Source organism: Calidris pugnax, unplaced genomic scaffold, assembly GCF_001431845.1.
Source record: "Calidris pugnax isolate Ruff unplaced genomic scaffold, ASM143184v1 scaffold70, whole genome shotgun sequence".
NCBI lineage: Eukaryota > Metazoa > Chordata > Aves > Charadriiformes > Scolopacidae > Calidris > Calidris pugnax.
The window spans coordinates 13,567,401-13,711,579 of NW_015090862.1; the positions used below are offsets into that span (position 1 = coordinate 13,567,401).

At 44.6% G+C, this 144,179-nt stretch overlaps 3 protein-coding genes across 6 annotated transcripts in view; 1 reads left to right on the forward strand and 2 right to left on the reverse strand.

Moving 5' to 3' along the window:
• The window catches only part of KLHL25 (kelch like family member 25), a 19,016-nt gene extending 14,237 nt beyond the window's left edge, over positions 1–4,779 (forward strand). For all 4 annotated transcript variants that reach the window (XM_014944783.1, XM_014944784.1, XM_014944780.1 and 1 more), the window contains one exon: positions 3,208–4,779. The gene's annotated coding sequence lies outside the window, so the exon portion shown is untranslated. The remainder of the gene's footprint in view (positions 1–3,207) is intronic.
• Positions 4,780–15,507: 10,728 nt separating this feature from the next.
• On the reverse strand, positions 15,508–88,691 carry AKAP13 (A-kinase anchoring protein 13). Its single transcript, XM_014944571.1, has 30 exons — positions 88,152–88,691; positions 78,705–78,786; positions 74,637–74,773; positions 67,766–68,112; positions 56,798–56,981; positions 55,476–55,578; positions 51,013–51,141; positions 47,232–47,274; positions 45,877–45,982; positions 40,489–40,660; positions 37,292–37,359; positions 36,351–36,417; positions 35,026–35,161; positions 34,001–34,113; positions 33,112–33,258; positions 32,260–32,510; positions 31,536–31,661; positions 31,314–31,431; positions 30,526–30,774; positions 28,194–28,270; positions 26,631–26,812; positions 26,466–26,548; positions 25,958–26,137; positions 25,074–25,238; positions 22,897–22,967; positions 22,331–22,375; positions 21,130–21,180; positions 20,308–20,757; positions 18,289–18,598; positions 15,508–17,438 (listed from the first exon to the last, which is right to left on the reverse strand). Exons 1-30 carry the CDS (start codon positions 88,230–88,232, stop codon positions 17,389–17,391), a joined length of 4,323 nt encoding a protein of 1,440 aa, XP_014800057.1. The 5' UTR covers positions 88,233–88,691; the 3' UTR covers positions 15,508–17,388.
• Positions 88,692–131,466: 42,775 nt separating this feature from the next.
• LOC106889493 (A-kinase anchor protein 13-like) overlaps positions 131,467–144,179 on the reverse strand; it is a 113,793-nt gene continuing 101,080 nt past the window's right edge. Inside the window, exons 7-9 of the mRNA XM_014944572.1 lie at positions 132,657–132,840; positions 132,233–132,263; positions 131,467–131,511 (exon numbers count right to left, since the gene is read on the reverse strand). Coding sequence (XP_014800058.1) covers positions 131,500–131,511; positions 132,233–132,263; positions 132,657–132,840 — 227 coding nt within the window. The 3' untranslated portion in view covers positions 131,467–131,499. The remainder of the gene's footprint in view (positions 131,512–132,232; positions 132,264–132,656; positions 132,841–144,179) is intronic.

Consider the following 144,179-nt stretch of genomic DNA (forward strand, 5'->3'; position numbering starts at 1 on the left):
TTTTCAACTCAGGTCAATGGGGCTTCCCTTTAAGAGTCATCCTAGAGCTGAAAATTAATTTTCTCTGGTAGCAGATGTGTCTGAATATTAAAGCTCAACACCAGCCACACTGCTGGGAATAGAAATAGGGAATATTTTGAGGTGGGAGTTGATTTTTCAGCTACCGAATAAAAAGCAGTCTCTGAGCATACAGAGATGTTATTTTCTTCTCCTACTTTTTTCTCCTGTACTGTATTTGGGTTGTTCAGATCTAATAAACAGCTTTGTGGGGGTTATACAGATATTTTTTTCCCCCTGTAATCTAGAGTCTGGCACAAGCACAAGAAAACTAGGAGCTGTAATATGCCAACCTGCAAGTAAAACTGGTGAAAAGTCACTGTGTGAGGGTTTTATGTGCTTTTTTGGCTTCACTTCCACTCTTCAGTTACAAGAAGTATTTAAAATATACATGAGTTCTTGCCAGACAGAATGTCTCTTCACTTCATTTTTCTAGAGATTTTTTTTCTAAAAAAAACCCTCTGAAGTTATTGTTGTGGCTTCAGACACTGTGACAGCTCTTAATAAAGCACCAAGACTGGTGAGTGAAGGCCAATGTGTTGCTTGTGCCCCACCAGTCATGTCCCATTTGCTTGCCTTGGCTGTACCTGACCCAAAACTGGGCTCAGGAACTGGGGTAACTGGCTATAGGGTCCTATGACTACCCTGTCATCCTACAGCAGGTCTGACCAAGGGATCTTCTGGCCTGCAGCTCCCACCATATGTGGTCTCTCCTGCAACATCCATTTTGATCCCTATGGAGTCCTTCTTCAAGAAAGGGCACCCAGAAGGCAGGTTGGCCAGCAGGGGCCTGGGTGCTGGTGTGCTTTGGGAATGGTAATCCTGTGGGAACGCCCTGCAGCTGGAGAAGGCTTAGAAGGGACCATCCAAGGTGTCCTTGGAGCAGAGCAAGCTGGGTTGGTGAGGAAAGGTCTGGGCAATCGCACGGTAGGAGATACTACTTTGTACTCATGAAAAAAACCCAACCTTCTCGTCTATAACCTGTTGAGGTTGCATTCATACCGACCCTGAAACCCAAATAATATGTCCTTGGAAAATGCTGATCATAAAGCACTAAGCCTGCCTTTCATCCAAAGCATAAAACTGATCAGCTGGAAACGTTTCCTCCAGGGCATGGCCTTCAGCCTTCCCAGCTGGAGCCGGGGCACCTTTCAGCAGAGGTCCCAGTGCCCCTGCCAAGGATGTCGTGTGACATTAATTTAGGGCTTACTGCTGGCAGTTAATTCCAGGGATCAAGCGTGATTAGCAATATGAAACATGAAAGCCTGGTCTCCTCCCACCCATGGTGGTGGAGCCATGAGAAGGCGAATCGTTACAAAAAGGAAATAAAATACTGAGCACTTGGCTTATAAGGCCCCTCTGTGTTTATAAACACCAGCAAAGCTCAGCCAGGAGCTTGGCAGGGACAACGCTGGGTGGTCTGTTGTGGTTCTGTGCAGTGACAACTGATGGGGACAACTCCACACCTCCCAGGAGGTGACTTCAGGCGCTAGCAGGAACAGGTTCTCCCAGCTGCTTTTCTCCAAATTAAAAGTGGCTTCTCCAAACTATCTGTGCTGTGCGACGCTCTCATTTTCATGGGGCAGAGCAACACATGGGCTTGGGCCAGAGAGTGGAACCTTCAGCTGGGGGTTGGGATGCTCACTGGAGATGGGGGAGCTGCAGGTTGCGTGGTCCAGCCGTGGAAGATGAGGTGGAGAGGGAGATCTCTGCATCCCTCTGTGCTGGCTCCTGAGCTGCACTGGGGTGGAGATGTCAGTGCTCCTGTCTCAAAACAAATGGGAATGAGACAAATCCCGTAGCAGCTGGGAACCAGGGGTTCCCCCTCAGGGCTTTTCAGCTCCTGCAGGACCCTCCTCATGGTCTGGAGCAGAGACTGGTGGCCAGGCACTGCTCAGGTACTTATTCCTGGGGCTCACCCAAAAGCTCAGAGCCCATTTTGTGGCTCCCAGAAGAGCCCTTTGGTGGGTTTGGCTCCTGTGAAGGCTGCAAGGTGATACCAGCAGCTGGTGCCTGCTGTTGGGTGGGCACTGCGCCATTCAGGCTGCAGGTTTTGAGGCAGCTCTGGCACCTAAAAGCTTAGCTTTGGCCCCAAATCTCCTGCGAGGATTTCAGCAGCGTGCCAGGCTCATATTCTGTGTTCTGACACCACGGCCAGTTCAATGACTTTTCCTGATTATTTAATTACGGCTTGGCTAACAGACCTTTAGCAGAGGTGGCTTTGCTGCTGCCTGGTCTGGCTTCCTTTCCACGTGGAGCAGCACTTGGTCAACTTTTACCTTGCGAGAAGCTGTAGGGTTTTGTTGCCCTGCTCCCAGCCGGGCACCTTCCTACACGAAAGCCCCAGGTGCCTGCAAACAGCAGCCTAAAATCCAAATCTCAGGGTAACCTCCCGGTGCTGCCTGCTGCCAGCTTGGGTGCTTGCAACCTGTTACAGCCTCACTGGTTTTACTGGAACAAAGTGGCAGCTGGTTTCTCTCGGTGGCTCCTGGGGAAACCCATTTGCATGCGTCTAATAGCGAGGCTGGATAAACAGGGAGGGCAGTTTTTGCCTCCGCTGCGCTTTCCAAGCAGCTGGTTGCCTCTGAAGCCAGTTTATCAGGCAGCGTTGGAAGGGAGTGGCTGGCCTGGGGAGGAAAGTCGATGAAAATCAGGCTTTTCCTAACCCTGGGCAGATGGAAACATGTGCAGTCTGAGCTCAGCTTCAGACTGGATTAATCAACCCCTTGGAAACGTCAGCCGTATGGATGGTTTTGGAGGAACCAGTGGAAAAAGAGAAAAAGGGTCTTTTTGTTTCGCCTGTTCCAGTTCTTGGGCCCTCCTCCTCATCTTAAAAAATGTTAAAAGCTCCATTTCCCTCAAATTTTCATTCCCTTGTCACATCCACAGAGGTTTCCTGGCTGGCTGTGCCCAGCTCCCTGGTGCTCTGAGCCCTCCCCAGCTGAACACCCACTCTCTCCCCTCTTCTGTGAAAGCAAAGGGCATCCCAAATCCCAAATAAACCAAGTGCTTTCCGCTTCCCCCCATCCCCAGGGTCCGGGCAGAGGGTTACCCCAATAACTGCCAACCTGCAACCCTTTTTTGGTGCTCCCCTGCCTGGGCTGAGCCGAGTGTCACAGCCATTAATGAGCTTTCTCTTTCCCTCCCCAGGTGCCAGAGTCACATCCACGTCCCCTGTCTTGCTGCTGGAGCCAACACAGCGACCGTGTCCCCTTCCTGTCCTCCGGCGTGGGACTCCAAGGAGCCTTCCCAGCTCCAGGAGCGGGAGGCACGGCCGTCCCTGTCACCAGCACTGCACCGGGGGGACACCAAGGGCCACCCAGCCCCACCACCGGCCACTGCACGGGGATGGCTTGGAGCCCGGAGTGCTGGCTGCCGGGCTGGGGCCAGGGGGGCCAGGGGACAGCTCGTGAGTGCCAGTGGCCCCACCAGGCTGGGGAGATGGAGGACGTGCATCCCTCAGCAAGCACGGCGTGGGGAGCCGTGAGGTGCTTTTTGTTACTCAGTTGGGGAGGGGGTGGGTTAAGAGATATTGATATTATTTTTTTTTTTTTTTGGAAGGCAGTGAACTTCCCATTGGCAGGGGCTGCTGTTTGGGTGGCTTGGAAGGGTTTTTTTTTTTTTAAAGGGCAAAGGGGCAGGCTGGCAGAGAGCAGCACCCAGCTCTCCCCAGCCTCTGGCCGCTCCACGGAGGTGATGGCTGTTGAAATACTCAAGCGTGGGAGCTCAGGGCGGCTGCCAGCAGCGCCGGGTACTGTGGCAAAACAGGGCAGGTGCCTTTTGTTTTGCACTTTGGGCCTTTTTTTTTAATTATTATTATTTTATTATTTTTATTTTATTTCCCCCCTTTCCTCGCTGCAGCGGGTTGCCATTTGGTCTTGCCAGCTGCTGGGGAGAGCTCTGTTAGCGTGCCAAGGCACCGGCCCCGCTGCCGAGATATTCACCAGATAAACCCCTCTGCCTGCTCAGAGCCGGTCTTCTGAGTCTCCCCGCCGAGCAGCGCGTGGGTGAGGGCCTAATTAGCAAACGAGCAGAAGCAGAGAGGTGCAGCGGGGCAAAGCTCGCGCCCTGGGAGGGGGCGTCCTGCCCCTAGTGAGGCCTCGGAGGGACGGCGAGCGGACTTGGGGGGGCTGGGGAGGGATCCCCTCCCTCCTGCTGTGCTGCACATCCTGGCTCCTCCTTGGGGAGATGGGGGCATTTTTGGCTGCACGTTGCCCGCCCGTGGTCGGGCTGTAGCTGCCCCGGGTTATCCACACAAAACCGGCTGAATTTGGGTTTAGCTCGAGTGGCTCCTCATTCCCGCTGCGGAGGAAGACCCCTGGGTTTTGGCTGTCCATACGGGGATGCAGCTCCTGCCTGGCCTCTTCCAGGGCTGGCCACCACCAAAGGCTGGTTCTGCTGGGAAGCCCCAGCATCCCGCTTCCCTCCGCCACAGATCTGGTCCTGCAGATGCTCTGGGTTTGCCTTTTGCCCCTGGATTAGGTTAAGCTGAAGCCTGGCCAGCTGAATGATGCAATGTGATGAAAAGCCTTGACATGGCTTCAAACAACAAAGGTCTTTTTGGAGCAATGAGCGCCTGTTGCTGCCGGGAAGAACACACTTTGTGCACAGCCGGTCTGCGATGCTCTGAATGACGTTTATTTACATTTTCTAAGGTTGGTTGGTTGCTTTTTTTTTTTTTTTTTCCTCCAGCTGCCTGCGAACTTTAATAAAAAATGATGACCTGGGAAACCGTTTGTGTGTTTTTCACAGGAGTCTTCATTCTTAAGCAGGTTAGATTTAGGTCTAATAACAGGGCCGAGGAGTAATAACAGGGTTGGCACTTGGCTCAGCAGCTCACAAACAGCCTCTTTAAGCGACCAGCCCGGCTCTAATTATTATTGCTTCAGCACCTGGGAAACTGAGGCACAATGTCAAGTGTCTTGTCTGAGGTTAGAGGTAGATCTGGGAACAAAGTCCAGGGCTTCTCGCATCCTGAGGACATCACCTGTCTCCTTCCCCACAGCTGCTCTCACTCAACTTGATCATGATGTGATTTTTTTTTTTCAGGAGAACTTGCTAATATCTGCCAAATAGGTCGAGGGGGCCCGAGGCAGACACAGCCGTGCTCCTGCAGGGAAAGCCAGGCATTTCTAAGGAAGACGAGAAGAATTTCTACTTCTGTTTTCCTTATTTGCCTTCGCTTTGGCTGCTGCGGCTCCCAAGAAAGGGGCCCATTGAGAGGTGAGATGGGCTTTCCAGCTGGGGCTCCTGCTTCTCCTCCTGTGCACATCCCAGAGGAGCAGGGATCTGGTCCAGCCCTGCCCTGGCATCTCTCCTGCTACGAGACCAGCAGCTCCTGCTTTGCTGAGGATGGGGAGAGCCAGAGCATCACTCGGAGCAGGTCGTGGTGCTTGCAAGCAGGACACGGCGACCTTGCAAGTTCATATTCACCTCCTCTTACTCGCAGGGGGCTGGTGGGCTTGGGAAGCAAAGCTTCCCACCAGTGTTACCTCAAAGGGATTTGGAGCCTGGATTTCTGAGCTGTAAAGGAGACCGGGAACGTTTCTCCTTGCCCACAGGAGCTGGGCAGGCAGCAGCGTTAGCTGACGTGAGCTGGGCAGATATGAGTGTGAGGCACCATAGAAAAAGCTCATTAAAGAGCCCTTTGGGAAATCATTTCAGGGTAGAAATTACTGTTTGATGAGCGGGAGAGGGAAAAAAGAGAGGGAGTGTGTGAATGAAATCCCTTTCAGTTCTGTTGATTCAGGTTTTATACAGGACTCTGGGACTTCAAATACCAGCACGGGGAGGCTTTGCGACTGGCTGGCTTTGATATGAGCCACGCAAAGACCTGCTCTTTTGTATTTATTCTGGAGCTTGCCTGAAAGACAATTCAAAAGCAATCGGCAGCTGCTGTGACAGCAGTAACCTGTTGCTATGGAATTAAATGCGATGCGAAATACAAAGGTTCCTTGGTTTGCAGCAACAAAGTGAAGGGGGAGCAGGAGATGGAAACGGATGTAACAGTCAGAATAAAGCTACAGGCAGAGCGGGGCTGGGTTGGAACCAGGGGAAGAAATAGAAACGTGATTTGTTTTGCTTTTTTTAAAAGAGCTTTTTCAGCATCTCAGCAGGTCGAGCTGGGCTTTGTCTGGGAGCGAGCGCTTAGGACAGAGTCTCGTCTGGTGGCATTAGAGGGGTTGTATGTTCCCAAGCTCCTGGGAAACATGTCCATCTGCATGCTGGAGCCAACCCTCGCTGTGGGGTGTCCGGAGCTGAGGAATCTTCCCCAGAAGGTTGCCAGGAGCCTGGCGCCAAGTTCCCCCCCAGGAGGTGCAGGGTCTTGCTTGGATCCAGCCCTCACTCAGCCCCAGGCAGGGCAGCAAACTGCTGCTGGCCCAGGCCACCAAAGGGGGGCTTGTCCCACACCTCCTGCCTTGTTTTGCAGGGACCTGGCCCACAGGAGAGCTTGGAGAGGACACAACTCCTTTCACCCCCACCCTCTGGCCCTTCTGGAGCGCTCTCCAGCTCGGTTCCCCAGCTCTGTAACAGGGTGCTCCCCACTTTTCAAGACACATTTGGGAGGAGAGGGCAGGGAGCTGCTCAGAGGTGGCACCACAGCGAGCAGGACCAGACCTCTCCCAGGTTTCGGGACCTCCATCCCCAGGGACTGACTGTGCTGAACCTCCCCAGATGCAAAAGGCTGATACTCCTATGTCTTATTTAAATGAAACTCATTTCAACCTTGTTGGTTTTTAAATATGCATTTTTCCCAGCCTGACCCCAGCTGCCCTTGAAATAATACTATTGTGTGGTGAAGCCCTTTGGGGAATTATCATCTGAGCTCGCTCTCCCTTTGTCGCTAGAGTCAATTAAAAGCAGAGTAGCTGGTGATTTAATACCTCCGGTGTCTGAGGAAGCCCCACATCCACCCAGGGGCTGGCTCTGGTGTTTTAGACCCATAATTGGAGTGGAGGAATGTTTTTGCCGGCCATCCAACACGCTTTCAAATTCACCTGTGTCTGTGAAGAGCACTGAAGCCTCCTGTCCACAGCTTGTCATCTTCTCCTGCGTGTCAGTTAAAGCCCTGGCACTGCACATCCTGCCCATGGCAGGAAGGTACCATGGTGAGTTGTTTTCCCATTCCTCGGGCACCTTCTCCCTTTGGACAAACCCAACACCGTTGGGTCCTGAAGAAGGTCCAGGTTTACAAGCTGCCCCCCAACTCCCCAGGAAAGGCTGCTCATGAAGTTAAGCTTCCAAGAGCAGGAGAAACCACAGCCACCAGCTCTCCACAACAAACTGGAAATGTAAACTGGGCCCAATCCCTCTCGCTCCAGTGCAGAGCGGGAAACTGGTGACCTCGGGCAGCGGTGGCAGCGCTGGGGGGTCCCCAGATGGGAGCCTGAAGTGGGGACTCCTGGTGGGAGTGAACAGCAGAGGCTGAGCTCATGGGTTTTTTTTTTTTCTCCCTCTCTTACAATCTCCCTTTTCTTTCCATTTCACCACCTCCTTATTTAACATCATCGACTGCTGTGCGAAACCATCAGCCCCGGTTGCAGCAGCGTGACCTACTTTACCGCCTCGTCCCCCACTTCCTCACTGGACTCGCCGGCTCAGAGCCCACCCAGGCCATTCAGCGCTTCTCAGCTGAATAACAAATCCAATTAGGTGGAAGAAAGCCTGGCTTTCAGGCTGTCAGCGCCTGGACATCTCACTTCACACTGCACCGCTGATGGCCACGTCTCATAGACATCCTGGACAAGGAAACCCCCCCACACCCAGCCTTGTATTTGTGTGCCCCTCCTCCAAATGAAGACGGGGAAAGGGTTCAAGAGGACTGATCCTGGCATTCCAACGTGTCCTTTCGTTCCTCCTGACATCCCTTGGGGATCACGGAGCTCAGGAATCAAAAAAGGTGTGGTTTTTTTTTCAGTTCTGGCTCTCCTGGGAAGGCCTCCCTTCCCAGCAGAGCCTGGAGAAATGGTCCAGGGCTGTGCCAGGGTGGCCCAACTTGTCCATTTCAGCCAGGCTGTGATTTAATAACCGATAGAAAGTCACACCCAACCCCGGTCCGACAGCTCCGTCCAGAGAAAACAGAGAAAAAAAATCCTTCCCCTTTGCTGCTCCCCTTACTCTCTTTTTCCAGCCCAGCAGGGACCCACAGCCACCAGCAGGCAGCCAGTCCCCAGGACGCTGGCTCCGCTCCATCGTCGGGGGGAAAGCTGTGTGTTAAAAGGGATGAGTAGAAACAAAACAAGGAGGAGAAAAAAAATAAAATAAAAAGGCTTAGGGGCCACCAGGAAAAGCCTTTTTAGTCTCTAAGTTCCCTGGCTGGGTAGGACGGACGGACAGACAGACGGCTCTATGGCAGGTGCGGGGAGGTGGGGAGGCACCAGTACTCCATTTCTGGGTCAGTGTCTGGAGGAATCAACACACACACACACACACACCAACAGGAGCTGATTCCCTCCGACGGCCGCTTCTCCCCATCCCACCACCGCGTCCCGGCCTCTCCTCGGCCCACGCTGCCGCCCCAAGGCCTCACGCCTGCTCCAGGCCTTCCCACAGGGCTCTTGCTAATGACTCACTGCTCCTGCTCAGCTCTAATTAGGCTCTCGTCTAATTAGGCTCCCTGGAAAGAGGCAGCCCGGTGTGAAGCAGCTCTTTGGTGAAAGGAAAAGGGAAAGAAAGGAGCGTCTGGAGCCGCCGGCGGGAGAGACGCCAGGCTGCGGGGAGAGGTCGGGGGGATTGGGAATCGCCCGCTGAGCTGCCTCCCGGCAAGGGGTGGAGGGAAAAGAAAGGGGAGAGCAAAAGGACCGGGATGTCTTCCAGCCTCTTCTTGTCCTTTTTAGCCCCGTTGAACAAGTTATGGCCAGGCAAAAGGAGCCCCGGGATGCAGGGAGCGAGGGATGCTGCAGGCAGTGGGGTGGGGGTACCCAGTCCTGAACCTGCAGCATCCTCCCCTCGGCCGCCTTGGGAGGGAGGGTGGGAGCGGGGTCTGCAGCGAAGCCTGGCTGGGGTATGTCAAAAGGTGAGAAAATAGCTTTATGGGGGGGCATGAGGGGCACCCACCGTGCCTGCCCACCCCTGTGAGGCTGGGGGTGCTCACTCCTACAGCCTCTCGCACCACTGGCCAGTGTCAAATATTATTTTTCCCTGATTTTTAACCACGTTCCAACCCCAAACAAATCAACACATTTGCAGCATTTAATATCCCCTCTAACTAATTAACAAAACCCATGTGCCTTCTTAGGCAGAGGTAGGTCATTCCTTTGCCACTCACCTGGTATCTGATCACAAGGCATCTCACTCACTCGCTGAACTAATTAGGGTTTTGCCTTTCCTTCTGTTAATAAAGCCTCGGTGAATGAGCAGCCTGTCTGCAAGCCCCGGCCCAGCTCCCACCTGTGTCCTCCCAGCCCTCCCAGCTCCCTGGAGCCAGCGCCAGGACTGAACCCAGCAAGGGCAGGAAAACGGGAAACACAGATAATGCCAACACTAAAGGAGACACTAAACTGTCTTCCCAAGGGCCTGTCAACGCTCCTTTTAGAGTCACATCCAAGTGTAAGGATCCTTTGTGATCCCTTTTAGGTGAAGGTACCAGTGAAAATCCAGCCCCATCCAGATGACCCACCATATGGCCCCGCAGAGATCTTCTCCTCTAACCCTGGTTGCTAAGGAAGAGCTCAGGCTGGGCGAGAAACCTGGGGTGCTCAGAAACACATCACTATTCTTGGGGGCCGTCTGAAATAACGTAGTCTGGAGAGAACATCTCTTTCATCGTCTTAACTGGGCCATAATGGCTGAGTGAGGTCTGCAGCTGAAACTCTGGAAAGCTGGTTTAGGATATTCAAATCACCAAATGGAGATGGCCTATCGTTTCCCCCTCGGGATCACATGCCCAGTCTCCTCTCCGGTCTGTGGAACGGGGGTGGTTTGGTTTGCAGTGCGCAGGAACAGAGAAGCCCATGCTGCCTGGTTTGCTCCACACCCCGGCCTCTCCCTGGCAGGAGCTTAATTCAGCAAGAATTTGGTTTTCTGCACGCAGTTTGTCCTCAGTAAATCCGCTCTTTCTCCTCCCGTGACCGATGCCCGTTGTACCATGGCAGCACCTCGCGCTTCCAGCCACCACTGCTTCACCCCAGCAAAGCGAAGGCTCGGGGCAACCCAGGTGGTGTTTTTCAGCTCGTGTCAGGCATCCAGGTTGCAGAGCCAAGAGGGGGCACAGGAAAAATGGAAGAGGTTGCCCAGGGATGTTGTGGCTGCCCCATCCCTGGAGGTGTTCAAGGCCAGGCTGGATGGGTCTTTGAGCAATCTGCTCTAGTGGAGGTGTCCCTGCCCATGGCAGGAGGGGTGTCACTCGATGATCTCTAAGGTCCCTTCCAACTCTGACCATTCTGTGATTCTATGAAAACGTGCTCTTGAAGCGGTGTACACAGGAGCCGCCGCTTCGGCAAAAAAAGCTTTTATTTGCTTCTGTAAATAGGTGAGCTGGGACGAAGGGGAATGCAAATAAAAGGAGGACTGCTGAACCGCGTGGAGATAAACGAGCTCTTTCATCTCCCGTCTCACGCCCAAGGAGCGAGCGCTGCGTGACAGGGCGGAGGGCTGGTTTCGCCGACACCATCCAGGTTTTCAGAACAGCACACACAGCACAGACGTGAGAGGGGACAAAATTCAGGCCATGAGCTTTTTAGATGGGCTGGCATTTCCCAACGCCTGTTAAGAAACAACCCAAGCAGCGTCCACGCCGATGACCCCGAGGGCTGTGATCAGTACCTCTCATTCTCCTCAAGCCGCCTCTCTCCTTCCCTCTCTCGCCTCTGGAGAGGAGTGAAATAATAGATGGGAATTCAGCAATTCCCCTGCCTCAGTGTCACACGCACAGGATGAAGGGTGCGGGTCTCCCTGCTCCCTCTGCCCGGGGAGAGGATGCTGGAGTCCCCTGCAGGACTAGTGGTCCAGGGGCATCTGTGATGGCTTTAACAGGTCAAAGAAAACGATGGTGGAGAAACTCCAGCCGTGGCAGCTCCTCGCTGTGCTGTGAGCAAGCTCTGCTTTTCGGCTCTGTACTTTTGGCACCCTCTTCTGCCTGGCCTGACGCCTGCAGGCACCGGGAACACCACGTACCTTCTCCTCCCCAGGCGAGAGGAAGGACCCAGACGCTGGCTCCGGCGTTTCTCCTGGGCCTCCTCTTGTAGGGGAGGTGGAAAATGGTAAAGCTCACGGCATCGAGGGTGCGACCATCCCTCCTCCTCTCCCCATCCCCACCATGAGACGTGGCATCTCTAGGTCTCAGCCAGATGAGATGAACCCCACAGCACCCAGGGTTTGCTGGAGCCGTGGAGCTGTATCAGCTGGTGATGGAGACTCCCTTCCCCGAGAGGGCAGAGGCAGCCACGGGGCTGCCATTTATCTCGGCTCACGGAGCTGAAGTGGCCAAGAGAAGTGGCTGTGACACTTCCTCTTCTTGTAAAGAGATGAAAAGCCTTGCGTGCGTGGGGAAAACCACCCCAAGGAGCCAGAGATCATTATGGCCATACGCCCTTCAGCTGAATGCAAATCTTCTAAGAGAAGGAAAATAAGTCAGAGAGTGCAATGGGTGCAGACTGGAATCCAGATGATAAAAGCAAATGCAAACATTTGATGACAGGTGAGCGATACGTCTGCTCGTTCAGCCTCGGTGCAACAAAGTCAACAGCAGAAAAATAGCAGAGGGGTGGAAGGAAATCAGGCAGAAATCTCAGACTTAAAATTAAATTTATTCAGAAGAAAAAATGACTTTACAAGAGGTTGATGCCGATAACTAAAAAGGAAGATAAATAAAAGCTTGTTACAAAACCTAATGGTTTCTGGCAAGTTACAGAAAAACTGAAGAATTTTACAGTCAATAACCTGCTCACTTTTTACATAATTACAAATTAACATACAGCAATTAGGTTTTACCCTCTTTTTTAAAAATTCTTTTTTTCAACTTTTTTTTTAAAGTTTTTTTTTTTTAATGGGTTCAACATGAAAATGCAAAGCATTTTTAAGTTTTTTACTTCTTTTTCTTTTTTTAAGAAACAAACCAAAAGCAGAGGTATATCAGCTTATTACAATACACCTCCTCAACGCTCTGGGAATTACTCAAGTGCATTCCATATTAGTACAAAATAAACACCAGGCTAAACTTTAACCATAGGCGAACTGAACTGGACATAGATTCATAGATTTCTTTTCTTTTTTTTTTTTTTTTTGAGTCAGTGTTTAATATCGATAAAGAAAATAGTAAAATACTTTAGAGCATGGAAAGGATGGATACCTATAGACAGCTTAAATACATACGAAGCTTATAGCTGTATGCAAAGCAGTGAATGTTATCCTCTTCCCCCCTCCCTCCCCAAGCAATGGAAGCTGAATATATTTGGGCGAAGCGTCAGTGTCAGTGAAAGGTGTGAGGAAGGGAAGGCAGGTGGGAAGGGAGCAGGTGTCTCACTTCCCATCCCTGGAGAGCAGGAGGTGAAGGAGACTCAGCCAGTTCAGCTCGCCTATCCTTAAAACTTAGCTGCATCGCCCCATCACGAACGCATCGCTGATGGCTGCCCCTTCTGACAAACGAAGCAAGAGTTAACGAGCAGCAGGGGAGGTTTTTTATTTATTTAAAAGGGTGCCTTAAATTATGGTAAACTCCCAAACCTGGCCAGCAGGCAGAGTGATTTCCAGAGTTCTGGTTAACAAGGAATGTTTTATGGGATTTTAGCAGATACTCTCTTGTGCCCCCTGCCCAGTCCTCCCTTGCCTCGTGCCACAGATATCCTAGACAGCTTCCTTGGGATTTGGCACCTGATGAACCTCATCTGACTCAGTGGCATTGGGAAGGAACTGGATTTGGGTGTTTCAGCAACAGCTTTGAGATATCCTAGTGCCTCAAGGAAGGTGCAAAGATGATGAGACTCTAAGGATGCTCTTACCTCCGGAAGGCAGTACAAATCCGCACAAGGTAATGGCATTACTGTGCTTCTCAGCAGTGGTCAAAACTTCAAGAGTGAAATCGTCCATCCTCAGCGGTGGCCAGAGCTCCTGCCACAGGGATGGCACCTGGGAGGTCTCCCAATGGCCTGGACAGAAACTAACTTAGTGCATGGAAAGGGCCTCACTTCACTGATTTGGTTGCATCCCACACACACCTCCTTTGCTCTGGGTTTCCTCAAGAAAAAGGTGGTGGAGGGCAAACTGGTGGTGGGACTGCTTCCCCACCGGCAGCAGTACCAGCATGAGCTCTCCTAGGGGATATACCTGAGCCATCACAAGCCAGTTCCTCTGGTCCTGCCACTCACTGTCTGCAGCAGAACCGTAATCAGATTCACACCCACTTGGGTCTAAAAAGAATACAAAAAGCTTGGCCCTTCCTCCTCTCCTGGGGTAAAACCAAACCAAACCAGGAATACGCCTACTTGCCGCTCGGATTTTGCTGGGGAGGTGCAGAGGGGGGAGCAATGGCAAAGCTGATTGTCTCCATGTAACCAAAATGAAAAGGGACAAGACCAGTTCCATTTAAAGTGCTTTATGGCATCAAACTGACATCAAGTTACACGTTGAGATGATCGCTTCATTTTGAAGAAGGTAAGGCCAACCCCACACAACTCTGTTGAGTCTCACACCGGTCGCTACAGCTACTCTCCAGAGTCGGGGTGTTCTGGCACCCCCACCTAATACTGACCACTTCTGTACTTCATCTGAGCCCGTGCTCCCAGTTCCTCAGGTGCTGAAACCCCTTCTGTTGGGCAGTGATAAAGAACAGGCAAAGAAAAGCCCCAGAAAAGAAAGCCTGATGAAACTGTAGCAAAAAAGAGCTCCAAGAGCCCTTGCTGGGTCCTCTTCTCCCTTCAACAACTTGGGCTTTGCACAGACATCCCTGAACCTGCTCCGTGTCCCAGGAATCCAGTGTGAAACAAGGTGGTTTGGGTGCTCCAAATGGGATCAAGGGACAGGCTCTGGGAACCAGAGACAGCATCAGGCTGGGCTGAAAAAATAACATGCTTTCAACAACTGCAGGATGGAGACCAGGCGTGGAACCAAAGTGAATGCAGTTTTAAGGCCAGGAAGAGGAAAAGCTTCGGTGCTGTGAAGCTGGGACAGACAACAGAGCAGGGTGGGAATCTGACTCTGGGACCCTATGCCAGGCTTTTCCAAAGAAAACCTGAGAAGGGGAAAAATAAAAGGCTAAAGAGATAAAAACAAGCCCTCACCTTCCTAAAGGTGAAAGAAGGAGGAAGCAGTGTGGGAGTAAAGACTTCATTCCAAAAAAGTGAATCACGCAGTAACATACATCCTCCAGGGACAAAGGTCTTCCACCAGAATTTAAGACACAAACAGCTTTGATATTTGTGGTCAGTCTATTTCTGACTCACGCTCATGGTTTCTTTGACAAGGACTCAGGGGGACCTTAGGAGATGACTTAGCAAATACTGTTTTCACTTAGGGCACTGAACGCTCTTTTTGATTTGCAGGAAGAGATGGTCCAGGCCAGGCAGAGACTCAGCCCTGGGTCATGCATCTCCCTTTTGATGCCCTTCTTGGAGCCATGGGACATTTCCATGTCATGAATTCAAGATGTGTTGGGACGGGCAAAAAGAGAGCGGGATGAAAAGCAAAGCTCACGCTGGCAAAGGCTCTTCCAGACTGAGGGGAACTCTCAGAAATACCGGGGACCTGATCTCTGTTTACACAACAGTAAATGAGCCATGAACTGCTTTGGTTTCCAAAAAATTCAGCTTGGCACATTCATTTTTGCAGATGTACAAACAGCAGGGCAGAAGTTATTTTGTGAAATCGGTGTTTTTCTTATGAAAAAGATAACACCCCAACACCAGCACGTGCCTCCTCCAACTCCTTTCAGGTTCAGGAGAAGAGCACAGCCTCGATCTCCCTGGACAAGTGACTGGACCCTCACAAGAGGCTCCATGTTTTGCTTTTTTCCTTTTTCCCCCAAGAGGTAGCAGAAAAAGTAAAGAAAATATTTAAACGAGGAAACTAGCTGATAGGTGGAGTCTTGTCTGAAGTCACTGCTGCTTTTTCCAGACTTTTTTTGGCCCAAAGCTGCTCTGCCGTAAAGAAAGCTCTCAGTTGCAATCGTGTAACTCTGGGCATGGCACGGGCTGCTAAGCAGCACTGCCCAAACCCTGGTTTTGCAGGAACCAGGGAAATAAGAACATTTGTTTTACCAATCCCTTGGTAAAGAGAACAAAAAAAAAAAAAAAAAAGGGAAAGAAAAAAAATAACAAACCACCCCTCAAACCTCCAAACAAAAACAAAATAAAAAGTAAAAAGAAATAAAAAAATAAAACCAAGTAAACTTCTTTTTAAAAAAGAACTCTTTCAAATAAACAGAAAGATAAATAGTTTTTGCAAGCCCTGCTTGCAAATAAGAAGAAGCACCAAATAATATTAAAAAAAAAGCAAAATAAAATAAAAATAATTCTCAAAACTTTTTCCTTTCTTCCTTTTTTTTTTTTTTTTTTTTTTGAGTCTTAATAGCTTAGAGAGCTTCCAAAGCAAGCAGGCAGTTTAAGCATCCACCTCACCATCAACACTGATACCCATCAGCACTGAACTCGGGGAAACTGCTGCGGGTTGTGAGCTTGTGAGAAGCCAGAGAGCAAACTGAAATCAAACAATAGTGCAAGAAGAGAAATATATATCTATTTTTTCTTCTTTTTTTTTTAAAGAAAAACTGGTAGGAAAGGAAATGCACTTGACAGCTTCAAACTCTGAGCAAACCCTTGAGTTGTTTGAGGTTGATAGCGTCTTATAACCATTGACAAATCCACTTGGGCAATTCCCCTGAGAGGGTCTGGAAGAACAATAATTTTGGAAAAATGTTTGGCTTCCTGCATTTCTTTTCCCCCGCGGAACACATCCCTCAGAGTCAGCACAGCGAGAGCTGCTCTCAGACATTTCCCTGCTGCTGATGGCAACACAGGGACACACAGACACTTTCAGCCTAGAGCCCACAGCGATGGAAATGGACCTGCCACGCTGGACCTTTGGACCTGTCCCACAGCAGCTTTGACCATGAGAATGTATTATCTCCCCAGAAACAGTCAGTAAGTGCAAGGTATCATACAGGAATAGGAAGAGAAGCCGTCTCTTTGGAGCTCACTCTGCTCCCAGCACTGTCCCCTGACCTGCAACATCTCACTGAAGTGCTCTGATTCTGTCTCATTCTGCCTCAGGAAGGAACAAGGGAAGCTGACAGGATCCAGAGGAACAGAAGCCCAACTTTAACACGAAAAGAAGGGGAAGAAAAATACAAGTAACAGAGCAAAGGTCCCTAAAAGCATACGTTCAGCCATCAGGGTTGTAAAGAAGGGATGTCAAATGCAACTGGAGAACTATATTCTGGCAAAAAAAAAAAAAAATACTTAGGGGGTGGGAAGGAGGAGCTGGAGCTCAAAGAGATTGTGTAAAAAAACATTGCTAAGAGTTGTTCCCACTTGAACACCGTTTCCTCTGGCTCCCTGGGGTTGCCTTACAAGCCCATCAAACTTCTCTTTTCTGCATCCTTTTAAATACATCCAAAGACATTCTGCTGGATTCCGGAAACAGTCTGACATTTAAATCCTCTACCCCATGGAAATCTTTCAGAATCATTTTAAATTCTACTTTTTTTTTTCCCCTCTGAATTTTTGTTTTGAATGCTGTGACTGCTTCCTGGCGTTAAGGTACCTTTCTGAAACCAAACAGTCCATATACCACGAGCACAAAAGGGGCGCGCGAGTCGACGGTGTTACAATTGGAGCACTAAGGGCAAGATACTTAATACCTACAAGCTCCCTGAAAGTCATCAGGTATCTCCTATCCCCATGGGCCGAGCTTAGCTTGGCTGTACAGACTGCAAGCATATCCCAGTGAATACATAGATACATATATGTATATGTACAGTATATCTCTATATGCCAGTGTGTACGCACCATTTGTAGAGTCCTAATCTTTTGCTAAATGCTTGCTTTTGGTTCTGTTCCCCAGAAAAGGGGGAATTTGAAGGCACAGACCCCTTAAGGCTATGTTCTCTCATCCTTTAGCAGTTAAGAAGAGACAGAAAACATCTATCCCAATCCACGTAACCCAAGGTTTGCACAGAGAGACAGCACTATCTGCCGGGCAGTCAGCCTCTGTGGTGAGAACTCACGCAAAACCACAGGAAAGAGGCCCTTTCCCACCACTTAGCAGACTTCATAATATGTTTTATTTGAAACCTCCAGATGCTTGTCAGACGCAGGCACCAGCAGTGTGCTGTGGAGCGGGCAAGGAGATGTTGACGGTACCAATGCCGAGAGTTGACCAATGGAAGTGTCCGTGTGCTCAGCAGAAGATCTCCTCGCCCTCTGGAGGTGCTTCTGATGAGTGAGAATCTGCAGTAGGAAAAAAAAACAAAACAGGTTGGAATGACTATGGGAATACAGGAATACAGCAGGCAAAGCGGGACTCCGCATGCATGGAAACCCCGCTGTCTGCCAAATCCACTGGGGACCTTAAAAGATGTCCAGGTCCCTGATGAGCTACCATGAAGTTACATCTTGTAATTGGGTGAGCTTTCCTGTGCACAAGTTGGAAAACAGCAGTGAGTTAATATGGATAAAGCCAGTCATCTGAGGGCGTGAGATCAAGTTTCATGTGGGTCAGAGGTTTGAGGTGCACAACTGAGTCCTAAGGGGATGCAAAACTACCAGAGGAAAAAAACCCATACATGTTTTTTGGGTTTTTTTTTTTTTCAGATCAAGAGACAAGATAGACTGGCTGGAGGGGAAGGGAGAGGCCACCAGAAGGGTTGTGAGTATCACTTCCAAACTACCCCAGAGTTAAAGCAGACAGCAATGCCCCAGGGGCTGCAACAGCCAGGAGCAGCCCAGCAACAGCTCCCGACAGCACATACACTGAAGCAGGACATTTTCTTCCTCGAAGCATAGGAAGCTGAAAAATAAAGGGAGAATCCAGCCCGTGGAGGCTGCTCAGGATGGGATGGGAAAGAGGAGGAGCAGAGTGTGTCCCTCTGACAACCCCAGGGGCTACAGAACAGGCAGAAAAGCCCACTGAAGATCACTTCAACCTGGGAACTCCACTCATCACAGCTGATCCTCTCCATCCCTGTGTTACCATCCACATTCAAGGCTAGATTTTGTGGCTTCCACAAGTTTGCTGGCTGGAGAGAAACGCAAGCTCACCGACCCTGAAAACCCACCTCTGACCTCCCCAGACACTCACCAGACTGTTGGGAGCGATGCCCCCTGCCCTTTTTCTTCTTTTCCTTCTTCTCCTTTGGTTTGGCTAAACTGAAGAGACGGGTAGGCATCTGGGGCTGGTCCCCAGCTGCCTTGTTAGTCTGGTTTATTGTGCTAAGCAAATGGAAAGTGCTTTTCTCTTTGTGTGTCCTTGAAAGACTGTTCCTTTTGGGGGAGACAGACAGTTCTGCGTCAAAGTGCCCTTGTTTGGGAATGGAAGGGCTCTTCTGCTTGGAGTCATCGATGCTGGACTGGGAGGGGACTCTTGCAAGTTTTTCATGTAGACTTGAAACCTATAAAGGAAAAGAAAAGTGTTTCATTGGGGCATGACAGAGGTTGTTCTTGTGAACATCCAGCCCGTTCACCAGCTAAAAAGTGGTCCCCATCCAAGCAAAGCAAAGAGAGAAGCAGCCTTCTCTGTTTAAGACAAAGAAACGAGGCATATAAAGAGCAACGCTCCGGTATCTTTTGCTCCTACATGTACTGTGCTATGTATCAACAAGCCAAGGGCAAATATTCTCTAAGATCTCGATACCAAGACTCACCCTGCATCGTTCGCACACACAGAAGGTGGCAGAAGGCCAAGGAGAAGCGTGCCTCTCCGGCAGGGGAACGCCAGCACACACCACCGGAGCGGCGTGTGTCAAAGGAAGCCTTCCCAAGCCAAAGATGAAAGCAAAAACATTTTTCCTGATTTTTTTTTTTTTTTTTTTCCTAACGGCTGTCTCAGGATGTAATTGAGCCTGCACATTCAAAGGGAAGATCAAAACAACAGCTCAACAAAGCCTCACCGAACCCTCTATTAATAGCTCTGAAATGTCAGTAAGATCCCTGCCTCGAAAAGGTGCTTCCTTCTCCCGATCCCCCAGGCCTCGCAGTTATTTTACCTCTCAGCCTCTCCCATAGCACTCATATCCCTCGCATGTCTGCGTGTGCTCGGTGCTGGAACAGCTTCTCTCTGTGCTTGGAAAACTTCTGGCCTGATGAGGAACCAGGGTGGGAGGGAGCAAGCCCTCCCCTGGTGATTTCCTTTTCAGAGCTCACTGCCGAGCTCCGCAGTTAGTCCATTCAGGCACCCAAAATCATTTCCATTCCACAATCCGACATTTATAAACTAATTTTGCTACAGCTCTAAGCAAATTATATTCAGAATTAGCGAGTTACAAACAAACAAATGATCAACAACAGGCTTAAGGTTCAAATTCAGCCCATCTTTTGCCAATGGATGCTTGCTCCCCCACCAGCCAGACTGCTGCATAGTTGTTAAAAAATAAACCCCAGCTTGCTGAAAAATGCACAGAGCAGGATACGCGTGTGGGCTTTCCTTTCTGGTTGTGGGCAGCCAGACACCAGAAACCTCCTGCAGCAGAGGCATTTGCTCACTGAGCCATGACCAGACTGCAGGTGCCAGTCTCTTCAGGACAGGGACAACACCCATCTCTTTGCTAGGTATCAAGAATGCTTTTGGAGTTGGATGTAGGCGTACAAACAGCCCTCCCCTGCAGTTATCAGCCTCACAAGTGGCTTTCGTGAGAGCTGGAGGGTGCAGGTGACCCACAACGCTCAGGCTGTTTCTGAGAAGGCCGTCTCATCTGCCTGACTGCTCCCCAGAGCTCAGCCCCCACGGGGTGAAGGCCACTGTCAAAGGCAATATTGACCTTCTGGGATTCTGCAAGGCAGCCACCTCCGCTCTGCTGTCTGCCAACACACAGCACAGAAAAGCAGGCAGAGCTCAGGCTGTTGTAACCACCTCCTGCTCAGGACTAGCCAGGCATCCTGAATACACCACGTTGCATCAACACCAGCAATGCCTTGGTAGCTCTGGAGGTGCAAGAAATGCAGCCCTGCATATACAGTGCAAGGAAAGAGCGAGAAATATCAGGCCCTGTGTGTCTAGAGCTGGGCTAGTCCATCATTGCTGGCATGCAGGTGGCCCAGGAGCTGTGCAGAAGCTCCCTGTAGAGCATGGCTTGCCCAGCACCCAGCCATTGGCAGCATTTACCTGGTTGTGGTCAGGCTCCTGCTGCATTTGAGCTAATTGCTCCACATCTTGCTTGAACTGTGCCTTCTCCCTCTCCAGCTGCTTCTGTGCCGTGCGAAGCCTCTCCAGGTCGAGCTGGTAGGAGGCCTTCTTCACTTGCAGCTCCTCTCGTTCCCGCTCGAGATCCTGCCACCCTCTCTGGACCTGCTCCTCTCGCTGGGCCAGGTGGGCCTCCTGCTCCGCCAGCTCCTTCTCTCGGACTTCCCACTCCTTCTCTCTCCTCCGCCTCTCCTCCTGGTGCTGTGTCTGTTGCTTCTTCAGGTTGGCCAACTCCTGGCGCTGCTTCTCCAGGTTGCGCTGCTTCTCCTGCTCCAGCAGCGAGGGTGGCCGGAAAAAGCCTCGGGTCAGAGCCCTCTCGCTCAGAGCCAGCTTCTGGTCCTCGATGTAGGTGTCCTGCTGCAGCACGACGCCCTAGGAGAGAGGGGGCACAAATCACTGCAGCACCCTCTCCACACGGAGAGAACCTCCACCCCTGAAAACCTCAGGGTGCTGTATCCAAACCCCACCAAATTCACAGCTCAGCCTTACAGCTGGGCTACCGGAGGTTGCTGGGAGGGCATCTCCTCCAGCAGCTTCCCAAATTCAGGCGAGCACCAGTTCATTTGGGCAGCAGCTCTTTCCTATGACCTTGCTGGCACGCTGCCTGCAAGCCGGCCGTGCAGGGATGGGACAGGCAAAGGGGAAGGGGAGACTGGGGACGAAGCGCGAGTGGCTGTTACTGGCTGGCAGGATGCATATTTTGGGCAAGCAGCATGCAAAAGCGGGATGAACGGCCAAGCCTACCTGCAAAGCACTGAGCAGCTTATGGAGGCTGGTAATGGATTGGAGGACCTGCTGCGAGAAAACAAAAGCGTTGCTATTAGATCTCCCTGGGTGCCAGGGTACAGGTAAAGCACCCTCCTTTTCCACTGTGACCCACCGGTGGGTCTGACAAGCTGTAGGCCACCCCTCTGTGCCTTCTTTATTCTCGCTCTACTTGCAAAGACTGCATCATCCCCCAGTACACAAATACATCCCTTGGACATCTCTCAGGGGTGCCTTCCATCACCTTCCTCACTCTCCTAGCTGTCAGTGCAGCAGGGGAGGAAAAGTCTGCAGAATCACCAAACAGCACAGACCTCATGGGGACTCCAGGGTTGCCTCTGCAAACCATTTCTCAGCTTGCTCAAGAAAAAGCAGAGAAATTGGGATGAAACCTGGCAGTCCAGTTAAAAATTTCAAGGAAAGAACTTCAAGGGGTAAAAAAAAAAAGTAGTAGTATTAAAATAAGTATGGACTATTTGCACCCTTCCACCCCCAGCTGATCCATGGAAGTCCCACTGCCATTAGACAGAAAGACTGCAATACAGCCAGCACACAAGTACAGCAGGTGTGCTCATGGAGGCTCTCCGAAAATACAGGTAAACACATCCTGCATCAATACAGAGCAAGCTACTTTGGAGTGATGCCCTATCCCTAAATATATTTTTAGCCTAGCTAAAGATGTCTCTGAATCTCTAATATCCTACAATTACTTTTAAGAAGAAAAACCACTGCAGTGTTTGCAATAGTGGTGTGATAGCCAGTGTTAAGGGAACTGCTTCACATTCTGCCATTAATGCTAATTGGGAGTTATGAATGTGTATCAAAGGGAGAATAGAAATCTAATTGCCTCAATTCACTGCACCTGCAACATAAAATTAAACTCCCTCTGTCTGCAGATGCACAATAAATACAGCCCAGTGCATCCTCGTGTAATTAACCCTTGCTGCCTATAATCAGCACATATCATCCTGCTGGCAAGCAGATGACAATCAGTGAATCCCCTGTCTGAACATCCAAGGTTAAACAAATAAATGACACAGTGGGTTCAGCTTAATGTATTTAAAAGTCTACATGCGCTTCAGCAAATGAAATGTATTTTCTTCTACATTATCACCTATTGAGACAAATTCACTTGCCGCTTAAATGAAGGAAACAGCTGAGCAACAGAATCAATTCTTACCTCGTTATTCCTTTTCAACATGAACATCAGATTAGCATTTCCACCCTATGAGAAGATCACAGATTTAATATAAGGACAAATGAGAAATCACAGCAAATGTGTTCTGAAGCTGAACTAATGACAGATACATTAAAGCCCCCTCCATCTTCCATTCTGGGAGAATTCATGCATGTTTTTTAGGCAAGTTAAAATCATATAAAATAAAATGTTAATTAGGTATCATTTTGTAGTTATATGATGGATCGATCCACAGCAAGATGAGGTGCAAGGTTATAGTTGACCTTATCATTTCAATAACGATGCATAATTAAACACATGCTTTAGCTGATCTGCAGACAGATGGCAGAAAACCTGTGCCACAAAGGAATACTACTGATTTGCAATGGTTTTCAAGTCAGGGTTTTAGCTACAGCAGAGCATTTCTGGCTGCATACTTCCAATTTTGTATTTTTAACTTATTAGGATACATTTAATTGCCAAGAAATTCAGACAGTTTTCAAGACTTGGAATGGTCACACTCTTAAAATCTGAACTCGTTGGCAGCAGGCAGATAAACCAAGAGATACCTTCTTTAAAATGCTGTCCGACTCTGTTCTCCGAAGGTCCTGAGCATCATCACCTTCATCTTTCGCTCCACCTAAAGGAAGAAGCCAGCATTGACACTGGTTATTCAACATTTTCAAGCCACAGATGAACTTGCTAATGTCTGAGAAATTTAATACAGGAAACTCAGATGTTTCACAAAAGGGGACACGGAGGTCTTGACACTTTAACTAAATACATTTGCTCCCTATGTATTCATGCCAGCACCAGCAGGAAAAAAGGATCTGAATTCAGATTAGGATTGACTTTGGTTGCAAACAACATGCTGATAAATTCGGTACGCTCCTATTAATTGGTGCTCTGTCTTGCCCCCACACTGCTGTCTACTACCAAAGAAAATTTGCTGAGAAGACAGGAGGCAGAATAAGAGCAGCTGGAGAACAATAACAGTATCATCTCAGGGCATATTACTGCAGGTAGAGTTTCAAGGTCTTTCCTGTCCAAATGCAATTTACAGCTGGGTCAGATATTGCTATGCAATAGCCTGTGTAATTTTATGCTAACAATTTCTTCTTAGCCTTAGTTATCAGAAACCTGTATCTTCAAAGGGACGACAGACTTTTCTTTCTGTCCCCTGGCTGGCTCCTCTCAGTGCTCCTGAGCAGCACTGGATTGACTTGTGGGCCCAAGAGGGCTGCAGCCCTCCTCCTGTGCTGCCCTTCTGCTCACGGGTGGCTAAGGGGTCACACAGCTCTTCTGTCCTCTAGCCCTTGCCAAGACTCTTGCATTCTCCTTGCCAGCTGAGGTGCAGGCCATGGGGAAAATCCACACCTGCAGTGGTGACCTCCTTACTGCCACTCTTCTAGTGATAACTTTTCATAGACCTGTACCTGCAGCAACATGAAGGACACAATACCTTGCACAAAGGCCCTCTCCTCCCACCACCCCCCAGGCAGGCTTTGCTATTAAAAGCTGACCCTCGAGTCCTCCTAACAGACCTTCTCTCCTGCGCCACGTCCTGGGACCTTCCACCTCTTTGCAGGAGGAAACACCTCCCTTCTGCTTTGCTGGAGGGGAGAACGAAGGGGAGTCAGGTTATAAGCCTTGCCCAAAGTTGCACAGGTTGTGAACAGAAGAGCTGGAGATGAAAGCCAGGTTTCATGCCTCCCGGCCTCCAGCTGAACAAACAGGCCCTGCATTCTTTTCCCAAATTCTCCCAAGACCCTACAACTATTGAATTACAATCTAATTCAGAAGAGGACACTTCTACAGAAAACTTAGAGCTGGGCAATGAACAGCCTGAGGTTGTCCCATTCATCACTGCAAGAGAGAGAGGCACAACCCTAAAAAAACCCCTCCAGTGTGAATGTATTTGTCATTATGATGACAAGGCCTGTGGAGGGCTTTTCAGCTTTCCAATAGAGCTGGGAAAACCTCTACATACTTCTCATGTCTGACTGTCTGGAGCTAACACTGCTCCTTTAATGCAGAAGGTCAGACGAGGTCCAACGATCCCAACGCTGAGACAGACACTAGCGCAGCAAAACTGGCTGTATTGGGAGTATGAGTGAGACCACAGAGAAAGGAATTTGAGGACAGGGAAGTTTCTGATGACTAGGGCAAAGAAAGAGAGCGTTGGGAAGCAGCCAACTATGCAGCTGAAATAAATATTCACACGTTTCTTTGGGAGAGACTTAATTGCAGGAATAACACATGCAGTTGTATGTGCAACGCAAACGCAGGGAGAGCTGCGTCAATGGAGAAGGTGCTCAATTCAGCAATATCCTCACCCATTGGCAAATGCAACAGCACCAGGCTCCTGCTGGAAAATAACTGAAGAACGAAGAACAGAGCCGCAGATATTACTATAACAAAATGAAGAAACTAATCTATTAAGAAGCCAAACGCTTTCATGTGGCACATAAGTAAAGAAGTAAGGATGATTTAGAGAGAGCACAGAGACAGAGGAGAGAGGAGTTCAGATGTTTAATCCTCACGTAGCCACTGGTTCTCAGCTACCATCATTCCACCTGTACATAACCTTTTTTCTAATCTGTAATTTAATCTATCAACTATTATTGGAAAGGAGTTGGAAAGAGTTGGAAAACCCAAATCACTAGCTGCTGAAGTCCTTCTGAAGCAAGAAGACATGAAGACGTATTGTTAACAAAGGCTGATGCACACACAGGTAACTACTCACACTTGGAGGCGTTCATCTGATGACTGTCAAATCCTCCAAAAGTTTCTGCCCTTCTAGGGAGAGAGATGGGTCCAACTCCCCCTTCCTGTTCCATGGCAGCGCTGCTGACCTGCTGCCCGAGGGCAGTGCCCAGGCTCCTGTTCACCAGATCTTGCAGCAGCTCAACTGATAAAAAGCAACAATATCTTTGTTAAAGACCAACTCAGGCTTCCCAGCTATTTTCATCCCTGCCTGAGATCAGGTCAGAAATTCACATGCTTTGCTGTCCTAAGAAACCATGTTTCTATGACAACGATACGAACACTACGCATTCCCTGGGCAAAAACTCTGACCATTAACTCCAGTTCCTGGAGCTCTGCACAGGCTTACACCTCCCTCCCCTCCTCCAGGCAACCCTGGTGTGATCTGACAACAGCATTTAAAAATGTTTAGCCTCTCCAAAAATCACACTGGAAAGTCACCTGAGTTGCTACCCTTGCCTTTGTCAACAGACTTGCTTGTCCCTTGCAGGCACCACAAGCACCTGCTGGAACCCAAGCCCCACTCTGACACATTGCTGAGCCTGAAGCACAGCAAAAGCCAGGATGGTCTGTATTTCAGCCAAGGATAAATCCTGTGCTGCTTCTGGCAGATTCAATGCATGATGCTTGTGCTCTGGGCTGACTTCTTTTCTGCCCTCTTTCAACAGCTGTCAATATCTGCTTCCTTTCCTGATCCTCATTACTGTCCTTGAGACAATGCCATGAGCAGCGGTATCTTCTAATCTATGCTGTTATTCTGACAGAGAAGGCTTCCCCTGCAAAACTGGTGCTTGAGGACTGATGGTTTTACTGAAGGTGGGTCTGGTGGTTAGTGCAATTAACGTGTCACCCTTACATCCTCACCTTCATTTATTGCAGTTTTCATAATGGCCTCTCCTTTTGGTGCCTCTTCCGTGTTGGCTCTGAAGAGCAGCCTGGAGCCTGGCACGTCCTCCTGCACAGAACTGTCTGCCATGTCCTGGAAGATCTTAGCCTTCTCCTCCAGCAAGAGGAGGATCTGCTTATCCTTCTGCTGAAGTTGTTCTGTGGGGGTGAACAGAAAACAGAGATGAAGAGAGAAAATAAAAGCTTGGGCAAGGAAACTCAGTGATTCCTGAGATACTGGCCCCATCTAGTGGAACCTGATGATACAGCCGTGCCCTGTGTGATCTGCACAGCAACGGTACCCAGCAGGCTCCAAAAAAACCAAATAATCCAAGCAAGGTGAGGACTGCAATTTTTTGCTGGATGCAGGATTCTCACTCCTTTGAAAACAGTCATAGTTCAGCCCCAAAACCCAAAACCCAGGGACAACAGTCCCTGTAAATTTTTCAAAAACCGCTCCCCGGCTCTGTCCCAGGCAGGATTTTACCTTTCAGTCCTCTCACTTTCGCATCCAACACTTTCTTTTCAAATTCAGACTCACAAGGGACTCCTTCGTCTTCATCTCTGTCCCTGGAAAAGACACATGTCTCAATTACTACCAGAACATGATCACGTTCATCACCTGCCTTGCAAGAACAGCTTGGTAGCTTACATGGTGTTAATTGTGTCCTGAATGATCTGTATCCAGCCGTTACGCTCTTCTTTGGAGCTGGCATGGACTTCCACCATTTCGGGATCTTTTACACCCATACTGATCAGGAACAAACCCTTCTCTTCATGAGCCACTTCTCGTACCATCAGCTTCTTCAGCGAGATCACAGTGGATTTCTGGTCCTTCAGACGGAAAGAAATGAGTGAGCAGGGTGAACAGTACTAGTTTCCAGGTGCAAACTAGCAGTGAAAAGGTCACAACAACCACAATGCTACCTCTCTCAGGTTGTAACCATTTGCTGAACCTATTGGCTGATTTAAAAAAACTGAATCATTTTAATGGGGTCAAGGAGCAGGGAAGGACTCGCTTTCCTCCATCAGTTCTGTAGGAAAAGCAATTTCACCTTGTTCCATTTCAACAAAAAATTAATTTAAAATTGACTTGGTGGTTTTGCAAACTACCATATTTTGTTTTAACTCCAGCAGACCTTTGATCTCATCTCCTCCTGCCCACGCTCTGTCATTAATATCAGAGCTCCTTAAACTCAGTGCAGCTTGCTAGCGCCTGCTTCACACACACACTATCTCCACCATCTCTCCCCTAGGATGGAGTAACATCTTGTTTCCAAATCCCACAAAACCCCTGCTGTTCTCAGAAGCTCATCGCTGATTCCTATGGTGGAGAAGACTTGTGTGTGAGATGACGTTCATTGTGTGCTATGGTCTCTGTGTAATCAGCCCGCTGGGTTAAAACATCCCTTTGCTCTTGTGTCATCTGCGTATGAGTCAGCCCCTTTGTGCATTTTACAGGATGCTACAACTGGGGTGATTCGGTAGCGGTTCACTAGCAGGGCTTGTGTGCAAATCAGCTCCTCCCTTGTGGGGCACCCAGTCTGTGCAGATCATTGGTGGAACTGGAATAACAAATTATCAGCTTTCAAAATGTTCAAAGAGTGGAAAGGTCACAAGGTTTAGCCAGTCTAGACCATGCCTGCAAGGTACAGCCCCAACAGATTCAATTAGGTACTAGGTTTTCTTTAGCAGGTCAGGGTGCGCAGCCCTTTTATGAGGCCTGCCTTCAAAAGCTAATGTTTTTGGTCTTGTGCATTACGAATATATTCCTCTGACATTTATTTTCAAGCTGTTCCGTTGAATTTACTGCAGTGGCATTTCACCCCCTCCCCGCGCCTCATAGTAGCTCAAAATGTATTAGGACATTTCCTTCTGCTAAGATTCATTTTTACAATGTTCGTATTATCCCATTGCTCCCTCCCACCCCAATCACGGCTTCAATTTGCACAAACTGAAAAGGAGTAAGTGTATCAAGCGACAGGCAGGTTTTTTGGCCAATTATCAGCTGTGCCAAGGCACTGCAGAAAGGGGAGGTGGGGCCTGAAGACATGTTTTCCTACCAGAAAGAATGGAGCCTGCTCAGCAAACAAAAATGTTATAAGCAAGAAAATTAAGTTGTTTAGCAGGCAACGGCTGGCTTCGCTGCACAACACACATCAAGCACCCCTCACACAAAAAAAAAAGGAAGGAAGAGAAAAGGTTGAAGCCTTACCAGTGAGGCAAAGACATATTTCTGGTCCTTCTCCTGAAGGAAAACGAGCATGTCAGAAAGGAGCACAGCCTGGACTTCTGCAAAAGAAAAAACAGATCAATGCAGTATAACCACACAACTCACCCCAAAACAGATTTATTTTAATAACACCAGTGATGGGGAGAGGTTGGGCTGGTTGTGCGAATCCTGGAAGAGGGGGTCACTCTCCTGGTTAGCAGGAGGAGCAGGAGCAGCTCCTGGAGATGCTGGGTCAGGTTAGCTCTTGGCATTACAGAGACTACAGCAGCACCTGGGAAACCTGCAGGATTCTCTCTCGTCTGTCAGGGCAGGGGTGCTCCTCTCCAGCTATTCGCTTTCTAACAGTCAGGACACGGGCATAACAGTGAAAGTTCGAGAGGCTTAGTGAATAGAAGCACTGTTTTCTCAAACAATCAATATTTCAGCCCGCGAGCAAAATATCTGCACAGGAAGTTTTGGTTTTTATGGTTCTCTTGATGAGTGGTTTGCGGAGTGTAAATTACTGTGCAATAACAACATTTGTCAGCTGCAGTTTCTTTCCCAGGAAATACTGACTTCAGGAGCCACTAATTCTGCTCACAAACACAGCCCTTGCCGACTCCAAGGGGAGCCGACAGAGCCTGCCTGAGATGTGGGACCTGGCTTTCTTTCACGGGAGAAGGAAGCCCAACGTCAAGCCAACAGAGGATTTTAAATCAGCACACAGCCTTTTCCCAGAGTACACGTACAGCTTTCCAAGTCTCCTAACGACATATCATAAAGTTGCACAGCAACTACCAAGCATAATGCCCCACCCAGAGCCTTCAGCACAAAGAGTTTTTGTGTAATGTACTTGGGAAATCTTGTGACAGAGAGGAAGCAAACCAAGAAGTTAAATCATCCCGTGGGTAATTCCTTCCACTCTGTTTTGGGAAGACAGGATCCGTTCCAGATAAAAGAACCACCAAACTTTAATCAAAGCTGCAGTATGAACTCAAAGCCCTGAGAGCTTTGTAGAAGTCAGCTTTTGACTCCCTTCTCCTCTATGATCTGTGCGCTTTGCAAGAGAGGAAATGCTAAAACCCTGTAAGAAAAGTTCTTATACTCTTCTGTACTCCATTTTAAATCCTGCAAAATAGCCTGAATGTACAAACTAGCTACTCTGTCCCCGGGCTCTGCTGCTTGTCTGCAGGACCTGCTTTCTCTGGGAGCCTGCCGTACAGACAGAGGTATGTTTATGCATTTCTATGACTTAGCAATGCAAATGCAGCCTGTGCTTATCACCAGATTTCACAACAGCAGCATAACTTGCTTCATCCACCATCTAAAGTCAATAGTAAGCTCGGGTGCCTGGAAACCATCTGTAAACTTCCTGTTTCCAAACCTCAAAATAAATCATACCCGATATGGAATTCTGTGTTATCGCTGCCTCCCTGCACAGCACGGCACCAGACTACCAGTCCCCATTCATGCCCAAGAACTGTGGTTTAATCAGCTGATGCTGGAGTGAGAGAAGCAAAGAAAGCCCAGCCTTCCTGCCAAGTCCGAGACACAGCCCTGTCTGCTCTCACCACCGCCGTGGGCACAGCTGAAGGCTGTCTTGGGAGAACTAGTGTTTAATTCAGTAGAGAACCTTAAGGGCTCAGCAGAGCACAGAGCTTTGGAAAAAACTATTTCCACCTGATAACAAACAAAAAGCAATTCAAGAAAGCACTGACAAAAGAAGGGGCAGCTGCAGGAACACCAGAGCCTCTCCTGAACAATTTGTGTCAGCAGCTTAAGAGGTTCAAGAGCCTGGGACACAAACAAATGACTGGGACACCTCTCTGGAGAGTACTGGGATGGTAATGCTGAGCCTGGGCAGCCCCACTGCAGACCTTAGAGTAAAGGAAAGGCAGTGCTGCTGGTGGGCAGGGCCACTGGGAAGCTGAGGTTGGGTTTCGGAAGCAGGTTCCAGGGAATGCTTCCTGGAACCGCTGCATGTGTGCACTGTGGCACCGAGATCTGACACTGGGCAACTGCAGCCCCATCGTGCTCTCTTGGCCCAAAGGGTCTCCCAGCAACCCCGCTCCTTGGCTGATGCACAGGAGATATCACTGCAACCCAAGCCTTCAGCAGTCACCAAGAGGAAGAGCAGCTACCTGTCACCTCAGAAACAACACAAGGAATTGGAAATTCTGCGATGGGAAGTGAGTGTACGGTACAGGAATAGCTGCTGTCAAAATCTCTCAAAGCAGAAAAAAAAAAAAGGCTGGTGACACCAATCTGAGCACTAATCCTACATCCAGAGAGGAAGAGCTGTATCGTCCCCCAGCAGAAGGCAGGATAGTCTTACCTTTTAACCGGCCAGCTGCACTTCTTAGTGAAACAGGCCCATCCCGGATGAGCTTCCGATGCCTTAAGTCCTCTCTTGCAAACATCTGGCCACTCTTCATTCTCATGATGGACTTGCTATCTGTCCGGTTGTAAATCTCACTAAGACGCATTTTCTTTTCATAATTGCAGACTTTGCTATTGACTGCAGCAATCACATCTTTAACGAGGTTTAATGACTGAGTCAAGTCTTCATGTTCCGCTTCATTTTCTTTGAACAAAAAGATAAACACTTTGATTTCACTTCATCCTTGTGGAGTCTAACTTCCTGATTTTACTTCCTTCCTTCCTCTTCTCCCTCCCAAATTCCCACATTATAACTTTTTAATACTTCTATCAGACAAGCTGCATTTATCTCCCTTAAGGAGAGTTTCACAAAACCTTTCACATATATAGTTGAGGCTGGGGACTATTCCCAATATACTTTGTACATGAGAGAGTATAGATGAAATGCAAAAATTAACCGTGCATTTTAGCCATTACCAAAAAAAGCAAGCTTGGAGACTTTGGAGTCTAAGCATTTTGCTCCATAATTAGCTACAGACAGACTTATAACAACTAAATCAAGGCACCTGAACAACTAATCCGAAATGGAGATATGAAACTGAGTTATCTTGTTACAGCAGCGTGAGACAACGATGACTGGATTAGTCAGTCTATTCTAAGAAAATCTGCTTCAGCTGAAAAGGATCCAAGAAATTTACACTGGAGGAACAAATACATGCTTAGAATAGAGGAACTGGTCCTTACCTTTGGTGTACTGCAGTATCATCTGTAAGAGGATCGGGTACTTTGTGATTCTCTGCGTTACCAACAAGATACATTCAGAAATCCCAAGACGCCTCACCAGGGAGCTGCTCATTTTTTTCTAAGGAACAAAGATGAAAATTTCAGTTCTGTAGCAAAACGCTCATCAGAGTCTAGAAAGGATAGACTTTTTCCACTGAATTTGTCTGTTCTACCAGGCCCTACCTCGACAAATGCCTGAAACCGCTTGTCCTTTGAGTACAGATCTTTGAAGTTATTTACTGCCTCGTTGTGATGTCCACAGAATTTGCCGTATGTTTTCTTCATTCGTTCAGCGTTCTCACCGGAGAACTGCAAGACATGAGACACAGAGATCGAATTGTGCAAGACACAGACATTCATCAACTGGATGAAACCAAATCCATCCAAAGCATCCAAACCCAGGCAATTAGATCTCTAGAAAGTGAAGAGCTGAGTTTGAGACTTCACTGTATCCACACAATCCAAAATCGGGGACTCTACCACTTGGGGCTTAAAAGCCAACAACGAAGAAGTCAAGGCAGACAAAAAGAAGATGGGAGAAAGTGCAGACAAAAGAAAGTAAAACGGCCCACCCGAAGTTAAATAGCAGGTCAGTAACTCAGCCAAGAAACACATTGAACATATTTTACTGTAGGCTACTGCCTATGCTCCAGGCTATGGTTAAATCGTTCTGTGCCTGCCAGGGAATGCTTCTCTCCCCCACAAAATAAACTAAATTAATTTTCATCATTAGACCTTTCTCTGAAATAGCAAAAAGTGCTTCAAAAAGCAGAGGCAGAGATTTTTACGTGTGTGAAGAGTAAAGGTGGCATCAGCTGTGATTATCTAACAGGCATAAACAGGAGGGAAGGAGAGTGCCTGGTTTTCAGCTGTGCTTTCACAAGTGTCAACAGTTTCCAGCCCTTACTTGATTCACTAGGATGTCACCTATCCTCTTGATAACAAAGTTCTTTTCACTTTTGTCTGCCAAAGACTCCTTCTTCCTTTCCAGAATCCGCTGGAAGAACTGACTGTGGATGTGCAGCAAGTTTTCCAGGCAGGGAAAGATCTTGTCCACAACTTGTTGATCATACTGCAGTTCCTTTAACATGCCCGCACTGTATACATCATTCATGATCTTCAGGGTGCGGACATGATGCATTTCCGTCTGCATTAGCTCTGCATAGGATGAGAACAAGGTCAAAAAACAAGGTCACTGTAGAGTACATGGGTGTACAGTACAAGGAAGGCTCTTCTATAACTGGGCTTCTTTAAGTGCCTTCAGAAAATTTCACATCAGGTATTGAAACCTCAATCAATAATTCAATGTGTGGGAGAAATGGCAGAGGAGTCCCACAATAAAGAGTTTTGGACATTGCTGCTGAGGTCTGAACCTTCAACGCTGTTACCTGCTCCTTCCTAACATCTCTCTGCCAGCTTCACCGTGGTGTATGCTTTTGCCATACAGGATGGCTCTTACATCTGGCAGAAGAAGACTTCCTAGCTAGCTGCTGTAACGGAGTTTAAATGTAATTGGCAGACAAATGAGCAGAGGCAATTTCTGGAGGTTTTTTTGACGGCTTCTGCATACGTGAAATGCAGAAAGAAAGCTTCCATAGAATGCATTATGTTTTTAAGAACTTCAAGAATGAAACTTTGGCTTCTGAGAAAATTAAGTCAATGTTCCCAGTCGCTGACCTAAAGCTTCCCAAATTCATGCACGTGAATGCATCAAGAAGCTATCAACAATGAGTGAAAAATTAAGATGCAGGTATCTCACCATAAATGACATTTTGCCGTTTGACAACATCTTTGTTTTGCTCCTGTAGGAATTTGCTGTCCACTGCTTGGCTCCAGGACTCTGCCTCTAGCTGCTTGGAATCTAATTCCAGGTCTCCCATCAGCTGTCCTTCGTTCATATCCGCACCTTCACAAAACAACGTTAAGTGCCATTAAGATGTGGGTAAATTGTCTCATTGGAGATTCCTGTCTATTCGTTTAGGTTTCAACTTTCTCTGTCATACCACAGACATCACACGCATTCTCCTTTACAGACACAAGAACGATCATATGGAATTATACCATGTAAGAACCAGGTTATGAAAAGCACTTTTAAAGGTTACTTGCTAGTTGCACAAAACTAGTTCACCATTTTCACACAGACCAAATTCTAGCTCAGATAAAAGCCAATGGATTCTTTATCTGAAATGCAACAACATTGCAGATAAATAAAAAAAACCAACACCCAGTTTGTCTTCCTTCATTTAACTTCATTGAATCGAGGGAACTTAAGACCTATATCCTAAAAAAGCACCATATATTAAAAAAATATTTAAACTGAAGAAATTAATTTAACTGACTTCACTTTCAAACCCACAAAACTAAACAGTATGTTTCTTCCTTCCCCAGTCTGGGAAAAACACAAAGCGCAAGACATCGGCATGAAAAAGGTGACAGAGTGCAAAATCTGTGGCTGTATGAATGGGCCAGAGGTGCAGGACAAAAGAGGAAATGTTTGTCCCTGAGCTAAACTCCAAGTAACTCAACTGTCACTGAAACCTTCTAAATGTTTCCCCACAATTCAGCAAGCTAAGGAAATTACTATGTGGGGCTTTGCTTTAGTTTATCATACTAATATTGTAAGATTCAAGTAAATGGGGATCTCTTACCTTCGTCAACCAGTGACTCCATGGATTCATTCACCCGGCTGATTTTATGTAAGGAGTCTGTTGACTGCGACAGGAACTTCCAAGTGTGTATTAAGTTGTCATCGTTCCCAACTCTGCAGAAAAACAGAACACAGAATATCATTTATGACATAAAAACCCAGCCAAATGTACTTTCAAGTACACAGAAGAAATGCATTTTCAATATGAAATGAAAAGCCAAGCAAGCGTTGCACGGTTATGTACAGAACTACCCATAGGGGCTCAACAAGCTGTAAGATCTACAGTTGTGAGTGACAGTGCTTCTTCTATAAAGAGTCACACCTGAGGTTTTATGGTTTAGATAACTTCTTTTCAGTATTTTCCATTTTACAGTCACTTCCAACCCTCATTGTCCTTGCCACAAGCAGTACGAACACAAAAGGCTGCCCAAGAGTCTTTATCACTAGCACTGAGAAAGATCAGAAAAATGGACTGAAATAAATTTCCCCGTGAACAGCCAGGACACGCAAACTGGCCAGAACATGCCAGTCCATGCTACTGCCCTGTGTGTAGAACTGCTCAATATGCAGGCAGTGTAAGAACCATAAATTAGATTTTCTTCTGTGATTTTCTGTACATTAATTATGTACAGTGCAGTCCTAAAACACAATGAAGACTGCAGCTCTCTGCCTCCCTCCTCTCATTATGGACACAAAAGTTACTACTACACCTGAGCTACCAGCCCAAGGCAAGGGAATTTCCTCCTGGAGCCCAAAGCATCTCTGTGAAGTGGCCCTGAATACACCCAGGCCAACTCAGATGCCTCTGAACTCATGCCATGATTAAACTAACCCAAACAATCTGATTGTGCACAAGACAGCTGATGGTATCATATATAATATGGGCATTTCTGGCTTTGTGATCCTCTTTTGTACTTTTAACACAAATCATAGGACGCAAATTCATGTTTAATGAGATTTGAATTTCTTTATGCTCGCAGCACCGGGTAGGACACGCATACTCAGGCGCGCGGGGAGCAACCTTACCCTGCAATGTTCTGTATGGAGACGCTTTTCGAAAGTGCTGTAGGCCGTTGTGATCTCCTGTTATTGAATATTGAGGTCACGGTGTTTTCATCAGGAGCAAGAATTGCAGAGCGAGGGCGCTCCTTCGGTTGTGAGCCTGGAAGGGCAGTGTCAGAGAAAAGTCAGCTCATGCAATTGCGCCCTTAACTGGGATGATGATGACCTAAAGAAACCAGGCCCTAAAATTCACTTCCTTTTCTTTCTAGAGTTGTCACCAGGCCATCTCAGCCATTAAAAACAGCCGAGAGAACATGGATCCTGGTGCAGAACTGCCTGCATTGCACTAGGTGTAAAAGATCTAGGTGGGATCTGCAAGTCCTGAAACATACACTCAGGAAACTGAATTTCATTTCATTTGATAAATGTGTAGCAATCTACTATGTTGCTTTTTAATTTCCCTGGGCCTATAATTGTATACATCTTCCTGCTTCTATTCAAACTTTTTGAGATAGGTTTCTCTATCAGTACGTACCACAGAGAAATGCTAATCCTTATCTCATTATACTATCACATACCTTTAAATAATCTTTTCATGCTAATTCCAGATTTTGCACTCTTCAGAAAGTTTCCTGCTTTCTGGAACACTCTCTCTGAATTTCACGATAAATACCACAGTGAGTATATCTTTATCATACAGTGTGGTTCCATATAGCTATCTCCAAGCTATCACTAAATAAGTTTATCAAATCATGGCACTACAAAACCAAAACGTGGGCAATTTCACTCCAGTTTTTTGCCCTGGGTCACAGTGGGTAGCTCTGCAGTGCAGTGTATATCTCAGCGCAGCCAGAAAAAGTTTGTCAGTATTGCTTCCATTCAAAATGAAACTTCCTGGTTTTACTATGTCAAAGAATAAGACTATTTAATTGGAAAAAAAAAAAAAAAAAAAAAAGGATTTTGAACAAGCATCCTCTTCATTTGTAATCTTAACAGTTTCTGTTAATATCATACTCATAGTTGGGGTTCTTTTCAATGTCAGACACACGTGGACATAGGCTGCGTCTTCCAGATTTTGTGGACTCATCAGCTGTAGGGCTTCAGCAAGCTACAGCAGGCAAGTAGCTACTCTAAGTCTGAAATGACTTTCCGTTTGCTTAAAGTTACGTGGACACTGAAGAAATGGATGAACTCTGTGCAACTTCCGAAATCACTGCTTATCATGCACAGAAGACACCCTCATCCCTGCTTTGATAAATGCTTCTCTTTCATAATATCGGATGGTAGTTCTCAGAACAGTTAAAAACAGCAGATATGGACCAAAGCAGAGGGAAAGGAAGATTTCTTACTTTTGCTTCTCATGGTTACGGTGGGTAATGAAGAGGTATCATGTGCCTGCAGCATCCCTCTCTGTGGCTGAAAGAAAAATTAAATTCACTGTAATTTCATCATCCTTTATTCCATCAGGCTGTGCCACATAACTAAAGTAAAAAAGCTATGTTTTTTCTGAATCGTCTCAGAACAGATCAGTTTTTGACTGTATATGTATTTTAAATATATATATGTGCACACACACGCAGCCTCCCCTCCAGCTGCCACCAATGGAACAGGCAAAATAACAGATGGAGAAACGTGCAGCAAATAGTAAAACGAGAAGAGAAAGTGCTGACAATACTGAAGAGAACTGAACATCATAATTGTATAAATGTTAACTAGCTTGGAGAATCATTATGCAGAAGAGGTTCTGCACATTTGGGACAAGCACAAAGTCTGTGCGTTCCTCATATAAACAACATACATATTTAATAGTTTTCATTACGCATTATCTACAGATGATGCTGTATTACGAGACACAGCATTTGAAAATTAAGAGATATGGCACTTATGGGTATTGGACACCCCTGAATTTTGCCAGTGAAGTAGATTTTTGGCAGTTTTTTGTTAGTGGGTTTTTTTTGTTTGTTTTTTTTAATCGAAGCATAGGAGAGACCATCTCACCATGAGGCCCCTGTGTACTGCAGGGAACAATGCAGGGAATTTGCTGCCAACAAACACCCTGTGGTGCTGACCTGGAGCATTCACAGAGACAACTACTGTATTAAAGTGTGGTTCTGGGGGATTTCAGGAGAGCCTGAATAATTTCAGAGAAATTATTCACTATAGCGCAGGGGATGGAGTTCTTTCCAACAAGCTAGAAGATTTGGGACGTATGGTAGAAGATGTTATATATCTGCATGCTAAACTGTTTAAACTTTCTTGTTTATTCAGTAGAGTATATGAAATGTCTTACCTTCATTTTGACCTTTGCACAAGAAGCAAAACTCTCCTTACAGCCTTTGTGAACAATTGCATTGCAGTCTGTCAAAAGTGAAAAAAAAAAACACAACACACAACTAATTAAACAAAAAGCCCCAGAATACAGGTCAGTTTGTGCCGTTTATAATCTGGATTATTATCTTGCACAACTAAGAATTACAACTTTCAGGCATCATTGTGGTTTACTACAGACACTGAGAGACAGGCTGCTTTCCTGGATAATTAGCCCTGTGTTTGTTAACAAGATTTCCTCATAGAATTTAACAGGAGATTCTGTTTAAAAATCAATGCAAGGTTGAGTTGCCAGAGTCCTAATGAATTAAAAAAATAAAAAAAGATGGAGTTATTCCTCTGAAAGAAAAGATAGGTGGAAAGCAGAGAAAGGAGACAGAAACAGAAACCAATTGTAAGGCCAGTATTTTCTGAAAACACAAATAGCGTTCTTATCAAGACAAGGATTATGGGATCCAGAAGACAGGAAAAGGACAGGAAAATTAATTTACATAAACTGAGACATATCATAGCCAAGCTCTGCACAACAGGGTTATCAGCAAAAGTCAGGTGACTGCATCCGTGATGACATTGGGACTTCCTGCTGAGAGCTAGACTGTTTTGGTCCGAAACCACACCATTCAATGTCAAGAGCATCATGCTTTAACACTTCTTCAATGCTTCGCTGCATGCATGCCAGGGAAAAAGCTGCTTATCTTTTCTGGAATACCCTGTGTCTGCCCATGATCTCTGCCAGCAGATTTCCGGGAATCTAAGCTTTCAAAAATGATTAAACCTGTTTGTTCTCGTAATAATTAATAATTGTGTTTGGAATATTACCTCTTCTGACAGATGAAAGGATGCTCTCAGATGAGATTCAGGAGCTTAGAGAAAAACCTGTTCTTTCCACTCATTCATGAAAACATATTAACACAGATCATGAATTATATTTTAAGTGTATGCTACACTGTAAGCTTACAGTTCTGAATTATTTCTAGGAGAAATAAGAAGGGAAAAAATTCCATGACCAGAATGACAAAATATGGTCACACTCCTAAAATTTCTTACATTTGGGCCTACTTAATAAAAGCCAGCAATTCTTCTGATATATTGAGAGAAGTAAGGGTAAGGCCATAGGGCGTTGCTTGTCTGTTATGTCCCACAATTTCCTGTGTAAGACAGAAAGAAGAAAGAAACCTGCATGTTCTTGCAAAAACCCACAAGCAGTACTATTTTTTTCAGGTCAAACAAGGAAGAGGGACTTAACCTGGTTCTGGTGCATGAAAAGAGACAGCAAGACAATTCAGAGCTATTAAATTCACGCTCAAAGCCTGAAGGCAGCTCTTTAGTATGTGCCATTTAGCAGTAGAGCATTTTGATTTTTTACATTGAAAATCTGGTTTCAGAGACTTTATTCCTCCAGTTCAACTCTTCAGCAGGCAGGAAGTTCCTCCAACTCCTCTGTATCACTAATATTAATAATTTAAACCCCAAAAAGCTTCTTTTCTGCATCATTGGTCAATAAAAAAAAAAAAAAAAGACCAGGCAGAGAGCTATTAAAAATTAGATTTTTTTGCTTGCCCGTTTGTTTTAGAGCATGGCAAATCTTTCAGCATTGACTGTCTGATTCAGAAAGCTTGGAGGCATTATTGAAAATTTCAGACATTGATTTAACATGATCCAGTGCCTAAAAGGCATTAAGAAAAAAGTCATCTACAGGCAAGACAGAAGCACTGCCACTTCCGTAGGAAAAAAGTAGTTTACAGCAGCAGAGGAAGAACAGAGCCTCTGCTGCTAGTTGTCTGTCATTTCTAAGGTACTTGATGGCTGATTTTCAGATGTGATGGGAGAAAGAGCCACTCTCAGATGTGAGCTTGAAACCTGGGCCCTGACCAGACTTTCCTTGTAGCGTTCATTTTCTGGCCAATGCAAAAAGCATGTAACAATTTTCAGTTGTAACTTGAAAAATAAGGAAAGAACATCCACACTAAAACATATGGCATTGTTGGATTATTTTAACTCATTAGGAAATAGAGAGTTAAATTGGGATAGATCTGATTTACTAAGTAGCTTCAGAAGCTGTTAGGAAAGTGAAGTGGGGAAAGGCAGAGGATGCATTTGAGAGCTTATAATTGTTAATGTTTTCCATTTCCCATCAGGCTGACACAGAGCATGTCTCATGCAAACAACGTTGCTGAAATCTCTTCTCTTCCAGGAAACTCAAACCTGTTGTTTGGGATTCAGTTGGCTGCTCCTTCCCTGCTCAACGGAGAGGATTCTTCCCACTGCTGAGAAGGGACAGCCAGAGACAGAGCCTCCTGCCCCAGCCTGGGAGCAATTCCCAAAAATGCTTCATCTCATCTCTAGGCTAGCAGAGTAAAAACCATTACTGGCAGCGAGGAACAGAGAGCCCTGAGCTGCAGTGGGAGAAAGACATTTTTGTCTGCATAGTCTATAGCTTTGGGCCACTGTGTAAAAACAGCCACCACTCTGGTCTCGACCACACAAATGCTGCTGACCTTATCGTGCTACAGGCATGAGAAACCACCTGATAAGAAAGAAGAACAAAATCCACAGTCTTGCAGAAACCCTCTGCTGTGGTTCCTGCACTGCCTGCACTGTAGTGCACGTACTTCACATGCACGCAGGTAGTTGCCATTTGACCTGTGATGCAATTCCATGGATTAAAGGAGAAGAGGTTTAGTATTTTCTTTTTGTATGACGCTGTTCTCACTGAGGGCCCAAGGAGCAGTGTTTGGGAACTAAAGCAATATCCTACAAATGGGTGGGACGTTTGGAAATACAAGCCATGATCCAAGCCAGCTTTCCCTGTCCTTCATCCATCTAAACAAAGCACCTCAGCCCCAAGCCATAACACGCTGTTGAAATAACCGAAGTCCTCCAGTTGCCTGATACATCCCAGCAAGCAGGGGCAGAAAAGCCACGGGATGCTGCAACATCTGAGCACAGGCCAGAAAGGAGGTTGCGGGACGCCTCCTTGCAGCCACAACTCATTTCAGTCCAGCTTCCATAAGGCAGCACGCTGCTCCATGAATCACTGCCTCCAAAGTCTCCCTCCCGCCCCACATCCTTAAACAAGAGGAAAATAAACCGTAAGGTTCGTATTTCCCATGTCAGATTTAAAGAAAAACAAAAGGTGGGGGGAAACCCCTGACTTACTTGCACAGTAGTACGAATCCTTATTGAAAGGTTTCATACAGTGGTAACAAGTTGCTTGGGCTACAACGGAGGTTGCAGTGAAGAGATGTCCGTTTAACAGCTTCTTATCTTTTTCCTTCTCCTTGGAATCTTTTTCCTTCTCTTTAGCCTTCTCTTTATCTTTCTCTTTTTCCTGCCGAGAGAAAATGAGCAAATGCCTTGTTACTTTGCAGAGGTCTATTCTCTAGTTACAGATTCTTCAGTGTTTGCCTTTGGCACTATGACGATATCGATTGGTGCACACCTTAACAACAGCCATGTATCTGCACAGCTCTGGGTTAAAAATGTCAGCTTACAGCCCCCATGGATGTGGATTAACATCCTACCAGCTCGCAGAGCCTTCTGCACAGGTATCTCACCAGCGGAGACGGAATGGAATCTGTTCTGAAGGCAGATATTTTCTTTCCCCTTTGTTTTATATGCCTTGGTTTAATGACTTACTTCTTCTTCTGGGCTCTCATCAATCATTCATCAATCAGCACTTTCAATGAATTGTGTTAAATACAAACACCACGAGTAATGTGTATCAAATTTTCAACACAGTTAATTTTTAAGGCCAACCTGTAAGAGTTGTGCTTTGCAACTGCATTTTTAATGGAGAACACAAGTTCAAGCTCTTCCTCAATGCCTGCACAGCATCACTGTCAGAATATTTCCACCTCTCCTTTCCTTCTAGCAACTAGCAACTTTTTCAACAGTTTCATGCAACCCCAAGTAACTATGTGAAGCTTGCTGGGGAAATGGATCTTTTACAAACTCTCCAGATACAGCAACACCAAAAAGGCTGAGGAACAACAGCAACTCCATAAAAGATTATCTTGTCTTCCGGAAACAACAGTTCAAGCCCTGGCCTACTCAGCTTTGGAAAGATGCCAAGCACAGCCAGCTTCTCCAATGTCTAGAAGAGTTTTTGTTTACCTTTCTATCGCTACCTGAGATAGAAAATGCTAAATACTAAAAATTTTTAACAATTTTCCCTGTAACCTTTTGTGGATTTGGAATTCTCCCAAACAATTTTTCAAGGAAACTCTATAGAAAGACTCCACATTTGTATTACAGTGACTCCTTGTCTTTCTGTGTACCACCCTACAAAAGTTTACCATACAATTCAGCTCCAGATCTTTATTTTAACTGTTACTGGAAATTTCATGGCATCTGAAAGAGAAGCCTAAGCAGAAATCGGTGAAGGCTTCTGTAAGCTTATCTTTGCATTTTGTTACTTATATGCCATGTGCCCTTTGCTAAATATTGTCCCTGCCTAAATATCAGAGAGCTGCAGAGCAGCCCATGTGAGCAACCACCATGAAGCGGTTAAAAGAGGTATTGAGCTCTGCAGTCACCGGGAGGGAAACTTTCCAGCCTTTGATGACACACTCAAATAATTAGTAACTCAGCCTGAGGTCTCCCCTCTTCTAACACACCACAGGCAAAATGCCAGTGTCGGAGTCTCTCCCTGCAAAGCTGCCTCTTAAACAGAAACTCTATTTACTGGCCCCAAACACTATTTTGTCCCACAAATAAGCAAACGCAGGAGCATTACAGTATGGAATAATTCTGTCTGAAGCAGAAAACATGCCAGGAAGAGTCTCAGCCTTATTTAAGCCATCAGCTCAGATCACCACCCCACGTAAACCTCCACAGCCCCATCTGCTGACCTGGCCACCTGTAACTGTGTCCAGTGGTCTTGAATCCACAGCAGGATTCAAGAACTAAAACTCTGCAGTTTAGTCCTTGGTTATGGTATCAAGGTGATGTCTGGAGTTTTGCTCCATTGCCAAGACTTGTGAGGCTCCAGGAGAAAAAAATCATGCTATGCTCAAGGCAGATCTTGCAACTCCCATGCTTAAAACGCTGAATGGAGATTCACCGTCCTACACTTGAAATGTACCTGACATTTACTACAAATCCCAATAATTCTGGAGTCTGGAATAATATCCTGTCTTCATAAAATCACTGTAAAAAACGTTTTAATTAAAACTGAACGCCCTCAGGAAAAACAGGAAGTGGGTGCACCACCATCAAGGAGGAAACAGCAACTTCATACAGGGGATGCCAGCCATGCTGCTGAAATACAAGGTCTCAAAATGAGATTTTATTTCTGATTTTTTTTTTTTTTTTTAAATAAAGGGATTGTAAAAGCAAATCTGTTTTCCTGTGCTATCAGAGCTGGCAGCGTGACCTGAAGCACAGCTTCATAGCTGACCCTGAGCCGCCCTGGGCTGACACAGGAGGTACCGCAACTCGGTCGTACGGCCCAAAATAACCGACCGTGCGCCGCGGCAGCGGGTCCCCCTGCGAAATAACCACAAAGCTCTTACCTCCCAATGCTTAAGTCCTACCAGCTTCACTGTTATTTGAGGTACTTCGGCAAATTTATTCCATTTTATGGACATCCTTCCCCCGGGAGGCAGGAGATCTGCTCCCCACTAGCGTTAGCCCATCGCGACGGGGAGGATGGCAGGCAGAGAGGAGTTGAGCAAAAGAGAGAGGGCGGGACGATTGCTGCTAACTTCCTTGAAGATGATTTTAGCTACTTTTCCTGCTGCTTTCATCTTGCCCTACCCTAGCTCCCACTGCTAAAAAAAAAATATATTTTTTTTAAAAAAATATATATACAAGCAGGAAAGGATGGGATTAATATTTTAGAAGTCACAAGTCAATACGAGACCATCCATTTAAAAGGCAGAAGGTGGTAAATCAAACCCTCTGTGATGTTTGGAATACAGAAAGATTGAATTTTACCATACCTCAGTGTCACAATGTAGTACTTCAGTAAGCAAAGTGCTGCAGAAGATTTCCCAGACAGAAAGGTTTCGTGTGTTTGAGCTCCTCCTGCTCTACAGGGCACAAATAGTGCCTGTCTCCTACTCCTTTCCAACTCAGAACTCTTACTAGATACACTGAAACCCTGTTGGTGCTATAGCCCTGCCTAATAACTGCGCAGGTCAAGGAAAAAAGAGAAATTACTCATGCTAATTTTTTTGTCGTCATTTCCCAGAATCTCTCCACCAAAATGAAGAAAATGAGGTGGGTTTTTTTTCTAATTGACAGAGACATTTCATGTTTTAGACTTGACAAACGTGAATCAATGCACGCTACCAATTTCAAGAGATTTGCTAATCCATGAATAGCACAAAATATTTGCCAGATATGGGCAAATTCACAAACTTCTATCAGTATCCCCCTACAGTTAATACTCCAAACACCCTTTTATTTTTAATGGGCTTTTTTACATAACTGTTTCCACCATTTTCATAAAGAGCCATTGCCATTAGTAAGCTCAGATGTGCTTTATTTTTCAGTTCATCTTAGAAAACGGTACATTTCTGAAGGTTTGGAGCAAAGTAAAACCTAATTTGAAAGAATTTGAAGCCTCTTTCCCTCCTGAGAGCCCAGACAGAAGCAGAAACCAACTCTTCCTGTCTAACTTCCTCTTTCAAGGTTTGTTGTTTTTCTTTTTAACTCTTACAGGCTTTCATCAGTGGTAATGTTTCTGAGAAATCAGCATTCCCATCAATTTCTAGGTCAAATTTTTTAAATGTACAGCTGAAGCCCTAAAAACGTTGGTAACGCAAACATTCTGTGGCAAGCAGTGAAGAAATTGTAATTTGGATGGTATTAAGGCTTTTTACTTAGTAAAAATATCATAACTGATAGAAGCTGCAATTTTTGTAATGTGTATTATTGTTAGGATTTTGGAGCAATTCTTTATCAACAGTTTCAGACACAGTCATGAAATTAGTGAAATCAGACTGCACCTATTTCACAAAGGCAAGTATCTCAAAGCACTGCTGTTGGATATTCTTACCTGTCCCAACCAGATCTCTTATATACATATATATATATATATATATATAAAAATAGTATATATTTATACAGTTCTTGCTTTAAAGATTATACTCCCGAAGTGCAAGGACCAGTTAACAAATTTCCCAGTCTCGTTCAGAGGCTGGGCAACACACTCCACAACTTCTTGCTAGTGGTTTGCACAGAGGTTTCTATGTAAACAGATGATTTGTTTTGACATTATATTTTGCAGCAGGGAAGAGGATTGTCTGAAAGCTGCTCAGCAGCAGCTCTGAGCCCCTGATACCTGCTGCTTGTGCCTTTAAAAGCAGCTCCTTAAAGAGGAACTATGCGCTCGGATGACTGATCTCACTACAGCTGGTACCTCATTGCAAAAGTGATGCAATCTTCCAAAAAACGTGTCTTAAAATGTGCATTGGGACTATGAGAGCACAGAAACCCAGCTATATTAGAGGAACACTCAGGCTGAAACATCAAACGCTTGTGTTGGGAAAGGCTCAAATCAAGTTTCCTGGTGTAGATGAAACGTGACCTCTCCCATGCTTCAGCCCAGCCTTGTATCTGCGACAGGCCCCGAAGCTCATTATGTCAATTTTGTTTCCTGTTTGCTATTCAGACACTCATCAAAATACCTAATTACATGTCTCAGGGGCTTTCCAATACTATTTACCAACATATCAGCTACGCATCACCTAACTATATAATACACATTGCCCTCCCTGTGAGGTAAAGCGCTCTTGGTTTCTGTCAGACATGATAAACTGAGGTGAGATTCAAGTAAAAAATCCAACCAAGCCAAAAAAACCCCAAACGTGTATTAATCTTCAGGGGACAATCTAAGGCAACAACAGCTCATTTGTGTGAAGTATTTAGCATTAATGTAATTATTTCTGTAACCAATGCTGTTCCCAGGAAATTCAGCTGTGCTGAACAGCGCTTAACCTTCAGCAAATTAAATCTCAGGGTTTCGAGGATGGGAAAAAGAGGAAAATACAAGTATCTAAGGTCAAGGTTTGAGCAACTTCTCTAGCAATGCACAGGAACTTTGTGGCAAAGGTAAAAATAAAAGGGGAACACAATACAGCCTTCAGCAGCCAGTCCCTTCTTACAGCCCCCATTCTAGGAACACAATGCAGCCAGTCCCTTCTTACAGCCCCCATTCTCATTTTGTTAAACACCTCTCATGTTTTGTAAAAATTAGACCCATCAATCACTGCAAAGCCATAACTCATGCCAGAGCACAATCTATTCTCTATAATAAATGAAGCTTCATTCTGTGGGGAAAGCAGGCAAAAACCCTGCACAGAAAAACTCGCCTCAGAAGCATTTCAATTTTGGGTGCTAAAATTTCCCATGTAGCTATTCCCTATTACCCCACAGACAATCCTCCCCTCGCAAAAGGAGGAAAGGAAGAAAAAAGAAAAAAAAAAAAAAGTCAGCCAAGGATATAAATACCATCCTATGGAAACACACTGAAAATCAGAAGTAATGTCAGCTGCCTATAGGTATTTCACGGCTGTATAAATCACAAGAAGCACTTACTTTGCTCTTCTTGCTGCTGGACATTTTATTCCTGAGGTAGCTGAAGGTGCGACTGACTTTTGTTGCACTTTTACCAGGGAGGACACTGATGCTCTCTTCAGATATCCTAAAATCAAAAAAGAAAGAGGTTGCTTTTATTACTTCTTTCCCCCTAAAGCATCTATTAAATGGATAGATTCTTTTTTAAAGGACAAATGCATTTATTAATTATTATGGTGTTATACCAGAGAAGGCAAGGTGAAGACAAAATGCCAATCCAGTAGTTTGCTGTATGTTTCAAGGCAAAAACATCTTTTTCTCTGTTTTTAAAGCAATCTCGGTTCTCCAGCCATGCCATAGCACCCTCTGCTGCTCTCGTGGCCAAATAACCTCTAACCAGCTTGTAGCATCTGCCCATATACAGAGGCAATACTGCAGATACACAGTCTGTCTTGGCATTTAATCATTGGTATTTCAGACAGAAAGGCACAGACATGCACACATCCTTTAAAGAGAGCTCTCCTTCCAGAGAAAGACATATAATGAACTCTGAAAGGGCAGTGACTGTCCTTAACAGAACCACACTATCTGCAAAGCCTTCCCTCGAGAAATGAGAACGCCAATACTAGTAATAAAAACTAATGGTTATTTGTTTTACTTTAGGCATTTCTGGGATGCCACACATTTTCTACCAGTCTTTACATGCAGAAGCTTATGACTTCTTCAGCTTCTATGTAAGAATAAGAAATTATGGAGGAAACTATTACTGTATTAAAGAAAAGGACACAGACCATCAGTAGGAAATAAAACACAAACCAAAAGCTGGACGACAGAAAGACAAATGAAATCAAGGAGAAGAAACCAGAAGCGAGCCTCCCAGTCACGAAATAAAGCTGAAGCTATCAGAGTGACACAGGGACCAGACACCCACCCCCATCAGTGCCACAAATGTCCTTCCTCCAAGAGAAGCACTTTTAAAGCCAGCACCCACCAGAAAGATTATCTCCTCTCTACAGCTTGCAAGGATGAAAAGTAACGTACAAAAACATGATTGTTCTGGCCTTTGTTATGGAAATACAAACAGAATTAACTGAAGAGAGGAACAACTATTTTTAACGTAAAATACAACTCAGGGTAAACTGATACTGTTCAATAAACAAAAAACCTTGCTGCAGATAAGACCTAGAAGAGACTTTCATATTCTATGCTCTAAAATATTCTTCAGCCTTTAGACATACAGGACTGGTTTTCACAAGCTTGACAACTTGTGATTACAGCTGAAGCGCACCGGTGCCAGGAAGGCTTTTGGGTGTCCAAACCAGAGCCCACCACAGAAGTCCCCCCAGAAGAGACGTGGTACCCCCAGAATACTGTACCTCTGAACGGAGGAGCCTGTGGGGCCGCCGAACGCCTGCGCACCTGGAAAAGATTGGAGGGGTGGGGGGGTGACATGTTAGACTGCAATCTTAGCCCACCGATCTTAAAAAGCACAGCTTGCATATTTGCATGGTTCAAGAGGAAGAGGAAATGTTTTCCAGAAGTGAGTGTTTAGAATAGATTTCATGTGCTCAGGATAAAGCCCGTTCCCTGTATCCTTAGGTGCACTCAAATTAGATGCTAAGGTGAAAGCCTGCTTAGTATTTTTATCATTCTTCAGCTATTAGGCAAAGGATGTGCATCTGTTAAATTTGCTGGTGAAATCAGAATCAGTGTCTGAATCAGAACTGCCAATTCAGTGACAATAGGTATAAATGAGAATCATTCTGCCACAAAGCGTTTATTTATACACCACTAGAAAGAACCTATTGTACAACACATCCGGGTTTCATGTAGAAAACTTTTCTGCTTGATAAAATTATAGTTCATTTTCCCATCAAAATCCTGAAGCACTTCATAAAGAGTAAGGGAAACAAGGGAAGCCTTATTCTGTTTTCCACGAAACATCACCAGCCTAGGGCTTAGTCACACAACACTATGCTTGAGGAAAGTCTGATTTTCAACATGAAGCTGAAGCGCTGCCAATGACACAAATTCTCTTTATACCACAAGAAACCTGCTTGCCCAATGCGTTTGGAGCACATTAGGTAGCTGATACAATTTACCAGAACCGTCGAAGAATACTAAAAAATCAGGATGATCTGACCCAGTGGAGAGACGGTTCTCTCCAGAGAAACTGGGCTTGCCAGGATTCCACAAACTCCTCATTACAAGCACTGTTTGCAGTCCTATCTAAAGTTCAAGAAACAGCATGACTGATCATCTTATTAGGCTTCTGCATATACACTGTAAGAAAAACAGTACTTTGGCTTCAAATTCTGTTAACATATTAAAGCTATGGGTGAATGCAAAAGAGCCACTTGACATCAGAGGCAAAGATGGTCCTCTATCCAAAAGCAGTAAGTGCATTAGGAAAAACTGCGTGTACAATGTTATGCTTTATGATTCTAAAATATACATTTTCCTAACCACTGATTCAAGTGTCAGAACAGCCTGAGACAGAAATATCACTTCTTCATATTGAAAAACTGAAATACAGGCATGCGCCACTACCTAATCCCTGCTTACAGATCCCTCATAATATCTTCCTGCAAAATCTTTTATCTAATTAATGATCTATCCCAAGTACATCAAAGTTAGTAATGCTGTAACGTATATCAAATGAACTCCACTATTCAATTTCCTGACAGTGCTGGGTTTTTGTACGATATCTACTACCTAAGCACCTGAGATCACACAAGCAATTTACAGCCTCCCAACTCCCTGCTTAACACTCCAGTGACTCTGGTTCACATTTCACCTCTAGTTTGCTTTTAACATGGGTTAAGTCTCCTTACTCTTTCCTTTTTTTTTTTTTAATAGTCATCAATTTGATTGGATTTAAAGTGTTTTCACAAGCCTTTTTGTTTCTTTGCAGCTAACATAAGAAATATGAACAAATGCTGAATCAAGAACTGTAATAATTTGATATTTGTGACTTTTTCAGCACCTCGAGAAAGTACATTTTATGGGAACTTGAATTATGTACCATTTATCTTTTAAAGCAATAGTTTTTTTATCTTAAAAGTGGGGGATTCTTGACACTGGCAGACAAAATGGATCCAGACAAAAATCAAGGTGAAAGCCTGTTTATGATTTCATATTTTAGTTTACAGTATAACATCATACCGTCAACATTATACTGCAAGATATAAAGCCCAAGAAGATAAGCATAGAACAGCACACATCTAGGGGGTTTTTTTTTTGGGTGGAGTGGGGCAAAGAAGGTGTATTTCCATAATTTTTGTGTTTCATCATGACCAGGTTCAAAATGGAACTGCAAAAACTGATTTTGCAGCCCACCAAAGAAGTTAGTTTTGCTCAAAGGCCAGGACTGCTATCTATGTCCAATGAATCTGGGCTAGCAGCCAAATTTTGGTGTACTTAACTGAACACCTTTTAAGCATCACCCACCTAAATTACTTCCTATGCCAGCTGGACTTGAAATAATTCACCAAGGTCCATTATGCAGAGAGCAGAGACTGGACTAGGATATTGCAAACCAAAGAAACCAGCTCACAACTCCTTAATGCTGGCAGTAATTAAACTTCTGTGGGTCAAGAAATCCAAAGGCTTCACAATAATTTTCTAAAATACACAGGGTGGCTTATCCAGCCATCTGAAATGCACATCTTAAATACATCATATCAAAAAACCTGCAACTAATTCTCCATACTCTAGAGAAAAGGAGGCATGGAGATGTTGAGGAATGGCAAGTAAAATGCAAGTGCAATTTCAATGCTAACACATCCATCCTCTCATGAGAAATGAACCCTGAAGACAGGAAAAAATAAACTTGTCTGGGACCACTACATGAAAAATGCCCATTGCCAAAGCAGTCTTATGAATAGCTATTGCTAAACCAACCTTTACATAAAGTCACCACAGTACCCTCAAATATGAGGGAATAAAACCCATGTAAAAGAAGGCAGCATTTTTCTTTGAGACAATATCCAACGTTACTTTAAATGCTCATCGGTAACAGCAGCACTGCTGAGGGAGGGAAAATAAGTACTGGCCAACAGAAATACCCCCCCCAAATGGCTATATCCTACAGCCTTACTATTAGAAATTACTTAACTGGTTGGATGCTTTAAGCAAACAAACAAGAAGACAAACCCACAGTGAAGACTGGGAATGGAAAGGAGGAGAATTTAGATACCTACAACATGGATGGTGTGGAGATTTTTTAAATTCAAGAAGCAACCAAAATCTCTTGGACTAGAAAGCAATTTCCCCCCATCCCAGGATGAACACAAGGGATGTGGGCTAGTTTCCTTGCAAACCTTTGATTTGAACCAACTAATGCAGCTGCCTTGAATTTTCTCTTTAGCTAGAGAATTATCTATTCTGGTTTATTTCAACAGTCTAATAAAACATGCTTAAGAAATAGGAAGCATTTTCAATTATCTTTGATAAGCCTATTTAAAAAACCAAAAGGAGTCTAAATTACTTTAATTCAATCTGCTGCCTTAGTTGTGTTTTTTTTAGCAATGGAGTTTGCAGGAGGAAGAAAAGCTACCGTGTAACACTGGCCTGTTTCCCAACAAAACTATTCTGATTATAATATCAGGACCTAGATACGAACACCTTGACCATTAAAGATGTTTGGCTGCAATGTATGCTTTTTGCTCAGTAGGAGAACTGTGAAGTTGTAACCAAGATTGTTAGAATTTTATGTCAGAGCTTCTCTACTCTTCTCCTAATTCCACCAAGCTGCTCAGTCTCACCTAGGGAGGGAAAGAATCTACCTCTTCTGTTAATTCCGTGCACTGCAACAATCTCAAGACAAGTATTTTGGTTTTAATTAAAAGGTAATGACTATATTGCTGCGTAGAGTGGCAGATGATGATATTTGCACGTGGATACAGACCAAAACTAGCCAGATGAGATGGTGTTGATGTACCATCTTGCAGATTATAATCCTCCTGGATTATAATCCTTTTATTCTGCCATTAGTTAGTATGCAGATACAGGACTAAGATACTGCTGTTAGACATCATGCAACACAAAGATTAGTTCAACGTCTGCAAGGTGTAACTTCAAGGTCTAAAGCACAAAACCAGATTTCCCTTTGTTTCCACCCATAATGGCTGCAATGCACAGAAAACCATTACTTACTATCCAACTCCTCCTCCTCCTCATCACTGGAAGAAGAGCCAATAGAAAAGAGAGTTTTAGACTTAGGAATGAGTGGAGAGATGCTGAAGGAGAAGGAGATTCGTCTCGATGGTCGAGTCCGGCCCTGGGCTGAGAAGTGGGTTAACAGCAGACATTAGAGCATGCTTGAAAATGCATTTAATAATAAAAAGGAGAGGAAAGCGGCCAAAGCAAACTAAAACCAAAGCAAAGGAAATGTCTGCAAAGCAGCTGGCTTCAGAAAAGGCACAAGAAACAAAGAACTGAGAAATTGCAAATTGCAGAGGATGCAGGTTTCAGAGGATGCAGGTCTCACTGCATGCATAAGGCGAGGTTCAAGGTTTTCTTATCTTTGTTGTCACCTTTTTAAAGGAACTCTTAAAGAAGAACAGTTATTTTCCCAAACAGAACACCAACAATTTAGTGGATGTCTGGACAAAGCATCTCTGCTTCATTTAAATAACTGCCAAGGAATCAAACTAGAACAACTCAAGGTGTTTGTTCAAGGGTGCTTTTTGCAGTTAAATGACATCAAATCTGCTGGGTATAGCAAGAATACTTTATCTGAAGTGTTGACTTTATTTACCTAGGGAGGTTCTTGCTACTTCTACCTCTAAAAAACCAACATTGTTTTGGTAATGTTACGCCCTTAAAAGCTTCCAGCTTTTAAATGGAGAGAACCTACATTTCCCTTCTTTTCTTCTCCAAAATAAGAGAACAAACAAGCATCTCTTTTCCTGCCTTCTTCTAAAACTCACAGTCCTTATTATAAAGAAACTGCCTAAAGATGAGATCCCTCTGAACCCTTTCCTTTCTTTACCTGGGGACAGTGCTCAAAGCTGTTTGGACACACCAAACACAGTGCCAAACTCAGCAATCAGTCTGTGACACCAAATCTCCCATTAGTGGGATAATGACAACGAGTTCAATCATTTTTTCTCCTTACTGCTCTGCCTTCTGCTTATTTCAATTTGTGAAGTTATATTTATCTTCCAGTACTATGCACTTTTCCAGGAATTCCTGCTATTTGTTCATTCCCTCGTCTGCAAACTTTGCAAATTAAAAAGGTTTACTGTAATTCCTGTTTTAAAATATTTTATTTTTAAGAGCAACTCTTGCATAGCAGCAGCTTTGCAACAATTCTTTATAAGTACAGTCTTCTCTGAAAAGAGATGTAGGAGCCAGCTAGCCACTCTGAACTGAAATTGCTCCACAGCCTCTTATGGAGATGCCCAAGGGCTGTATTTCCCAAACCTTCTCATCGTATAACCACAGGTGGAAACCACTGAGCTGTGACCTCACCAGTGTTAGGTTGATGGATACCCATCTCTCACATTACGCATCAGTGTGTCCTCAGGAAAGATGACTGGGACAGGACTGGGGAAACTCTGCCCTGGACAGGTCTGACCTAAGGGTCCTACACTAAGCACCTATATTAAATATCTTCAGTGCGTATATTCAGGCATTTTTAAGTCATTCCATGGCACAGATAAATCTATTTGTTTGCACAACAGGGAAAAGAGGCTAAAAACTTTATCGATATTAAACTTCCAAGAGAAAGAAGTACCAATTACAGAATCACAGAATATAACGCGTCCTTTCAGCCACATACAAAGATAATTTTTTGTATTTCTGATATCATACCCCAAAACTGAATTCAGAAAATAAAAATACTATCTGAGGAATATCCAGTGCAATGCAAGCAATGCAAAGCAAACTCCTCTACAATTTTCCTTCAGCCACTAGTCATAAATGCCAATTGCCTAGAGGTGATTTGACTAAAATTATGCACACACTCTTCCAACGCAAGCAGAACAACCCTAGAGGGACTAAATGAAAGGCATTTAAATTGAAGAATTCTTACCAAGATTCATGAATTAATTTTGTTTAGACTGCCTTTGAAAGGAGTTGTTCTAGTGTCCCAGACCTGAAGAACATGACTAGGCAACACTGCTTTCTTCTGTAGTCTACTGTCTATTTAGACTAAAAGTCAAAATGAACAATAATCCTTTACTGTAAATAGAACCACCTCCTCCAGCACAGTTCAATTCAACTTCCATTTCAGTGGTTTTATTTATAGCAGTTCCTGGCTTTATAACAATGCTCCACACTGGAAATTTGCTATTCCAAAGCCCAAAGCAGTCTTCCGAGCACTCCAGCCAACAGCTCTTGTGACCTCCCTCTATAAAATGCTGAAGGATTAACAGTTGTGAATGGCCACAGCAGCCCTTGGAACATCTGAGACATCAGATGGAGTGTGGGTTAGAAACTCAGTCTCAGAAATTGCTCCTGCCTCAGTACATCTGACAGTAAACAGGAAAAATAAGAGAAAGCCCTCCATATGTTTATTCATTTGGATTTAGTTTTTGAAGCTTTTGTGCAGAACCTGTTGCTTTCTTCCCATTCAGACACATTTGCAGGGATCAGAGAAATTTTTTTAAACACCTACCACAAAATTATGGAAGCATAGAAGAATTAGAACTTTTCCTAGAATTCACCTCCATGCAATCAAGGATTTAATCTTGCATAATTCTGAAGTATTCTGCTGCAATAAGATGAACGTCAAACCTAGGTGATATAAGGGAGTTTATACACTAAGGCCTTCTTGTAAAAAGCACCCATCTGCTTCACGTGGACTGATGGTCAGAACGCAAGTAACACTATTCCTCTTTCAAAGTGACTGAGGAAGAATGAAGTCATTTACTGAAGTTTCCGAAGTCGGGAAAGTGTCAGAGTTGGGAAGAGAATCCATGACTTAAATTTTCAAGGTGAGTAATCCTTTTGGATGCTCACATCAACTGCTTCAAATGCATTGATTTTCATAAACCACCTTCCTATAAAAATGAGGCCCTTCTGAGGTGTTGCAAACGAAGTACTGAGAAAATAAAGCTCACAGAAGTGTTAGTAATTTTTAACTTTAGTGTCCAAAACTCACAGACATCCGCCTCAAAGCAGACTAACCCTGCTATTTCTTCCACAGCCCCTCTGGAAAGATTCTACACCTCCTCTTTTCCTTCTCTCTGAGGGAGGCCATTGTCGCTAGGCCGCCTCCAGAAGAAGATGGGATAATCAAACCTGTCTACCACCAGCTCAGGCCCTCATGGCATTTTTAACATGGGTCATAAAACATGGAAGGTGGCAAGTTGTCTGATTCCAAGATGTAGGCATAAAATCCTCTGCTGTCATAACCCGTCCTCCCAGCCCGTGGTGGGCCTGAAGGAACATCTCAAGGGAGAGAGATGGAGATGAGCCCTCAGCCGGCCAGGAGCTCTCAGCCACCAAGAGCGTGTTTTCTGGGAGCTAGCTGAGTTATTTACGGTGTTTGGTTAGCAACTGGATGCAATGCCAATAAATTGGTTGCTTCAAAAAAACCAAAAAATAATGAAGGACTTTAGCCCAAGGAGGAAAGAGGGTGCGCCATTACACAGAGCATGAGCCGGTCTCTTCACAGGACAGATCTGACAGTGTTTTGGTTACCGTTGCTGGGGGACACATACGTTAGGCCACATGCTTATTAATCATGGAAGAACGATGGCAAAGAATTAAAAAAACATCTCCTACAAAGCACAATTTCTGTAAGCTTCCTCCGGCAAGCCTCCTGCATGAATGAAAAGCCTGTCTTAAAAGCATCTTTCCCTTGTTCAGCTTTGCGAGGAAGAAACATGTTAATAAAGAGGAAAAGATCAGAGACCATCACTGATTGGCAAGACGTGATCTAAAATGTCAATACTGTTTCTGGCTGGTAATTAATAAAACGAAAACACGTGTAACATGTCCCTTCCTAAGCACATCCAGCTGCAGCCTTTTGAACAGCTTTTTCAGCTGAAAGTATCAATTCAGTCAAGTTGCAAAATTAAGTGCTTGTTATCACTTCAGTTTAGCTAAACTGAACAATTTGACCTAATCATCTTTTACTAACTTTTTCAGGAATGAGATTCAATAAATTACACCCAACTGCCCCAAAACATTTAACTCAAAATAAATAGCAACAAACTTCCCCAACTAGATGAAGCCATGGATTCTCAAGTTTTCATATTTCAACTTTCAAAAAAATCCAGAAGTAGGAAAAGAAGATCTCAAGTGGAATTTACCTCAACATCAAAGGAAGAAATCCTGAGAGGATGCCAAACAAACTTTTTTTTAAATAACAAGCTCAATAAATCATTGTTTTTCTACTAGTAATCTAATTAAGAAAAAAACAAACAAAAGAAACCCAACAGAACTGGAAATACCAGGGATACGCTAGGAAAAACAAAATATGGATCTAAACTGAAGGGCTTTTCTCTTCCCATCCACAACTCTATGCAGCAGTGAAACGTATATTTTACATAATATAAGAAAGCAAGAGCAGGTATGAGCAAATTCTGCCTTGGGAAGGTAGCAAGATATGCTTAATAATACAGATGACAGAATGGATGAGGATAAGGGAAAATTGCATTACTCACTGTCCAGCAATGGTTTACTAATTGAGATTAGAGACATAGTCAGTGGAGATGAACCAGCAGAAGAACAGAAATTAAATCCTTGCGGCTGCGATGTCTGATGCATCTGCAGAACAGAAAATAACCACACTCAGCAAATATGTCAAGCATGTCAGCAGCATCCCAACTACAGACTACAGTTCAGTACCCATGTTTACTGAAATTCTCACTTTGAAACAGCAAAAAATTGAAATGATCCTGGTATAAGGTAACAAGTCAGAAATGCAAGGATCACAAAAAATGCAATCAGTATCGCATAGGTGAAATGCAACATTTTGTTTTGTCTTTTAAGTGTAAGACAAACAGAGGGACTCTGGCTGATTGATTTTCTGGCCACTGAAATTACTGCTGTGATGCCAACTCCTCAGCATAGTTGAGGAGATTTTTTACCATGGTTTCACATGGTAAAAAATCTGATGTCTAACAGTGTGTTCACCAAAACAGCCATTCCTCACAACAAGAGAAGACATAAGAGTCTTGACATAACAGCTCTTACAGGCCGGATCTTGTAAGACTAATTTACTGCCTTGATGTACGGCAGTGACTCTAGGAGGTTAACAGACTGGCTGTCTAATGATTCTGGCATAAACCCAGAAAATACTATAGCTGAAACTTTAAACTCAGAAATCCAGGGTGTTTATAGCTTTTAAGACTATAATTGCTTCTTTAATAAAAATAAGCAGAGACTCTCATAATATTGTGGCCCATCTGTCCTTAATAGCTATCATAGACTTCCGCTCTGGAGAGATCACTCTAAATTTTCTTAATATGCAAGTAACATTTTGCTTAAGTGTTGCTTATAATAATTAGCCTTTTGATTCTGGTCACATCTATAAAAGAAAAACAGTATCTTTATTTTCCTCCTACGATATGAAAACAACTTGTAACCTTTAACAGATAAATTAGTACTTGGTATTTGTGTGTATTTTGGGTCTGCAAAAGGCAGCATAAGCATTAATTGTGGAAACCTTGCAACACCTAAGATTGATAGTATCACTACATAGATGCTAAAAAGTTAATAATCCATGATTAGTCATGCAATCAACGGAAGAAAACTGGGATATTTCTTGTTCTTCATCCTAAGACTTCACCCATCAACCACATCGCCCCAAAGAACCAAGGAGCAAATTTAAGACAGGGGAAATTCCTCTGTGTTAAAGATGGAAGACTTCAATATCACACACACAGGGTGGAAGCCTTCACAGTGAAACTGTGTCTTGGGAAAATTACTTGAAAACACTGATGTAGCATTTTCTAGAAATCTAACAGAAATTAGACAGCTTTACCTGGTGATCGTAGTCTCTGATTTCCCCTTGCTCAAGTTCTTCAGAGAGCAAGACGAGGGACCCGCACTGATTGCTGGCAAGTGGACTCCGTCTGAGGTCTTTGGAGCTCAGAGAAGAAGCCTCCAAATTTGTAGAAGGCTTCTTGTTCTCGCCAGAGTCTCCCGCAAGGCCTTCTAGGCTGTAACTGAATAGAAACCATGGAGGTTAGATCCTGACAAATTCTTAGGGACTGGTGTCTTTTAGCACGCAGCACCTTCAAGTGTAAAACACAAGGCAGTCACTACCTGAACTGTGCAAGTAAACGCTGATGTTACTCCTCAGCATGTCACTTCTCAACAACCAAGTGCAGACAGCAGTGGAGGGATTTCTATTTTCTTCATAACTAATATAGCAGCAGCTTTGTGCCTCTAACGAGACATGGTAGTTGCTTGAGAACAACCATTCAAACTCTTGGTCAATGGGCTTTCCCACTTCCCCCCCCCCACCTCTTTCTTGAATGGTTCACAAGAAAATCTAGAAACACCTCTTTTGAAGATTTTGATATTTCCACGTATTCTCTTTGCTAGCTTTTTTATTATCCCTGGGAATAAAGCCACCCAAATTAAACAACCTCACATAGCACAGTAGTGCCTGTCCTAGACTACCACCCCTCCCAGCAGCTACAAAATCAGCTCTGGGCTGCTTGTAACGTTCATCTCTGCTGACTGTTTAGCACTTGCCACTGCACAAAGCATCAGCACTGATAATGTCCTTCTTTTTCCCAAAGCTGGTTTCCTTTATTAATCTTCTTACTGTTTGGGTTTTTTTTTTAATTATTATTTTATTCAAAAAAAGATGTCTTCATCAGCCAATCAACCCTATTTTATCATTTGCTGATGAAGCTAACTCTGTCCAGTGGAGCCAGACATAATCACTCAAACCTATACAAAATTCCAAACTTTTGCTTGCAGAATTGACAGTAATAAAAGCTTTGCCCAACCTCTGTAGAGGTTCTCACCTACACAAAACAATCTGTCTTTCACATGTGATTATTTTCATCTCATCTTTCTCGGCTTTGATATTCTTCTGACCTCCTGCACACAGTGTCCTGCTAGCTTGAAGCAGAGGCCCACCCTGGATATACATCCCAACTTGAGGCTAATTGTGACATTTAAGTGGCCAGCAAGCTGACATATAAGCAAAAGAAAGGGAGAACACGCTATAGATTGTGCAGATTATTTTAACAACCAGAGGAGCTTTAAATTCATGTAGACACTTGCATAGTAGTGATTAATGTTCTGCATTCCTTTAGAGGCATTAAGTAGCTGACAAATATGCATCTTCAAAGTAAAAATTGCAATAAACCTTAAATAAGAAGATTTAGTAAATTTTTTAAGCCTTTTTTATGGTAGCTAATGAGAAAAAAAAAGACTGGTTCAGGCATTTACAGTTTAATCTGCTTTAGGAGATTTTGCCTCAACAATGTATACCAATAGCAGGCATTATAAAGTTTATTTTAACACCTGCAAAGTCCCATTTCTACTGATTCTTTAGGGTGGAAGATCATGTATTTTTTTGCATCCCAAGGTGATAACACTATTACAACGTACAGAATAAGCACCCATGTAGTTTGTTGTGACATAAACAGCTCAAAACTGCGAATCTTAGACCATAAAATAATAATCAGTGGGTGATGATGCTGTTCTGTAATTTGTTGGTCAGGCTATATAGACCTACTGTAATTAAATATGTAACAGGAAGGGCAGATCAACTTCTTTCTCAATGTCTAGTCTTCAGAAAAAGCGTTTCTTGCTCTATGCACAACTGGCAAACAACTGCCAGAGGGAAGTTATGAAATCTGTGAGACTGGCTTCCAGGCAGTGTCAGGTGAAGATCTGACCTGTAAGCATCAATCCTGACTCCGGGACTTTCTATGGAAGATGCAGGCTTTAAATAACTGGGAAATTTTCATCTGTGGCTATTAAATTGTTTTTATACAGGAAGTTTTACATGATTAGCATCTTTAGGAAAAAAGCCACAGATCTTTCAATTTACAAAGATCGAGTCTGTATAAACTTAAATCCTTTATGAGATCCATCCAGAACAAAGCGGCGCTGAATCACATGAACCCTTGGTTTGATTCTTTGGCTGTCGCAATCATCATTATGAACATTGCAGCAGAAAACATACGCCTTAAAATCATCACGGAATAGAGCAGCTCAAACCAACCGTGCAGCTTCTTTAATGCTTGAGGCCAATGACAAGCAGCCACCACCTTCACCTGCACCCCAGTTCAGAAGACCCATTCCCAAGACTAATTGCTGGAAAAGCAGATGAAGCAAACAAACGTGTGCAGGCTTCAGCCAGAGCAACAACGGAAAAGGCGATGCACGAAAAGCTGACAACAGGGCGTTTGCAGTGCTCCTTTGCTGCTGCCGCACATTTATTTATACCATACCTTCTACAAGAAAAGTCAGGACCCATGGGAATGAACTGTACACCAGAGGGACACCAGCTCAAACTAGGAACATCAAAAAAGGCAAAGAAAGGAAAAGGGCTGTGATTATTGGATTGTTACGGAACAGGGGAATGTTAAAAGACTCTCACTCTTGCATATCTTAGAAAAAACACCAACAAACTCAGGAATAACGCGGTAGCTACTATATATTTCTGGCTGCCAGCACACACCAGAGTGCCCCAAGTGACTGAGGTTATTCCTAAACGGGTAGCAGGACAGTCCATGCTCCCCCCAAACCGATCCCACCGGCGAGCATGTAAAGAACTCTCCTTGTGGGGAGAGAAGTTCTTGTGGAAAACAAGGCTGAAACACACCAAAGGCAATTCTGAATAAGTAATCACACACAGCCATTGTGTTAGTAATGATTAGTATTTTTCTGGTACCTCTCATCCCCAGATCAGAAAAAGAATCCCTTAGAGATATTTATTCATTGAAGTGCCCTCCATACAAGTATTAATAACCTCAGGCTACGCTTGGGAAAAATAAGAAGAGAATTACATTCTTAAATGCTGCACAGCAAATCAGTGAAAGAAGCTGGAAGAAAAAAACAGGCTCTCTTTACTATTCACTTGGGACTAAATCAAGAGTCCTTCAAATAGTACTTTGACTAGAAAACCTTTCAGCTCCCATACCCCAGTAGAGTCCCAAGTTGCATCAGGAAAGATATAAGAAATGCAAATACAGAATGCAAATATTTTCAGTGTTATTTTAAACACTGCTTTTGTTATTTTTTTCTCTGTCAGCTTGTGGCCCAGTTGTGGGTTTTGCAGACACAGAGAAATCAATCTTCTTGTCAGCTATGACACATAAAGGATCCCTAAATCCTGGAAAAGCTGTCCAGGAAACATATGTTGTCTGGAGGGAATTTTGCATCAGCAGAGATCTGCCAGAGCAGCGCTGCACAAGCCCTGCTCCCAGCCCCTGGCCTGTGATCCACACAGGGAGAGGACACGGCCAGAGCACACTTTGCTCCAGGCCAGGAGCCTATGAAAAGGGCAGAACAATTCTAAGCATCCCTGGGCCAGGATTTGTGAATGCCAGAAGCCTCAGAGGGCACAGAGGAAGGTTTAAAGCCACTGACTGCATCATTTCATGCCAAGTCCTCGTGTAGTTTCCATACACAGTACAACACTGGAAACATTCAGGAAGGATTTGACAGTTCGTGTTCCAAGGTGGAGTTCAGATAATTGTTACCTGTTTTATTAAGGATGTCAATTGGGCAAGGATGCACCTGGAGTTCCTGTGCTTTGCATGCCAAAGCTCCAGGTGTGCTTCAGCAGTAGCTCTCAGCACAGTACCATAAGCATTCTTCATGAAGACATCTTCCCATAACATGCCAATAGTTTTAAGTAATTCATCATAACCATCCAACTAAACCATGGTGGCAGATGTAAGTATTACTGAGGGCTGGGGGGGCTAAATACTTCATAAAAGAATCTAGCCCTGCCCCCATAAACTCATCTCCATCACACATCACAGCCTGCACCCTCAGGCTTGGGTGCAGCCCCCCAGCAGGTCAGTAAAACCTGCCCAGCGGAAGGTAGATGGAGGCTGAGAAAGAATCCCAAGGAAGGTATCATACGTGTTTCCCTGCTTCCCCCAGCCATCTACTTGTGGCCTCAAGACTACTGGGTTTTGGTAGACCCTTGGAGCGATGCTGTTGACTCGTTTGCAGAAGTCAATAATTCTTGTGTGGTCACTTTTCAATTGAAGGAGAGAGGATTTTCCTCACTAAAGAAATGATGCAACATTTACACTAGAGAGTGCACTTTAAAAGATGCCTCTATTCCTGACCATGGGAAAGGAAGCAGAGAGGGAAGGAGAGGAGCCCTGCATGTATGTAGGAGGAAGCCTGGAAGTGGTGGAAGGACTCAGAGAAGGAAAGAGACCTCTTGGCAAGGACTGTGGAAAGCAGTCTTACAGAATTACAGTCCTGCTAGGGAGCCACCCACAATCTGTTGGCAACACCATAAAAACCAAACAAGATCAATGCAGAGGACGCAAAACCCCTTTACAGAAGATGACTTGGGGAGGGGGGATGAGCTATTATATACATCAGACTTGTGGGAGAGCATAAACTGCTGGAATTGGTTTCAGGCTGTTGCTCTGCAACTGGGGGTTGGTACCAAAATGGCTGGGAGGCCAGAAAAAAAGAAAAGAAAAAAAAAAGAGAATGCTTATGAAAGAATTGACACACATTTCAGATATGACTAGGTATTTTAGGTTGCCTATTTGCGACATTTTCTTTATGCTGCGTGTAAGCTCAGTGTTTCAGGATATTATGACTCTAAATAGTAACACAACTCCTACAGAGGAGCCTTAACAGACAACTGGTAACAAGATGTTCATTTGCATGAGCTGAGAAGAGGAGGCTGCGCTGCTCCCTCCAGAGCACAGAGCGATGCAAATAAAGTGGCTTCGTAGAAGTAAAAAAGCGTGTTCTTTCTTGTGCCTTTTTTAAAAATTCTATTTTAAGAGCCCCCTCCTGAACTGTACAGCACCGCTCACACGGCCTCACTTATGCTGATGCACAGTAAGACAGGGTGATTTTTTTGGTAGTAACATCAGGATAGCATTTTTTCCCCTATGTGGAAATATGGGAGTCTGCTTACACGCACACATGTAACCCCATCCATCGCATGGGAAACACAACCCTGAGTTAACGTGCCACAGGAGGAGAGGTTGCAGGCTGAGGGAGATGAGAAGTCGTCAAACCACTGAAGGGAGGGGTTAAAATTCTCTTTTTATAGCCTAAAAATGTGTGAGCGTGGACAGTCCCTGTCTGCTGTGTCAAAAAATAAGTGTCCTATTTTATATGTTAATAGACAACGAAAAGGTTACGTGAGTGAAAATGCATATCTGCATGATGGATGAGGAACTGAAAGTTTGCTATACAGAAGAAAAACACACATGGAAGTAAAGAAAAAAACACTCCTCGTTTTCTAATTTTTAGGAAGGTGGTTATAAAAAACAGCAAAAGAGCAAAATTAAAGCCGTTTAATTCAACCAGCTGCAGATCTGCAGAGTATTCTACAACTCTGAGATCGTGTCTCATGCATCCCCTCCCCAGGTGCACCTCCTGCAAGTCTTGGCAGGAGCCTCTGATGTGCTTTTAATCCAAATTACGCTCATCCTCACAGGTAAACAATGATTTTTATACAACTCCAAATCGTACATGTGGCAAAGGCCAACAAAATGACATCTGAGATTCCTCCAAGTTATTTACGTATCGTCCTGGAGAAAATGGCTTGAGCAAGTGCTCTGGGGGTCAGAAGAACTGCCCTGGGTCAACCTGGAGAGGGGAAGCAGCCAAGCGGGATGCAGAGCTCTAATGCCAACGCTTCCAGAGGTACTACAGGTGTATGGACATGACAGATGGGAGTTAGTAGACATTCAAACGCAAAACAGTTAGTCATTAGTTGGCTTTGTACCTTCTCCTATGAATGGGAGGCTTCTTTATACCATCCCCCAGAACTCGCATTGAACTGAAAATGAATCATGGAAAGTGGTCAGCAGGATGAATGGGAAAACAAAAAAAAGAAACGAACAAATGGCAGCTGAAGGAGTAATATCCCCAGCACATGAACAACAGAGGGAATAGACACACGGGGAAAACACAGAATTAAATACTAAAGGAAGTAGTGAGTCTCTCTTTTCCTCTTTTTGACGACTAAATCTGCTTTTTTGGTTGTTTGCATTTTTTTCGTACAGAAAAAAAGGTTTCACAGATATTGACCCTATTGCAATTTAGCTGCTGCCAAAGCCAGGTCAGTTTAAAGTTTAGATAAGGACAAACTATTTGACAGAAGTTGTTAGCAACTGTGATTAAGCTCCAATTTTGTGAAAAATCCTGGCGTCTCTTTCCTCGGAACCAAATGTTAAAAACACTGCATCATTGTTGAAAGACAGGCATTTCAAATCCACTGTGAATGTCAGGAATTAACTGAAGGATGAACATCCTTTTGTGGCAGCTTTGTTAGGGTTTTTTTTGTATTTTTAATAGCAAAATGTAGACATGAGGATTATCCGTGAAGCGCATTTGAGGAGAGAGGGGAAGCGGAGGGGAACTGAGCTTGTTTTCACATTTAATTTAAGACGATTACATTTTTTTCTGATCTTCTCTGTGAAAAAAACTTTTATGCTCATCCCTCTTACAAACAGAAAACATGTAACAAGACCAAATCCTACAAAAGGCTGATTTTTTTTCCCCGTAGGCTCTTTAGGTGCTGTATCACCAGCTCTATTTAAGCTTGACTTGGCTACCTTTGCCATCAGAGGAAGGACTGTTTTTGGCGTGGGTGGGAGCTGGACCAGGCTGTGAGCCCTTTGCTGGGACAGGAGGTACCTCTTCCAGCTCAGCTCAAGGTGCAGCCTGCCAGCCTGATCCTCTCCCTGGCTGCACAGCCCCGTTCTAACCCATGGCTTGGTTTTGGTGGCAATTACAATTTATTTGGTTCATTTTCTGCTCATTTAATGAGCAACCAGCTCACCTATGGAGCAAAGAAGCACCACGGGAGGAGGAGAGGAACATGGAGAAGGGGTGGCAGGCGGTGGGAGCAGCACAGGTCCTGCCCATCAGCAGGACAAACCTCAGCTTGTGCTCCATGTTACTTCACTTCAAAGGTTTGCAAAAGTCAAGTTACAATGAGGGCTTTTCTCCTTTAAATGGAAACCCACCTACTGCATGTGAATTAAATGAATAAGCAAATACTCCGAGTTTAACTGATTTGTATGAAAGTCACTTTTTTGGGCTTCACTTCCTCAGTATTTGTTGTTGCTCACTAAGCAACCAGACTCTCAACATCACAACAGCCACGTATGAAAAGAACAAAGAATCCCCAGCACATGAACAACAGAGGGAATAGACACACGGGGAAAACACAGAATTAAATACTAAAGGAAGTAGTGAGTCTCTCTTTTCCTCTTTTTGACGACTAAATCTGCTTTTTTGGTTGTTTGCATTTTTTTCGTACAGAAAAAAAGGTTTCACAGATATTGACCCTATTGCAATTTAGCTGCTGCCAAAGCCAGGTCAGTTTAAAGTTTAGATAAGGACAAACTATTTGACAGAAGTTGTTAGCAACTGTGATTAAGCTCCAATTTTGTGAAAAATCCTGGCGTCTCTTTCCTCGGAACCAAATGTTAAAAACACTGCATCATTGTTGAAAGACAGGCATTTCAAATCCACTGTGAATGTCAGGAATTAACTGAAGGATGAACATCCTTTTGTGGCAGCTTTGTTAGGGTTTTTTTTGTATTTTTAATAGCAAAATGTAGACATGAGGATTATCCGTGAAGCGCATTTGAGGAGAGAGGGGAAGCGGAGGGGAACTGAGCTTGTTTTCACATTTAATTTAAGACGATTACATTTTTTTCTGATCTTCTCTGTGAAAAAAACTTTTATGCTCATCCCTCTTACAAACAGAAAACATGTAACAAGACCAAATCCTACAAAAGGCTGATTTTTTTTCCCCGTAGGCTCTTTAGGTGCTGTATCACCAGCTCTATTTAAGCTTGACTTGGCTACCTTTGCCATCAGAGGAAGGACTGTTTTTGGCGTGGGTGGGAGCTGGACCAGGCTGTGAGCCCTTTGCTGGGACAGGAGGTACCTCTTCCAGCTCAGCTCAAGGTGCAGCCTGCCAGCCTGATCCTCTCCCTGGCTGCACAGCCCCGTTCTAACCCATGGCTTGGTTTTGGTGGCAATTACAATTTATTTGGTTCATTTTCTGCTCATTTAATGAGCAACCAGCTCACCTATGGAGCAAAGAAGCACCACGGGAGGAGGAGAGGAACATGGAGAAGGGGTGGCAGGCGGTGGGAGCAGCACAGGTCCTGCCCATCAGCAGGACAAACCTCAGCTTGTGCTCCATGTTACTTCACTTCAAAGGTTTGCAAAAGTCAAGTTACAATGAGGGCTTTTCTCCTTTAAATGGAAACCCACCTACTGCATGTGAATTAAATGAATAAGCAAATACTCCGAGTTTAACTGATTTGTATGAAAGTCACTTTTTTGGGCTTCACTTCCTCAGTATTTGTTGTTGCTCACTAAGCAACCAGACTCTCAACATCACAACAGCCACGTATGAAAAGAACAAAGAAAAAAACCCAAAAAACCAAAGCATCCAAATTCCTGTGTAACAGAAAGATAAAACCAAACAGAAATCAAATCAGCAGCAGAGACCCACACAGCTTTTCTTTTTTAATTAACCTGTGTGACAGCTATCCTTATGCAGCAGCAGTTCTACCTAAGAACATGTGAAAATAATTACTGTTCCTTTAACTCGAATTTTCTTACATTTACAATGAATGTATTTTCCCATATCAGAAACAGCCTCCGAAGTCTGACGCAGGAGAATTTAACCCCATCTGTTAAGTGTTAGCAGTAATTGCCAGCTATGCAGTTTATTACCCTCAGAAATCCTTACATAACAAGTCCTACACTTAAAAATAAATCTCTCCAAATGAGTTTATGAGCTTATGGACTCATTCTGTCATAAACCTCCATGTATACGTTACGCTGACTCTTTTATAACTTTAAAAAGATAGGTATTACTTCCTGTATTTAAATATTACCTGGGGACCAGGAATGAAGCCAAAAAAAGGTGCCAGTGGAAAACAATAACAATAGTAATAAAAATCGTCAACGCTGTGTTTCTTAAGGGGGTCCTGAATGTTTTTCAACATTGAAGGGTCTATGATATTCCTTCAGTGACACCCCCAGCTCCTACCGTGTAAAGGATGCACACATTTCAGATGGGTGGCTGCTGCCTCTCAGTGGATTATCCAAATGGCTCAGCAGCAATTCACCAGGAACTCGTTGGGAGTGACCAGTTTAAGTTTAATGGCATCACCAAATGCAACAGTTCCATTTATGTTAAAAGCAGCCCCGTGAAGAGGGCAGGAGGCAGCCTGAGAGCCTGGGCTTGTAGCCTCTGGGGCTTCCAGCCTCTGTAAGCTGCAGGTCTACACCAGAGGGACAGGAGGATACGGCCCCCTGACCCTGCTGAAACAACTGAAAGCATTAAAATACATTAAAACCACTGGCCAAACCTCCACTGGTTTCAGGGAACCTTAAACCAACTACTTTACTGGTGTGTATTTTCCTTTACTTCATCGTTTCCCCCACTGAGACGGGGGGCTGAGCACCTTTTCTTCACACAGCCATTTGGCACCAGCATCTACACACTTACATGGGTGTTACACCCCTCCCTCTTGTATCTTCTGAAAGAACTTCCCTTTTGAATCTTCCTGGACAGCACTGGCAACATCAGCAATGAGTTAGGTGGGACTTAACTGCCATGAGACGCTGAGGTGGAATCAATTCCATGAAAAAAGGACTACCCATCTCACCACTGTGAGGAGCCTCTACACCTTTTTTTAAAACCCGAGTGCCCGTGCTTTCTCTTAATACAATCCGAGCAATGGTCATGCTTATTTTGTGGTCAGTGAGATTTAACACTCCAGTAATTCCCCAGTTTAAGTTTAATGGCATCACCAAATGCAACAGTTCCATTTATGTTAAAAGCAGCCCCGTGAAGAGGGCAGGAGGCAGCCTGAGAGCCTGGGCTTGTAGCCTCTGGGGCTTCCAGCCTCTGTAAGCTGCAGGTCTACACCAGAGGGACAGGAGGATACGGCCCCCTGACCCTGCTGAAACAACTGAAAGCATTAAAATACATTAAAACCACTGGCCAAACCTCCACTGGTTTCAGAACATGCAGGGTTTGACCCCAAGCATCCGGCAGCCCAGATGCTGAACAGTGCAGAGCATGGCAGGGAACCTTAAACCAACTACTTTACTGGTGTGTATTTTCCTTTACTTCATCGTTTCCCCCACTGATATGGGGGGCTGAGCACCTTTTCTTCACACAGCCATTTGGCACCAGCATCTACACACTTACATGGGTGTTACACCCCTCCCTCTTGTATCTTCTGAAAGAACTTCCCTTTTGAATCTTCCTGGACAGCACTGGCAACATCAGCAATGAGTTAGGTGGGACTTAACTGCCATGAGACGCTGAGGTGGAATCAATTCCATGAAAAAAGGACTACCCATCTCACCACTGTGAGGAGCCTCTACACCTTTTTTTAAAACCCGAGTGCCCGTGCTTTCTCTTAATACAATCCGAGCAATGGTCATGCTTATTTTGTGGTCAGTGAGATTTAACACTCCAGTAATTCCTTTAACAAAAAGGCCTTCGTCTAGAAAGGGGTGGTGACATTTCAAATGGAAGACCTGTCCCAAGGTAATTCTATTTGCTCTGGAAAGCTCAAGCATACTGTAGGTATCAAGTGCTTTAATCCTGAAAGCTAATTTAAAAAACAAACAAACATACATACATTAGACAATTGTCTTCACCCCTTTGAATGCAAAACAAATAATCAGAAGTGACATCCTCAGTTTTCTGTTTTATCATGCTTAGATAAATATGCACGAGTGGGTGCAAAGTAAATCAAAGTAGCTCTTCACTCACCTCCTCTGATTTATTTCTGCTTCGTTGGTGGCGTTCTTCCCCGGCCCCCAACTGTGTCGACGGAAAGGTGACAGTGGCCGCATGGAGTTTCGTAAGACGGAGGAATGAGTGGGCACATCCGTGATACTGTCCAGCTCTTCCTCCTTCTCTCCTCCCTCCGTGGCCACCATGTTGGTGCAGCTGCCATCCAGGCTGTGCCTGTCCTTGGGCTGGACGAAGTTCACCATCGGTGGGAAGGGAAGGGACGTGTCGCTGCCCAGGGATGAGTTCCTCTCCAGGGACATGGTGTCATCCGCAGAGGAACTGGAGCTGGCGACATCGCATGCAGCCTGCTCCTCTTCCGGCTGCTGCAGATAAGAAAAATAAAAAAATACATTAAAGTAGAATCATAGACCGGTTTGGGTTGGAAGAGACCTTTAAAGATCATGTAGTCTAACCTCCCTGCCATGGGCAGAGACATTGTTCACTAGATCGCATTGCTCAAAACCCCATCTAACCTGGCCTTGAACACTTCCAATGAAGTGAATCCATTTAACATTTTAAATAAATGCAGATATTTTATATTTCACACGAGCTGAGAGATTTCCTAGATGATAGCATGAGGCAAATTAACCATCACAGAAGTGAGACTTTTTTGCCCTGGTTTCAAAAGAGGTGGAAATGCTCTACAGAGCAATCTCTTCCACCCCACAAGTCCCTGGTTGCCAAAAACCTGGGCTCCCAGCTCGGGTCCGCTGCCTGCCTTCCTCTCTCCAATCCCACATTTCATCCTGCACAGCAAATCCCGCTCCTCTCCCCAATTCTGGCTGAACTTATTGTCAGTCAAGGGGCCATAAAACTGCCAAAGGTGTACAGAGAGTGATTAACGGGGAGTTGGGTCATCATGACTCTCGATGACAACCTCCATCCTCTCCTGTGGGACCTGGGATGGGTTTGTAACTCTCAGCCATGAGAGCTCAAGGGCAACATACTGTTCCACTGCATCATGCAGCACAAAAGGGACAATTATTCAGTAGTAGAAAACAGGAGAAAAAAAAAAAAACTTAAATCCCTGTCCCCCACCACTTTCCATTAAGCAGAAAGTTAATGCCAGGGTTTGCAGCATTTTCCAAATCCAACTGTAATTGAAAAATAGTGTTCCGCAGGATCAGCCACCCTGTATTACAGGTCTCGAGTCACACTGCAATTTTTTGGTTTAGTTTGCTCCAAAAGCAGTAAGTGGAAGCCAAACTGGTTGCCTTTGGCCAAAGGCCACGTGCTGACCATACAGCCCGAGAAGAGCCTGTGTGCGTTCTGTGTTCCCCCTGGCCAGCATCAAAAAGGCACAAGCATCCCTCTGACATCACCTGAACTGGCTGAAATGGTGTTTGCCCCGAGAGACTGACGTGGGAAGTTTCCGTTTATTCTCCTGCAGAGCCCTGTGCTGTATCATTTAAAATAATAATAGGCAGAATGATCTGTCAGCTCATATATAATAGACTGTTCAGCAAAGCCGCAGCGGTTAATTGTCTTCAAATAGCAGGCTCGGTGGGGCTCAGCAGAAGCCGAGGGCTCGAGGAGCTGCAGGCTGCCAGCTCCCAGTTGGCAGAAGACAAGGGGCTACAAAATCCCCTTGTCAGAAGGGAGAGATGGGCATCAGAACCCAGGCAGGGCAGGATGAACTGGAGTGGTGCTGCCCCACGGCATCCTCACCTCCAACCCTACCACCCTGACTTCACTCAAGCCCAACAAGTGTTAAACGCTTCAGACACCTTTCCTTTTCTGTGCTTTTCTTGATGGGCACACATTATAAGCTAAAAGCTTCTTGTTAAACTGAATAAAGAGAAACTGAGATGTTCGAAAAGCATTCTTATCAAATATTTCACTATTTAAAGGGAAGCCCTGTTTCAGGCTGCTTTTTATTCTCATTTTGGTTTAACAGGTACACAATAATGTTCCTAAGGTGGTTTAAATAAAAGCTGTCACACTCTTTTCCCTCTCCCATCCATCAAAGAAAAAAAATCCCCAGCATCCACAGTACACCACCAAAGGACAATATACCTTTCAAACACAAAATACTAAAAAGCACATTAAAATATATCCCTCCAAAAGCATTCATTTTATGTTAAGGAATGTCAAATATTAACGGTGAGTTTGTGTAAATACTTTAATAGTAAACTAATACTGTAAATGTAAAGTACTGGATTTGACACAAATAGGAAGTGTAGGTTAAAACAAGAGCAAACTGAAATGGATGCTCTGTGAAGTTTCTGATGACACTTGCCATTATTCAAAATAATCTGGTATTTGTGTGAGTCACGATGAGAGCTTACTGAATTGCTTAAATCCAGACAAATTAAGTAGTCATTACGTGGATATTACTCCTTTAATAGAGGAAACAGTCTGCCTCGCTTTTCTGAGACACAGGGAAATAGCGTTAGACATCGGGGCTGCTGCAGAGAGGACTCCCCAGCCAGCTGTACGTTGGAAGGATGGCACAGTTTGGAAACATTAAATTTGGATGCAAATCTAGCAATAACAGTGCAGAACACCAAATTATATAGGGAGAAATTTGAGTAAAAAGAGGAATTTTTGTTTCCCGGATGAGAATACTGCTGTAGCTTAAAATGCAGAACAAAAACGCTTCCCAAGCAGGGAAGATTTAGGGTTTCTATCCTGAAAAGGAGTTCCAAAGAGAAATTAGAAAAATTTGAAATATATTTCCTCCATTTTAACTTTTACCTTGAGCATCAGACTGACTACAGAACACAACAAACAATTCCCTTGAACTTGTGGCCCATGTTTATTCCTCTAAAAATATTCTGTCTTCCTTTAAATAATCTATATTTTTTTTTTCAAACAAAGCGAAACAGTTAATAGGAAAGAACAGGACTCAGTCTGCAAAATGCTGAGTGTGGCTGACACATCCAAGACACACCTATATTGTAGCCACCTCTACGAAAAATTAGCTATGTGGCCAAGTGCCAGTAAATACGCGTTGCTCTTTAATCTTATTTGAGTAAGAAAATACCCTGTTTGCAGAACAGAAATGGTGCTCTAATGTGTTCTTTTCCTACGGGAAAAATGAAACATTAAAGAAATATTAATTTTCTTCAAGTTAGGTTTGCTACATTACACCTCAATTAATTCAAGCCTTAACTGTGACCATAAAACTCCTGGCTGAAAGAGCCTTTACGGATGTGCACTAATGGGCGTTTTGTTTGCTCTCAGAAACAATAGTTGGTGAGAAGCTAGTAAGAAAAAATGAAATAAGGCATAAAAAGTGAATTTTCTGAGAAAGACCGTATGTACTACTTCATGAATAGGGATAAGAGAAATCACTAGCATAGTGGGGGTATAAGATAACTTCATCAATTAAATCCCTCCCTCCGTAGGAGGTCTTGATAAGCGGAATTAAAATGTTCTTTCAATCATTTTTGCGAAAACAACAAGCCAAGTGCTGTGACACAAACATTCCCTGTCCCCTAATCTTCCATGTGACAAAAAACATTAAAGGTGGCACAGTATTTTTTTAAAAGAATAAAAAAAAAATTAAACCCTGGCATCCTGAAGTTTATTTGGCACATCTTTAAACTAAAGGAGTCAACAACTTTAGTTGGCTTGATATCTAATTCAGCAGCATCATTTTTTATGTGGATTTGTCTATGACTCCAGGCTGCCTAAAATTAATCTCAGTGGCCTCCTATTAAAAATTTATCATCATTTTATGATTTGGAGTGGAGGAGTCTCCCCTTGGTGTAAACCTCTCTTCAAACTTCTATTCCTTCAGGTTTGTTTTTTTTTTTGCACGGTTGTTGGGATTTTTGTGTTTTGTTTGTTTTTTTAATAAAGAGAAACAATAACTCTGAAGAAATAAATGCAAAATATTTGTCTATTTCCTTCAGCAAATGAAAACAAAGGCAGAAACTAAACAGAAATCAAGGGGCTGAGCTGCAGCCCCTTCCTTTGACAATGATCTGTGGGTTCCTGACCTCCCGAGGGCCCTTCGTCTGAATCATTTCCCAAGAGGCGCATTAAAAAACTTCCCAGTAACGTTGGATTTCGGTGGCAGGTTAAAAGTTAAAGATGAGCAAAGCGTATGGGCTACGCCCTGGGAGGCTGCCAGCTGATTGTGAGAAATGACCTTATGCAGCATTAATCACTGGAGCAGGAGGGTGTTGCAAAGCCTGCCCAGATGGCTGGCTGAGACGGAGAAGGAAAAGCAGGATGATGACGAGGACATGGGAATGAAGCGCTGACGCAAAAAAAAGTAAAAAAAAAAAAGAAACATTGTGCTGAAGTCTAAGACCTCACATTGGAAGTGATTTCTGGATTTCAGTGACAGCCTCTGAAGTCTGAAAAAACAAGTCAGGTTTCAGCGCTAAAGCTCTCTGAACCCAGCAGCTCACGTTATGCAGCTCAGCACATGTCCTTCAGAGCAAAAAAAAAAAAACCCAGGAGATGGCAAGGAGATGATGCACTGAGCCCCAGGGATGGCTTAAGGGGTTACCTTCAAATTTTGTGACCCCCCACACTGCAGTTCTTCACGGTCCTGGGACAGAATCAGGGCTTAAACTCTATGAATTTCAAGTGACGTCTACGGAAGCAGCCCAAAGCCCCTGCACAGACAATGGCTTGCCCTTCCTAAATTTCTTTTAATGCGTTAAGCAGTTAAGAGGAGTGATTTATACAATAAAAAACAACTCTAACAGACCAAAGTTCAACTCTTGCTCTGTACAAAGGGGAAACAAGAACAGGACTAGTAATAACAATAATCACCGTAACACTGAAAGAGTTCGAGATCCTCTTTTTGTTCATAAACAAATTCTCTCTCTTCCCAATTTGACATGGAAATTGTACTATTTCAAAGTCTTACAACTAACCAGCTACAACCAAGACATGTATTTTATAATATTTTTTCAGATGAAAGATTACATCCAGCACTTATTTTCATGGTTATTAAAAAAAAAAATATAACTTGCATTTCTACCAGCTGGGCTCAGTAGTCTTAAAAAAAATAATATTGAATTACGGAACAAGCTCACACGACTAAACTAGTGTTTCTGGTCCTTCTAGAAGTAACTTTAACTGTAGAAAAGGTACGCAGAAAAATTCTGAGAAAGGTGACAAGGAATTGAGTTAGTCAGCAAAGCAGAGACAAAAAAAAGTGACTAAGGTTGAGATTAGCTTTGAATAACTTCCTAAACTCAACTCAGGAACCTTTTGAACCCATTTGTAGACAAAGTCTGCAATCCACTGCATAATGAGAACAATGCAAAGGCTGCCAAATTAAGAAATTCCCTTTCTACAAAGAAATAATTTCCTCCCTCTGCCCAGTCTCCACCGGCAATTAAAGATCTGCTTTCCCCATCACCTCCTCATTTTCCCTGCAGCATCCCTGCCACATTGCACTACCTACTCTTTTAAAATTTCAATTTTGCTTCCTCGGATTTGGAGAAGGAAACTTTCCACATAAGAAAGGGAAAAAGCTAAAATTCTCTACAATATAAAATTTACTGTGTTCCCACAGCACTCTTGTCTCACGCATCCCCATACAAGCATTAAATCAGGCTCAAATGGCAGTCGGCTGTCGTAATTCGTGCCACTCTACCCGAGAAAATTGAAGACAGTCTTCTGCTCTGCCAAACAGCCTTCTATTCTCACAATCCAGGGTTCCGCATCACTTTGAGAGTGAGATGGGAAAGGGTGAGGCTGGTGAGCTCTGTGCCCTACCACATGCATTAAGGATGACTTTACTGTTCATTTATAGCACATGAGATCACTTAAGCCTGGGCTGTGGTGTTTCCCGTCCCGCTGGAAAATATTCACCATCATCTGATTTGATTTAAGCAAACAGAATTTTCTTTCATTAAATGCATTTCTCTGAAAGCAAGTGTGAAACCTACTCTTAAAAGTTCAGTTTTTCAGAGCAGGAACCGTGCCTGCTGAAAGAGGTAAGCTGGAGCTGAACCTGAGCGTCTGATCTCACGGAGCTGAGACCAACGTGATGGCTGCTCTAAAGAAGGTCCTCTTTGATTCCACATCACTCCGTTCTTTCTGGGTGCTTTGTCATCATCTACTTACGGCAGGAAGAATATAAATTAGCAGCAAAATGACTCTTAAAAAGGAAAACCTGATCACCCTCTGAACAAATTCAGGCTGCTCTGATGCAGACAGCAAAAGAGCGATGCTAAAGGGAGGCATCCTCTGTATCTCAGGTCTCACCTACTCCTCCTTCCACTTCTCAGCCGTGAGCAAAACAAAGGGCACAGGGATGACTAAGGTTACTAATGACTCGTGTTGTTGACTTTAAGCAAACCTGAAAACATTTTCCTTCTACTTGCACGCAAAAAGGCATAAGAGTTATGTCGCCTAGGCAACAAAACTATTCATTGGAATTGGCCTTAAGTATTTAGAGTGTTTCCTTCCTATCCAGGGAGTCACAGTGAATTTACAGAAAAACACCGGTTCCTCTGAAAACTACAGTATATGACTCTGAAGGGGCCAGTGCACAGGTCATCGTTTTCTGGAGAAAAGCTCTTTTTTACATCAGTCAGAGATGCCTTTCCTACCATCTGTGCAATCCCTAATGACCTTGCAAGAAAATCCACCTTTTCAACTGTTCCTCTAGCACCTGATTTTCTTCTGGACAGTCAAGATTGCTTTCATCTTTTCAAGAGAGGGGGCTGCACAGTTTTTGGAAGTAAATACATCCCTCATGTTGCTGCATCTGAAGAGAGGACCAGATCCTTCCCATCTATTCCGTTCCAGGATAATCGCTTCCAGGTTTCTAACTCACCAGTGAAAACAGGACGATCTGCATTTGCAGTACGGGTTTATCCAATTGGGACTTGGAGCTTTTTTTAACCATATCCCCACCAGGCTTTCCTACCTTTCCAAAGACGAGGTCTTCCATCCCATCAGCAGCCAAGGGGAAGAGGTCAGACTCGCTTCCAGACTCTCTTTTAAGGCCACCCTGTGAGGAGGCACAGACGCTGTTCAGCCCATCCTCCAAGAAGTTCTCGCATTCTACGGGAGCAAAGCAGAAAGGGTTACGGTCTGATGTTTTTCTGCAGCATCCATACATCCAACTCGCATACCCTCATCAAATTTGAGGAGTTAAAAACAATAGGAAAAACAGCTTTATAAATTGTGTTCACCTCCCAAAACCATGCCTGCAAATTTTCAAAGAATTTACTCAAGAGTTTAAAACTCCTTTTAATGCAGTATCGAAATACATGGTGCAAAGAGACATTCTGCATTAAACAGCCATATATGCTTGTAGCCTGAGGTGCTGATAAATACATTATGTACCAGGTACCCCACACTAAGCATAACGGGATGTTTGCCATCGATTGCAGCAACTGCAAAATTAGACTTGTATTCAATAAATGTAGAAATATCACTTAACAATATTTGCTCTCTTTCTTAATTAAAGAATCAATTCCCTCTAAATGCCAGGGTGCTTTTAATACATATTGGGACAATGATTTCATTCCTTTTTCTATACTTCTCACTGAAAAAGCACTAGTATGGCTTCCAGGACAAGCTTTACTTTTTTAAGACTCAAATATTAAGTGTGCTTTAAAAATTCTCAGCTTTCACAAGGGCTGACATTGAAATACAAGCACATTGCATCTCTTTTTCCTAAAATGCTTCCAGCTGTTTGTATCGGGGTGATCAGCAGCAGAGACAGAGACTACAGCCACTGAGAAAGCCCTTCCCTTCCAAAAACCTTAACAGACATGCATTTGCATCAAAAAATGCCTGTATATCGTTCCGTTCGTTCAGCCTTCAGGCAAAGGTATTAATGACAATTTTGGCAATCACTGAACATTCTTTTCTCCCAGCTCAAAATATTTTCTGATTATTAGTTTGGTTTGGTTTTGTTGTTGTTTTTTTTAAAAAAAGAAAGGTGTTATTTTGCAACCTGCTCTAGCTAAACAGATCCAGAACTTTTTGTTCTTTTTTTAAAAAAAAAAGAAAGGTGTTATTTTGCAACCTGCTCTAGCTAAACAGATCCAGAACATGTTTAGCTCCCTGGAGAGGAGCCAAGGGACTAAAATATTGTTTTGCTCTTAAATTACACCCGACAAACTCCATCGTTGGCTGTGTCAACCTTACACATCAATGCAAAGACGATGGGTTCGGGTAGCTTGAAACCACCTTTATCCCTTCCCCATCCTTAACCTGTGCCTGACAGCAGCAATCAAACACCCCAGCCACAGCCCAGCTGAAGGGAATGAGCCACACTCAGAGGAAATAATGTTAATTTCTTGAAGGCAGTGGGGCTGCCCCCGTTTCAGGCACGGGGGGAGCCGAAACCGGTTGGAAACCCCATTACCCTGCAGAGGAGTTTCCACACGGCGGAGAATTGGAAAAGCACTTATTGGAGGCGGTGTGGCTGCTCCCTGCTCCTGCTCCCCTTTCGGTAAACCTGGAAAATCTGACCTGCTTTTCCATCACCGAAGGGGGAAAAAGGAGGGGGAAGAGGAGAAGAGAGGCTGGGGGGGGAGGAAAGAAAAGGGAAAAGCACAGAAGAGGCGGAGAGGCTGTAAGGGAGCGGGCCAGGGAGCAGGCCGTCCAGCTGGCAGCCGGCAGAGCGTGTCCGCAGCCCAGACTGAAAAACAAAGGGGCTCCAGCCACGTTCCAGTGGAAAATCAGCAGGGACGGGCCATAGGCGCCAAGGGACTGATACCTCACCCCAGCGATAAATCACAAGAGGCAGCGAAAGGCTCTGCAGGAGCCCCAGAGGGACGGAGGAGATGAAGCAGTGAGAAGGGACCATGAGGAGCAGAGTTCTGGGAGCACTCCCCTACACCCCAAACTCTCTTTTCCCTCCCCTCTCCTTTATTTTCAGTTGTATGGGGGGGATCTTCCCCCCTTCCTTTTCTCAGTTAGCTCACTGGGTTTGTTTTCTTTGCTTTAAACTGCACAGGCATTGCACAACGCTGAGCTGCGTCTCCCCCAGCCGTGACCCGGAGAGAGCTCTGCCCTGACGAGGGGATGGGGACCCCCATCACACATCCATCCCCTGCTCCCTGCAGGCTGGATTCACAGCACAACTCCCCTTATCTCCTCCTCTGTGGGGAGGTGCAGGCAAAAAAAACCACAATGATGATGGTACCACACTTCTGCACGTAACACAGAGGCCAAGAAAGAATGTATATATTAAGAAGCTCCAGGAAGAAAATTTCCAAGCGATTCTTTTCTGTATATTTTCCAAAGCCTTGTGTCCTCCAAGACTGGGCTGAGCCCCCCCAGTTCCATGCTCATAGCTACGCTCAAAGCTCCTCCAGGCTTTTCATTTCAAAAGCAGCAGTTTCTGGAGTTACCTTCTAAGATTTGAGGACTCCATCCTTACAAGCCATTTCAGCAGATTATTCAGCACGTGAAAAAGGTATAATTCCCTAACAAGTTGTGTCTTTTGAAGTAAGCCACGTTACCACAGCTGGTGGTTTTATTGCTGTTAGGTGGTGGTGGATTTTTCTTGCCCTCCCTACACTGCACAGCACCAGCAGCGCAGCCGGAGGGATGTGTGTGCAATAACGACCTTATTTCTACAAAAGCCAGAACCTGCAGAGCCTGAGATCTTCCTCCTGCTTCAGTCCGACCACAGAGCATATTAATCAACTTAAAAACCTGCCTCTTTGTGCTTGCGTTACAGACACATATTGCTATAATTATTAATATATATTTGTATATACAGCTACCTCATTACATACTTAATATCATATTTCTATAGTATGATGTTGTGTTAGATAATTAACAAATCTCTAACTGATATTGATCCATATGAATACATGATTATAGATTTGGCATGTCAAACAGCGCACATCATTTTGCAGCCAAACGGAGCACAATAACTCTTGCCTGAAGCGTAAAAATATACCAAGAGCCAAGGGATTTGGGGGCACAATTGGGAAAGCAGCAACATGGTGATACCACGGGTGCTCCTCTAAAACACTCTCAAAACAGCCATTCACTGTTCATCACTATTCTAAACAGAGCACTTTTAAAAAAAAAAATTAAAATAAAAAAGGGGCTTATTTACCTTTGATGGGAGCTAGAACTTCTACCTAGAATAGAGCCCTCATGTCAGTCACCCACATTATCCCTTCTTAGCCTACACTCTGAAAAGATTGGGTTTGGATTTCACATCAACACTCAGTGATTCAATCCCTGTTTTTCTTTCAAGTCTCTCAGAGAAATTGAAGGAGATTCAGGTGAGACCCCTGCTCGTAATAAGAGCAAGGCAAGAAGTGTCCTCCCTATGATCACTCCAAGCAAAGTCAGTTTTCAGGGCCCTGATAAATTACTCCCATTTGTTTTGAACATGAATAATTCAATGAAAGGAAATGCTTTTTTTTTTTCTTATCTTGGACACCAACCCCTCTTTGAAACTTGCCCGGACAAGATTTTTTCTGTCCCAGTGGAAGAGCCAGAAAGCACCAGCCAGCACGCAGGGCTGGGAGCTCGGCATGGCTGGTGGGCAGGGTGTGGGAACGATGGCTCTGAACCACCTTCCTGCTTCCCCAAGCCTGGAAATCATGGGAACTTTCAGGGAAATAAAAATAAAATCAAGCCACTGATTTGGATCTAAATATGGATTCAAGAGTTTAAATTTCTGATTGTACTGTCATTATGGCTAGAAACCCTGTCCGTGTCGTCCGTCACATCTTTCAAGTTTATTTATTAAAAAAAAAAAAATCGAAATACCAAAGTACTTTAAATGTGAAATGACTGAAGAAGGTGACGCACCACACAGCTCACTGCAAGTCAAGTGCTGCAGCCATGTGCTAACCATGACTCACGGCAGATTGATTACACATTTTCTTTAGTTTACCTATTTTGCCCGTCGAGGCTAAGATGTCAAAAAATCAGAAGAAAAAGAAGGAAAGAAAAGGTGAGGAGAGCTGCGGGGCTGCTTGTCTGGAGCTGCCACCAGCACGTTGCTTACCTGGAGACTCCCGCGTCCGCTTGCGCTCCAGCAGGGAAGAATCAGGACACGGCTTCAGTGAACACCAGCTTTCGCGGTTTATCTGGAAAACAGACCAGAGCAAATCAAAGAAAGGCCACTTTTGGTAACATCCCTGTTAAGCCTCTTCTGCAATGTCACTGCAACGCCCAGCAGATATAGGGTTATGGCTTCATTTTGTCTCAATAATAAAAACCTCTAAAGTAACTTATGACTACTTTTTTTTTTTTTTTTTTTTTTAGCATCACTAAACAAACCATTAAAATACGCCGAAAGATTTATTTCTCTGTGGAAAGTATGATTTCAGGGTGGCTCCCGCTGAAGGCAGGAGTTCAGAGGGAGAATGAGCCAGCATTTAAGCTCCTACTTGAGGACTGAAGAAACCTGGCTCCAATTCTGCCTTCCATTTGTAGCGGGACTGCAGGCAAGAGTCACCTCTGCTTTACACCTCGGTTCATTACCCACAGAACAGCAATTCCTTACCACCCATAGCGCTGTAAAGATAATTACCATAAAAAATAGTAAAGCACTCTGATAATGTGGAAATGAGGGCTAATGTGGAAATGAAGTGCCCAGGTCATGGTGAGAAGCACTTTAACTGAAACGATGAATGTGTTAGAAACCCCCATTTTAACACTAAGACACATCACATGGTTTATTTCAACATGAGCCCTTATCACATCTCACCCTGTCCCTCACCCCTTCCGTGACTTCCAGACTCTCGGCAAGGATGACTGATCTGCTCTCAGCCTCCTCCCACATCTGCCTCCACTTTACTCTTCCTCACTTGGGCTGTGTTGTCCAACATTCTGACTCTGAAGTCTGCTGGACTGTCCACAACCCTTGGCTCATCCAACATATGCTTCCCATCACTTTCGTCTACAGCCGGCAGCCTCTGGAAGCCTCTTTGCTCTCTCCCCTTCAGCAGTTCTGCTGTTCCTCCTTGCCAAACACCTCTATTTTTCAAACACCAGCAAATCTCACCTGGACAATCCCATGTCCCACATCACAAAATCCAGAGGTTGTTTCCCCTCCAGACTTACCTCAACACACAGGATCTCACGTGTTATATCATAGCTAAAAGCAAGCTACTGAAATGGATGACTTTGTCTGATTTTACATGCCAACTGTGTCTCCTACCCTCTCTCTCCTGAAATAATTTTCTTTCCCTTCTGTGAAATAGAGAATTTTTACTACTTACTTTTTGCCTCTGACCTGTCTTCAAATCCCCTCCATGATCCTACTCCATTTTTGCAGTCCCCTGCCGGATTCTCATCCCCTCAATGTTCTCCTTTCTCCCATGTTATGAAATGCACTGTTTTTTTCCCCATATATTTTTTTTTTAATACGGAAGAACCAAGACACTCCTATCCTTGACCTGACTTGCTGCTTTGACAAATGACCTACGTCCACCTTCTCTTACTCGCTGAGGTCATGGAACTTGTTATTTGCAGTCGTTGGCTGGTGCTTTCCCCGGTCTGGCTGCATCCCCCTGCCCTTCACCAGAAGGGCTCCTGCCAGCATCTCTGCTCACCTCCCCCTTCCCACACCGCAGAGTCAACGCTCCACTCCCCCAGACCTGTCAGCTACTTTCTAAGCACATTTTTCTTTCTTCGGTTTTGTCCTCCTCCGTACTTCTGTGGTGACAAAATGGGGTTGGAAGGGCCTTTGACAGGTCAGCTAGTCCCTTTCTGCTGCTCCAAGTCACGCTCAACTACAGTCTGAGAGGTCTTAATCCAAGGTACCCATAAAATCCTCCAGCAGCAAGGATGCCATGACCTTCCCCAGTCAGCAGCTTTTGCTGGAGGAGATACGGAATGAACAGAGAAGATCTGAGAAGGGAAAAATGAGCAGGATCTCCCAGGAGAGGTGAAGGAGACCTTGTGCTCTACTTGAGTGAGGTCTCAGGGTGACCTCAGTGCATGTCCCACCTGGATGTCCCTCCCCACCTCCATGCAATTGTACAGGCTATTTTTCTTAGATACGATGTACACTTCCTACCAGGTGCTGCTGCCTTTGCTCATACATATTCATTTTTAACTGTTGCATGGACAGTTGGTCACTGTTTAGATTCTTTTAACGGAAGAAAGAGACCTCCTGTTCTCAGCGAGGCTGAGGGGTATCTAACCGTAGCAATTAAACTCCACTGAAGAATTTATATACAATTTTTTTTGTCTTGAAACAGCTGTAAAGTCAAAAAATATCACATAATGACTGTGAAGTCAATAAATATCATGTTAATATTCTTTTCTCTCCAGACAAAGCAGAATCTATTTTGCAACACTCCATCTTACATTTTGTTAAAGGCAAATTAGAGGTTGAGCCGGAACACACTGAGGACGACAAATGCAAATGTTCTCGAGTCCACACAAATGAAGGAATGACCCATTTCAGATATAAAATCAAATTCTGCCTCCTTCTGACTAGCTTGCACCTAACTCCGTCCTCATCATGTTCAACCTGATCTTCTTCACTCTTAAACCAATGTATCTCCATCAAATTTAAAGGAACTGCTCCTGATTTATACTGATATCCACTATTGGAAACTGATAATTAAACATCCTGTTCAATAATTAGCTGTAAGAAAGCAAAATATGAGGAGATTCCTGCCTATCAGTTGATTGGTAATAGAATAAACTATATTAGGCTGAATTAACATTATATTTTTTCCTTTAATAGAACCAATTGAGTCATTCACTGAAAATGCATTATAGACATTGGCATTTTTTCAAAAAAGATTTGAGTATTTTTCCCATTACCCAGCCAGCTCTCTCCTCTGCCCTGTGACTTTGCCAAGTATTGAAAAACGTCTGTTTTTTTCCTACAAAAAAAAGCAACGAGAGACTAACACTGAGGTTCAAGGTGCTGCTTCAGATATACCTGATGAGCTACAAAATAAAACATTAGGAACTAAGTATTTATCTTGGTAGTCCTAATTCAGGAATAATAATAATAATCATCCTCAAAACACAAACAAAGGAAACCACTACTATATACAAGTATTCCCTATGCCAAAACGAGCCCAGACAGGATTTGCTGGAGGTTTACTGCGTGCTCTCAGGAAACTGGGTGGTCCTCAGATACTCAAAACACAACCCCCCACCCTCCACAGCCCAAGGCCGAGTACTGGGATCCCTCCTCGATAGCTGAATTCTGCTCATATTTACTCCAGACAGCAGGTACAGACAGTGAGGGCCGCAGAGAAAATACCATTATAAAATAGATTCCTCCCTTCTCCCCTCTGTTTTGCTAAGAGAAGCCCAAGGACAGGACCACAGGCTGGTGGCCGCAGAAGATGGTAAAACCCCACGTGCTTTCTGCCTTGCTCACATTGATTAGAACCCACCGATTCCGGGCACCCCAAGTTTTCGTGGGGGGAGCAGAGGATGCGGTGATGCTCAGATGGCAGAAGGGAACGCGAAACAGCCTCTGGGAACGGAGTTTCAATAGGCAGCTTTTGAAAAAAGGCCAGCAGAGAACCAGCTATTTTTCCATGCAGAAGCCTGAATGTGTTTATCTGCAGCTCAGACACGGAATGAATCATGGAAGCACATCCCCAGGCACCAAGAAGTGAATCCCAAAGGATTTTCTGTTTTGCCTGTGAAACGCTAGCAGACTAAATGCCCAAAGAGGGCTTTAGGACGGCAGCTGGAGTTACAAGCAGCAGACGGTTTGATTGCTGTTTCTGGGCACACATGGATGGATTTCCTGACTCTCAGAGTCTCCTGACTCTCTTCCTGCAGACACTGAATTTGAAACTTGAAGTGACTTAATGAAGAAACCTCTTTGCATAAGACAAGGACAGCAATGGACAGTCTTCGAGACAAACAAATGGGCTGGGATGTCCTCCATCACATGGGGACCACGAGTGGCCCCAGCTCCTATTTCCAGGCTCTTCCTTCCTCTCCCCCTACATGACAGTCTTGGCCAAGGGGTTCTCTGAGCCCCCCCCAGCGCTCAGGGTTCTCTAAGTGCCTGACCACGACAACCAGAATCAGGACCTCCTTCTCAGAAGACATTTCAAAAATGTCTACTTCTGGCAGAGCAGCACGGTGAGGGTTTGCTAGAAACATTCACCTCGGGAGCCAGTCACTACCTGGCTCTCATGCACCTCTCCTACCTTTCCATCATGGAAAAAATCCTTTTTCTCTCCCTCCGGTTTTATTTTAACTCTTCTCAACTTCCATTTCCCAATAAAGAAAGCAAACACTGACCTCTCAGGAAATCTTCCACTATTTTAAAAGTTTGCACTTGTCAGTTGCACCGGTAACGATATAAATCAACATCTCCAGAGGAGAAGGAACCAGACTATTTTAACTTTCATTTCCTAGAAAACCTCTAGAGATTCATCTTCTCTCCATATTGTTTCAACTTTGTCCTAAATTTGCAAGTTTCCACTTCTCTCCTTTTTTTTTTTTCCTCACAGCTTCCAGACTGAGTTCTACCTTGCAGCTAAAACCAGATACCATTGCACTAATGGCATACATACCATTAGTATAGTAATCCCAGCTTGCTTGGTGCATCTTTAAGTACCCATAGATCACACTGAGCAATAACTGACACTAGAAAAGATTTGAAATATCCACTGAAGAGGAAAAACAGCAAAAAAAAAAGCAATACTTTAAAATTAACTCTAACTAATTTGTGTAGGAATTATGAATGATACAATGATTCATTTTCTGAATTTTAATACAAATTTTAATTCTCCTCTAGGAACTACCTGTTCATGAAACTTTCTTCTAGGATAGTTTTCATTGAAGAAAATTGTACCCAGAACTGGAACTCAATGTTTATTCTGAGCAACTTTTAAATTTACAATTCCATTTCTGATGGAATAATCCCGTCATCTCCTTCAATTCCTGAACTAAAACTCAAGCAGCAGTTGATTCACCCCCTTGACAAAAACCACCTTTCAAGATCCTCCAAACCTCTTTCAAAAGGAACAGGTGGGATGGGGCACCGGAGGAAGGTCTTTTCATCATTTTCCTTCAACAGGTGTTGGTGCAAACAAACTCCCTACACTCAAAACTCACATTAAAAGCAAAACCCACTGCTTTGACAATCATCTTGCCAGATGATATTCAGAGCAGACATACAAATTTGTGTACAAATTCCAGAATTTTTTAAATGGCCTATTTAAATTCTTTGTAATTTCCCTGAGTATTTTCTTGGCTTCAGCTTTATGGGACGGTTTTACAACCTGCACGAGGAACACAAAGACCATTCACCAGTGTTTGCCAAAAGGGAAAAAGTGACAACACTTGCACTTCTATGATGATTTCTATAGAGATTTATCTTCTAGCACTGTGAATATGCTACATCAAGCCTTTCACCTTTACAGGTTTGGTGACACCTACCAGGGCAACATTTTTTTCAAGGAGGTCCAAAGTGACCTCGTTGACGGCAACAAGCGAGCAGTGCTATAGAGAGCTATGCTAAAGGATTACACCAGAAGAGGCTCCTACAACCACAGAGCATTTTAAATGACTGAATAAATTAGCACTTTGTGGTGTAAGAGCAACGCTGAGTTCCTAGAGTGCACTTTTCCCCCTGGCAATGTCCCAACCAGGGAAAGGAGCAAGAACATTTTCCAGCCCTTGGCACTGGGATGTCCTGCCCCACCAGCAGAATTAGAGTCCCGGTAACAACAAACTTTAATCAAGCTTTAAAAACAGCAGCAATGGATTTGCATAAAAAACATCTCGATGAAAATGGGAGGAAAATTCCCACAAATATGTCTGTGCCTAAGGTGAAAACACATTAGTTTCATTTAAGGTATCCTTTCAGTTCTAATTCTACGTAAGATACAAATAGATCTACTCAAAAGCTCTCCACACCACCACAAACACACTTCTCTCCTGCTGTCCCATCGACAACCAAACCACTGCAGACAGATGCAGGATTAAAGCTTAGAGTCACTTTAAGGCCACAAAGTTCTAAGAGACACTGCATCTGAGGACAGCATCTCCCTCAGCCCCAAACCTTACAGAAGAACATACTTGTGTGTCAAATTACCAGGAAAAAAAACGCATAGAAAAAAAAAATAAACACACTTTGTAAGTATGACAACATACAATGGAGGAAACATCAACTTCAGTTAATTTCGAGAACATCCTCACATGCTACTTCTAGCTTAGGATGCTGCAAATGGGCAGGGTTCATTGCGGAGAGCTGGTAGAGCTACCAGAGCAGCCCTCTGCCAGGGAGCAGAATAACACATTGATAACCTCCCCTTTTAATTTCAAAATGCCTTACTTATTTTTATAACACTGGGCTAGTTTTCGTTTCATGAATAACCTTCTGATTTTTAACTGGAAGCTGAATGGAACCCGTTCATCTGAAGAGTAAATCAAACCTCGTGCCCCCGGTTATGAAAAAACTGACACCTTCTGCCTACACTTCACATCCATCTACAGAGGCGAAACGTGGATGCAGGCAATGAACTATTCCGAGATATTTCCAGTTGCGATTACTCAGTTTCCCATTCTCATTTCTGATTTTCCAGCTCTGCAAAGCACAGCCCGTTCACGCAGATGTCTAACTTCACAGGTGTCGCAAGGTGCCAGCCAGTGTGGCACCCGCCTTCCCTCCCCAGACAGCGATATTTGTGGCAGCAGGCACAGCACAGAGACGAGGACAGGGCTGCCAGCTCACCCATGGGCACGCTCAGACTTCCCATTTTTGGGTCTGGCAATAACAAAGCTCAGACCTGCTTCACCCTGCACGTCGCTGCTGAGAACTCAATGAACTCTTCAGACAAGTTGATGTCCCACTCGCCCCACACCTTCTCCCTCATCTGCCTCAATGCAATCCCTGCAGGAAAGATGATGGCAAGTTTTTCTGCCATTTCTGCATCACCCAGGCTTTTCTGGACAGTGGCAAACCACTATGCCCAGGGACCATGTTCATCACATTCTCATCACCACAGCAGCAGAAAGAGCCGAGGTAATAGATGAAGTCCTACCTCCCACGTAAAGGCTGGGACAGTGATGTACCCACTGCCTCCTGCTCTTTCGTATGTGGGGAGGAGGAAGAAAGAATGTTAAAGCTAAAAATAACAAACCCCAAAATCGCTGAGGTTTTTTTTTTTCATAACTCCACAAGCCACTGTTTCAGGCACAATCTAAACATGGAAAATTTGAGGCCCAACACACTGACCCTTCAGAAGACACGTGCATTGCAAAACAGTCAGTTTCAGTCGAAAAAATCTATTCCGGCTATATCTAAGACCGGTTGCAATCAATGCAAATAAAATACCATCTATAAACATTTAGCAACTGAAATGACACAAAATGTTCTTTGTTCACAACTTGTTCCAGTTGTCCTCCTCCACCAGCTGTTTTTCTTTCCTATGCCATGGTTACCGAGTTCCCCCCGCCTCTTAAAATGAAGCAAAGAACATATTCATCTACCACTTAAAGCAAAGACGCCTTATCCGAGTTAATCTGTTGGCCAAATTCAAAGCTGTTTGGTGCTTTGCAGGTATCTTGTGACAATTTCATCCAGTTCAAACGCTCCTGGTGGAACCTATTTGGGTTTGCTTTCGTTGTAAGGCTATTTATTTGCTTTTCAATACTTGACGCTTAAGAAATCCTGTCCTCTTAACTCACCAAAATATAGCGGGCGAGACAAGGTACAGTTTTATTTCAGTATTTTAATTCAAAACAAACCCACTGAAAAACCCCGCCCCTGCAGCTCCCTCATTAAGGGTCTGATCCAAGTCCCATTAACGTCAAGAGATGATCTGCCCCTGACGCACTCGAGTGCTGGCTTGGATCCCTAGATCATCACAATCCAATTTCATCTCCCGGTTATGTTATAGAAACCGGCTCAAACATGAAGAGCGACTGAAAAAAAATCAAGCAAAAGTTGCCTGTAACTCCAGCTGTCACTCGCACCCTGCTATTTTAAACATCTGCAGCCTGCGCAGCCCGTGTAGGGCGCAGCAACACACACGTATGTGGACACTGAGTCACCCCCAGGAACAGACAGTATAACCCGCAGCTTTGAAACCCCATTAGGAAAATACTAGTGGGAACTAACAAGAGCCACATTTTGTTATAAAATCTCAGCTTCGCTGAACAAAACTTAATTTAAGGAACTGATGACATCAGAAATACTGCAGTCAGATAATTATAGTGAATTACACTGCAACCCAGGCATTCAGATACTCTTTATAAAGAAAAAAGTTGTGTTTCTTATATTGGCAAGTGAGGTTGTCAGGGGTACCAGGTCTTCTCCCAAGAACCATGAAGCACTCATTTCACACGAGTCGTGTGAGCACATTATGTCTACATTTCTTTAAACGGGTCATAGGGTGTCTAGAGATTGAATGCCATGGGATTCCATCCTCAACCAGCATCATTAACATGAGAGTTCAAAAATACTCAACAAAATTTTGTTGGTAGAGAAAACAAGCTATGGTTACTTGCCACCAAAACCCAAAGGATACATTGAATTAAAGGAAAATATTTTCATTCCCAAACAAAGCAAGTTAACAAGTGCTAGGTCTATTTTTGTGCAGATAAAGTAGAACAAAAATAATTTGAAAATAAACTTTTTTACACACTCTTGTCTCATCTTGGAAAGAAGGGCATGGAGCAAAAATCACCAAAGAGGAAGCCATACGATCCTGCAGAAACCCACTGCCTCGGCTAAGAAAAGGAGAGAAAAAGGGAGAGGGAAAGGAAATGCTCTTCCAGGAGTTCAGATCTCTCAGTTGGGCTGTGTTCTCCCGTCCCTCTGGCTGCTTTCCGATTTCCATCCACTTTGCCAGGAAACTGCTGAAACTCCAAAAAGCTGTTACGGAGACAGGACATTCCCAGACTGCCATTGTGCCATTTGGTGGAGCACTTGCTAATTTTAGAGCAGAGGAGGGACACGCTGGGACAATTAGCCAAGAGCCACTCCTGGCTCTTTGCTCCAACCCATCTTCAGACAAAACTCACACCCAAACAATGAGACCGACAACAACTCCCTCCCTTCAAACACAAACAAAAAACAGGCAAAGGAGGATCCACCGTGCCTTTTTTGGCAGAATACATCTTTTGGGGGACACGTGCGTTTCAACCCCAAAAGCGACCACTGGAAATAAATACCCTTTGCCCAACAGCACCTTCTGCAGAAGACCCACCTGCAAACGGTGATGGTTGCAAAGCCGGGGGGGGGAGGAGACCATTTAACAGCAGAGGATGGGGAAGGTGGCCAGAGAGAACTCTCCCAAACAGGATCTGACTGCATCCCACAAGAGACCAGCTGGTTGCAGGGATGATAATTGGCATGAACTGGTTCGATAGAGCCATCTCCAGGCTGAAGGGCAAGAGCTCTCCCACCGGACCCCCCTTCTCTGCACTGCCCAGCTGGGAACAGATCGACCCCCTTTCGAGATGGGGAAAGGAACCCGTAAATAAGCGTATATAAACATCATACCTTTAACAACACAACATCTACAGTCCTGTCCACCTTGGAGATGTCGCACAGGCTGTATCGCCTCTTGTGGCGTTCGTACATTTTGTCCAAAAAGCCGGGAGGGGAGAAGCAGAGCCCACCATGAACCCCGGGCTGACCAACGGCCGGGCGCGCTCCAGACCTCTCACATACGTGCTCAGAGGAGATCCCGTGTCCCAGCACACCCGCCTGCCCGAGCCTCTTCGCTGGAAAAACAAAATCCCAGAGCTGCCACCGGCTGAGAAAGTCTTCTCGGAACAGATTTGCTTACAAAGGCAACGCAGGAACTTAGAGCAAACAGAAGATATTTGAAGAGAGCTTTAAACATATAGGATTACTTTTTTTGCAACGGCTAAGAATGGTATCAGTCTTCCTGTTATAGTAATAATAATAATAATAATAATAATAATAATAAAAAACAAAACCACACCACGTTTTCCAGACAACTTTGATATCCAAAAAAGCACCAGAATAAAAATCCTGCCCGAAAAAAGAACAAAAGCCAGATGTGTGCAGCAGGAACCCTGACGCTCCAAGAAGGCAGGCAGAAGGTAGGCTCAGCCACGACGGGTCTAATTCAGGAGAAAAAGGAAAAGAAGAAAAAAAAAAAAAAAGCCGATCACCGTATCCAATGTAAATACTGTCAGAAACGTGTTATTTTCTTTCACGTCCTCGAGCACTGAAAGAAACAATAAAAAAAGGTACTTTTCTCCTTTGGAGTCAGTCCACTGTTCGCCAGACAGGAGGGCTCGGTTTTGCTTTAAGTTTAAATTTCTAATGACAGCAGAGGGCAAAAGGAAAGAAAATAATGAAATAAAGCCACTCCCTCCTGGTTTGGGCTGGGACGTCACTTGCCTTTTTAGTCCTGCACCAGTGTTCTCCCAGCTTTCAAAATTTCTTTGCAGTTGTGGGAGCATGATTCATCTCTTCAGAGAGATTGGGGAAAAAAAAAAAAAAAAAAAAAAAAAAAAAAAAAAAAAAAAAAAAAAAAAAAAAAAAAAGAGGAGGGAGGGAGGGAGGGGGGGAAGAAAAAAGCAGCAGCTTTTCTAAGCCAGCCTCTTCCACCTCCGGCTGCAGGCACTCGGCGTGGTTGCTCGGTCCAAAAAAGAGACTGGGAAGCGAAGGGCCGTGTTTTCGGAGAGGTAAAAAGACTCTTCCCCCTCTCCCCCAAGCCAGGTGAATGGAAGACAATTTCAGGCTTAACGCTTCCCCGAAACAGGAATGGAAACTTATGATTTAATCAGTTCACAAACACCCCAAAAAAAAAAAAAAAAAGGGAATAAAAAAAGGAAATCAGCCATTTACTTTTTTTTTTGGTTTCCAACACAGAGTAAAAGATTTCAGCAACTTGTTCTCCAGAAAATACAATTTTCCCTCTTTTATTCCAGTCTGAAAAGCGGACCCTTTTTTTTTTTAAAAAAAAAAAAAAACCCTCTGAGTTGGTGGGTTTTTTTCTTCTTCTTCTTTCTAATGCTGGGCCAGTGGGAGCGTCTCTCCCCTCTCAATAGCTCATTCACATCAGCTGGGCCCTGCCTGCGCTGCCACATGGTTTCCTGTTTTCAAACTGCCCCCTTGCAGCCCCCTCCGCTTTCCACCCCACCCTGACCTCTCCAGGGATGAAATCTTTCCATACTTCCCCGGCTTTAGACATTCTCTCATTCACCGATTCAAAAGGGAAGGGGGGCGGTGAAAAAAAAATAAAAGAAAAAGAAAAAAAAAAAAAAAAGAAGAAAAGGGGAAAGAGGGGGGTGTTTCTGTATTTGGGAGTTTGTAGCCAGCAGAATTTGCTGCTTTTCTGGGTAGACAAGCTGGAAATGGAGGAATTGTTAATCCCGTGTTGCAAAGCAGGAAACACAGACATCGGAAACAGCATTTATCAACCCAAGGCTTAATTGCAGATCTCCAAGAGCCATCCTCGGCAGCGTGGGCTGGACTGGCCCATCTCCTGCTGGGATTTGCTGCGCTCGTGGAGCACAGTGAAGGGTTCTGAACCCATCCATCGCGACCAGGCACTCCAGCTCCTCTCTTCCCAGTGCTACCCAGTCTTCTGCCCACCCAAACCCATTGCACATCAGCTTCTCTGTGAGTAACACAGGAACTGACCCTCCTCCGCGCCTGCTTGGTGAAACACCGAAGAACGGGAGTTTACAGCAACACAAAGTCCTATTTTGGGCTCTCCTGGTTATGACACCCCCAATCCCTGCAGCCAGATTATGCAAAAGCGTAATTACCCTCTAAATTTAGACTCAGAGAGAGAGCTCAGAAGGGTGTCTTTCCCTAAGACTACAGCACAGCTTGGTGGCACGGTGGCCAGTCACCGCTGGAAGGTCCACCTTTGGGCATCACATCACCTCATGCAGTGGAATGGACTGGGGAGTCACATGGACCAGCTCTTCCCAGTAAGTGACACAGGTATGCTCTTACCTACTCAACGCAAGGTATCTCCCCCCGCTTTCATTAGGCTCCAGTCTCTCCCTCACAACCCAAAGCTTCATCTCCACCACACCACCAGCTGAACTGAAGAGGATCTCCTCTATGAGGCTCTCTTACAGCTACAGTCCCCAGCTCGAGATCTCAGCCAATGACTCCTTAGAACGAGGGGAGCTTCTGCTTTCAGTATTAGGACACACACAAAATGTGGTAGTACTTTGGGGACTTTCTGGAGCCACCAGTTTTCTCCACAAGTAATGAATCCCAGCAATCATGTGCCTGTCGAGATGAGGAATCAGAAATGGCTGTGACAGCATTCCAGCCCCTCAAACACTACCATAAAAGGCAGGGATTTCCTCAAATCTAAATTTACAAGACAGGAACCTATAAACAGAGTGTGTGAATTTAGTTCAGGTAAAGGAATTTGCAGCAGTCGCTGTGCCTTAAGGATGCTCTAATGTTTCATTATGGAGCACTTGTGGTTTTTTTTTAACTGATACAGCAGTTAATTTTGTTTTCAACCCAATTTAATTACAGCTGCTGGTATATAAGGCTGAGACTTATCCAAGCAACAAATGCACAGCTCTGGGTGCTCCACTTAAAGCACTTCACCTTAGAGCTGCGGAGACCCTCCGGCATCCAGGAAGGATGTCCAGCTGCAGGGCTCAAGCAATGTCCACCTCGCAGAAGAGACCACCACGTGAGCATCACTACTAACTGCGGCAGAGCATCTTCCACGGAGATTGCAAAGGAGGTCTGACTTGTTGCTGCATCAACACCCGGATTTTTGTGGCTCACATTATCTCCCGCTTCCTACACATAAAGATAAATGAGAAACATCTCTAACCAAAGGAGGTGGGAGACAGACTGGGAGACGCACAACCATCACAGCAGGAAGTTAAAAAGAGGAGACCAGTTTTTCTGAGCTGAGCACAAGCATCTTGGCATGGCCAAAAGCCACATGTAGCCCAACATGTGCCTTCGTGGGGCAGGAGGGAACAAAGTTCTGGTGGAAGGCACAGGCAGGGTGACTCTGGGCACAGGACGTGTCCCAGGACTCAGTACACGTCCATGCCCTACCTGTGAATCAAGATGATGACCTGCCTTCCTCCATAATTATGTATCTTGATCTAGTAAAGGTCGCCAGCTGATCCCTTTGAACACCTCTACACCTTCAGCCGCAGAGGGAAATAACACAAACAAACAAATAAACCCACAAAATATATCCCCCCACACTTCTCCCTTCTCTTTTTCTTTTCAGATTTAAGCTTCCAAATCCCTAATTTGTTCCAAGAGTTTTCCTGTGGTTATGTTCCTGACTCACAGCCAAGATCAGGAGGCCAATGACGACTACAGACACCCAAAGTCCATCTCATCTTCATTTCCAGACTTTACTGCTGAAGGGGGGCGGGGAGGGGGAAGAAATGTAATATAAACAAATAGAAGATAATGTGCCAGACAAACTCCCCCCTCCCTTGGGAGACCATCGCTCTCTTCCCACGTTAGGTGGGGCTTTTGCTGCGTTGTTTGAGGCCAGAACTCTTGTCTTGCTCCCAGCCTTACATCCACAGGGGCAGCCGAGCAGATGCTGAGACAGACTCAGCCCGGACGAAGCAGAACAAAGATTTCCAGCCTCCTTTCTCCATCTATTTAAGGCAGTCCCTCGAATGCCGGACGCGTGTTTATATAGTATATAGCATTTATCCTCAGCAACACAACGCACCAGACAAGGAGAGGATAAAGATTACATTAAAAAAAACCCACAAAAAAACCAAACCTAACTCCAAGGAGTAAATAATTCTCGTTTTTTTGGGCGAGTTGCTCAAAATGGAGCAGAGAGGCGAGCGGCAGCCCCAGCCACCAGCTGCTGATGCGACAGTTCTGGGCTCCTTATTGAAAACATCTGGAAGCGCTGAGCCGCTTTGTGCAGACAGGAGTTTGAAACTATCCAATCGTTTCATATCCAAACCAAAGTCCAGCGCTGCGGATTTCAAGGGAAGGAAAAGGGAAGGGGGGGTGGGGGTAAGGCGCTCGATCGCACCATATGATCTGTAACTCATCCAGATAAAACTCCTCCTCCTCTACCCGCTAACAGACCTCTTAATGACAAGGAAATCATGGTTATTCTGAAACAGACTGCACTATTGTTATCTGTTTCAAATTACTTTTGCCATATCGTTATGAAACACTGAAAATGATGCAATCTGCAGAAATACTCAGGCGCATTAACTTTTTTAACTGTGGCTCTGATACGAACTCATGGAGCAGTAGATGAAAGGAAAAAAGTTCTCCCTGTTTTAAGCAAGTTAAAACCCACTTTTGGGCACTAAACACAGGAGATAATAAATTCGTCAGACAGTAAGAGAAAAGAATTACAATTTCAATTGCTCTTTTCTTAAAAGAAATCAGCTTTTTGGAAAGGGTTTTAAAATTTTTTTGTTTCTGGCACTTGCAGGGATAGACAAAACAAACCCCTTTTTTTCTAAAACTAAATAAGGCAAAGGAAATCTGCACTCTAATACTCCAAAAAGCCTGTAAGAGGAGCGCGTCCAATCTGGAAGGGATCGCACAGCCATGGTGTCTGCCGGGAGGCAGGTCAGCCCCCGCGCCAGAGGAGACCGAGACGGATGCTCCAACGTGGATTTTGAAGAAGACCAGGCCACTGCTGAGCGCTCACTCACGCTGCAGACCTTGGTCATGAGCCCTGGATGTCAGGTAACACATCTCTCATTTTTGCAGGAGCATTGCAAGACTGAGAGGAGTTTTGTCACCGACCTGCTCCCACCCTGCCTGTCCATCCATCTGCATCCCTGTGGACTTTGGTCCAGGACCACATCTCTCTGATCATGGCGCGACCCGCCAGCATCCCACCAATCTTCCTTCATAGGGTGGCCCCAAAAGGCTGATCGTGATTTTGGATGCCTCTAGGAGGTAGGGCATCGAAAGAAGAGGAGTCACAGAGAGGGATGTGGACAGTCCCCTGGGATCAGGCATCACAGCTGTAGCAGTGCTGCTGTAAGGGGGAAGGTCAGTGATGCAGGCAACAAACCTTCACAATCCTGGTCCTAAACCACCTCGAGATTCACCAGCTTAACTTAATCCTTGGGGCAAATCGTCCAAAAGTACCAACACAAGTTTTATTCTCCAGCCTGGGCAGCCCTGACTCTCCTAAAACTTCTCTATTTACATCATTCAGATCTTCACACAAAGGTCTGGAGAGAGGCATTTCCTCGCAGAGCAGTTCCGGGGCTTTGGGACAACACGACCAAGCTGAATTTTATATCCAAACAAACCACCGTACAGCTGCAGCCTGCATTAGAGCTCAGAGACATAACCATCTAATAAACAGCTGAAGAACCACAAAGGAGGAACAAGGAGGGCTTGGAAAGCTGTCAGACATATGGATACATGGAGCACGTGTTTTGAGAAAATACAAAAACACCTTGAGAGACCTTCAACCATTTCCTGACCTTCCCTTTTCTAATATTTCTCAGAGACTCGGTGTATGTTCCTCAGGAATTTCTATTGTCCAAATAACCTTTGGAAAAATGCTGAAGCTTTGGTGTGCCACGGAGCATGCCTGAACATCCTTCCAGAGGAAGTCAACTGCCCATCCCACTGCTCCCAAACGGCTACAGGAGAAACACATCCCACGCAGGAGATTAGCAACCCCTCAGCTGACTTTACATCAGTTTGCAACATCTAGTTCTGCCTTTACCAAAAATAACTGCAAATCGAGATGTCTGGCTGGCTGAAGTGCTGTGGGATCTTGGACCACGCCACAGATATTTATTCAGCGTGTTAAGGGAGTCGAGAGAAATACTTGCTGTCAAACACTGGCCACAGTGTTTCACCCTGTGAATTCCAGCATCCCGAAAACGGGGAAAGGAAAACACGAATGGAAAAAGTGGGAACAATCCCCAAAACAGACTGTCAAGGAGCACCTATGACCTGCAAAAGCAAATTAACCTCCCAGAAGCAACCCGAGCTGCACATCCCCTGCGTCCTCCGGGACATCGGCTGCTCCTGCGCTCTGGCACTTCCCATCAGGGCATGGGGTCTAACTATCTACAGATGGCTCAAACGCAAAAATATTGGGGTCTTTCATAAAGAATAGCACAATTTGCAACCGAGACATCTGGTTGGGAGATACTGCTTTGGTATCACAGCCGGCTCCGCCCAGCCTGAAGCTGCTGCTGAAGGGGGTCCTCAGAGAGGACATTCACTTCTTTGACTAAAGAAGTCACTTCAAATCCAGCACTAAAGCTGGTTGTGTTGGTTTAGCTCACATTGCCCTTCATGTTTTTCAGCTGCTGGTAATGAACGTGCAAATTTTACATGCACACAATGAGCAATAATCTTTGCTAATTACAGTGATTCATGTCTCCTACTCTAAACACAGGATTACAATTTCTGGGATCTGGAAAGATAATGATATAAATAAAAGTATTTAAAACAGTGGATTGCATTTATAGGCGTTTTCAAACCATCGTAAACATTATGCAAGCCATTCGGAATTGGTCTGCACAGGGTATCCACCAAATATTTGAAGGCCTGCTCAATCCACCAAATGTTTGAAGGCCTGCTCAATCCACACTAAACCCAAACAAGCAACGTCTAGTAACTCATCCTGCAGCCATTTAAATAGAAGATCATCACATTGGTCCCAAGTGCAAGAAAAAGGAGATGTTTCATTATCTATAAAGTTCACAAATGCAAAGTTCAAAGGAAATTGTCATTTTTATACCCTGCATAATAAAAAAGCATGTTCTGACATGACTGGGATAGATGCAGGATACAAGAAAGTATCGATTTACACAAATAAAAACATATGTCCCGTTATTCCATAATAACAAAGTCCAGAAAGAGTAAAGCCTTATGGTTCAAGGTATAAGGTTAAAAATTTGGATGAGTTTTTGTGCAGGAAAACAAACTACCTAGAATTCACCCTGTCTTCCAAAATCCCAGCTTGAGCCCCCGCTGGTGCAGGCACAGCAGCAGGGAGCACACTGGCATCCCGGAGCCGCCCCGGAATGCCGCCTCATTATCAGAGAGCGGTTCCGGGATACGCCTGGTGAAGGCTTCTACCTAAAGGACTTATGTATTTAGCTAAAAACAGAGACAGGATAGCAGATTACATAGATGAATTGGCGGATAAAGCCCAACAAAAATGACGTATGGTATCAGTGAGTAAAATTAATAGACAATATAAAAATGACACATCTTGAGCTGAGGAAATTATTCAACTTTTACCATTCTTTTATGCCTCCAGTTTAAGTCACTGTAATCCAATTGAAAAACAGAGAAGGGTCATTCAAATGAATAAATCATGCCAGAAAATGATTCAGCTTCCCTTCTTTTTTTTTTTTTTCTTTCCCTTTTTAATTGAAGTCCCTAAGACACAGCCCTTAGGAAGCCCACACGACTATGTATTGTCCTGGCCGGTCACCCTGTCAAAAGGGAAAAAGTTATCTCTTCTTTCATCTTGTAACTTGAAAATCTGGGAGGGAAAGTGGTGGGAAAGCAGAGCACCGTACAAAGGCACCCATCATACTCTGACCGACCGGTAACTGAGATGCTCCGAGTCCGGCCAAGCTCCCCTCTCCCCGGCAATAACAGACACTCCAGCTCACCCTCCTACTTACAACTCCCATCCAACCAATATTTTCATGCCCTCTCTACATGCATTTGGAAACTTGAAATAAAATCCAACGCAAACTTTTGAGAGGAGGCATTTGGATTCCAGCTCCTGCCTGGGAGGTCTGCTTGAGGACCACATGAGCATTCATTTGCTCACTGTTTTATCCGTTTCCCTGGTAGTCTTCTGTAAAGAATATTAAACAAACATGTCTTTACAGCTCGAGAGCCCAGGAAAGAATGTTCACCCTGTGGAAGAAACCTGTTTTTACCAATTTGTACCCCACTTTTATCTCTCTCATCTAAAGACATATATGCAAGGGTAAGGATTCATTGAGTCCACAAAGCCATCGTTAAGGACTGCTACACCAATACACACTAAATATGTTACCTTTAGCCCAATTTTAGAAAATATTCCTAAAAGGAATTATAAATATCAGGACATAACCCGTATGTATAATTAACAGTCAGATATGTGGAAGCATCGGCATTAGTGAGGAATTTTCTCAACTGTTGACACTGCTCCAGAAAAACAACAAAATATTTATTTCTAAGGTTATAAGCTAACATATGCTACATCTCCTCCACCAGCTTTTCAAAGACCCCTCTACAATAACATTTGTTGTTGCAGGGATAATTCCTAACTGGAATAACAGATCCAAACGCTGGCACCTATTCCTCTCCACTCAGTTAAAGGTAGGGAATGTCCCTGCAAACACTGGGAATTTGGGGTCAATACAGGTGTTTTAGGAAAACTTGAGTTACAGGGGGGTTTGTGGTCCCCTCTCGAATTCCTCACCTGCTACAGCTGCTGCACTTCCATACATTTAACAACTTCAATCAATAGATAAACAAACATACCCAAGCCAATGGACAATGATAACTGGGGCCAAAAATGTCAAAATTCAGCATCTCTTTTATCTGGGAGCCTGAGTTATCCTACCGATTCAGGCTATCCCAGGAGCTGCAAAGGTGGCCGCGTTGCAGATAAGGAAGATGGAGCATCTGAAATTTCTCACCAGTGACTGCAAGGAAAGGGTTGGTTTTGTTTTCTTAAGAGGAAGGGGGGGAAAACGTTCTGGTGCTCTCTCAGGGATAAAATCTAAAACATCTTCAAGACTCAGAAGCAAGAAAGCTTGCAGATGTTCTGGTGCTCTCTCCGGGCTAAAATCTAAAACATTTTCAAGACTCAGAAGCAAGAAAGCTTGCAGATAATCTGCAGAACTGATGCCAGTTCAATCAAAGCAAACCAGTAACAGCAACTGGGAGGAGTACAGACTACGCAGCATCATTCTGTATAGAAAAAAATACCCTTATCGTTATGCAATGGTTAAATAATTTAACTAGAAACCCCTTCCATCCCAAGTTAGAATTGCTGACTGCTCAGTTAGTCGTTTTGGCTATTATGTAGCATTAATCTCTGCTCTTTCTGAAGTTAGCCTTTCGGAGAAAAAAGACAACTTCAAAACATGCAAAAATTAATGAAACCCATATGTGGGATACTGTCATTATTCCATGTTTATAAGAGGATCAGGTTTTGTTAAATGGGCTTATTTAATGCAGACGCATAAGAAAAAATACCCAGCAAAAGATCTGAAAGCTATTGAAAGAAAAATATTTTCTTTGTTAACCCAAGCAGCCAGTAACAAGCAAAAAGACACAATTTAAACTAAAAGCCACTATATATTTTGGTGCAACTTTGTTTACAGCTTCACTGACAGCTTATAAAGTTCTCCTAAATAGGCAAATCTCTGCTAGATATATTTTACCCTTTTGACCCTTTTCACCCCTGTACCGTATTTATAGAATATATATATATAATGTATTTATTTAAGCTGGGACAACCTAAAAAATCAATGGCTTATGGAAACATCTGTTGGTACAGGCACACGATTTAGACCTTTTTCAACAGCTGTTGTTATTTTATGCTTATTTTGGCTAGATCAATCGGTAAGACTGGAAGAAAATATTAGTTGGTCTCCTTTCCTGACTTTGGTCTCTTGCAGCGGCTGCAGTCAGCGTCTGTTCCCTGGGAGTTTGGGGGAAAAAAAAGTCTGAATGTCCCCCAGGTCTGATCTTTCTCACCAGCCTCAGACAAGAAATAAAGGAAATACAGCTCCCAGATGGACACCTATGTTATCTCACTCATTCTCCTTAATACTGGCTTAAAATACCCCCTGCTAGAGCTGCTTTCTGCCCTGCAGAAGGGAGCTAAACCGTAGCACCCTCCGCTACCCATCTCCCTGGCTCCCCCTTCCACTCCCAGGTTTCTCCTGCCTCCCCTCCTGCTCCTTCACTGCCAGGACCCAGACATCTGCCGACATCCTCCATAACATACAATATATTGTAAAAGCCAACCTGCCAAAAGGTGTTCCACGTGCCAGACAGCGTTACTTACCAGACAGGGAACACACATTGCTCACAACAAGCCGCACAAAAACAGAATGTACTTTTCTTGGGAGACTAATGCTTACATAAAAAAAAAATAAAAACATAAATTCAACCAAAATATCCTATTTTTAAACTTGTAATTCAGCTGCTGCTTGAAACAATATGTTTCTGTATAAATACTGTTTTCTTGAAAGAGATGAAAACAACTTATAAAGCTTTTAAAGTGCGCTAAAAATCATTTTTTGGTGTATACTCAAACTGTCGAGAGCCAGAGAAAAGCAATGCTCCAAGCACAGATTTTTTTTTTTCCCCTTTGCTTTTTTTAACAGAGAGGACTTGTTTAGTCTTACCTTCTAAACCTCTTTTTTTTTCCTGCCATGCACTCCTAGTGTCACCGTCGGTATTGACTGAATTGTGCCAATCTTTCCCCAAAAGGACGGTTGCAAGAAAAGCCGGTTTAAACAGAAAACTCTTATCTGAAGGAGGAAGAGCCCCAGGTTCGCAAGCGGAGGAGATATTTCAGCATTAAAGAATTCTAGGAGCTACTCCAAGACACAAATTTTTGTTGTCTGGTGCAGTGTAAGGGTTTTAAGCCTGGAAAGAAGCTATTTATTTAGTCTATATACTTGCATTTATAACAAAGGCAGAGGATTCGTCTACAGTCTTCTGGGTGCCTTTTGCATCGTTTACAACATACAAAGTAAACCTCAGCTTCCCCAAAGACAGAAAACAAGTAATAAACAAGCCTGGACAAGCAAATCTAATGCTGTCCCCCAAATATCCAACTATGAAAAAAAAAAAAAAAAAGCCTTTAGAGGGTTCTCTCCATGTCTCCCCAAAACACAATTAAAACCAGAATTTGCAAAAAGCCCTAACCCATTTCAGCCCATGCAGCAGGGAGCAAAGGACTCTCTTTCTCCCTCCTTCCCTTTTTAACACCATTGAACCCCAATCTTTACAGTCAATGCCTCCCTTTGGGAATCTGCAGGTGGGAATTATTTGGAAATGGCGTAAGCAACCCTCCTTCTCCTTTAAAAGGCTCATAAGGGTACATTACTGCTCTTTTTCACCTCTCACACGCACGCACTTGAAGCTAAGACTTGTCCACCTCCTCCTGGGCAAGTGGGTAAGTATGCATTTCCTCACCTTGTTACAGTCAGTGAGTCAAAAATAAAAATAACAGTGAAACAAAACACCAAGAAACATTTATTCTCAGCAGACTTCAACAGCCCATCCCTGCCCATGTAAGAATCAATGCGATCTGCAGTGTAGTATTTTGGAGAGGCAGAAGAGAGCTCTGCGTTCCCAAGCACAAGATCTCAGATCGAAACCAAAGTTTCAGAGAACTGCACCTCCAGCCTTTGAAAATGTGTATTTTGGAAATAATAATCCCACCCAACCACTTTCAGGCATTTAATGTGTCCAGCTGTGTTAAGAAACCAAGCAAAAGTTCAGTGTCAAGTAAGTCAGGATTATGATCTTCTCGTGATTTATGGAGGTAAGAACAGTCTCAGACAGAAGAAAAACAAGTCACTTGACGCTAAGCAGACTCAGTACCAGGGCTCAGACTAATGAGTTAGCGAGGGTGAGGCTTCACGTTCCTGCCTCTTATCTCACCAGCTGGAAGGACAACATCTAAGAAGGGAGAACATACTCAGCTGGTAAATGAGACAGGCAGACCCAGAGCCACGGGACTTGAGAACACAGTATTAGTGTTTGCAGTAGAGGAGATGGAAGTGCTTGGGGACAGGGAGGCACAGGATATTTGAAAAAGGTGCCATGCTTCCTGCAGGGAAGAATATACCTTCAAATAACTAAATAAGGTGAAACTACTCTTATCGTCAATGGTATCAAGGCACGGTCTTTAGGGAGAATTAATATCTAACCAGGCTGAGGAAATCATAAGCCATGCACCAGTTCTTCTTCATATCTGAAAGGAAAGCAGCTTAACTCGGGTTAAAGACAGACTAGCAACAATTCCTCCGGTTTGAACTACACAAACAGAAGAGAAAGCAAACGGGATAACCCAGAAATCTTTTGGATTAGCCTCTTGGGCACAGCTAACGCCTTCATTTTCGCTGAGTACATTGCTGGCACCAAGACGATAAACAAAGTAAGCAAGAAGGGAGGGAGCAGCTAAGTTCACCACCGCTTAAGAGAAAATCAGAAAGTCAGCTACATCAAACACATGCTCATTTAGGCATAAATTTAATGCTTAAGTGAAGCAGAAAGAGAAGGTGGAAGGAGAAGAACCGTGTTCGCTGCAAGAGACCAAGTGCAAAAAAAAGCCTGGTTTAGAATTTGCTCCCATCTGCTAATTTCTATACAGCTGATCAAGTATATTTTATTAAACCATTGCAAAACCCTGTCACATTCTTGGTACAGCCTCCATGTTGGGGTTATTCCAAAGCAGAAGTCCAAAACACAGACCACAGGAGTAAAAACAACAAACTGGCGATGGAAGGAGGTAAACGGCAGTGAGAAGAAACTCTCCTCTTACCCCTTATGTCTATACCTGCTCTGGGGTGTCCCAAAAAAAGTCACTACTGCCCACAATTTTTACAGGATATGCTTTTGGAGTCATCAACTCTGCTTCAGTGTGACCGACCACTAATACGAGCCTTCTACCAAAACTCAAAGTTTCCTTTCCTTGAAAGTTTTGATGAATTTGCTGCTGTGACAGTAAGGACGGCTACGGCTGACTGCGGCCAAACACACCACCAACGCGCTGCTCTCTCCCTGGGGTCCTTAATTCTGACTTGCAGCTACCTCTGCTCAGCCAAACCCACTCCCTTCCTAACCAGTCAAGGGCTTTTATTTCAGATCTTACAGGCCTGGATACCAAATCACTCAGTCCTTCTCTACAGACTAAGATGCATCAACCACTGCAACGCTCACTATCTATTCTTCGTTTCGCAGTCCCAAGCTTGAAGACCTCTCCATCACCCCCAAAGGACTGCTCTGCACAGCCCACACCAGGCAGCTGGAGAGATGTCCCTGGCAAGGGGCAAGCAAGCAAGGATGCTGCATGGAAAGGCAAACATTTAGTTATCAATCAGGCTTTTATCTCATCTGATGTTCTAACAGCAGTTTGATCCCAGAAACATAGCCAGAGAGCGAGCAAGGATGCTGCACGGAAAGGCAAACATTCAGTTATCAATCAGGCTTTTATCTCATCTGGTGTTCTAACAGCAGTTTGATCCCAGAAACATTCTGCAACACAGTTGAGTCACTTCGGGCCACACCAGGATGTATACAAGACACCAAGAAGTAACAGCAGAGATGCTGCAGGAAAAAACAAAAATCTGAGATTTCCACCTCTGCATGAAAATGGTTTAATAAGAGAAGATGGACCACCTAACAAGGGTGAGGGGGGAAAAAAAAGGCTGAGAATGATAACAGAAAGGGGAATCTGTGCAACTACTGCGAGGCTAAATGCATTTTGATTCCATGTTTCCATGGAAAGAGTTTTAACAGTACTGGGTAAAATGCCAAATACGTTTTCATAACGATGCACACTGCATGAATGGAAACACTTAAGAGTAAGAATTCTATCTAATCTGCACTCTAGCTCTACATACAACTCTCTCTCCTTTGTCCTTTACTTTTTTCTTCTTACTCACACCATTCTGTTCATCCCTTGCTGGAAGATTAAGTCAGAAATGCCATGCCTGGGTACTGCTGGAGCCTCTTATTCTTCATCACAGCCCAAGAGCCCTGCTCATCTCTCAGACAGTTGTCCCTCTCTGAGGGCTCTCAGACTGCACTGCAAGGTTTCACCTTCTAATGCAGACCTTAAAAGACAGGCATTTCATGCAAACACCAAGTCCATACAAAGCTCCAATATAACACAGCCCAGGCAGTGGTAACCCCACAGCACTCCTAGCACTGGTTTGGCAGTTCATTTAGAGCTCACAGGCCACCCAGACCCAGTGGAAACACCTGGATCAATGGAGAGCTCACACCTTCCTACAGTAATTTTCTCAAACAATTAACTATTTTCACTCTTCAAAGTTTTCACTCTCGTTCCTACAGCCTCAACCTGTTTAACCTCACCTTCTAAAGGCTGCATCTCATTCATGGCTTTCCCTCAGAGTAAGAAGTGGGAAGGAAGCTGTTCCCCATGCGTATGGCTATAGCCCAAAGCTCTCCAAATGGCAGACACTGCTCTGAACCCAGAATGAAGGCCTTGCCAGGGTCTCATCTCACTTTTGAACCTGCCCCATTCACATCATGACCTCCAAAACACTTGTGCTGCCACAGCAAAGGAGGAACCGTGGTGCCCATCAGTGGCCCTGGATGCTGAAGCTGTAACCTAGTGGTACCCGGGGCTTTCTCCCTCCACGTGTCACGACTCGCTGTGGTTCACCTTTCAGGAGGCTTCCTGGATTTGGCACAAATTATCCCAAAAACTTTCCCAAATCCTGAAAAACCACACTTAAGAAAATCTGCCACATAGGACAGCAGTTAGTGTAGGATTGCAAGAGAACTGAAACGCCAGAACATGACTCCTCACAAAACCTCAGAACAAATGTATGGTAATATAATTAAAAACCTATTCCTTGTCTTAATGAAGTTTTCCTCTAAGGCAGTAACTACCAATGAACTGCAAAAAATCTAAGTTTACAGAAAACATAAATGCTGGCTTCTCTACATTGTAGGGTGCCAACTTCAGCTTCCAATACATCCGAGTGGGGCTAGACAGGTTCCTTCAGAAGGATAAAACCCCAGTGATGTGATTATTTGTCATAATAACACAGTCTCCATTGAAAAGTCCACATTTGGTCTCCCACGTTATCATCTTAATTTCCTCTGTATTTAAACCAGGAATTCTGTGTGCAGTAACTTATGTCTACCATACAACAGTTATACCACAAAACATTGAGATATTTCAATCACAAATAAAAGAATCTATATGAAATGAGAGATTGAACGATTCAAAAACAGCACAGTATTTTCCTTCTCAAGGTACAATATTCAATGCCAGCATTCCTCTGCCACAGTAACAGCCTCATACATCCATTATTTTATGCATCCATACTTTTGTGACTGTGTAAAAAATGAACTTATCTAACCACTGGAAGAGAACTTCAAACCCTGGATTTTCTATACTGGAAATCCTTTAGCTCTGTGTTTTACAAACTTCTGAAATCATGGATTTCTAATCCTAGAAAGGGCCTCTACACTGATGTTAAATAATTCATATGAGTAAATCCCTTTTTCTGAAGCAAGTCAAAAACAAGCACGGCAGAAGATTCATGATATGTAAGAGACGCCTTCAATCTGCATCCGTCTCAAGACTGCAGCAGGGATATATACACAGCTCTGCCTTCGAGGCACCAGTATTTGCAGGTGGTAAATAAAACTGCAGGTAACTTTTGACGTGTTTAAAATGAGTATGAAAAAGTTGAGGGATAAACTTCCTTTGCAGCCCACACTGGAAGGATGGCAGAGCCAGAAGTTTTATTAGAGGAAACGATGAAAAAACAGAGTATCAGGGCTACAAGCAGCAATCTTTCCTCTGAAAAACATTGCCTGTGGAGGCGGAAGGGGAAGGTGTAGGGGAGGGGAAGTAACTCACCATCTCTAGAGGTCAGCGAGGGCTAGCACAAGCCCTGTGGCCACCGCGAGCGCCTGCGTCTGCCCCATCCTGCCACCGGCTCGTGCGGAGCCAACCCTGGGAGCAGCATCTTCGTGTCGAGTTGGAGATTTGGCTCGTGGTCCCTGTTCCTCCTCCTCTCACTAACAGCCATGAATCCTGGGACTGAGCCTGGAAACGACCGTCTCGAGCCGAGGATTAGCAGCGTTGGGGGAAAAAAAAGGCCTTGGATCCGCAGCGCCCAGGGAAATTAAGCGCAGGACAAAAAAAAAACCTGCCACAATAGTTGTATAAACGCCTTCCTGCTACAGATTTCAAAGCATGAGTAATGGTAAAGGCCAGACAACAATCCCAGCCTGGTTGGAATTTCTTTTTCTTTCCCTCTGCTTTTATTCTGACTCTCTGTGGCGTGTACCGTGGACTCCGGCGTACGCAGCGCTGCGCAGAACAGATGGTTAAACCCAGGGTGAGCTGCTCTGCACAGCCACGAGTTTACTCAGGGGCTGACAGGCTGAAAGAGTTTCCTCCAAGACCTCTCGAGCCTCTGAGCATCCGGGGCAGACACAGGATGCTGGTGGGTGTGAGAAAGGGCCTCGCGGATGACTAGCCCAAAGCCTTGACCCGGTGGGTATGTGGTGTGTCACCCTCCAGCAGTAATGCCAGGCTCAGGGCAGGCTCCTTTTTGGCTGGGTTTTTCCATGTTTACTCTAGTTACAGGACAACACTTACAAAGAGAGAGTTACACAAGTGATTTTAAAGAGGCAGGGTGAGGATGCAGCCTATTGTTAAGGCTGCACTTTCCATTGCTGGACCTGGCTCTGATTTGTTTCTAACACTTCAGCCGCTCGCTCCAAAATGCCCCATGCTGTCAGAAAGCTTCTGTTCTGCAGGCCCTTTGGAAACCAGGGAACTAAAATCACCCTCCCAAGTATGTACAGATGAACACATGGAGCCAACGGACTTCAGTGCGCACAGGCAACCTGAATTTTGGGATGTCCTCAGGGTGAGCAGTTTGTTAAAGAAGTTATTTCCTAAAATAATAAACTGGAGCCTGGAGAACTGTAACGACCCCTTGCCTTGGGTCACAGGCAAGGTTCAGCAGTTTTGAGTCATGAAGCATCTCCCTGCTACTTAACTCGACCAGGAAACCAGCACCAGCATCAGGCTCCTCCTATGGACCAGACACCAGAGGGGAAGGTGACACTGCACACCTTGGCGACAATTTTCTCAATTTATCTGCTGACTCCAGGGAAAAGAAACACAAAGGACTACAGTGCAGGTGGAGGAAAAAATCTGTACATCCTTCACACCTTCTGTCCACCTCAACACCCATATCAATGTCACGTGGGTCTCTCCTCTCTCTCACAAACCCTTTTCCACCCAGTCCAACCCATCCCCTCTTCCCACCTCCACCTCCTATGGTCCTGCCATCTCTGTCCCCTTCTTTTCACACACTGCCGGACTCCAGCCAAGCTGCTCCCTCCTCTTCTCCCTGTTCAAAGCACAAACCTGGGAGACTACAAACCAGAAGCAATGGGCAACAACAGACCTGGGGCTCTGTCCCGACAGAGCATCATCTATCTTATCTGTAACAACTCCCAGGGAAGGAGGTTTCCTAGCCTCACTAGGTGGTCTTGCGACACTTTCCTGATGATAAGAGGATGTTTTCTCAACATCCAGCCTAAATCATCCTGGCAAATTAGCAAATCAGTAAATTAAGCTGCCATGGAAATCTGGGACTTTAATAACCACTATTACATGTTGGCAGGGTGCTAGATTGCACAATAGTTTTCTTTTTGTTGCACTGAATAAATTTAATTCTTTCAACCTCTTCTCACGTTTCTTAATCTGTTCTAGCCATTTCCTTCTGGACCCTTTCCAGCACGCCCATGTCCTCCTCAGAGCAGGGCACCCAAAACCGGATTTGATGACAGTGACGGTGCCTCCACAGTGCCACGCACCAGTAAGTCACCTCCCGCACCTTACAGAGGACACTCATTCAATAGAACTCAAAACAAGATTTGTCTCTTTTGCAATAGTTTCTTGCTGATGATTCATTTGTGGCCCACTAAAAATCCTCAGTCTTTTTCTACTCATGCCTCTCCCAGCTTAAACCTGACTTAGTAAATGTGCATTTTGATTTCTTCCTTGCAAATGAAGCACTCTGCGGCTGCTTTTATCTCTTATCTGGATGTACTCTCCAATTTCTTAAGGTCACTCCGAACCCTGACCCTGTTCTCCCTTCAACCCCTCCCAACCTGATGTCATCCAAGTAAACATACTTCCATCTTCCAAATCATGACTGAAAATATTACAAATTTCCCCAGAAAGTGACCTCGCTGATATATCACACGTTACTGCACTACTTGGATCAGTGGAGAGATGAACGTGCAAATCTTTTTCCAGCTTCACTCCCTGTGAAGGTATTTAGAAATGCCCTGTTTATCTGGTAGGCTGCAAGTTCTGCAAACGCAGACACCAATTAAAAACTAATTCATGTAGTAAAGGTAGGATGCATTAAATTCAATAGGAACTAACTAATGAAATTAATAAATACGACGAGAAGGCTATTTCCCAGTGAACTCTGTTTCTGAGGTCAGCCAGCTACAATTTGTCAGTCAGAGGCTCAGACAACCGAAGCTGTTGGATGAACCCAGCAGCACAACCTTATCCATCCTGCCACATGAAGGCAAAGATTCAGCAGATAACCAAACATCACCCCTTCCTGGGATGGACACAAGAAGAGAAGTGTATCAGGGGACAGTTCATTTCAAACTGTCGCTTTACTTTCATAACGCTGGAGCCACCAGGCGCCGTGTCTAAATTGTTTTAATATCACAGTATGCAGGAGCCAAACCAGCTTTCTCATCAGAGTTAAGAATCTAAAGTTATTAAATTTAAAAAAATGCTAAAGTCTAATTTTAATAGATCACATCAAGTTATTGCCCCAGCTCTACTCGAGATCCCCGAACAAAGCAGGAAGATAAGGACCAGCGGAGTCTCCGGCAGGACGAGCAACCACTGCCCAACATGAAAGGAGTTTGGGAAATTCTGGTTACAGAATTTCTATAGCTGAACAAATACAACTTCTGAGAAAACATTCTGGAGATTTAAGAAACAGTCACTTAAAAAACCCATTTTAATTGGAAAAACCATTTTTCCATTACTTTCTTTTCAGTGTTTATAACCCTACAAACCATTATTTTCCTAAACATTTCTCAGCTGCAGCTTTTCCATGACATGCACAAGAGTCTCTCTCAGGCAGAGTCTTCTGAAACGACCACAGGGGCAAGCATCTGCAATCTTACACATACAATACAGCATCACAAATCCAGCTAATTCTCAGCCTTCAGAAACCAAGTCACGAGAAGGAATTTTCCCCTTTCTCTGTCCGGTGCGCTCAAGAAGCTATGCAAGAAGCTATACAAGAAGTTGCTCTTTTAAGGCTCCAAAACATATATTTTTTTTCATAGTCTGTGGACATAAACAGCTTTCCATATTGCATATCTATCAAAAACATTGTGTGAAATTCTCACCCATCCAAGAGGAGTTAATGCCGTTCCCAAGGTCCGGAGCTGCTGACAGCAGGGGTGAGACTGCTAAACACCTGACCAGGTGCAAGCAACAACATTTCTATTTGCACCAAGTGAAAAAAAACCGCTTTTACTAACCACAAAATGGCCCTGTAATGAGAAGGCAATGAGCACCTGAAAGACTTCTGGCTACAAAAAACCCAAAAAGTCAGCACTAAATAAAGCAGAGACAGGACGTGGCAGGAGATGCACTTTGCCATGGCTTTCACCGGCCAGCTCCCTGCCCAGCCCACACGTGTGAATTAAGCTCTATTTATAAATCTTCCACTGATTTATTTTTTTTTTTTTTTTCAAAATGACCTTAATATAGTGCAGTTGTTATTTTGTTTCTGTTGAACTTAGCAACAGGAAACCCTGTCAGTCCTGCAGCAAACTTTCCATTCCCCTGGCACTCCCATCCCTGCACCAGAAAAGCCAGATTTCTAAAGAGGTGTTTGACGGGGTGGGAGGGGGAGGAAGAAGAGATGAAAGCACACACACAAAAAAATCAAAATGCCTGTAAAGCATGCAAAATGGAAGCCAAATTCAATATGTTTCTTTTCTTTTTTCCCCATTTGAAAGAAAAAGGCAGTGCCCTCATTTGCATTTTTTAAAGCTATCTTACTTTACTAGCAGACACCTAAGTATTAGTCATGAAAATTATCTTTAATAAAGGCTTGGTAAAAAAAAAACCATCAGCATCTTTACACTCACGCATTCCAGTAACAAAAGACTGACTTATCAGACCCCACAAATTTTAGCTTGGAAAGTTATTTGCTCTAGTCCTGGGCTAACTCAGGGAGCAAACAGCTACAGAAATTAAGCCTTGACTTGTTAAAACCAAAATAAACCTGATTTTATTACAAGCTTTGGCAAGACTGTTGTGCCGCCTAAAGAGCTTTACTGCGGGATGAGCAAAGTTTTTTTTGGTGCTCCACCCTGCAACGTTAACTCATCCCCGCAATATTTTCTCTTTTTTAACAGCTCCGTACTGGTGCCCTAACACACCAAACACAGCTGCTCCCCGCCAACGTGCACCAGCACAGGCTGCCAGCCATTCAGCACTTCCAAAACACTTCCCTTTTCAGGAAGAAGAAACAACATATATAATAGAGGAGCAAATGCAAATCCAGGTATGAAAGGTTAAGACTGAAAATCCCAGCTCCTGATAAAGCTGAATATGTATTAGGGGTGATTTAAACCAAAATTAAGTTCCTGTCAAGCCCAATATTCACCCTTTTTTGTTTTTTCTCTTTTTTTAATCATAAAGAGTCTTTAAATATGGCAAAGCACAACTAATAGAAAACATAGAGAGTCCTTAAATATGGCAAAGCACAACTAATAGAAAACAACACCAACTGATTTCTGATGCCTGGCATGACCTTTGTACATGGTTTAACTGCCAGGAGCAATACAAGGATTCTCCCCACATTTGATTCCAGTATGTATTCCCATTCCTAATTTTTCTTCCAGCAAAGGCACTAAGGCTCCCAGCCAGCGATGCCCTCAGCCCTAGGGGGTCTGTGCACACACCAGCACCGGCCGCAGCCACGCTCCCCTCTGCCAAAAAAACACCCCTGGAGAGGGGATGGAGGGACTCCCCAGGACCACACACGTGCGGGGACCTCGGAGGCTCTGCCAGCCCCCAGCACAGCATCACCACCCCCGAGAACATTACAGGGCATCACTTCTATCAAATTATATACAAACCTTGGTTACAGGTTTCCTCATGAGGAACCTTGTGGGTCAATTTCTATGTCACTTACCGAGAAGAAATAAATGAGGCTTAATCCAGTGGCTGAAAAATGCACGGTCTAAAAAAGCCCAGGCTATTTTTAAGAAGGATAAAACAATGTGACAGCGATGGGACGCAGTTCAGCTTCGCAAAGGCGACAGAAAGGAAACCAGCAGGTTAGGTGGCTGCCCGCAGCAGCGGGGGCCTGTCTTTAAAAAGCACGGAAAAGGACAAGGTGACAACACGTAAGTGGCACTCACCGCTTCCTCGTGGGCTGCGCTCTCATCGCGGCCTTTCACAAAATCCACCTCGTCTTCGGTTTTCATTTCCAGTTTCCCTGTGAAAAACAGAGGGTTCACACAGGCAATTTAAAAACAAACTCCTCACAGCGCTGCTGATATTCTCCTGTTTATTCAAACCAGTCTCAAAAAAAAAAAAGAAAAAGAGAAAAAACAAAAAGGAAAGAAAACCCAACTCCAAAACCCCTTCAACAAGTCCATTTGACTTCCAACATCTGGTTTCATTCCTGACTTTGCTGCTTGTTTGTTATTAGTTTTACAACTATGGTGTCTGGGACTGAAGGAAACTATGAAACAGCAGCAAGCACGGGGTAAAACTCCTGAAAAGCTCTAGGTGAGGCTGAGCACATCTGCGTGTATTTGTCCATGGATTTTCTTGGCTCCCGTTGGTCTAGTTAAGAAAAAAAACCACATTTTTTGCTGTCTTTCTTCTTACCATAACCTGAAGATAAGGCAAGAAACCAGCCTTGCCTTCTCTCAACAGACATTTTGAGCGTGGAAAAAAAAAATTCACAAGCTTCAAAAATTCAGCCCACCTGCACTGCCTTAAGGATGATGATTAGGTCCTTGGCCTAGGAAGGCAAACCCTTTTCTGCTGGAGTTTACAAAGCCCCAGCTGATTTTCCCCTTCCTGATGCTCCTGTGATGGTGTCACCACCGCAGTGGTACAAACATCATGTCCCAGCTGCTTTCTCTGCCCAGCAAAGCTTTCATTAGTCACCATTCCCCTGGGGTTCCCTGCTGTGTACCTTTTCCTGGCATCAAGTCAACATCCTAACCCGCTTTCAACCCTAAGCTAATGACTCTCACGACACACAGGGTACCTTTAGAAGAGTGAAAAAGACCAAAGCCACCCAAACTCTCCTCTAATCCAGCTCCCTTTCCCGTTCCTGCTGAAAACAAACGCTGGATGGATGACAACGCCTTCTTAAGGGCGACGTACGTTTGCAATGAGTTTACCCATTGAGGGATTGAGCAAGAGGAGCCTCCCATCTTCACGGAGGTTTTCCATCAGCGTTAAAGTCTGCCCTTGATTTTGGGATGAGCTGGTTTTGCAGTGTTCTAATGATAAACTAATCCGACACCATTAAATCAAACTGGCAGGATTTTGTCTCAATTAGATGAGTTTGTGGGCAGACCCTCAGAAATCAGAGGTAACGCTACGAATTTCTGCGAGTCCTATTTGTTGGCAAAGCAGAGATGACGGTCGTGATGGGATCTGTTTGGGGTCGCAGCAATGGTTGAGATCTTGGTCCAAGGACAGAAAACACAAGGAAGAAATCTCTGTTTCACTGAGGATGGGAGAAGCAAGCGGTGTCAGTGGTACTCCATGCTGGGTAAGGAGGATGAAGCCATGTCCCCTCAGAATGAAATTCAAGGGGACAACTTTTTGTTCTCTGCCATTTTGGCCTGAACGTAAGCAGAATGAAATTCAAGGGGACAACTTTTTGTTCTCTGCCATTTTGGCCTGAACTTTAATTAAGAAACATATCCCAAAAGACAATGCAATCACAGAGGTCTCTGGGGCACAGAGCAGCTTATCGCATGCGTGATATCATCAGTGACATTTGTCAGTGATTCATCCTGCTTCTCCACCAGGGGAAGGAAACTGTACTAAGTGTTTTTCCATAGGGAAAGTGCCATTGATGAGAATGAGGTGAAGACTGGCAAAATTCTATCTGGCAATGAATGTTTGCTTTCAATGCTGAGATTTACAAGATACACTACGGCCACTTCTCCCAGGAGAAGAGCTAGGCAGCAGTGATTTATTAATTTGAGATGCCAACCCCCAACCACACAACCTAACTTTGCTGGGGTCACTTTCTGCCAAGAAGCTGCATCTACTCGGAGGTGTTTTGTCAGGACAGACACATGCCATTTCTTCTCTTCTCACCCAGGCTGGCTACCGTGGTATTTCATATCCTAACTGCCTGCTTTTTTGGTGAGTAGCAATATATCTGCCTGACTTGCAAATAATGTGCTTGAAGAAACCATTGCTCAGCCATAACTCAATTCTGAGCCCAAATTTAACTGCCTTATGAAAGTAGAATCTTCCAGCTTCATCGCCTTCCTTAAATGTTGTGATCAGTCACTAGGTATTTGTCTGGATAAGGCAATTACCCCTTTGAGATCTCTGTTTTAGGGGTAGGCTGAAACTGAGAAGAGGCAATGAGATGAACAGGAGCAATTTCACAATAGAAATAAAAAAAATTCAAGAGCTCAATGATTTGGAGTAATGGAAACTGCAATTACCAGCCAGTTAGGTCTCTGATAAATTAGCATGACAATAAAACCCTCCCACCGACCACACGTGTTTCTGAGAAGCAGCCCCATGACGTACACTTCCTTTGGGAAGGCTTAAGTGTAGTCTGTCAAAAAAAAAGATCTGATTCATTCTGCTGAGCACCAATGACTCCTGCATGGCTACAAAATACTCTGTACAAACCCAGACTGGGGGAAAAACTCCCCAGCCCCGACACAGGAAAGAAGAATTGACACAAAGAATTAAAGGCTGCCACTGAACAAGTACACAAAACACACTACCCGAAGCTTAGACACCAACATGAAGAATGTACACAGCAATAGCAATAAACCATAAATCTCTTCTCTGGAATTACTGCCATATCAGAGTTCTAGATGTGCTTTATGGGAGGTGAATTTCAGAAATATTTCAAATAGTGAGCTTGGATTCACAGCAGTAGCTTGTCTCTGCTTCAAGCTAATATTTTATTTGCTCTTCCCTAACATTTTGCCTCAGAGCAATCCTAAAGTTCCCCAAGAGAAGATATTCCAGCTGAAATTCTGCTTTGTGCAGTATCCCAGAGCAAATGAACAATTCTTCCTTGTAGAGAGGTCAGACCTTTGTATTCCAAGACTTTTTAGCCCTAAATACTTATGTATTTTAAATTAGTGACAGGATCACATTCTTCCCCACCCCCCTTTCCTAACACAGAATGACGCTTTAATATTACTTTCCTACTTCAGTCACTATCTTATTGGACTGTTTAGTCCCTTCTCCTTTTAAAACTTCGCCTGGACAATGTCATGTCTCCAAGAATCCAAGCAGAGACAAAGACCTGGACTGTACGGACAGAGTGGGAGGCTCCCAGAAGAAAGGAGCCCTGCCAGGTATTGACTTCCAGCCCCCCCCGTCCCATTGAAGTATCAGTCGGCCACGGCTTCTTTCTGAAATAGCTTCTTTCTGAAAACAGCTTTCTAATCCACCTTGAAATCTTTCTGCTTATTTACTAATGGTCTCCTGACTAATGTGCACTGCTTATCTCCCGACACATAAACTTCCTAGAACTCCTGAACACAACAAAAAAAAAAGATTTGCTGGACCCACCACTGACACACACACTGCCCCCCCCCCCCCAAAATCCATCCTTTCCCTTGCCCTCAGTTATTCTGCTATCAGGTATGGCAAGAAATCCTCTGCCATCGCCCCATTCTGCATTCAGACTGACGAAACAGCTCCCAGCATTAAAGCAGTGAAATAGTTTTACAACTTCACAATTTATACCATGGCAGATATTTTTTTTTAAAATCATTTAAATGATTTGTTTGTTTGCTCGATGCTGGGAAAGCAAGAGGCACTGTATCATTTTCTCATAGCAAAGAAGACAACGGCAACTGAAAAAGTTCAGCTGCTTCCCTTTAACAGCTGCCTGAACAGGTGGAATATAAAGATCAGATTAGCCCCATGCTTCAGTAGCAAAATTCACCTACGATTTAATTCCAAGCTGGAGCAACAAAGCCATTCCTCTTTCATTCAATTTATCCCTTTGTTTTCCTTTTCTGAGTTACCTGGTGAAGTTTTCTATTAGGTCCTGTGGCACGGGCACCAGGTGTCTACGCTGCCCCCCGAGTCCCACCGCTTTCTCCCATCACCACTCATCCATGGGGAACGCCGATGGCAGAGACCAAAACCCCTCAGCTGAGCTCCAGCTCCGCTCGGACGCACTGGAAAACACCACCGGCTGCTCTGCCCGACAAAAAAGCTCTGCAGCCCGGAAAAGGCGGTGGGGGTAGGGCTCGCTGGCTTTTTTAAATGACCTAATACCGCCAATTAGGAAGTGGCTTTGCGCAGTTCAGAAGGACACGGGCAGCTGTTTCAAGTAGGCGAGCAAAGAAAATGCCCCGCTGCACCCTCTGACTCCACGGCAGCAAAAATAAAGGGGAGAAGTGAAGGAATAGCACTAAGCAAATAAAACCCTCCGGCCCACATGAAAGCATGTAACTTGAAGATAGAGTCATCCGAAGAGCTCTCTCCCATTCATTCCTTCTCCAGGGAGGATTCACGTGCTAGAAATTCTTCTGCACAAATTGACGGGAGATGATGTCCTGCCCTTACCCTCCAGTGCCAGCCAAGCAACACGCATCTGAACTGAAAGTTTTAATGTGTAACTTCAGACTTCTTCTTCCTCAGAAGAAAAACCCCAAACACCTACACTTCCTCTGCAAGGCAGGCCTCCTGCTCTTATTTCCCTTCCTTTGCTGACGGGATGCTAGAGGCACACCTACAAAGAAAAAAGTTAAAAGGAGGAAATCAACTGATTTTTCCTACCTGCAGCAGGCTCAGGTCGTTGCACTGCTGGGCTGACCTTCCTCTTCTTTGTCGAGGAACTTAAATCCGTTTCTCCATTAAGGCTGGCTCCCACATCCACTGCAGTCCGGGGTTCAACCCTCACTTTTTCTGCGGCTGGAAATTCAGAGGAACAAGGTGTCTCTGCTGCAAAAACCACCGCATCAAAACTTTTTACCATTTTAGGACCTTTATCCAGAGAGGAGCCATCGTCTGCCGAAACCAAACTCTTGACTCCCACATTTTCCAGTGACTCAACAGCGTGTAAACGGCACGAACAGGGCGAGAAGGGTGATCCGGGTACGGCTCGGCTTTGCTTTCCATCGGGCTCAGCCAAGGCCTCCCCCTGAGCTGCTTTTGCAGTGGGACCAGCGTCGCTCTCTCCGGCTGGACAGACGGTGTCGGTGCTGGAGTCGCTGTCGCAGGTGGGCTCCTCTGCGATGGGCTGAAGAGCTGCCCGGGGAAGCACGCTTTCCATATCCTCCTGCTTTTCTGGATACGCTGCAACGGGGGTTATTGCCACCGGCCTTAAGGCTTCCTTACCCTCAGAGGTATCGCTCGGGGCTCCCATTTCTGAAGCATCCTTTAATTCGGGGGTGCTGTTGCACAGGGAGATTGGCTGTTGGGTTTGACTGGGATCATGTCCTCGGTTCAGCCCTGCCTCCGGACAAGGGTTGCTCTCTGCACCTGGCGACTCGCCTGCCAATGCAGGCCCGTGCGTGGGGCCTTCTCCTTCACCCGCTGCCCCGCTCCCACACGCTTCTTCAGCAGGGACCGGCCCTTTCAGCCCAGCATCCATATTGCTGCTGCCTGCTGTGGGCCCCCCCTGAGCGCAGGCAGAGGGCTTCACAACAGAAGCAAGGAGTTCCTCTGACAAAACCTGCTCCTTGCCACTCGCACAAACCTCCTGGTCGTGCTCCGCTTTGCCTCCTTCAGCCTGCTGGGAGAGGCTCTGCTCCAGAGAGCCTTCATCCCCTGCGTGGTCCTCAGGCCGGCCGGCTCCAGCAGCTACCCTGCGATGCTGCTGGGCGAGCTCTGCCGAGCCTGCCGCCGCCGCTTCCTGGTTTTGTTTAGATTCTTCGTTATGAATTACAGAGGGTGTGCCTATTAAATTATCCTCCGCACAGTCTGCACCCTTGGCACACGGAGCTAATCCAGGGTCATTACCTTGCAGAGCTGCCTCCTGCCCGGGAGGTGCCACTGCAGCGTCTCCCTCCCGACGCGCAGCCTGTCCCTCTCCTCCGGGCAGGGGAGCCAGTGATTTCACCTCCTCCTTCAGCCCCTCCTGCTCCGAAGCACTTTCTGCTATCTCTGCTTTGGGTTGTGCAGGCTCTTTTTCTGCCAGGCACGCGCTCGCATCCTCCGGAGGGAGTGATACGGGCTCACGTTTGCTCTCTTGAGCGGCGTCCGGTTTTGAGCCGTCGCCCATTTCATCGTTAACGACAGTTTGATCAGGAGAAGGGCAACAGCTAGCAACTTCCTGAGCTCCATCTGCAGAATCTCTGCTTCCTCCATCTCTGCTGCTGCTGGTATCAGTTCCTGCCGACTCCCCTTCACAGGCTTTGCTGCCCTCCGTTGCTTCAGCCCCACGTTCAGTGATCTTACCGCTCTCCCGGCAGCCCGCAGGTTCTGCACTGCTTTGATTAGATCCACCAACATCATCGTTTGCAGGTTTACCACCAGGGCCGTCAGTTTCCACGCTGTCTTCCAGTGACAGTGAGCTGGATTTCCCATCTGCACAACCCGCTTCCACCTGCCCTTCTCGCTCCCCGCTGCCACGGACTTTCAAACCAGGCCTGGGTTTAGATGCACCCGTGGGAGCTTTCACTCCATTCACTGCTGGCACAGCTGCCCCAGTGCCTGCAGTGACGTGAGCATCACCTTGGCTTTCCGAGAAGCCACTCTTTACCTGATCAGTGCCTGAGTCCACTCCAGTCTTTTTGTCATCTCCAGTCTTGCAAAAGTCAACAGAGACATGGCCAGTGCCTCTGCCCAGATCCGTACCGTCGTGCGCCGGTACCGCTCCTGCGTTTGCATCCTCCCCATCTGCACACTCGGTGCCATTAAAACCACTCAGCAAGGGCTGAGCGGCACTGGTTGACTCTTCCTTAGCTGGTGATGGCTCTTCTAGGTTTGCAGTCCTCCTCTCACCAACCTCAGCCATCCCATCCTCTACCTGCTGCTGGCCCGCAGCCCTCTCAGCCGCCCCCGTACAGTTCCTGCATTCAGCCTGGCCCATAGCCACATCCACGCCCTCCAAGGAAGCTGGGGCTTCGCCTGCAGTTTCAACCACAGCAACAGCACCGTCAGCTGCACGCTCCTCGGCAGCTTGCACTTCCTGACGGGGGCTATCTCGACCGCACAAGCCGGCTTGATCCAAACCAACTCCAACAGATGTCATTCCAGCTTCCTCATTTGTATTTTCACAGGGTGGAAGATTTACGGCACCGTTTACACTTGCACACAGGCTCACCGTGCAGTCCTTCTCATCTGATACTGTCCCAGAGCCTTCAGCAGAGGTTGGCCCCTCCTCTTCCTTTTTACACAACGTCACTGTGTTTTTACTGTCACAGAAGCACTCGGGGCTCTTTGCATCCCCCAGGCTCAGCGAGTCATTTGGCGCATCATTAGAAGTTCCCAAACTCCTGCTGTTGCATTTGTCCTCCTGGTGGGTTTGGTCTGAGAGCTGCCCGATGTCCTGCTGAATGAGATCAGACGGACCTTCCTGCCTTCCTTCTCTTGCCATTTCTTCTAGGCTCTGAGAGGTAGCAGCCAGGTGACCATCTGGCTCTGCTCCTTTAGCACAGCTGTCTCCAGAATCCCCCAGTACAGGCTCTGTCTGCTGCCTCAAACTCTGTAACAAGACAGACATACAAAAAAAAAAAGATTATTTTACATTCACACTGTATCCACCATCTACAAGATCTGTATCTACATAATCCTATTTGATGTGACTCCTCCTCCCTCTGTACCTCTACCTGGTGTCCCTCGGGACAGAGTTACAAACACACTCTAGTGGATATTTTAAGTGTTGCTTTTGTTACACAGTAATACCGAAATTATTAGAATGACAGAAAGGTTGATTGCAACAAGCATCTAGAGGTCATCTAGTCCAACCTCCTGCCTGAAGCTGGACTATCACCAATGCAACATCAGGTCAACCATGACTTCACCTTGCCAAGTCCTTAAAATTTCCAATGATGGAGTACCCACCACCTCTCTGGGCTATCTGTTCCCATGCCATATCATTCTCTCATGAAGAAGTTTTTCCCAATGGCCAGCCTGAACACCCTGAAACTGAAATTTGTCCCTCTACCCCCTCGTTATACCATCTGCCATCACTGAGAAGAACTGCAATCTTTGTAATTGCTCTTCAAGCAGCCTTATTCATATTTCTTGAGTGCACTTAAATTCAAGATCAGTAAACAGCAGAATTCAGTCTACCAAAAAATGCAAATATATACCAGCCGAGTCCCAAAGGGCTTGAGCAAATGTCACCTAAAAGCAACTTCAGATCCCTGCCCAAAGACACTCCCCAGTTCTCAACAGCCTTGCTTCATTGTCTCTGTATTGATGGAAAAGCTACTTCCGAGCTGGGAGTTGGCTGACGATGTCCAAACATGGCCACTTGTCTCCTGCTCCTAGGACTGAACTAATCATCTAATCCATTCCTGAGAATTGCATACGTAATTAAATATCTGAAATTTACTTCCTAAGTGGAAATAAGAATTTGAAAATGATGACATACTATTAAAATTAATATGTGCATTATTGTGGAACAGTAGCAATGTACTCAATTCCTCTCCAGTCTGCATTTTCCTTCCAGAGCATCTGCTTTGTCAAGGATCCCTGAAGCTTTTCTATTTGATACAATAAAACCTTTACTTAAAGAGAACCATTCTTTGCTGCATATCAATGTTCCCATCTTAGGAAAACCAACTTGTTAAATTAACGAGCGACCTCAGTCCTACAATGCACCCCCCACAGAGCTCCCTTGATTTTCTGTGGCAGGCTCCGGGTTTTGCACCAAAAGCTTTCGGAGGTCACGCTGTTTTATCAGTAAGTGCCTGTGACTCCCCACAAACACAAAACTCCAATGAATACTTAAAAACTGTTACTTTTTGTGTTTGTTTGTAAAAATACTCCAAAAAATTCATGCATCCTGGAAGCTTAACTTAAACAGGTCCCTGCAAAATTTGTTTACGACTCTACTTCTCAGAATTTCATACCAAAAATGTCAGCTTAAACACTCCTTCTCTCCCTGAATATGAAAATAGCCAATATGTTAATTGCTGCACCACAGGGAACTTCTGGGTATTCCATATAAATACTAATGCTAAAATCATCACTGCTACGTTGAGGATATTGCATTTACTCTTCTTTCCACGCTCTGAGGTCTGCAACCGATGTGCACCGCCACTGAATCACAAGCAGTGATCCACTTATGATGTTTGACAGGAATCTCCTATTTAAAATAACCCCCCTACCCAGCCCCTGTAGATACAGTCACTTATGCCAGAGCTCCCTGCATTTGGGGCATCCCAAGGTAGGCAGCACAGCATCTCCATCCATGGGACGCAGGGCTCGGCGGGCAGCGGTACCCGCAAGTGACAGCTATTTATCACAAGCCAATAAAAACCCCAAAAAAACAGGATCAAAGGATCCTGGCAGCCGTCTGGTGGCTACAACCCTGCGGCAGAGCACGGAGACCGCGCTGCTGGTCCCCAGCCAGGATGGACAGACACAGACATCACAGCCAGGATGGACAGACACAGAAGAGTGACACTTGCTTGGGAACAAGCAAGTGTTTCACAAGGAAGGACCGCGGCAGCCCCAGCATCCTCACGGTGAAATCACGCTGCCCATAGCCTGAAAAATAGAGTCGACTCCAAAGGAAGCCAACTGGCTGTTAACTGACCCGAAATGAACCTAAATGAAATAATTACAGGGCTGCTTTCCAAATTCAAATCAGATTAGAATTGAAGTGAAACAGCGCTGGAAAGAAAAAGTCTAAACATAGCCTTTTCTGATTTCATTGTCAGGCAAAATGTACCCATCTGGCATTCGCACCAGCAAACCAACAGGGAGCTGGACAGGCCGGCCGTGCTTCGGCAGCTTTCGACGGAAAGGGGAAGCGATTTCACAGGTAGCCTGGGTTTGCCACTCACGGCACCAGTTCCTGTTGAGATTGGGAGTAACGAACATCTCAGATGCCCAGGTGTGGATGGCCCATAGCTCTGAACATCCCCCCAGCCCACTGCCTGCAGACACGATTCTCCCCTTCCTCAGGTAAAGGAACAGAAATATACTATTATTTAGATCCTACACCTATATAATGGCAGATGTATGAGGTGATGCAGGAACACCCACAAGTGATGGCAGCTGTGCAAGATTCTCGGATTCACGGATTTGACAGAGTTGCAGACAGGCCGGCCGTGCTTCGGCAGCTTTCGACGGAAAGGGGAAGCGATTTCACAGGTAGCCTGGGTTTGCCACTCACGCCACCAGTTCCTGTTGAGATTGGGAGTAACGAACATCTCAGATGCCCAGGTGTGGATGGCCCATAGCTCTGAACATCCCCCCAGCCCACTGCCTGCAGACACGATTCTCCCCTTCCTCAGGTAAAGGAACAGAAATATACTATTATTTAGATCCTACACCTATATAATGGCAGATGTATGAGGTGATGCAGGAACACCCACAAGTGATGGCAGCTGTGCAAGATTCTCGGATTCACGGATTTGACAGAGTTGCACAGGACCTCTAGAGATCATCTAGTCCAACTCCCCTGTTAAAACAGGATTGCCTGGAGCACATCACTCAGGACTGCATCAGCCTTAAGTTGCACTATGGGAGGTTCAGGTTGGATATTAGGAAAAATTTTTACACTGAAAGGGTTATCAAGCATTGGAAAGGGCTGCCCAGGGAAGTGGTTGAGGCAACATCCTAGGTGGTGTTCAAAAGATGGGTTGACATGGTGCTGGGGGACACAGTTTAGTGATGGGTTTTTTGGCAGAGTTAGGTTCATGGTTGGACTAGATGATCTTGAAGATCCCTTCCAACCTAGATGATTCTATAAAAAAAGAAAATAGGCAGGTGTCCACCTGGATGTTTGCTAGTGACATCCAGAGAAAATGCTGAGGTAAACACACCCCGAAATGGTGCCTACATGGGGAAGTCCTCCACAGGTGCCAGGCTGTGACCAGTCAGCTCTGCTTCTCTGTCATCACCTCAGCCTTTTCCTTACCATGTGCTGGTGGCTCTGCATGTGCATCTGAAGGTGCCGAATGTCACTCTCCAAGCTGGTTGCCACCCCTTCCTTGGCTTCGGCTGTCAGCATGTAGACATCCAGCCCGCGGTGGTACTTCACGCTGTAGTCCCCCGAGTGCACAGTGTGAGACAAGGTGCTCCAGGAATCGGGTTCCCTGGCCTCCTCTCTGCAACGAAACAAAGGGGGGTTAATCCGGAGGCGAGGGGGGATGCTGCATGGCAGGACACGCACACCGTTCTTCACTCTGGACAGTCATCTAATCAACAGCCCCAGCAAAACAGAGCACCGGCTCCAGGGCCAGACAGACAAATACACACGCACGCTTCTCCGTCTCGAAAATTAATGTGATTTAGAGTTAATGCCAGCCATAAGCTCTCTTTCACAAGGTCTTTCTCAGGTAGAGAGACCTGCTTTTTCCCCCAGACTGTGAGAGACTAACAGCAAAGGGCACAACAATTGCTTTTTAACATGGAATTTATTTCAGGTGTAGGTCACCAAAGCCAGACACGTGACAGAAAAACGGGCACGTGAGAGACAGACTGCAGAGGGACAAGTTCGAAGAAACGGGGATTATCACGATACTGACGCTACAACTTCCAGGCAGAAACCAGCACGTCACTTCACAAACACCCAACAGCCATCAATTTGTAGCTTTTTTTTTTTACTCCTGAAATGAATTTGCCTTGCCCTGTGAAACCGCTTCTGTGCGAGATGTTCTCAGTGTTGTGAGACAGCTGCCCTTCTGCAGCAGTACCACAGATTCTCTTTTTACCAACCAAAAGGAAAGGAAAGAAAAAGAGATGCTGTTGAAGATCAGAATGAAAAAATAACTCAGCAGTTATATGTATTCAATAGAAATTTCTATTCAGTCATCTCTTTTCGAATGTCAAACCCTGATTTTGCACAGGCTTGTGACTCAAAGCAGTAATTCTTCAGCTCTCACCAAGCTGCACAGAGGCTACATCGCCCCTTTAAGGGGGCGAGGAAACATTTATCTTCTCAAGGTGTTTTTCTAAAGCTTCAGACTTAGAGATTTCATTTTGAATCAGAACTGACCCAGGAAAGCCAAGATCTGTTTTAACTGTCCCAGGACAGAGTGGCTCACGCAGCCCCCTCCTGAGCACCACATCCCCTGGGAGAGATGTGGGGCTGGCAGGAACAAGGGCTTTCACTGACCTGTTCAGGGAGGTGAGAAATGGAAATTTCTCTGTTTTCCTTTCCTTAGGGCTGCATTTACCAAGTGCCAGCCTGAGCTGAGACCGTGTCCCCTTCCCGGTGTGGAGACCAGCCCCAGCCACAACAGGCATCCCCAGATCTCCTTCTGCAGCACAGCTAATGATCACCCTACAACGGGCTTGGGACAGAGATTGTATGCAAATAATTAAGGAATTCAAGAAGGTATGTATACAGAAATGTATGCCATCGATCAGGTAAAATTACACACAGCTTTCAGCACCTTTGCTGACTGCTTACTTACTTTAAAAGTAGCAAACTGTTCTAACGGGCAAGCGATGCCCTGGGCTCTGGCAAACCACAGGGCCACCTCTCTGGGAAGCCACGTAATTTCAAAAGCGAAGTGGTAACGAGCAAACAATACCACGATTGGCAACAGGAATGGGCAGAGCAGGGTAGGGACACAGTTGGATGGCTCATCACAGGGCAGAGAAACCTGCGCAGAGGGTGGTGGCGGCAGCGGTTGTCCCTGCTCAGCCCCGGCACAGCCACCCACCCCCTCCTGTGACTCATTTTGGGATAAACCTGCAAGGAAATTCAGACAAAGCAAAACTGTATCTTCCACCATTCACCACCATTTAAATGTACTGCCTTCAGCAGAGTTAGTCTTGACTTTAGCAGAATCAATGTTTCGACAGAGATGCAGAAGAAAGCGGTCAGTTTTTGGTAGTGATTAGTATAAATCCACGGAGGCACTGAAGTCAACCGAGCCATCAGAAGGGACTAAAGAAATGACATCCCTTCATCAAGGAAACACAGACGTTTCTGTCTGGAGTATTCTTCTTTTCAGCTGTCGTATATGTGAAACTGCTGTACTCAGGGCCACTCTCAGAGTACAAGGAGGCACAAAACACATGGCCACCCGCTCATGGGGACAACATCAGCCAGATTAAAGAACGGAGTGTGATGAATCTGCTCCACTTTCTCATCAGCTTCAAGTACACTTACCAGCATCTTCAAATCAGCACCCACACAGCAGCCTGCACGGCTTGAGCCTTAAAGGACCATCAGCGACTTGAAAAGTCTCAAAATATGGAGCAAAATGAGAGGCACAGTCCCCTGCAACACCCCACCCCTCCTGCGATTCACCACCTTCACACGGCCCAGACTGATCAAATAATCACTTCTCCTTACAAAGGCAGCAATTTATTTTCATATTGAAGCTGCTCATCCGTGTTACACTCCATAAAGCGCTTTAAGCCATTTGAAAGACCAAGATCTTTCTCCCATCCAGCCAACCACAAACAACTCCAAGCCCTCATTTTTAGTAACAATCACCCTTATTACACAAAATGAAGCAGTCGGGTAGCGGATGGCTCGATCTACTGACACCTTCAAATCATCCCTTTCATACGCCTCTGCATCCCAGCACTGATAGTCTCCAGCATCAGTGGAAACAAGGGAAAATGGGTATTCACAAGCTTTAACTGGTTTGCACACTGCTGTTTCCATTGCTCAGGCAATCACTTCCAAGGGCACACAGATCACAGGAGAAGACGCTGCTCCAGCACCTTCATCTTCACACACTGAGCTGAACTGTTTGTGTCTCTCCCACACATTTCACTGCAAGCCCAGGGTTTTACTGAGAGGTGATAAGAACACGTTTTCTTCCAGGGAAAAAAAGCTTTGCAGTCATGTATTTTGTATACTCCCTGGTTGTGAAAGGCGCTTATTTTGTCCAGATTGGGAATTTCTGCAGGAATTGTATACAAGCGCATAGCCAAGCTGGTCTACTAGAAAATAAAAACAGATATGCAAATATTTACTGAAGACTTATTAACAAAAATGTACATAGAAACTCCAGCATTCAAGAAGTCTGAAAATCTGGTTCCATTCAGCACAAAAATTCAGTTTGCTGCAGTTTGCCAGCAACAAGGGAAATCTGTCTTGCAAGGTTTAACCATCCTGGGACAATTCTTTCTCATCCTCCCATTTCAACAGCTTCCCATCAAAATACGTAAAAGATTTCAGTGAACTGAAAATTTCATTGGCATAATCTTGGAGCCCAAGTTTTGCAGAAGAAAGTATCTTGCTTGGTTAAAGAAGAAAGGACTGACCAATAAGGTTGACAGCGTTCACTAGCTCCGGTCTTGGCAGTGTCCCACTGAAAAAGCCTGGAAGAAGTCCTCCAGCTCTGGTCCCTGCTGCTTCTGCTGCAATCTGCTGTCCCACGGATGTAAACCCAGAAGGGAAATTGATGGCTTCAGGAAAGGACAGACTTACCAGTCAGCCCTTCATCCATGGAAAGGTGGCTCAAAGAAAGATGCTGACCCCAAAGCAGGGGCGAGAGGAGATGCAAACAACCCTCCAAAATACTCTCAGGCCATGCCCTGCTCCATACGGGGCTGATAAGATCCCTTACATGGCAGCATCACCTCCTGCCCGTTTGGCACTTAAGATAATACAGTAGTGTCTTTTAAACCTCCCAGCATCACCCAAGTAGACTCATCCCTGCTGAAGGAGGAGCTGTGTTGCACTCATGTGCTGAATCTCTCCTCATCTCATGGGGGAGCAGATCGGATGGCCCCGGGCCAGCGAGCGGTGGAAGGAGGGAAAGGAAAGGCTGCACCGACACAGCGTGGCTTCCTGCAGATACGGGCGAGGTATTTTTAAGAAGGGAGAAGATAAGTGAGAAAGGGAGAACAAAAAACCCAAGTAGCAGCTCTTGCCCGCCTTCAAAAGTCCCAGAAATGGTGCTGGGTGACAAGGGTTTGAAATTCGGCAGCGTCGGTGCTCCCAGCAGGCGTGTTGTTTTCCAGGACAGAGATAACGGGTCTTGAATAGAGAGGAGAAGAAGAGGAGGAGGAAGAGAGCAGAAGAGGAACAAAAAAGCCTCAGTGGGTTAAGCAGAACCTCGTGTAAGGAAGATTTATTGCCGGTGCTCCCAGCAGGCGTGTTGTTTTCCTGTACAGAGATAACAGGTCTTGAAAGAAGAGGAGAGGAAGAGGAGGAGGAAGAGATCAGAAGAGGAACAAAAAAGCCTCAGTGGGTTAAGCAGAACCTCGTGTAAGGAAGATTTATCCCACAGTTTTCCAAACGGGCAAGGAAGGCGGTGTGGGAACTCAAGGTGTTATTTCCTGGGGATATCCCCTCCAGATTTCTGAGCTGGACTTTGCCTGAAACAAAACAAACTCAGTGGTGTTGCCAGCTCTTATGATCTTACTGTAAGCATGACAACAGCTGTGGGTTTGTTCTGAAAGCATCAGTCCCTAGACTCATGTAATAAAGACAAAAAAATAAAAACATCACCAAACTACTTTTTTTTTTCTTCTTAAATTAAACAAACCCCCTCGTATTATGGTTACAGCGAAAAGCTAGCACATGCTAGAATTTAGATGCTCTTATCTGTAAGGCAAATAAAAACTAAGATAAACTGAATTATAATCCTACATCCTTTTTCGAATTCTGAATTATTACCATGGTTATAATATCACACTGAAAATACTAGATCAGAGAGACTGTGATGTGGGACAAACAAGGACCAGTGCCTACTGGGACAGGATGCTGGACTTGGTGGCGACTGCACAACGTGCCTGGAGCGCAGGCGATTTAAATCAACAATCCCTCCTGTGAAAACCCAGCACCAGACTTAACGCAGTCACCAGCAGCTAAAACCAAGACTTCTCAGAAATCTGACAAAATAGAACTTCAACGCAATTTGCAGAAGTATTGGGTAATAGAGGCTTTGTATGTGTAAGATCAACTTTGCACCTCTAATCTGTAACAGGCTCAGAAAACACCTGCAACCAGCATGTGCTAGAAAGGGTTAAACCAAATCAACCATTCACACATTTGAAAGATATTTAACAAACACAGCATTTATGCTCCAGGTGTTTCCAGGTGTTCCAAAAAGCCCCAGGAAAGCAGAAAGAAAAATGTTTCTTATATAAGAAAATTGTATAGATGACTCGCTAATTTGAATGCTTTTGATGTTAAGGAAAGAGTTAAAGTCCCTCTGATGCAGAAATGATGACTAATCCCTCACGGTGCTTCACACAAACAGTGGGTTCAGACACTGAACTGAATTCAGGATTGCATAACCTACCCTTCAATATCAGATTAAATATTTAGCAAACGGACTCAAAATATTTAATACTAACTTCTCAGTCTATTGATCAACACATTATCCAGTAGGAAAGCCTACAGGAGAGAAAAACTGCCTTGGTCCCTCAACAGCGGTTTGCAGACACACATTTCCTAGGAGAGGATGTCCAGTATTTCCTACCACAAAGGCTCTGGGCTCCTAAACCCAAGCATTTCTTAGGCCCCAGTGTTAATTATACATTAAAACTAAAATAAAGCTACAAACTGTCATCAACTGTATAATTCAGAATGTACATTCCATGTGCATTCCATAAGAATAACTGTCTGTTCTTAAATACACTATTTAATTTGTTTTATTTTCATAGTTTTATCTAACAAGAAGGATACCCTGCTTGGGATGTGGAGTTGCAGGTCCAACACAGAACCCAACGTCAACTTGGAGTCACATCAGTAAACACAAGAAATTTAAGGTGAATTTATGAAATGCACTCAGAACAAAACCAGATGCTATCTGTTGCATTTTAAATACAAAAGCACAGTCATGGAGACTACTTCATCAAGCAATGTTTTCTTTACAGCTAAAAACAGCATCTTAGATCGGGACAAGTGATATGGAAGGAAGACTTTGTCTCTGCAGAACATTTCCGCGTGCTGCAAGTGAGGGTGACCACAGACCCTGTAACACAACCCAAAGATGAAGCCATTGCTTTGGCTGCCTCTGATACAGCAGTTTACAAAGTCTTCTCCTACAATAATCTGTTCTAACTTCAGTCCCCACCATGAATGTCACTACTTCTAGCAGATCTGCTCCAGAGACTAAATAGGAGTATCCAGCTGGGTATCCAGCTGACCCATGCCTGAAGCCAAAAACCCAGCAGTTCTTGGAAATCACTTATCTGCATTTTCTAAATTTATCCTGAAACGGAGCTGGTCTATCACAATCACTTACCAATCACACAAGCCTTATTATAGGGGTTTATGGTCCCTATAATTTTGGGCATTGCTTCCAGAACAAGATTGCGATGGGGGGAATCATTTTCTTTTCCTATCTTACCACATCTTCCCAAGTCTCTTCTTCTTTCTCCTCCTCACAGGCCTGTTTACTCGAACGTCTCCCAGGACCTCCAATTTCCGAGCGGGATATCAGAGACAGTAAAAACCTCTTTCTACCATACACACAAAGCCACTTCCTTCTCTTCTGCATTCTGAGGTAGATACATACAAAACAAACGAGAGCAGGGAGCCAACAAATGAAAATACAAGTCTTCACAGGGATGTGGGAACACACTAGGAAACCAGTAAAAGCTGGAGCACGCAGTGGGGATTAGGTGAAGAGAGAGAAACACACACTATTCCTGCTCCATCAGGTTCACACCTGGCTCCTCGGTCCCCCTGCTCCCAGCCTGCTCCTCTGCTGTGGTCAGAAGAAACCCACAGCACCTCAGCATCCTTCTAATCACGATAATCAATCAATTAAGCAATGGTGTTTCAAACAATAATCTTAAAGTTCAGCAATACACAGCCATGAAACCAGACCCTGTTGGATTGCTGCTCCTCCCATGCTTTTGTAGCTAAACAGCATCCTCTTAACACACGTATCTCCACCAGGTCCTCTGGCACTGCCCTTCCATAACGCCTTTGGAATCCACCTTTAAATGTTAAACTTGTGCCAGCGCTTACAGAGACAAGTCAACTGTTCTCCTCTCCAAGCCATACCCTAAACCTACTGCCCAACACCCTGAATAACTATCAAAAGGCCCTGTTGCTTGTTTTAGGGTGAAGAATAGAGGAAAAACATCAGCATTACTTCAATAAGCTCTCCAGCTGTTGATTCTGCTTAGCCAGAAATAGAAATATGTGTAGCATCACCTGTGTGGTGGCAACCTTCCGGCCACCAGCATGTCCTCAGATGCATCCTGCTCATCCTCCCTGTACAAAAATACTGGGAGAACTGGTGCACCCAAGGGCGTTGATTCTGTTTAGCCAGAAATAGAAATATGTGTAGCACCACCTGCCCAGTGTGGTGGCAACCTTCCAGCCACCAGCACGTCCTCAGATGCATCCTGCTCATCGTCCCTGTACGAAAATACTGGGAGAACTGGTGCACCCAAGGGGAGACTCAGAGCCTTGCACACAGTTCCCTTGTAATAACAACAAGAGGGCACGCAGGAAAGGGGGGGTTGAGCCCACACGTTCTCAGGGGTATAAGGACCCTGGTTACATAGAGGTGCCACGATCTGCCACTGAAGTCACAGCAACTGGCAATGTTTTCAGCCCCAGGAAACCAGCGATTTTGGGAAAGCATCTGCACCACAGACAGCTCTTCTCCTACACAAAGAATGAATTTAAGGGAACAACTTAGCATCAAAATTCAATGAAAAATGTCCACCTTTAAATACCGCCCTGATTTCACAAGGCACTGTAAGAAATGTCTACTTCTAAGGCCATGCTTAAACTCACTGCTGAACATGAACTGGACGTTTCCGAAATTCAACACATGCTTAAAGGACTTGCTAAACTGGGGTGCAAAGAAATGAGGTACCGGGCAAATCCTCTTCCAGCTCTGGCTCCAAAAAGCAAAAAAGTGTATTCAATTATAAAAGTAAAGTTACTGAAAAAGCTTCCTTGTTTGAGAGGCACCACAGAGATTACAGCACAGACTTCACCAATTACTTACGTAAAATCAGAACAATAGCAAGTGATAATCATGGATTGCAAAACACACATAAAACGCTTCTTCTACCACTGAGTTATTCCTCATGTGTGTTAATTAAATCAGTTTAATTTTGGAAATGCAGACTTGCACTGAGTTATAGTCTCACACGCGGAGCCACCTGGCTGTTACCAGGAGATGTGAAGGAAGAGCAATCCCAGAGCTGTCCAGAAGTGCTTTATAGCAATAGCAAGCAGAGAAACCAGAAAAGGCAAAACTAACGTTAGAGCAAAAAACTCAGAGACTGTTACAGCTCTGAAACTTCTCCTTTGTAGGGACTGGAAAAATGCAGGAGTTCTTCCTACGGGATTTACTTTCCCCTTACTCCCCTTTTTCAGGGGACATAAATCTCTCTCAGCTGTGAAGGAAGCATTTGGCTTCATGGAAAAAAACAGTACTTTGGGGTTACTCGACGGAACTCTGTTCCGCAGAAATGAAATCAGAAATAAAATCAGTGCCTGTACGTTTGACAAAGCGGTGTTTCCCACTTGTCTGCAATCCTGCACGCCCGCTGCTCCCTGGAGCCATTTTCCCCTGATTTGGGCAGCAGCGAGGACCGTGGAAGCTGGCAGGCAGATTGTATTACTGCACCGAGCTGCATCCGAAAACATCAACTACTGCAACCTGCAGCTGTCCTCCTGCAGAGGCCAAGGTACTCACAGGGAGCCTGCCACCCCCTCTTTAATAAATTCTAGCCCTTCTCTAACGAGCGGAGCAGCCCCACACCACCAGCCCCCCCCAAGTTTCAGCCCAGTTTCAGCAACCAGGCTTCCACCAAGGACCCTTCACTTCGGAATTTGTCTCAGAAATCCTTGGAACTCAGAGAGGGCTACGCAACCTGCCTAGTTTCCAAAGCTTTATTTTTTTTTATGAAAGGAAAGCTAATTTATTTAAATTGCATTTACATTTGTATCTTTTAAAAAAACCACCAAACTGTTAACCAAGCTGCTAGCAAGCAAGCATGTTCCTAGAGATTTATTTTTATTTTTTCTAAAAAACTCCTGCCCTTATGCACTGCCCTATCCTATTTGCATCGTAGGACAATGTTTTACTGTGCGGTTTTAATCTCGAAGGTCAAACAAGCACCCTTAGGAACGATAGAGAGCCAATGAATAAATCCTGCTGTCAGCATCCTGCTCCCCTTCCTACATGTGCTCTATGGCAGCTCAGCAGTTTGGTCCCAAAAGCAGCAGCACATGCACCTTTCCTGCCAGAGGATGCAAGAGCCAGTACATAAGCTCAAAACTACAGAAATGAATACTTCAAGGGCTGCAATATTTACATTTAAATTGGAAGCATCTTTTTTTTTTTTTTTTTTTTATATGAAGAACTGCAGTGGCTGAAAAGGGAAAGCTCACCTGATAAACAGAAATTCAAAACGTCACCAGCTTCTTCATCAGTTTTTGAGAAAAAAATATTTACACCCCAGCTGAACGAAGCTGCTTTGCAGCCGAACCCTGGCAAAACTGCAACAACGGAGAAGGTTTTGTGTCTGCTTTTTAATGATTGTATCCTAATTACAGTAAAATTTCACCCCTTCCCAATGCTGGCTGGGAGAATCATTGTAAAATGCGGGGTCCTGCAAATTAGCAAGCAAGCGAACAATAAAATCCCCCCCAAGGATAATGCATCCCAAAACACACTGCATTCATTTATTTGGTGCAGCGCAGTTTAATTACTTGTAAAAATAATGACTCCTTTGTTGGGGCTCTCGCTACCATGCGTTGCTGCTCTGTGTTTTGCTGAGTGGTAGGAGTTGCACGCCAAGTTTGTGTGCATGGATTATCCAGCGTGCGCACGAGCAGAGTGCAGAAAAGGGGTTGCACAGTATCCATTGTGTTTTGACAGCACATAAACGATACATACTCTCCTCGTGGAATTTGGCTGCTTTTCTGTATTTTGAAACTCAATATTTCTCCTCTCAACAGGGATTTTTAAGCCTCGATCCCATCTCCTCGCACGAAAGCGCTGAGCACAACCAAAAATCTCTGCTGGGAAATCAGGATGTGTCCGTTCTGCAGCCACCCCCACCCCTCCCCTGGGGAAGGGCCGTGGTGGTCCCCGTGTCACACCGTGATCCCACCCAGCTCATACCGTGGTGCTTCACCACCATCCCACCCACTGAGAAAGGGGTCCGCGACTTCCAGCATCCACAGATTTCTGTTTGCAGGGCTTCATGGAGACACCAGGGGGTTCAGAGTCACGGAGTATGTGGCAGGGCTCTCAGATGTTTATACATTATATTTCCACACTGCAGTCCAAGAGGAAAACTAACCATAATGAGCAGTTTAAGGATATACTAAAAGGAACGGGTTCAAGGATCTTGATGGTAACGTTACAGAAGCTGCAGAAGAAGTTACAGACAAAGTCTTGCGTTTAATAAGGAACACTCATTTTCAAAGATGTAAGAACTGTAAAGGTCACCAGAGAAACTCCTTGGATCATCCAAGGAGCAGCATCCATGAAAGTGAATGGCACAGGGCAATGCCAGGTAATCCAAGTGCTGCTCTTCTTTCTTTCCACTCAGAGAGAACTGCCATTCCAGTATTGGAACTGGTTGTGAAATACTCCACCAAACGCATGAATAGCTGTTGTAATAGTCTTGTTTACTTCCCATTTCTTTTTAAATTACAAGCTGTACCCATATTCAAACTGCAGGATTTGCTGTGAGCTCTATAATCAAGTTTTGGCCAACTTAAGCTTTCTATAATCGAGTTTTGGCCAACTTAAGCTTCCTGACAGTCTGTAAAGTCTGTTAACATGGTTAGTTTCACCTTGGAGAATTTTGCTAGCTTATACGATGAATTTGCGCATTCCATTTTCACGAGAGAGCCTGCAAGAGAGTTGTGTGTTTTCACAGTATGACTGTTGAACTTGAGGGAGAAAAAACACTGTCATCCTTTCTGTATTAATCCCAGCCAAGTGTGGCAGAAGAAAAAGTTCAAGTACAGCTCCTGTCCCACCCTGCACCTTCTCCTTAAATGCAATCACACCAATACCACAAATCATATTTTTTGCCCTCTAATGCTCCATCCAACAACTATAGAAAGCAGAATAATTTACAATTCATAACAGAGAAACGTTGTGTGATAATGTAGACGACACAGCAGACTCCTAAACATGACATTGGGCCACCCAACATAAACCCCAAGTATCTGAGAACTCAATTCAGAAAAACAAAGTTAATAACAAGCTTAAGAGAACCAGGCATCAGAATAACACACATGGAGACCAAATCTCTTCTCCTTTACAAGTAGAACCTTTGGGACTTATTTAAGCTTTTTGTCGTTATTAGCCTCAGCTTTTAAAGCTGTATCTCCAAACATTTATTATTCAAAAAGAACTTGTCATCTTCCGAAGGATTCCTTGTAAAAAACTGCAGTAAATGCTCGTGCCACTGGTTACTTTCTACAAGTTTGTTCAATCTGGCTGCTTCTGAAGATCTCGAGAGAGAACTGCTTCTGCTGTTAAATACTGGCATTAATTAATTAAAACCAAATTTTTTAACTCTACTGGTATCTCTACAAGATGTTGCCTTCTTTCAATACACTTACCATTATTCCGTTTAACCAAAAAACTCCAAATCTATAAAGTAAAAACACAACAGTCAACCACCACCACAAAGCCCACTTGCTCCCCTCTTTTGGGCAGCTGTGCTTCTTCGAAGAAAAACTTTTTCACTTGTGTTTGCACAAAGTTTGTCTTAATTAGTCAATATTATAGTGACTCACTTTGGGCTTTTAGAGACAGCTGGAAGAAGAACACTGTGCAACAGGAAAGGAGATATTATTGCATTTCCCTTAAACCCTAAGGACCTGCCTCTACTGTTGCTAGCAAGAAAGGTAAAAGTGAAATTATACAAAATTTGCCTTTAAGGGTAGAGTATAGCTTTTAGATGCTATTTAGTGATAATGAAGAGCAAAGGAGTGCGTGACACAGAACGGAAAACTAGCAGAGGAACCATCAAATCATCCTTACTCTGTCAAAAGCTGGTGCAGCTTCTGGTAGCCCCTCTCCAAGGCCAAGCTCACGGGTGTTGCCCCTTCGTTGTTGTGGATGCTGAGAGCTCCTCTTCCTCCCGGCTGCTGGAGCAGGAACCATGTCAGCCGCAGCAGGCCCAGCCTCACCGCAAAATGCATCAGTGTTTCCCGAGGGATGTTCTCTGGGAAGAAAGGAAAACAAACAAAACAAAAAAAAAAGAAATGGGAATTTGTAGGCTGTGGGTTAGGTGAATGCCATATCCCCACCTCCCAGCCACACCACACACAAAGGGCTGGCATGGAGCTGACAGCCCAAAAGCCAAGGAACCTGCAGCACCTGGATAAACACTCTTGGCTGCCAATGCCCAGGAGAGACCAGTACTTCAAAGCGAGGGACACGCTACGGTGGGACTGGAAACGTTCAGGGTGAGACTGACCACAGAAGTCAATGTGAAAAAACCCACCATTTCATAAACAGCCACAGCAACCACCAAGTGGCAGCGCTTCCAAACAGAACCTGGCATTGTCAGGTGGGTTTTTCTAGATGTCCAAGCCTTCTCCTCACACAGCCAGGACCAGGCTTTAGGAATGGGTAAGTTTTGTTATTTAATGGGATGCTGATTTGTCCCAAGGCATGAAAAAAATCAATTGCATTTGAAATACAAAACTAAGGCAGTTATAGAAGAGAACAATTTAACCTCTTATGCAAACAAAAAAAAAAAAGTGAGGATTTTGCTTTCTGGCTTGATTACGCCTCAGACCAGCCTTTCTCAGGGTTATACAGTAGCTCTATCATTCTGAGTAGCAGCATTTATCAACTAGCAAGCTCCACTGCTGCTTTTTATGTTTAATAACCGTGACCTTCTAATTTGGTAAAAGTCACTCTTGAGCCTAAGCTTTCATCTCAGAAAAATGTCCCCCTACTCTAAAAGCTGCAGCCCTAGAACGATGCTCTGAAAAGCTTCAACCAGAAATGAGCTCCAGATGCACTGCTGAAATACAGTATTTGCAGATCAAAGCCTCTTACTTCTCTATGAAGGGCAAAAGCATTTGGGTTAAAAAAAGTACGAGAAATAAAAATTTGTTCTTTTAATTAACCAAGGATTTCAGTACTGACTGGCAGCAGCAACACAACAAAAAAGCACCAATTGGGCCCCAGTAAACCATGCCAATGAGCACACTTGGTATATTACCTTTAATATCATAGTAATGATTTAATGGGTTATTAATTTGGTTGCCAGCCAAACTTATACAGCAGGTTTAAAAATGCAAGTGTACAATGGCTTTAGGATTTAATTAACTATTTTTTTCCTCAAGAAGTACGCCCCAAGAGAAATCACTTCTTCAAAGTGCTGTTGTTTTTGTTGCTTACTTGCTTTCTTAGGGGACATCATTAAGACATTCAGAGAAAAACAAAGCAAAAATAGGGAGTTCTCCCCTGCCCAAAACACAATTTCTCCCGACGTTTTGGATCAATTCCTGAAGAACTAATCTGTATTCAAGAACCAAATGCTTTCTGGCACCGTCTCTCTTCCGAATGACTCCAAATTAGGTCTCTGGGCTACAAACCAATCCTTCCCCCCTAACCTCCTCTTGATTACCGTAAAGCAAAACCATGCTGTCCTGAATACATGAGCATGTCTGAATGGAGGTTCCAGCTGATCAGAGAAAAAGGGAATAGCTGAGCTCACTCAGTGACAAATTCTCTGCCTGTGGGAGAGTAATGACAAGGATTTTGGTATTAAGTGCTATGGAGTGTAATGCTTTAGAAATGAGCAACGCAACAAGGTAGTTAATCCATGGTTGTCACAGTCTTTGACTTAAAGAATAATGAAAAATAACACACCATATAGGCAGACATAAAGGAAAGACTTCTGATGAGGTTGCAAAAAGGAGAAAGTGTTGATACGTGTGGGACTCGCCCAGAGTGAAAGCAGATGCCGAAGGTTTCACTCAATGAACTTGCAACTTGCACAATACTCCTCCATTACCTGTACTAACTCACTGGTGGAGCCAGACAGTGTAACTAAAACAGTGCAAGGCTCTTCCTACTGAGCCGTAGGAAGCACAAAAGCACTTCTGTTACCGCAAGAGACTGCCGTCCAAATAAAGAATACGTTGCACTGGTCTCCCCACATCTGTTCTCGCATGGGATCTCCTCTTCTAACTGCTTTGTTGAAAGGAAAAATCACCTTCCTTAACTAAAAAGGATAGCCGTGCACCAAAAGTAAGCAGTGCAAGTTTTGCAAGATGCAGGCAAGTGCCCATCCTCTCCCTGATCCACCTGGGTGCCCCTCTGCGTCTCATATTTCCATCGACGAAATGCCCCCTCCCAATTGTCCCAAATGCTGAGCTGATGTAATCCGTTCACATGTCTGTAACTTCTGAAAATCCCACCTTTTTTCCATTTTTTTAAAACAAATTTTTTAATCATCAAACTAGTGGACACAGTAGCCCCAGCGTTTGGGTGGAAGTATCTACAAACACAACTGTGCTGAATGTGGCCCTGCCCCCAATGCCTTTGAGCAACGAGGACGTGCACGGAAGATCTGTACAAGAAGACATGGCGTGTTGCCATCCAGAGCATATTAAACATACAAACACACTATCCAGGCCTATTTGGAAAGATCTGCCTAAAATATATACTGGCAGGAGGCCATCCTAACAGATGGGCACAGATGATGGCAGCAAAGAGACAAAGTACTGTACGTACAACAACTGCAGGGGCCCCAGGCCATGGCTTCAGAAGGTTTTGGAGTGTGCAAACTTGCACGGCTACAGTTAAAAGGCGTGTGCCATCTGTGGGCTGGATTAACTACCACTATCTAATGAAAAATACATCTGTTGGTGTATGGTGTTGCTCAGAACAAGACGAGAGCTGGTCTGCATCAAGTACAGGAGCGTCGCTGCAGAGAAGGAAGGAAGACAAGCAGATCCCTCCAAACTTCCTACCTTTGAAGGGATGAAGCTTGTAGCACAACGTGTTGGAAATTCAGTCAATGATTTCAACATCTTGTCATGGTGCAAAACGCCCACCCCAGGCTCAGAAGAGTAACAAAAGCTTTAACATGCAACAGCCAGAGCTTCTCCTACACCACATATGAAGCACGAGCTCCTTGTCTTAAAATGGCTGTTCTCTGAACGGCAACAAAAAGCTTCTTGTAATTAGGAAATTGTGGAAATACAAGACACACGATACTGGAAAGGCCAAAGTTGTTTTGTTCCTTTCTCGTTTCCTAGTAATAGGCAAGAGTTGAAACATATGATTATTGTCCCATAATGGCAGGGCACTCTAATCCAGCTGGCAAAACATAAGACTTTAGATATATTATTTTTATGTATTTTTTTGCAGCTGTAACACACGAACAGACAATTTATCTGGGTAACTAAGGACAAAATTTCCATAGAAGACTGTCAAATGTACTTTGCTAACGGTAAAGGATTAAGGTATAAGGTACTATTAGCACAAAACAAATAAGCACTGAAGAAAAAAAAAAAAAAAGTTTGGGTATGACACATCCAAGAACACACAAACTGTTCTCTAAGTAAAAACTTTCATTTTAATCCTGATTTAAAAAAAAAGAAAAAAAAAAATGTTCCTTTTTAAAAATTGCTCTTTATATAGAGTAACGCACACCTAACTGCTCAGTTTATCCTCCGTGCCCTGAGACATCTTATCAAGGAGCAGCCAGCCATGGACTGGCCAGCGTCTCCTGCTAGTCTTCCTGTGATGGTGACCTTCACTTGGTTCTCATCCAAAATCCTATATGCTCAGCAATGTTGAAAGCATCAAATCTGGCCTCAAAATCTTGTTTTCTGCTGGAAATGTTCTCGCTGCTCAGATCAACCCTTGAGAAACACAGGGAGGAACAACCAGCCACGAGCTATCACTTAATGCTGAGGTCCTAGAGGAAGGCTCCAACAACAGCACCGAAGAAAGGTCAAGGCAAAGAAACTGTCTTTGGAGTTACGAGTTCAGTTGACAAAAAGATGTGTGGGTAATTTTTTTTTTTTAATCTTATAAACAAGAAGTTTTTCAAAGCACACCAGAGGACCTTCATGTCCCCATTCCCACTAATATCAAAGGGAACAGAAATGTTCTCATGCCAGTGATGTCTCAGCCACAGACTGGGGAGTACATCCGAGCACTGAGCAGCACATCTCACACACTGCCTCAACAAGAATTACTTTCTGCTGCCAATTTTCCACCGCAGAAGGCATTAAATTTAGGTATGGGAAAGATTTTTTATATCTTATCGAGGACTATAGCTGAACAGACAACCTTGCACTGTTGGCACAGAAAAGATCATGGCAATTTATACCACACAGTCCTTTATCAGAGGGCAGGGAGGAAGGTGAGCAGCAGATGCAGAAAGGATATGAAACCCTACAGAAAGAATACCTGTCACTATTATGTTGAAAGGGTTCAATGAGAAACTCTAAAAAGAGCACAGCAGATGAACAGATCTAAGTCTGCAAAACATCATCAACTACTTATCTTTAACAGCCTCCCATGGAAAAAAAAAGTTAGCTCCTGATAATGAAATTGCATTGTAACTATTTCTGAAAGCTTTTTTAGGCTTTTTTCTTTAAAATATGGTGTCTTTTTTTGTTATCTTCTCTCTTCAGACATTCTCCCTTTCTGTAAAAGCAACAAGTTAACCATCTCTCATCACGGTGACACTGAGCTCCTACTGATTTTGTACGTAAAACTTATTAAACCCGTAACCCAAACCCATCCAGACTATTTCAAACCGGGGCGAAGCATTTCCCTCTCTACCCACCTCCCACCTGGCGGGTTTCATTTCCCAAGCTGTATTTACTGCAGGCAGATGTTTATTCCCCAGCATTTCTGGGAAGCTGTACGTATTTCAAGACGTCAGTAACTGCGTCCCTTATACTTAAGGAGCTGTTAAGTGTCTTATCTAATGAGAAGGTCTCCTGGTTATATGCCCGTAATCGTGGCTGACTATCTCGCAGCTCAAAGGGATTGCTTCTCCTCATGCTCCCAGGGGAATGGCTCCATTCCATGGTTGATCACCACAACCCTCTGCCAGCCTTAACCAGCTCCTGAAAGCACCAGCTCGGAAAGCTCACACCACTGAAATTGTCACCACAGGTCTGGGTTTCAAGCTTACTTTTAACGAGCAAAAAGAAACGCTTCCTCAAACATTTTGTCCGAATGTTACTTAAAAGAGATTTTGAAAGTGATCTGTTCTCTCCTGATAGTTAACTCAAGGATTAAGCTCTCTAATCTGTTCATACCTGAGCCTTGAATCCTCCCCAGTTTTGTTTCTGCAACATAAACAAGCCATAATCATTACTCATACCTCCAAATATTCTGTTCTGGTTTTCTAGTTAGCTTATTTTCTATTCAATCATTTAAAATAGAAAAATCACAGTCCTGTATTTACATTGCATGCCTCCTCAGAATACATATTAAATTTTGATTTCTAGATATCAAGTATAACAATCTGTTCCTTTTAAACAGACGCATTTAAATGCCACAGAGAACAGTAAATAACCCTATTTTGACAGCAGTAACGACCACGTTCTTTAGAAAGCTACAGTGCATTTGTAATAATTAAGATGGACATGATTATACGGCACCTGAAAGTAATGCTGTGTTTGGAACACCATGGTAACAAGAGCAACGCTTAATTATGGAGATTCTGAAATTGTGGCTGCCGTTTGAGTTCATAGAGATGGAGAGATAATTAAGAGCCAGGCCCGGGAATCGCCTGCTGTGGCTGGGGGAAGAGCACGGTCCTGCCCCAGGAGAGAAGCGATGGGGACAGCAGCCGTGTGGGCAGGAGGCCAGGACACACTTGCCCGGGGGGGTTCAGACCCACTCCTTACCTGCAATGCAAATCCTCACCCTGCCCTGCCCTTGCTGCACAAGGACAAGCTGCTACACCAGACCGTGGCACCAAAGGGTTCTCCAGACACCTTACTCAAGTCAAAGCAGGATCAAATCCGAAGGTCAAAGAATTAGAACTAGGATATTTGGGCAAGAGCATCACCTTTCCACGGAAAATCCAGCTGGAAAATGAGATCACTGATAAACGGTTTAAGAGAGAGGATTCTGTTTTCTGAACTGGCTTTTCCCGTTAAGGATTCGTGATGTCCAGGCTCTGCTCCCCATCACCTGAGTGTCACCCTCAGTGGTGAGACCAGGCTGGGTACCAGCTCCACACCGCTGGCTGCTGAACAAAAAGCTTGTCATCAAAGCCCCAGTCCTACAAAAAAAAAATAGCCTGGGGTTCAATTTGGCACAAAGGCTTCATTCAAGTTTCCTGAGGTCCAAACAAATCCACTTTTTTTTTTTTTTTTTTTCCAATGGATTTTGGGTGAAGAACTAAGGACTTGTGATCACAAACATATTTAGTCTTTTACACTGTACCAGAATCAGTAAATATTTGGGTTTGAGCAATGTTAACCAAATACCTACAATAATATTACTGTAAGGATTAGACTAACCAAGGCTGCTCAATGCATTTAATCTGGAGACAGTTTCTTTTTAAGCAATGAAGCCTTCTGCTGTTCCAGAACAATATATATATATTTAAAAAAAAAAAAGCAAATTAACCTAGTTGGGTTTTGAAAATGCCCTGATGAAAATACAAAAAGAAATGTTCATTTTATTTTCAGTTTGTTTTTATGAAAATAATATCTAAAGTGATAACAGATGAATAAATGTAAAGACAACCGGGTGTGTAAGAGATTAAGATCACCAGGATTACTAAAGCTGAACAAACTTCTCTTGTTGAATGGCAACAGCTAACTTAAGTAGGTTACATACCAATTAGAAAAAAAAAAAAAAGGGCACTGGAAAGTTTGCAAATGTCCTCCAGCAGTTTTAAATAGTTATGGAGGTATTTCGAACCCGCAGCTGAAAGGACGTACTTGTAACAATTTGGCTATATGACTGCACCATACCTTTAATCTTGAGCAATGGCAAACTCTTAAAGAATGAAGACCTTGCTTTGACAAGCAAAACATCAGCAAGTAGACTATTCTCACATAGCTCTGTCCACAGTAATCCTGCACTTTTCCCTACTAAAAAGTCAAACCTACTAAATTGTTGGAAAAGGGGAGGGGGATGCTGGTGTCCCTGCCCAGGACAAGGTGGGGTTGGAACCAGCTGATGTTTAAGGTCCCTTCCAACTCTAACCATACTCTGATTTTATGAATAATGGGTTAATGCAGACCACTGAAGACTGTTTTAATGGTGTGACCATCCCTTTGCTGGCAGCTGGGAGCTCATGGGTTGTTAGGTGTCTCCTTCTCACCATGTGGACCTTAACCCTGCCCTTTGCACTGCACAAACCCACTGACACCAGAGATCAGCTGAACAGCCTCGGCCGATGGACCTGGGCGTTACTTTCAGCAGTTTCTCTGCCCTCTGGGCTGTGTGACGGCAATGAACTCCCTGCCCTCTGCCCAAGGACTGCTCAGGGCTGGCTGCAGGAAAAAGCAAGGAGAAGCCTCCACACAGAGCCATTCTCTCCCCCAAAAACCAGCACAGAGCTGGGCTTGACAGTGCACCTTCCACCTGCAGAAAAGCCGTGACTTCCTAACTGTTTTTGTAAAAGCTAAGACTCCGACTTCAGCCCTTGGAAAAAGCAACTTTTAAACATGTTTGACAGCAACAGGCATCTCTGAACAGCAATTCCCCATCAAGCTGTGGCACTCGGGGAGCTGGCTGAGGCTCCCGGCTCGCTCCTGCCTTCAGAGGTTTTGCTAAACAGCAGCGTTTTGTTTCCAGCCCACAAGAGCCCATAGAGACATGCCAGCTTAGAGGCAGCGCTAAGAATCTTTCAAGGAGGGATCTGACGTTTTCTTTTGTTCTCATTTCTATAGTATTTTCTCCTTCGAGAAGGTTATTTGAAGTATCTGGTGCTGACATTTAGCAAAATGTGAAATATGAATCAGAATAGCTGTTCATAGGTAGTGACGCAGCGCGGGACGGGGTGTCCCACTGGAGGGGCACTGGCCAGGACACACATAGTTGGTCACATGCTCCCAAAGCCTCAATCTCTGCTGTGCTTTTCTCTCTCCCCCACGCAAATTAACCCACAGCCACCAGTGAGAGGAGTGCTACTTCTTTTTACCGCTGAGGATTTTCTACTCCAGTGCTCCATCCTAAATCAGAGACGTCTCTTCCATCTCGCTCTGGCAAAAAAAGAGTTTCATGACCAAAAAGGGTGCTTACACATGCAAATCCTTCCCATCACAATCACAAAAATTCCCCCAAATTCCTTACGTATAATTAGATCACTGCAAAAAATTCCCAGATAAACCTGCCTCTAGCAAAAAAGCTGATCAGAAGATGAAAGACCAAAACATCAATAAACTGCCCTTTTTTCAGTTCTTTATGAAAGGACTTACTGCACGGGAATATATTTTATAGCACCAATATTCTCGAATGAAAGCTGTGTTCAGTGCCATTATATTTATTCACTTACACTTTGTTTACAGAAACCTCACTACAAGATGCCAAAATGCTGAGCACTAGAGAGCTGCCCCTTCCCGCTGTGGATGCAACGGATGCTCTACAGCTCCATTAGCATTCAGAGCTCCAAAAAAATCATGACTTCCAGGCCCACAGGCACACGCTGAGCACTAACAATTTGGCTATATGACTGCACCATACCTTTAATCTTGAGCAATGGCAAACTCTTAAAGAATGAAGACCTTGCTTTGACAAGCAAAACATCAGCAAGTAGACTATTCTCACATAGCTCTGTCCACAGTAATCCTGCACTTTTCCCTACTAAAAAGTCAAACCTACTAAATTGTTGGAAAAGGGGAGGGGGATGCTGGTGTCCCTGCCCAGGACAAGGTGGGGTTGGAACCAGCTGATGTTTAAGGTCCCTTCCAACTCTAACCATACTCTGATTTTATGAATAATGGGTTAATGCAGACCACTGAAGACTGTTTTAATGGTGTGACCACCCCTCTGCTGGCAGCCAGGAGCATATGGGTTGTTAGGTGTCTCCTTCTCACCATGTGGACCTTAACCCTGCCCTTTGCACTGCACAAACCCACTGACCCCAGAGATCAGCTGAACAGCCTCGGCAGATGGACCTGGGCGTTACTTTCAGCAGTTTCTCTGCCCTCTGGGCTGTGTGACGGCAATGAACTCCCTGCCCTCTGCCCAAGGACTGCTCAGGGCTGGCTGCAGGAAAAAGCAAGGAGAAGCCTCCACACAGAGCCATTCTCTCCCCCAAAAACCAGCACAGAGCTGGGCTTGACAGTGCACCTTCCACCTGCAGAAAAGCCGTGACTTCCTAACTGTTTTTGTAAAAGCTAAGACTCCGACTTCAGCCCTTGGAAAAAGCAACTTTTAAACATGTTTGACAGCAACAGGCATCTCTGAACAGCAATTCCCCATCAAGCTGTGGCACTCGGGGAGCTGGCTGAGGCTCCCGGCTCGCTCCTGCCTTCAGAGGTTTTGCTAAACAGCAGCGTTTTGTTTCCAGCCCACAAGAGCCCATAGAGACATGCCAGCTTAGAGGCAGCGCTAAGAATCTTTCAAGGAGGGATCTGACGTTTTCTTTTGTTCTCATTTCTATAGTATTTTCTCCTTCGAGAAGGTTATTTGAAGTATCTGGTGCTGACATTTAGCAAAATGTGAAATATGAATCAGAATAGCTGTTCATAGGTAGTGACGCAGCGCGGGACGGGGTGTCCCACTGGAGGGGCACTGGCCAGGACACACATAGTTGGTCACATGCTCCCAAAGCCTCAATCTCTGCTGTGCTTTTCTCTCTCCCCCACGCAAATTAACCCACAGCCACCAGTGAGAGGAGTGCTACTTCTTTTTACCGCTGAGGATTTTCTACTCCAGTGCTCCATCCTAAATCAGAGACGTCTCTTCCATCTCGCTCTGGCAAAAAAAGAGTTTCATGACCAAAAAGGGTGCTTACACATGCAAATCCTTCCCATCACAATCACAAAAATTCCCCCAAATTCCTTACGTATAATTAGATCACTGCAAAAAATTCCCAGATAAACCTGCCTCTAGCAAAAAAGCTGATCAGAAGATGAAAGACCAAAACATCAATAAACTGCCCTTTTTTCAGTTCTTTATGAAAGGACTTACTGCACGGGAATATATTTTATAGCACCAATATTCTCGAATGAAAGCTGTGTTCAGTGCCATTATATTTATTCACTTACACTTTGTTTACAGAAACCTCACTACAAGATGCCAAAATGCTGAGCACTAGAGAGCTGCCCCTTCCCGCTGTGGATGCAACGGATGCTCTACAGCTCCATTAGCATTCAGAGCTCCAAAAAAATCATGACTTCCAGGCCCACAGGCACACGCTGAGCACATCAGTGTAAATCCTACAGCCTGATTTTCCTAAGGGCTGATTTCCCAAAGAATAATCAAAGTCAAAAAGAGAAACCAGATCTCAGCCTTCCTGCAAAATCAGCAACAATTCAGAGCTTCAATCAAAGTTTTCATTAACTTAAGCCCCCTTTGACTGTATTTTTATCACTTAAACTAGAGGTGTCTGCATTATCACAGCCTTATTAAACGCAGAAAGAAACATCAGTGTCTTCCATGCAGAGGAAGAAAAACCCAAGTGTTTATCTTCTTGTAAACACGTGACAGCATCTGAATTTCTATCCAGAAACCATTAAATATGATCAAATCTTTGAATGCCTGCTAACACTGCTTCAACTGCCTGCGTAATCAGGTTTACCAGAGCAGTCAGCAAGTCAGTGAAAACCAAAGCAAGAAAAACTCCTGCAGAAAACCCTGTCGTGGTGAGAACTGAGCCTGCTGTGCCGAGAGATCCACGTCCCCTTCCTCTTCGTGTGTTTACGCCGTTATATCCTATAAAAGATAACGGATGCCTCACAGCCACATTCCTTAAGTGAAACTGTTTGCCAACATGCCTTGAAAATTTACAGTAAGAATTTTTACACGCTGGAACTAGCCCCCCCAGTGCCTCCATATGCTTCCTTAAGCTCCCCTGTGACCAAAAAAAAGCAGGACTCCAAGGACACAGATGTGCCACTGCATCCCGAACACCTCGGCACCTCTGCTCTGGCAGTCTCCAGAGACTCTGGGCCAGCCTTGGGGGTTATTGATAAGCTCTTGGTAGCCTTCTCTGCTGTGGTAAAGGGCTACCATTAGTCAGGCTTTCCCACCTCCACATTTTATTTGCAGAATTGTCCAAGGCTTATTTTGGGGAACGCCTGTGTTTGCCCAGCTGATGTCCAACCAGGGATGTGATACAAATCCTCACGGGCAGATCCCCAACTTCTCCAAGAAAAATTAGACACATTTCACATGTTACAATCACTTTGCACATGAGCTGTAAACCCAACATCTAACAAAAGTGCCAAGTTTGTGGCACAAGGATAGCATTCCCAGGAGTATCAGGCTTGCCACCCACGGACAGGTTTCTTTCAGGAAATCTCAGACTTGTGATGTTGATACACAAACCTCTACACACACAGAAAAAACAACCCCTTATGGGTGTGTTTTAAAATACTGACC

Bases quoted from the DNA above. Each gene is read 5' to 3' on its own strand.
- AKAP13 (XM_014944571.1), bottom strand. From the start codon at position 88,232: ATGTACGAACGCCACAAGAGGCGATACAGCCTGTGCGACATCTCCAAG. The intron at 78,787-88,151 runs GTATGATGTTTA...TCTGTTTTCCAG, and splicing joins TAGATGTTGTGTTGTTAAAG to ATAAACCGCGAAAGCTGGTG. The intron at 20,758-21,129 runs GTAGGCTTGGCC...CCTCTCTCCTAG, and splicing joins AGCTGCTCAGTGCTTTGCAG to GGCGTCGTGCTGCAGCAGGA.